Source organism: Esox lucius, chromosome 7, assembly GCF_011004845.1.
Source record: "Esox lucius isolate fEsoLuc1 chromosome 7, fEsoLuc1.pri, whole genome shotgun sequence".
Taxonomy (NCBI): domain Eukaryota; kingdom Metazoa; phylum Chordata; class Actinopteri; order Esociformes; family Esocidae; genus Esox; species Esox lucius.
The window spans coordinates 814,607-936,502 of NC_047575.1; the positions used below are offsets into that span (position 1 = coordinate 814,607).

At 42.5% G+C, this 121,896-nt stretch overlaps 2 protein-coding genes across 13 annotated transcripts; one reads left to right on the forward strand and one right to left on the reverse strand.

Annotated features, from left to right (window-relative positions):
* Window positions 1-46,266: 46,266 nt before the first annotated feature.
* On the forward strand, window positions 46,267-117,387 carry rap1gap2b (RAP1 GTPase activating protein 2b). 10 transcript variants are annotated; one of them, XM_010864225.4, is made up of 24 exons: window positions 46,267-46,724; window positions 48,689-48,724; window positions 67,430-67,517; window positions 68,766-68,801; window positions 69,960-69,992; window positions 70,096-70,335; window positions 70,816-70,919; window positions 71,333-71,411; window positions 71,584-71,637; window positions 72,601-72,684; window positions 72,881-72,981; window positions 73,173-73,302; window positions 79,663-79,818; window positions 79,898-79,969; window positions 80,158-80,244; window positions 80,501-80,644; window positions 111,545-111,649; window positions 115,460-115,560; window positions 115,663-115,770; window positions 115,929-116,055; window positions 116,699-116,786; window positions 116,886-116,956; window positions 117,064-117,115; window positions 117,209-117,387. In XM_010864225.4, exons 1-23 carry the CDS (start codon window positions 46,681-46,683, stop codon window positions 117,070-117,072), a joined length of 2,097 nt encoding a protein of 698 aa, XP_010862527.2. In that variant the 5' UTR covers window positions 46,267-46,680; the 3' UTR covers window positions 117,073-117,115; window positions 117,209-117,387. The 10 variants fall into 10 exon arrangements, with proteins under 10 accessions (XP_010862527.2, XP_010862528.2, XP_034149372.1 ...); XM_010864226.4 differs by having other exon boundaries at window positions 115,929-116,049; XM_034293481.1 differs by having other exon boundaries at window positions 115,992-116,055.
* LOC114839545 (E3 SUMO-protein ligase KIAA1586) lies at window positions 104,508-108,244 on the reverse strand. Of its 3 annotated transcripts, none has more exons than XM_034293485.1 (3): window positions 108,099-108,244; window positions 105,766-105,976; window positions 104,508-105,104 (listed from the first exon to the last, which is right to left on the reverse strand). In XM_034293485.1, the coding sequence occupies exons 1-3, from the start codon at window positions 108,107-108,109 to the stop codon at window positions 104,553-104,555; spliced, it is 774 nt and encodes a 257-aa protein (XP_034149376.1). In that variant the 5' UTR covers window positions 108,110-108,244; the 3' UTR covers window positions 104,508-104,552. The 3 variants fall into 3 exon arrangements, with proteins under 3 accessions (XP_034149376.1, XP_028977067.2, XP_028977066.2); XM_029121234.2 differs by lacking the exon at window positions 108,099-108,244 and adding an exon at window positions 106,220-107,104; XM_029121233.2 differs by lacking the exon at window positions 108,099-108,244 and having other exon boundaries at window positions 105,766-107,104.
* Window positions 117,388-121,896: the final 4,509 nt, after the last annotated feature.

Here is a 121,896-nt window from a genome sequence, read left to right on the forward strand (position 1 = left end):
AGTTCAAACAAGACAAAGACCCATTTCAAACAGCACCTCACCCCCCCACAATGGTTTTTCCTTTGTCAGTGAGTCAGGCACTCCCGGGGGTCTGTACCTTTCTTTATGCAGAATTACTTTCTCTGTATCAATTAAAACATAACCAAACTTAGTAAACATGTAACGAATAACCACATGTGCTCCCTGTACCCTTTTACCCACTTATTCCATAGTGCATGAGATTAAAAGGATTACTTCTAATCAACCCCTCCATGAACTGCCACCTTAACGTGGTGGAGGGGTTTGAGTACCCGAGTGACCCTAGGAGCTATGTTGTCTGGGGCTATATGCCCCTGGTAGGGTCTCCCAAGGCAAACAGGTCCTAGGCGACGGGTCAGACTAAGAGCAGTTCAAAACCCTTTAATGATGAAAAACATTTTGAGGACCGTGACGTCGCCCGGTATGGCGCAGCCGGGGCCCCACCCTGGAGCCAGTCCCGGGGTTGGAACTCGTATGCGAGCGCCTGGTGGCCGGGCCTTTCCCACGGGGTCCGGCCAGGCTCAGCCCGAAGGAGCGACGTGGGGCCGCCTTCCCGTGGGCTCACCACCTGCAGGAGGGACCATAAGGGGTCGGTGCGTAGAGGATCGGGCAGCAGTCGAAGGCAGGTGCCTCGACAACCCGATCCCTGGACACGGAAACTAGCTCTAGGGACGTGGAACGTCACCTCGCTGGCGGGGAAGGAGCCTGAGATTGTGCGTGAGGTTGAGAGATTCTGACTAGAAATAGTCGGGATCACCTCTACGCACGGCTTGGGCTATGGAACCACAGTCTTTGAGAGAGGATGGACTCTTCACCAATCTGGAGTTGCCCATAGTGAGAGGCGGCGGGCTGGTGTGGGTTTGCTCATAGCTCCCCAGCTCTGCCGCCATGTGTTGGAGTTTACCCCGGTGAACGAGAGGGTCATTTCCCTGCGCCTACAGGTCGGGGATAGGTCTCTCACTGTTGTTTGTGCCTACGGGCCGAACAGTAGTACAGAGTACCCAACCTTCTTGTAGTCTCTGGGAGGGGTGCTGGAATGTGCTCCAACTGGGTACTCTATCGTTCTACTGGGGGACTTCAACGCCCACGTGGGCAACGACAGTGACACCTGGAGGGGCGTGATTGGGAGGAACGGCCCCCCTGATCAGAACCCGAGCGGTGTTCAGTTATTGGACTTCTGTGCTAGTCACAGTTTGTCCATAACGAACACCATGTTCAAGCATAAGGGTGTCCATCAGTGCACATCGCACCAGGACACCCTAGACCTGAACGCCTTCCCAGGAAGGTGTTTTCCGGGCCCGTCCCACCGGAAGGAGACCCAGGGGAAGACCTAGGACACGCTGGAGGGACATATACACATTTTACATTTCCACAGGCAACGGCCAAACGAAGTTGAGACTAAACAAAGATCATGACTCAATTTACCTCCTAAAGTCTAGGTAATTTTCTCAACTTCAGATGTATGTCTATGTTATTCAAAATACTGGCGGACAGCCAAAATCGCTACTTTCATGCATGTCATGCAAAGACATCAAGATTGTGCAAGCAATTTACATATTGGGCGACTTAAGGTCTCCACCCTTACTACAATTGTATTCAAAATCATAAATTTCAACATTAAAGCTATTGAGAGGAAAATGTATAAGCTTCCACTTATTGTTTGATTATCCCAAAATTGAATATGGTTGTGTTGGTGAAATTAACATAGATGAGACCAGACTGAACACTGGAATTTAACCCTTAGTAAATGGCGAATTTGATTTAACCTACCTTCCTGAAGCTCTGGACTTCACACATTTATTATTGCCATTAAAAAGGCCAAATGTTTTTTTATGGTCCTCAGTCTATACTGTCAATTTAGCCTACATTGTTCGTTAACTGAAGATTTTGAGTTAGTGTCCAACCCACCTTATATTTTTGCAGGTTGTAAAAATGTGCTAATCATTATCTATGACAATTAAACATTAGGGTGGAAATTAAGAACTCATAAGAATGGTAATGTAGACAGAAAACAGATGCATGACGTCACTAAAATCATGGTACAATAAGTAATCCAAAGGAAATTCAATGTAGACCTTAAACACTGCCACATTTTTCCATTTTTGAATTTAACTCCATTAACGAGTATCAGCCGTTGGTTTGAAAACACAAGTATTATCCCAGATATAATTGTAAACAAAAATAGAGGGAAACTATATTAACTAACCAAACGCAATTCAGCATTTAAAATACATCTACTTTTGATTGTGGGGAGTAAACTCGCTTTAGGTGTATTACCCTTTAAATTTTTTTGACTATATCCTCCTGAGACCCTGTGTCCACATGTGAGGACACTGTCATTATAAAATAAACCCAATGTCATCATACGAGGACATCATTTTTTCAAAAAGTACTTCTTGTTCAAAGACCATGCTTGGATATTTTACTTATCAGGTCCTAATTATCCCAAATAGCTATGAGAAATAAAAAATGCATACATTATCAAAACTCAGGTCCTACGAGGATATTGGATTCAAATTCAGTCCTCATGGGACATAGCGTGTCTCCTTAATGTTCAAGTTTATCACCATGTGGATTCTTCATTCTACCACTTAAACAATATATGAGGAGAGCAAAAACAAAACGTTAAACATGAGACTATTTTACCCGATTAGAAAATCATTGTACCAAATTCTAATTCACTAGGTTCATCACTAGGTTTCAGGTTTCACTTGTGCTAGCGAACAGCTCAGCACTCAACAATCAGGTACCACGTGGTAGGCCTTACATTTTCGTGAGACCCCACTTGAGACCTTACGGTTTTACACATTATCATCAACGCCTATATAACATTCAAGGGCTTCTCGAACAACATGTAATATTCAAATAAATAAGCTTGGCCATTATCGAGGAAGGTGATCAGGTTTCCTTGATAAGTTCCAGCTTCATGTTGAGGTAAATAAAGTTTAACTATATACAGGAGCACTCAACTTCTCCATTTCGCAGTCCAACTGCCTAAAATCCTACAGCAATCGCAACGCAATAGGCTAGCTGCAAGGGAATGGTTGTCAGGACATGGAACAAAACGACATCATTCTGATTACAGGTGCTATAACTAAAATACCCCAAAAATAATCTGGGCAAATGTACTTATTATACTTGCCAATTGTACGCCCAATGGAATTTCCCCATAATACACTTCACTCCATACTCCCCCAGTCAAGATTTTGACATTCACTGGGAAAATGTACTTATAATACCGCCCAATTGTACATGAGAAGGAGACTTCTTAAAGACATGGGAGTTGGATTTTCCATGCATAAGTCAAGAGGCACTTTTAATAGGCTTCATAATTAAGCATTTCCAGCCTTTTCTACATTGTACAATTGGGCAGTATTTCCTACCCATTCATTTACATTACAAATGGCACAAGTCAGATAGCCTGACTCATGTACATTTGCAATGTATATGAATGGGTAGGAAATACTGCCCAACTGTACATGAGAAGGAGACGATCAGGAGGGGGTGCAGAGTGATATAGGAGGCACAGTGTCATAGAGGGAGGCATGGACTGATGGAAGAGGGGTGGAGAGATATAGGAGGCACAGGGTCATAGAGGAGGCGCGGAATGATGGAGGTGGTGCCCAGTGATATAGGAGGCGCAGTGTCATTGAGGAGGCATGGACTGATGGAGGAGGGGTGGAGATCAGGAGGAGGTGCAGAGTGATATAGGAGGCGCAGGGTCATAGAGGAGGCGCGGTATGATGGAGGAGGTGGGGAGATCAGGAGGAGGTGTGTAGTGATATAGGAAGAGCGGAGTCGCAAAATGATGGAGGACTAAAGAGGTAGAGTAGATGAAGAGCAAAGTTAGAGTTCCCCTGATGCACCACATCGAAAATGGCTTGTCTCTGAGTGATATAGGTCACAATAGGTCACCCAATGGATTCCATTGGGCGAAACAGCTTTGGGGGGGGGGGGTCACACATGACTTCCGGTGGACGCAGGACGAGGCCACCCCCGATGAACATATCCGAAGCACAGCTCTTTACGACACTCGGAAACCCGTTAAAGTGTGAGGTGAAATTTGAGGAGTCGGCAATGTATTGTCAATGGTAGAGAGCAAAGTGTACAATTGCTGAATACAAAGTGTACAATTGCAGAATGAAAAACTGCACACAGCTAGCATAACTGTGTGGATGATTCATCTCCCCATTCCCCCGATGGAGCACATCGAAAACGGTGTGTCTATTAGCGACCTACGGGCCGCAATATGTCAAAAACACATAAATCACTTCTACGCAGGATGTGTTTTCGGGCCTAGTCTACGTCCAGATCCTGTGTATTACATTGCCGGTGGCAATGTATTACACAGCACGTGTACTGTCCAGGTAATACTCACCAAGAGTACACCGTCCACAAGCAATGTTTATGAAAGGGGAGAACATACCTCGCAATTTGCCAGTGTACATGAGTCAGGCTATCTGACTTGTGCCATTTGTAATGTAAATACTGCCCAATTGTACAATGTAGAAAAGGCTGGAAATGCTTAATTATGAAGCCTATTAAAAGTGCCTCTTGATGTATGCTTGGAAAATCCAACTCCCATGTCTTTAAGATGTCTCCTTCACATGTACAACTGGGCAGTATTTCCTACCCATTCATTTACATGGCAAATGTACAGGAGTTAGCTTAACTGACTCTTGTACATTTGCAATATATATGAATGGTTAGAGTTGAAGTCTAACACTTCCCCGAGTTGGTTTGTTGGAAAGGAGAATAAAACACCAGGAGTCAGGTCAATTATCATACCGTATATTCCGTTTATTACAAAAGCTTTTGGAGACAAGGTGTCGCCGCACAATGTCTAAGGATCAACAGTCAAAACATCATTTTATACTTCCACTACGCCCAAAAGATAGAGGCGTTAAGTTACAAAGCAGTGTGCCATTGGCCCAATCCCAGTTCTATTCCTTATAAGGATAACTGCAAGTATCCCCTTGCCCCCCTTGTGGTTTCTGTGTTGTCTGTCCGACTATGTGTGTGTGTCTCTAACCTGTGTCCTGTTTCTCAAAAGACAGACATACTAAATCTTTCTCTCCCCGGCAACCGCTTGAACAGGGTTTCCTATTCTCCTACTTGCACCTTCCATTTTAGCTCATATTACAAACAATTAACATTTTGTTTCATTGGTTACAACAGCTTACAACAGTTCACTAACTTATACAATCAATATATCTACAATTCCCCCTTTTGATCTCTCCCCAGAGAGATCACCCCTATTCGCCAAGCTCCAGTTCTCCCGGGTCATGCTGCTCCAGTATAGGCATCAGCATCCCTAGTGGCGGTCCTGGAGCCTTCTCAATGGCTGTAGAGATCACTCTCATGGCAAGCCCTCTTATGCATGGGATACAACAACACCCACAAGTAACCATTATAGCACCAAATGTAGCAAGAGATAAAAGAACAGACATTATCAAACCTTTCCACTGGCCGAACATCGAGGTCAGCCATTCCTCCAGCGGATTATCTATCCCCGAATGCTCATATGCGACCCCTTGACATAGTCCAATTCAATCCCCCAAATTTCCTCAAACAGGTGTCCTCAGGTGGGGTCGCGAACCTCTTCGCTGGGGGAATGAAGACCCGATGCCAACCTGGGAAACCTGTAACAACACACAACACACATCATTATTCCACCAATGCCCATATATCATTTCATTCTACTATCATCTCCCCAGACCTTTCTCTGTAACCCTGTCATCTTGGTACGAGTGGTAGGAGCCACTCGGTGTCCTATACCCCCTTTTGTTACAGTATTCTTCAGTTCCTTCCCCTAAGAGTCTATTCCCCTGGCGCCGTCCTTTGTCTCCTTCACTCGCTCGTAGTCCCGCCGTGTCCTGGGGTCCGCTCCTGGCACCGGTCCGGCTGGTGCTGGTCCTCCTTCCGTCCACACTGGGGAAAGTTCCTCCTTCCCGGTTTGGATGAGATCCGTCAGCGATCTCCCTGGCTCCTGCGCTGGTGTACACTGGCTCCAATGGTACCACGTCTCTCCTTTGTCCCTCAGGCGGACCGCATGGCTCGTTCTCTCCACCACCTGATGAGGACCCGTCCACCTTGGCTCCGACCACTTTCGCTTGATGACCTTCAGCAGCACCCACTCCGCCTGGGGCAGGTTCTGGTCCAGCGGGTGCAGGTCCCTCCGTTCTCCGAATCTGTTGGTGAATTCTGAAACGAGAGCTCGCAATTCATCAAAATACACTCTGTGATCTTTGGGCCACTTTTCCCCTTCCGGGACCGCAGGCCCCGCGGCTGGTCCTGGAAACTGTCTCCCCGTCAGCAGCTCGTATGGGGTGAACCCAGTGGTCTGATCGAATCGTCATGAGTGCCAGTGGCAGTGCATCCACCCAGTTCAATTTAGTCTGTGCACATATCTTAGCCAACTTGTTTTTTAAGTTTTGGTTCATCCTTTCTACCTTTCCCTGGGACTGTGGATGGTATACAGTGCCAAAAGCATGTTTTAGGCCCAATAAGCTCTCTACCTTCTGTAAATCACTGTTCTTAAAGTGAGTCCCATTGTCTGACCTGATTTTCTCTGGGAAGCCGTGTCTGGGAATGTACTGGTTCACTAAACACTTGATCACTGTCTGACTGTCCTCCCTTCTTGCCGGCCAGGCTTCTGGCCACCCTGTGAATGTCCACACACACTAACATGTAGCGGCACCCCCGTACAGTTTCCCCCATGTCCGTGTAGTCTATCACTATCTCTTGTCCAGGTCTCGTCGTCATGGGGAACACCCCCATCTCAGATTTGATCGTCGGTTTTGGGTTGTGGTGAGTGCAGATGGTGCATGTCCTAGTGTAGTTACGTACCATGTCTACCATAAACGGATGCCACCAAAGGCACAAGTTCCTCAACATCTGTGCTGGCCCTACATGGCCCAACCCATGGGCTTCTGCAAATTTATCTCCCCGCATGGCTGGTGGAAGTATTACTCTACCATCTGGCCCTCTCCAGAGCCCGCTCATCTCTGTTGCTCCTCTCTGTTGCCAAATTGTTTTCTCTTGTGGGGAAGCCCCCTTTTTATGTCTCACTAGCTCATAACTCTCAGAGCCTTCTCCCCCTTTTTTCTGAAACAGGACCCCGTTCATGACTTGACCTGTTTCAGAAACATCTAGAAAAAGGGTTTTGTGTAGTCGGGTATGGCCAGATCAACTGCGGTGGCTAGTTGTTGTTTCAGCAAAATGAAGGCCTGGTCGGCCGGGCAAGACCAATTGAGAGTGGCTTTAAGTTTACGCATTCCCTGCTCTTTAACTAGCGCTCTAAGTGGCTCTGTGACCCCTGAATAGTTTGGGATGTAATTGCGGCTGTACCCCGTGAGCCCCAGGAATGATAGCATTTCCTGAAGAGTAGTGGGTTTAGGATGGTGGAGGATGGTTGTGCGGTGAGCTGGGGAAAGCCCTGCTCCCTTCTGCGAGATTACTCTGCCCAGAAAGGAGACCTGCGTCCTTACCAGCTGTAGCTTTTCTTTTGACACCTTGAACCCTTTCTCAGCCAGTCTGGTACTGGAGCTGCCCCTTGGTTTGGGTATCCTCTGCCCCTTGCAGTGTTCTGTGGGCACTCTCTGGACCAGTGGTTCGGGTCACCACACGCAAAGCAGGCTCCGTATGGGACTTGGGCTCCTGGAGCCCCTCTGCCTCTACCCCGCCCCCTCCCCCTACCATAACCTCCCCTCGGAGTCCCTGGTTGATAGGGCGCAGTGAATGCCCCCCGGCCACTGTGAGTTTGGGGTGCCCATGTGGGAACAGGGTATAAATCGGGTGTGTCAGGTTCTCCTGAGCCTAGGGCTGCCATCCGTCTGTGTTTCCAGGAGACTTTGTAAAATTACAAGTATAATGTGAAATCATGGGGCACTTCGCTACATCCAGCAAAACTATATTTTCTGCTCCCTATTTAACAGAAAAATGCAACACACTATACTGTACATGGAATTCATATTGCCTCATTAGTTAGCAGCTAATGCTTTTATTAGGAGTCTGGCTAGTTACTCTGAGGTCAAGAACATTTTATAAGACATTTTAGCCATTAATAATTTGCCTTTTACATATGATGTTATGTTTTCCAGCCTCAGTAGCTAATCTATGCTCAGTAGCTAATTAATCCACTGTTTTCATTTGTACAATGAGAAATATTTAGTGGAATGCAATGTTGCCTAGCTAGGAACATTAGCTAACGAAAATATATTTAACTAACCTCAGTTTATACTAACGTTAGTCCATCTAAAATCATTTTGGTTACATGAACATTATAACATACAATTTTGCCAATAATAATTTGACCTTTTAGAGATGGTGTCATGCATTCAAGTCTAGGTAGTTCATCTATGCTCATGTAGCTAAGTTAATTCTCTGTTTTCAGTTGTACAATGACTTACTAATGTAAGCAAATGTGATGGTTTCTGTCAAAAATAATTGCTAGAAGAGCCTCAGTCTAAGCTAGCATTAGTTCACTTTAAATCATTCTTGTGACATGAACACTAACCTGGGGTTAGTAGAGCGCAACCTACAGAGAGATAATCTAAACAGAGAGGTTTCTGTTGTTCTCATTATCTAGGCACATTCACCTACAATGAAACATACATTCACATTGTAATTGTTAATGCTCAGATTCCACACTCCCCCCTATCAAACATTTAAAGAAAAACATTACATGCTTGATAAAACATTACAAGACAATTCAATTCCTAATGAAAAGAAAAGGCCCATACACTTATGTTACAAATGACTAAGATGAAACAATAAAAGGAGCATCTGACCAATCAGGTCTTATTGTTCCTCAAATGAAAATGAATGTAAACAAGAACCATTGACACACCACACTCCGACACATAACTCAATGTATGACAGTCATCAATCCCGCTCCCACCTCAGATTTATAATCGAGAAACATTTTGACATCAATAGGCTACTATCAGGGTCCATTGAACAATCAAAACCCCCCTTGGTTCCATGCGACAATATCATACAAAAGACGTATGCATATCCTGTTGTACCTGTGACAGATTCTACCTTTAAAATAGGGGAAACATCTACCTTTGACAGGGACCACCTATAATAGGGAACAATTCACTGTCCAAACATACCATGATAGCCGTCATAATGTAGATCATTAAGCATCATCACAAATACGCCAAAGTCCAATATTGGGATTGTCATCGTAAAGAGTTTCCCACCTGTCTTGTGAGAAACAAACCTTCATACATATGAAATCACCATATCAGTTCATTTCGGAAAATCTCAGATTGTAAATAAATAAGTTAGTTTTCAATCAAGTGTCCTTCAGTTTTCTTTGTCTTGCTTCAGTGATGAAAGTTCCAATATCAATTATTGCAGTCATTGTGATGTGGACCCAGCAAATTGCCTGGTTGTCCTAACAAGTCAGTGTAGGTGTATTAATGGAACAGTGAGTTTCCAACACTTCACTAATTCAAGATTAAGACCATAACAGTGTCTCCCACTGTGTTGGGACCATGTGACCTTTCCAGTCAACAGACCCGTGGTACTCTGACCTGTAGTATGTAGAGTCCTTCAGGACTCAGGTGGATTCTCCTCTGATCTCGCTGTCGACGATTCATCTAGAAATGGAGTGTGAAGCCAAGTGTTGTGGTCAGGATGATTTGGAACAGATTCAACCAGTATAGTTATAGAAATCCTTCTTGAACATGTTGCTGGTACTCTCACACTCAGTTGTCTGTATCCAGTCAGTGACGTGATGTATCATCAGAAAAGGGGTTGTGATGTCCTGAAAGTATAACTGCAAAACAACGATTAGTGTGGTTCAACAGTCCATCTGACTTTCATCCACTGGGTATGGTTCCGTCAACTCCCAACAATGAAGACAATAGATCAGTCCTGCAAACTTCAAAGTTCCTTTTCCATCCAGAACTGGCTTGGTTGATGTTTGGTTCCTTGTGCTATATTATTGCCCAATAGCAACTAGCAGTGGAATAAGATTGTCAGTCTTGACTTAGCTTTGTCAAATCAGAAAAGGTTAGATCTATTCTATCCAACCAATAAAATGTTAGACCTTACATCAAACAAAAATCTCCAAATAAACCAATTAAAAACATCCTGTAAATGAAAAATGTAAAACATAACAGATGCCAATGCTCCGTTATAACTATGCAAACAGGAAAAACTAAATTTTTTACATAACTCCTTATAAAAACCAATTTTATTTGCCTTGAGCCTTAAGCTCAACTCTTTCCAATCATAATCAATTATAATGTCATACATCCCCCCCTGCCCTCACTTCTTTAAGTCAACGGAAAATGACACCATGAGTGAATGCAGAACAATGACAAATACGGCCACAGGAGGCGCCATCCTGAACCCGCACTAGCCATCTTTTCAGGACGGACATGAAAAATAGAGAATTGGTAGTAGGGATGGATCTATAGTCCATTTGATAAGGAGTTGCATCCTGTATATTCATCAAAACAAAGTGAACATGTTAAAAAACATGAACATTCACTAACACAAAAACATCAAATGTGCAACACGGTCACTTGTGCGAAGGAATTATAAACCATATAACCTATTAACTAATTTGTCAAACATAGCTAAACAGCTCTCAAATTTGACTTTACCACAGTACCATCACACAGGTCTGTGAAATTGGCTATCATGCATTTATAATGTCCTGTAGTTTCTTGGCAAAGGCCTAACTAAATTGTTTGGCCCCCAAGGGATAAGCTGCGCAACTAAATTGTAGGAGTGAAAAAACCCCAGCCCATGTGCAGTGGTTTACTTTTTTCAACCACCAGGGCAATTGTATTAGCATAGCTACAGCACATTATTTGTTTTTACTTATATTTTTAATTAGAACCACAGCATTGCATACAAGACAGTATGGCATTGGGTTTTAACATCCATCCATCCATCCATCCATCTTCTTCCGCTTATCCGGGGCCGGGTCGCGGGGGCAGTAGTCTAAGCAGGGATGCCCAGACTTCCCTCTCCCCAGACACATCCTCTAGCTCTTCCGGGGGGACACCGAGGCGTTCCCAGGCCAGCCGGGAGACATAGTCCCTCCAGCGTGTCCTAGGTCTTCCCCGGGGTCTCCTCCCGGTGGGACGGGACCGGAACACCTTCCCAGGAAGGCGTTCCGGAGGCATCCGAAAAAGATGCCCAAGCCACCTCAGCTGACCCCTCTCGATGTGGAGGAGCAGTGGCTCTACTCTGAGCTCCTCCCGGGTGACCGAGCTTCTCACCCTATCTCTAAGGGATCGCCCAGCCACCCTGCGGAGAAAACTCATTTCGGCCGCCCTGTATCCGGGATCTTGTCCTTTCGGTCATGACCCAAAGCTCATGACCATAGGTGAGAGTAGGAACGTAGATTGACTGGTAAATCGAGAGCTTCGCCTTGCGGCTCAGCTCTTTCTTCACCACGACAGACCGATACATCGACTGCATAACTGCAGAAGCTGCACCGATCCGTCTGTCAATCTCTCGTTCCATCCTTCCCTCACTCGTGAACAAGACCCCTAGATACTTAAACTCCTCCACTTGAGGCAGGCACTCTCCACCAACCTGAAGTGGGCAAGCCACCCTTTTCCGACTGAGGACCATGGCCTCGGATTTGGAGGTACTGATTTTCATCCCCACCGCTTCACACTCGGCTGCAAACCGTCCCAGTGCATGCTGAAGGTCCTGGTTAGAAGGGGCCAACACGACAACATCATCTGCAAAGAGCAGAGACGAAATTGTGTGGTCCCCAACCTGACACCCTCCGGCCCCTGGCTGCGCCTAGAAATTCTGTCCATAAAAATTACAAACAGAACCGGTGACAAAGGGCAGCCCTGCCGGAGTCCAACATGCACTGGGAACAAGTCTGACTTACTGCCGGCAATGCGGACCAAGCTCCTGCTTCGGTTGTATAGGGACCTGACAGCCCTTAGCAAAGGACCCAGGACCCCATATTCCCCAAGCACCCTCCACAAGATGCCGCGAGGGACACAGTCCGAATGCCTTCTCCAAATCCACAAAACACATGTGGATTGGTTGGGCAAACTCCCATGAACCCTCCAACACCCCGTAGAGGGTATAGAGCTGGTCCAGTGTTCCACGGCCCGGACGAAAACCACACTGTTCCTCCTGAATCCGAGGTTCTACTATCGGCCGTATTCTCCTCTCCAGAACCCTGGCATAGACTTTCCCGGGCAGGCTGAGAAGTGTGATCCCCCTATAGTTGGAACACACCCTCCGGTCCCCCCTTCTTAAAAAGAGGGACCACCACCCCGGTCTGCCATCCCAGAGGCACTGTCCCCGACCGCCACGCGATGTTGCACAGGCGTGTCAACCAAGACAGCCCCACAACATCCAGAGACTTGAGATACTCAGGGCGGATCTCATCCACCCCCGGTGCCTTGCCACCGAGGAGTTTCTTGACCACCTCTGTGACTTCAGCCCGGGTGATGGACGAGTCCACCTCTGAGCCCTCATCCTCTGCTTCCTCAATGGAAGACATGTCAGCGGGATTGAGGAGATCCTCAAAGTACTCCTTCCACCGCCCGACGACATCCTCAGTTGAGGTCAACAGCTGCCCACCTCTACTGTAAACAGCGTTGGTAGGGCACTGTTTCCCTCTCCTGAGGCGCCGGACGGTTTGCCAGAATCTCTTCGAGGCCAGCCGATAGTCCTTCTCCATGGCCTCACCGAACTCCTCCCAGGCCCGAGTTTTTGCCTCCACAACCACCCGGGCTGCAGCCCGCTTGGCCTGTCGGTACCCGTCAGCTGCCTCAGGAGTCCCACAAGCCAACCAGGCCTGATAGGATTCCTTCTTCAGCTTGACGGCATCCCTTACTTCCGGTGTCCACCACCGGGTTCGGGGATTGCCGCCTCGACAGGCACCGGAGACCTTACAGCCACAGCTCCGGCGGCCGCTTCGACAATGGCGGTGGAGAACATGGTCCACTCGGACTCAATATCTCCAACCTCCCTCGGGATCCAGTCGAAGCTCTGTCGGAGGTGGGAGTTAAAGATCTCCCTGACAGGAGACTCGGCCAGACGTTCCCAGCAGACCCTTACAGTACGCTTGGGCCTGCCGAGTCTGTCCAGCTTCCTCCCCCGCCAATCGGATCAACTCACCACCAGGTGGTGATCAGTTGACAGCTCCGCCCCTCTCTTCACCCGAGTGTCCAAGACATACGGCCACAGGTCAGATGAGACGACAACAAAGTCGATCATCGACCTGCGGCCTAGGGTGTCCTGGTGCCACGTGCACTGATGGACACCCTTATGCTTGAACATGGTGTTCGTTATGGACAAACTGTGACTAGCACAGAAGTCCAATAACTGAACACCACTCGGGTTCAGATCAGGTGGGCCGTTCCTCCCAATCACGCCCCTCCAGGTGTCACTGTCGTTGCCCACGTGGGCGTTGAAGTCCCCCAGTAGAACAATAGAGTCCCCAGTCGGAGCACTTTCCAGCACCCCTCCCAGAGACTCCAAGAATGTCGGGTACTCTGCACTGCCGTTCGGCCCGTAGGCACAAACAACAGTGAGAGACCTATCCCCGACCCGTAGGCGCAGGGAAACGACCCTCTCGTTCACCGGGGTAAACTCCAACACATGGCGGCAGAGCTGGGGAGCTATGAGCAAACCCACACCAGCCCGCCGCCTCTCACCATGGGCAACTCCAGAGTGGTGAAGAGTCCATCCTCTCTCAAGGAGTGTGGTTCCAGAGCCCAAGCCGTGCGTAGAGGTGATCCCGACTACCTCTAATCGGAACCTCTCAAACTCACGCACTAACTCAGGCTCCTTCCCCGCCAGCGAGGTGACATTCCACGTCCCTAGAGCCAGTTTCCGTGTCCAGAGATCGGGTTGTCTAGGCCCCTGCCTTCGACTGCCGCCCGATCCTCTTTGCACCGGCCCCTTATGGTCCCTCCTGTGGGTGGTGAGCCCACGGGAGGGCGGCCCCACGTCACCCGTTCGGGCTGAGCCCGGCCGGGCCCCATGGGGGAAGGCCCGGCCACCAGGCGCTCGCATTCGAGCCCCAACCCCGGGCCTGGCTCCGGGGTGGGGCCCCGGCTGCGCCATACCGGGCGACGTCACGGTACTCAAAATTGTATTCTTCATTAAGGGGTTTTGAACCGCTCTTAGTCTGACCCGTCGCCTAAGACCTGTTTGCCTTGGGAGACCCTACCAGGGGCATATAGCCCCAGACAACATAGCTCCTAGGGTCACTCGGGTACTCAAACCCCTCCACCACGTTAAGGTGGCAGTTCTTGGAGGGGTTGTACTAGGGGTTTTAACATGTTAGTCCATTATGTTTCTGCAATTTTGACAATTCTTCAAAACTTAAATATATCACATTATACATTATACAAAATGAAAACAAACACCCCTAGTACAGGGGCCCACCTCTTTAAGAAAGCCGTTTTCTGAAGTCGTAATGCAAATGTGATTTGTTCCATTTCGTACAACACCCATACTTTTTGAATCCAAGCATTGTATGATGGAGGGTCAGGTTTTAACCATGTGCAGGTAATACACTTAATGGCTGCAGCAAGTAAAATTTGTAATAAATATATTTTAGTTCTACCCTCAAGGCCCTCTGGACGCACACCTAGGAGGGCTATTATGGGGTCTTCTGGGATTTCATAATGGAAGATTTCTTTAAGGGCATCAAATATATCTTTCCAGTAATTTCTTAATTTTGGACATGATCACAAAATATGGGTGTGGTTACCCACATGTTGGCCACAATTTCTCCAGCACTTGTCTGACCAGGATGGATTCCATTTTGCCATTACATGTGGTGTTCAAAACAATCTGGTTATTATCTTCCATTTGAATTCCCTCCAGACATTAGAGTTGGTTACAAGATGTACCTCTCCATAAGCTTCCTCCCAAGTTTCAAGAGAAACAGTTTCATTGATTTCGACCTCCCATTTTTCCTTGATCTGTAATGTGTTATTTGAATTCTTAGTCAAAAATAATAGGTATGCTTTAGAAAAGATTTTTTTGACTGCATGTCCAATTTGTATTTCTTTAAAATAAACTTCTATTGGGGAGGGTTTTTTAATTATTTCTAGATCTTTATGCGTTTATGCGAGGAAATGTCTCAATTGTAAATACCTAAAAAATTCAAACCTTGGGAGTGTAAATTCATTTCTTATTTGCTCTAATGATTAAAGTGTGTCATCATGAAATAATTGTGGCAGATAATCAAGTCCACATTGAGACCACTTTTTACAACCCACGTCTGTAGGAGATGGTGCAAATTCATTAAGATAGCCAATGCTGGCTGCAGATGAGATTTTCTTAGACAGCCCAAATTATCTTTGTATAGTTCTCCAAATTTTTTAAGTAACTTTGGTCCATCACCCATGGAGGCATTTTTTTTATGAAACACTGGAAAAGGGTACTATTTTAATAGGCATGGAACAGAGACTCTTTTCAATATTGATCCACCGGGTTTATGTGTCTTCTCTCATCCATGAAATCAGGGGCCTCGATTGCTGCGCAAAAGTAAAACCTAAAGTTTAGGAGTCCCAGCCCACCACTTGTTTTAGGTGATTGTATTATTTTAAGCCTTATTCTTGGCCGTTTTCCTTGCCAAACAAATTTAGAAATTATTTTATTAAGCAAATCAAAAACAGATTTTGGCACATCTATGGGTAACATCTGAAACCTGTAGACTAATCTCGGCAGGACATTCATATGGATAGATTCAACACGGCCAATCAGAGAGAGAGGGAGAGCTGTCCAACGATTTAAATCTTCACTATATTCTAATCACTTTTTTATAGTTTGCATTGTATAACTGGTCCAAAGAGGAGGGAATAAAGATGCCCAAGTATTTAAAACCCATTCTTGGGCCATTTGAACCCGCTTTAAATTTGATTTGTTTGAAATTTGACTTTTAATGGCAGTCAATATTCGTAAATCACTATTTAACAATGAAATAGGTCTACATGACTGACATTCGGCAGGATCTTTGCCCTCTTAGTGAATTACAACAATGGTTGCATCCCTCCACGAGCGCGCCACTGTACCGGATTGCAGCGCATAATGATATGCTCTTAATAAAAGTGGAGAAACTAGCTCTTTAAAGTTTTTATAAAATTAATTCATATATCCGTCGGGTCCTGGGCTTTTATTGTTCTTTAACATAGAGATTGTGAAATAATTGAGACATTCTTTAATAGGTTCATCCAGATCCTTTGCCATTGTCTTTGTTAACTCATTCAATTTTATATAATTTAGGAACGGTGTTAGAATATTATCATCAGAGCAAGTATCAGAATTTTTGTAGAGTGATTTGCAAAGGATTCAGCAATTTCATCAGGCTTGGTAAGGGGATTGATAGAGTGACTAGATTTTATTTTTTGTACAACGTTTGAAGATCTTTGCTTTCTTAATCTAATTGCTAACAATCTGCCAGCTCTATTGCCATGTTTATAGTATCTTTAGTTAATAAATCTTAGATTGACTTCGATCTTATCAGTGATTAAGCTGTTGTATTCTCTTTGCGCATCCTTTATTCTATTTAGAAGTTGTGGGTTTGAGGTTTGTTTATGTTGTTTCTCAACATTTTTAATAGTGTGTTCTAATTCCTGTTGTTTAGCTACTCTCTCTTCTTGGCACTTGCCAATGAAATAATCCGACCTCTGAGATATGCTTTTGCACAATCCCATACTATGAGTGGTGATACCTCTGTAGAGTAAGATATTGGTAATATCTTCATATCTACTGTTCTATATAGCTCTTCTTTGGGAGTAAAAAAATTATCCATCTTAGAATAAGATGCATGTCTATAAGAGTATGTAAAATCTCAAAAATTTGGAAATTTGCTTCTCCATACATCTAGAAGTCCAAATTCAGAAGACTGGTATTTTAACATCTTACTCATTCGGGAAAATGAGGTAGTAGAGCTGGGTTGTCTATCCAAATGTTGTGACATAAGACAATTGAAATCTCCTCCCATTAATAATATTCTAGTGCTATACTATGTAATAACATTGAAAACTGTTTTAATAAAAGCAGGCCTGTCTTCATTTGGTGCATACACATTAATAAGTGAGACATTAATGCCATCTATTTACTAAAATGAAATCTTCCCTCTGCGTCCTTATGAGTCTTTTCTAAGGTGAAATTTACCTGCCTATGTATTAGGATAGACACTCCTTTCTTTCTCCCTGATGGGTGAGAGGAAAAATACACTTTATCTGCCCATGATCTCTTTAATTTCTCATGTTCTGCATCAGAGAGATGAGTTTCTTGCAAGAAAGCTATTTGACAATTAGTTTGTTTTAGCTGACGCATAATAATTTTTCTCTTCATAGGGCTATGAAGGCCCTTGACATTATAGCTTATAACCTTTATAGATCCCATTATTAATTACATATATACATATATATGTATATATAAATATATGCAGAAAATAAGGGCAAACCTGCAGTGGGTGCACCATCCAGAAAGACAAAAACAAAAAAACCAGGAGAGAAAAAGAAAAAAACAACTGCGGCCATACAAGGTGTTATGCCTTTTAAAACCAACATGTTACATAATATGGTGGAGGCAGTTTCCATCACTTTTTTTAACAGTGGCAGATCTTAGGAAAACAATGAGATCTGCAAAAATAGAACTATAGAAAATGTTCTTAGAACTCCAAAACATAGATGAGTGTGGGTATTTTAGGGGCCTAGCCCCTAGCCGTACGGGAAGAACAGGCAGCCACATACCAAACTTATCTCAGCACGAAATAATAACATTTCTTTATGTGCCAGCAATTACCAGTGCAAACATTTACAAAGGGGCCGTGAATATGAATATCACACAGGCTCCCACAGAACCAACAAATCTGTCAAAGATATAATAACAACAGCATTGTAAATAGCCTACTAGACCTTTAACTGTGCGGATGGTTTAGCCATTAGGACGTTCATAAAATATTTACTTAAATAATTTTCTTTTTCACATAGTCCATTGCCTCAGACGCATTCCGGAACTATTTTTCTTCTCCATCATGTGAAATTCGAAATCTGGCCGGGAAAAGCAGTCCACACCGCACGCCTTGTCGTCCCCGGAGAGCACTCCTGACATCACCAAAGGCCGCGCTTGCCTTAGAAACGCTGGCTGTGTAGTCAGGAAAGATAGTGATTTGATTCCCGTTGTGGTTGAGCGGAGCGCGTTCTCTGGCTTTTCGTAAGTTCTCCATGCAATCTCCATCATAGTGTAACTTTGCAATGATGGTGCAAGGTTTGTCTCCCGGTTTCCTTGGAAAAAGACTGCGATGCGAACGGTCTATCTTCACATCTCGGTCCATTTCCAGCATCTCTCTCAGAAGTTTGGATACCGCTGCAGGTGAACTTGAACCAGGTTGCTCGGGAACTCCCGTGATGCGAATATTCCCACTCCGCATCCGCCCTTCCATATCTTCACACTTTTCTTTCAAGTTGTCGACTTGGCTAGCAAGTTTGGTTACTGTGGTCTGAAGAGTAACCATCTCATCTGACCAGTGTGGATATATTGATTGAATAAGTTGTTAAACTATTGTAAGCATTCAGGGAACATATTAAATGTCTGTATCAGGAGCTGAAATTGGTATTTGTTCTCGGGTTGACTACCCCAGACCACTTCCCGACGGGGACGGTGGAGATTGTAAGTAAGGGACTTGACAATCAGTTGGGTGAACGGCCCGAGGAGATAAACACTAGTAAGGAGATGGACGGGGAGTATGAGAGAGAAGTAGATGACGTTGGGTGGGGTCCAGGTACGGGAAAGTGGAAACAATTGGGGTTACAGGTGGCAAATGTAATGACAGTTGTAGCCAGGATGGACCCAATTCAGAGAGAAAAGGAAGAGAAATTGCGACAAGTGGTGAGTGAGGCAGGATTAAGGATGGAGGAAAGGAGACCATTACATGTTATTTTGTGGAATAAAGAGAAGGATTGTGCCAAAAATCGAGATAGAGTTAGGGACAAAAAAGAAACAGCAAATTTGGTCAAGAGAGGGAGATATAGAGATCAGGAGAAGGAATGGGAAAAGCACAGAAAAGAATAGTGTAAATTAGCAGTGTGGTGTCAGGGTGTAGAACATTTGAACAAAGAGAAAAAGGAGCAGAAAATTAAGGAGGAGAAAAAGGGAGGAGAGATAGAACCCCCAGCATATGAAGATGACCCGGTGTCGCCTAGTGCACCGCTTGTACCACTGTATCCAGTGTTACGCTTAGAAGGAGGGACATTGTGTTTAGACCCACAGAACAGCGAGCCTGTACCTCAATTCACAGGAAAGCAAGATAAGAGAAAGTTGTGTAGGAAGGCAGAGTCAGAGAGCGAGACAGACACTGAGGAGGAAGTGAAACCGTTTAAGGCAAGGGCAGAAAGAGAGTACGGGAGGTATGAGGAGAGAAGTGAGAAGGGGAAGAAACTAGGAGAGAATAAACAGGATGAGGTTAAAGGGGCCAGGAAGAAAAGGTCAGGCAGGGCTAAAGGCAGGTTAGGTAAGGACACAAGGTCGGGATCGGGGTCGGACGATAGTGACACAGTGAGAAAGACAAAAAATAAGCAGAAAAAAGGAAATTCACATAGAGGACGGGTGTTACTCTCGGGGAAAGCAGTAGGGAGATGGACTGATTCAGACGAAGACCCCGACGCAGACAGTAGTGGAGATTGGAGTAAAGGAGACGTAGATGTAGACCCTCTGCCGCGTTCGCCCCCACCAGAACAAAAACTACACCATGACGCAGTAGAATTGGCTCAAAGGACTAAAAATAAAATGTATACGCGGTCACAAGCAGGGGAAGCTAGTGGCATTGGGTTTCAGCTGCCTCTCTTTAGATTGGGAGGCGGCGAACCGCGATATAAACCATTGGGGCTGGGAGACGTACAGGCACTGGTAGATAAATTACCCCCGATGGGAGAGGGAGGTGGACTATGGTTGGCACAATTTGATAAACTCGCAGCTGGTCAAATGTTGGCATTGGGGGACTGGAGGGCAGTAGCCGCCCGAGCCATGTCCGCTCAGGCTATGACTGAGATAGAAAAAGGGGCCGCCACTAGGCGGAGCCCTGACGACACCCCTTTCAGTCAGGTGGTCAGGCGCATAGCCATGGCCCTGAGGGATCGCTTCCCCTTGCCGGCTGGGGCCTCGATGCCCAAGTTACCTTGGGAAAAAGACCAACACCATAGACAGTATCTAGAAGCATGTAAAGAAACATGGACCAAACACACAGGGCACCACCCAGGGAAGGGAGGTCTGCAGCAGGAGTGGTTTAGAAGGGTGGTCTTAGAGGGACTTCCAGAGAAAATAAAAGAGGCAATGATGGCAAATCCTGACTTGCCGGGTAGTGAATCACACGTATGGGAAAGACATGTAGTGCATCATTTACAGAGGGCTAAAGATGAGGAGACAGAAAAAGACAAACAGTTACAGGAACTGAAAGAGAACCTGTTGCGCTTACAGCTAGGTGAAGCCAAAGTGAGGTTCAATGAAGGGAAAAAGAAACACTGTCAGATGGCAGCCCTAGGCTCAGGAGAACCTGACACACCCGACTTATACCCTGTTCCCACATGGGCACCTCAACCTCACGGTCCCCGACCAGGGACTCCGAGGGGAGGTTATGGTAGGGGGAGGGGGCGGGGTAGAGGCAGAGGGGCTCCAGGAGCCCAAGTCTCATACGGAGCCTGCTTTATGTGTGGTGACCCGAACCACTGGTCCAGAGAGTGCCCACAGAACACTGCAAGGGGCAGAGGATACCCAAACCAAGGGGCAGCTCCAGTTCCCAACCCACACGCCGTCCCACCACCTAGTGCACCTGGCCAGTACCCACTCTCTTATGAGGGAGGGTGGGACCAGGAATGATGGTCTACAGGGAGGGGAGGGGACAGCGGGGGAAAGGCAGACCCTATGCTGTCCCTGAATGTCGACGGGAAGGACTTCCCCTTTCTGGTTGACACAGGTGGCACTTTTTCCACCATCACCGCACCCCCGCCACAGGACTACTATCCTCCAAGACAGTGGAGGTTGTGGGGTTTGAAGGGGTGGGACAGACTTTGCCAGTGACATTTCCTCTTAAAACGATACTGGGTAAACAGGCCCTCAGCCATCCGTATGTGGTGTCGGCAAACACACCAGTGAACTTATTGGGGAGAGACTTGTTGATAAAACTGGGGGCTAATATCTTATGTTCTCCAGATGGACTAACTTTCACGTTGCCAGACGGGACGTCGGCGGTGTGCGGACCTGAAACCACACGCAAAGGGCAGTACCTGGTACAACCGGTGAAGGGTGAAATAGCGGAGATATACTGGGGACTATTGATACCAGAAAAGCCGGACAAACAGGGTATTTTGTCCCAGTACTTCAAGTGGATCTCCCTCCTCGAGCCGTACTTTCCTCTGCCAGACGTAACCCTATTTTATGATCGACAGGGCGATGAGGTGAATAGAGAGGGGTTTGGGGATGTAGTGTGTGGGGACACGTGGCAGGTCAGGTCTAAATTCATATATGTAGGCCCTGAAGGGGTAGCGGCAGATGTACAGTTGACAGAGGAGCAGGATCAGTGGTACATGATGGCTGAGGAGTCCGTCCCGCATGTGTCACTGGCCCTGCATCCTAAACACCAAGGCGCCAAACGTATGGTACTCACCCAGCTGTAAGACGTATCGGTCAGAGGCACCAGGGACGGATTGGTTATATTTAGAGCGAAGGGAGATAACTCGGGATCATGGGAGGGAAAAGATGGATCACCCTGTAGCCACGGCCAGACTTAATGAGTTACCGGACTCACTGTGGTCCAAGGGCCCCACGGATGTGGGGCTCACCGATTGCCCAGTGGTCACCTTTAAAATCAGACCGGGAGAGCCCATATGGCTGCCCCAATACCCACACAAACCAGAGGCAGAGGAAGGGTTAGATGTGACATTGAATGGTTTGTGGCCAACAGGGGTGTTGGAGGAGTCATGTTCCACGTGGAACACGCCTATCCTCCCGGTAGAAAAGAAAGGGACAGGGAAATACCGTATGGCCCATGATCTCAGAGCCATTAGCGACATTTTACTCACAACCGCTATACCGGTACCTAACCCGTATGTAGCACTCACTAATTTGACCCCTGATCAAAAATGGTTCACCTGCATTGACCTGGCTAACGCTTTTTTCTGTCTCCCGCTTGCAGAGGAACTTTGTGATATTTTTTTCTTTCACACATAGGGGTCGACAATGGCGATACACGAGACTACCACAGGGGTTCGCGCTTTCCCCTGGCATATTCAACCAGGTACTGAGAGAAGTGCTGCAGGGATGCTGCCTGCCGACAGGGGTAACTTTGGTCCAGTACGTAGAAGACCTGCTGCTGGCGGCCCCGACGGTGGCCGTCTGCATCCAAGCTACAATAATGGTCCTCACCAGACTGGCTGAGAAAGCGTTCAAGGTGTCGAAAGAAAAGCTACAGCTGGTAAGAACACAGGTCTCCTTTCTGGGCAGCGTAATCTCGCAGAAGGGAGCGGGGCTTTCCCCAGCACACCGCACAACCATCCTCCACCATCCTAAACCCACTACTGTTAAGGAAATGCTATCATTCCTGGGGCTCACGGGGTACAGCCGCAATTACATCCCAAACTACTCAGGGCTCACAGAGCCACTTAGAGCGCTAGTTAAAGGGCAGGGAATGCGTAAACTTAAAGCCACTCTCAATTGGACTTGCCCGGCCGACCAGGCCTTCATTTTGCTGAAACAACAACTAGACACCACAGCTGATTTGGCAATTCCCGACTACACAAAACCCTTTTTTCTAGATGTTTCTGAAACAGGACAAGACGTGAATGGGGTCCTGTTTCAGAAAAAAGGGGGAGATAGGAACATCCTCATGTACATAAGCGTAGGATTTGACAAAACCGAAAAAAGGCACCCCACCTGCACACAGCATGCAGCGGGGGTAACGAGACTCGTTCAAAAATGCGCTCACATAGTGATGGAACATCAACTTCAGATACTTACAACACATAGTGTAGTGGCGTATGTAAATTCACAGATGTTCACTATGACTTCCCTCAGGCAACAATACCTAAGCAAAATTCTCGGGGCTCCAAATTTGACTTTCACACACAAAGGGATAAATATGGCAGACCGAATGGGGACGGGGCTGCCACATGAGTGCGTGCAAGAGGTAGTGAGGGAGAGTAAGACACGAAACGATCTGGAGGCTGAACCCCTCCCAGGGGCAGAGGACCTCTTCACTGATGGGTGCTGTTTCAGACACGAACAAGATGGGCTGAGGGCGGCCTTTGCGGTAGTGAAACTAACACCAGAGGGTTTAGTCACACTGAAAGCAGAGAGGCTCCAGGGGCTGCAGTCAGCTCAGAGAGCAGAAGTGAGAGCAGTGATAGAGGCACTCAGCCAGGCCAAGGGAAAGAGAGTAAACATTTACACAGTTTGGGGAGAAGGCCCTGAGAGAGACGAGCTAGTGAGACATCAAAAAGGGGCTTCCCCACAAGAGAAAACAATTTGGCGATAGAGAGGAGCAACAGAGACAAGAGGGCTCTGGAGAGGGCCAGACGGTAGAGCAATACTTCCACCAGCCATGCGGGGAGATAAATTTGCAGAAGCCCATGGGTTGGGCCACGTAGGGCCGGCTCAAATGTTAAGGAATTTGTCCCATTGGTGGCACCCGTTTATGGTAGACATGGTACGCAACTACACTAGGACATGCACCATCTGCACTCACCACAATCCAAAACCGACAATTAAACCTGAGATGGGGGCGTTCCCCATAACGACGAGACCTGGACAAGAGATAGTGATAGACTACACGGACATGGGGGAAACTGTACGGGAGTGCCGCTACATGTTAGTGTGTGTGGACATGTTCACAGGGTGGCCAGAAGCCTGGCCGGCAAGAAGGGAGGACAGTCAGACAGTGATTAAGTGTTTAGTGAACCAGTAAATTCCCAGACACGACTCGTTTCAGAATTCTCCAACAGAGTCGGAGAACGGAGGAACCTGCACCCGCTGGACCAGAACCTGTCCCAGGCGGAGTGGGTGCTGCTGAAGGTCATCAAGCGAAAGTGGTCGGAGCCAAGGTGGACGGGTCCTCATCAGGTGGTGGAGAGAACGAGCCATGCGGTCCGCCTGAGGGACAAAGGAGAGACGTGGTACCATTGGAGCCAGTGTACACCAGCGCAGGAGCCAGGGAGGTCGCTGACGGACCTCATCCAAACCGGGAAGGAGGAGCTTTCCCCAGTGTGGACGGAAGGAGGACCAGCACCAGCCGGACCGGTGCCAGGAGCGGACCCCAGAACACTGCGGGACTACGAGCGACTGAAGGAGACAAAGGATGGCGCCAGGGGAATAGACTCTTAGGGGAAGGAACTGAAGAATACTGTAACAAAAGGGGGTATAGGACACCGAGTGGCTCCTACCACTCGTACCAAGATGACAGGGTCACAGAGAAAGGTCTGGGGAGATGATAGTAGAATGAAGTGGTACATGGGCATTGGTAGAATAATGATATGTGTGTTGTATGTTATTACAGGTTTTCCCGGTTGGCATCAGATCTCCATTTCCCTAGCGAGAAGGCATGTGACACAAAAAAAAGGACGCCTGCCTGAAGAAGGTAGGGGTTATCGAATTGGATTATATCAAGGGGTCACATACTGCTTTCACGTTTGATTTATGTTCTGTCATAGCTTGCGGGAGATATAATGGCTCGTGGAGGGGTTACAACCTGTATGTGTGTCACACTCCATTAGTAGATACGGCATGTGCCGGATGGGGATGTCCGCCGGTTGATGGGTGGTGCCCGGGATGGGAAGAGGTCCGAGCGTATACTGGACAGTGGCAGCCCGGACTCCCGCGGGGACCAAATGCCACCATGTGGAGATCGTTTAAGTTTCAACAAGATTTCAGCCCCTCCCAGAATCCACTCACCCTGTCTATCGGAGGTTGGGACAGCTCTCCTAACAGAGGAGCGGAGAAAATATATTTGGTTCTCAGACTGGAGCATGCAGGAACTGACACCAAAGCATTTATTAAGATTAACATTAGGGTGCCGACCACTAGCTCTCCAGTTGTGGCAGCCACGGGGACTGCAGACACCTCAACAGATGAGGCGAAATCTGGGGAAGTGGTAGAGGTTGACTATACCAAATTGAAACCTTTAGAGGTGATCGAGAAAGCCACGGGGTATCACGAGAGTAATATTTGGCTTGATTGGATGTTGCAAAATGCCAAAGAACAAGATTTAGGGGACTGTGTGGCATGTGCCGCCGCCCGACCTCAATTATACACTGAGCCGGCTCCTTTGTATTCAGAGGACCCTTGGGGATATCAGTGCATGTTAGCTCTTACACATAGCGCTTCCCCTGTGAACTGCACCACCCTGGCAAATGTGTTCCCTCCAATAGCTAACGACACCAGGACAGGGCCGTTCACTCCCCATGAAGGGAGAGGTGGATATACTTGTTTTCACTTCACCAGCCAGAAACCCATAGTGAACGTTGGAGAAATCTCCTCGCAGTGGTGTAATGTTACGATCCAGAGCCGATCTATTATCGGACCCTGGGCCCGGTCTGGCCTGTATTACTATTGTGGGGGCAACCGACTCCTGGTAAGAATCTAAAAAGGCACCCAGGGGGTATGTGCCATGGTACGGTTAGCACCACCCTTAGTGCTGATTGGCGACCAAGTTAAATCACTCCAAGCAAAAAAGATTGATGCCCTTACCCGGCGCCGGCGTAGACATGTAATAGGGCGTCGCTCAATTGATACATTCGACCTCACTGTGGACTCCCCAACCTATATAGATGCGATAGGGGTCCCTAGAGGGAGAAGAATTCAAACTCACAGACCAGGTCGCGTCAGGCTTTGAAAATATTCCTGTTCTGTCCGCTTTGTTCCCCGTCACTCCAAACAAGAATGTAGACCGCATTAACTATGTACATTATAATGTCTTACGTCTCTCTAATTTGACCCGTGATGCGGTTGAGGGCCTGTCAGAACAGCTGGGCCCCACCTCGTTGATGGCGGTGCAAAATCGCATAGCCCCTTGATATGTTATTGGCAGAGAAGGGCGGGGTTTGTGCAATGTTTGGGGACGTGTTGTACTTTCTTTCATAACAATACAGCTCCGGACGGGTTGGTTGCTAAGGCGCTGCAGGGCCTTAGGACTCTCTCGCGAACTATGCACGAGCATTCTGGGATAGATAATCCGCTGGAGGAATGGATGACCTCAATGTTCTGCAATTGGAAAGGTTTTATAATGTCTGTTCTTTTATCGCTTGCTACATTTTGTGCTATAATGGTTAATTGTGGGTGTTATTGTATCCAATGCGTAAGACGGCTCGCCATGAGAGTGATCTCTACAGCCATTGAGAAGGCTCCAGGACCGCCACCAGGGATCCTGATGCCTCTACTGGAGCAGCATGACCCGGGAGAACTGGAGCTTGGCGAATAGGGGTGATCTCTCTGGGGAGAGATCAAAAGGGGGAATTGTGGATATACTGATTGTATAAGTTGTTGAACTGTTGTGAGCAGTGAAGCAGAATATTAAGTGTATGTAGCATGAGCTGAGACTGCAATTGTAATTAGAACAACAGGAAATCTTATTTAGACTGTTGCTGAGCAGATTTAGCTTTTGTGTCTTAGAACAAACAGGAAACATTAATAACGCACACGCATATTGGGGAAATTCAAGATATAAAACATAAAGGGCAAAGATGACGCTTGGGCTGCATTTACACATATAAGGTATAGAACATAAATTGGACCAATGGCACACTTGCTTTGCTAACTTAACGCCTCTATCTTTTGGGGCGTATTTGAAGTATAAATAGTGCTGTATGACTGTTGATCTTCGGACATTGTGCGGCGACACTTGTCTCCAGAAGCTTCTGTAATAAACAGATATACGGTACGGTAATTGACCTGACTCCTGTGTGTTATTCTCCTATCCATCAAATCAACTCGGGGAAGTGTTAGACTTCAACACCCCCTTTCTGAAGCTCTGAGCTCCACCCATTTATGGTGAGCCATTAAAAAGGCCAAATGTTTATGGTCCTCAGACTATCCTATCAATTTAGCCGACATCCTTCGTTAACTGAAGATTTTTATTTAGTGTCCAACCCATCTAATATTTTTGCAGTTTGTAAAAATGTGCTTATCATTATCTACACAACAATTCAACATTAGGGTGGAAATTAAGAAACTTAAGAATGGCAATGTAGACAGAAAACAGATGTATGACGTCACTAAAATCAAGGTACAATAAGTAATCCAAAGGAAACTCAATGTAGGCCTTAAACACTGTTACATCAATACCCTATTTTGTCATTTGTCAATTTACCATTTTAGAATTTAAACTCCATTAACGAGTATCAGGCGTCTGTTTTAAAACAAGTATTATCCCAGTTATCAGTGGTAAATACAAATAAGAGAAACTATATTATTTAACCAAACTCAATTCAGCATTTAAAATACATACATTTTTTATTGTGGGGAGTTAACTCGCTTTAGCTGTATTACCCTTTTTTTTAAGGCTATGACTATATTGGATTCAAATGCGGCCCTCATGGAACACAGCGTGTCTCCTTAACGTTCAAGTCTATCACCATGTGGATTATTCATTCTACCACTTATACAATATACAAGGAGAAAGAAAACAATATTTTAACCCTTTGTAAGACAACAATGAGACTATTTTACCAAATTAGAAAATCATTGTACCAAATTCTAATTTATCACTAGGTTCCAGACGTACCCACTTGTGCTAGAGAACAGCTCAGCAAGCAACAGTCGGGTACCACGTGGTGGGCCTTGGTTAAGGCCTACCTACATTGTCGTGAGACCCCCCTTGAGGCTTTATGGTTTTAAACATTATCATCAACGCAATACATTTGACTCAAAATTACATAAGTACCCATGACAAAGCACAGCAAAACAGGCTATTTCTTGAATACCTATTAAAACATGTTCAAGCATGACAGAACAAAATAGGCTATTTCGAATGCCTATTAAAACATGCTATATAACATTCAAGTGCTTCTCAAACTACATGTAATATTCAATTAAATAAGCTTGGCTGTTACCGAGGAAGGTGATCAGGTTTCCTTGATAAGTTCCAGCTTCATCTAATAATTAGGTACGATACATTTTAGGAAATAACTTCCTCGTGATCTATCTTGTTTAGCCGGAAAACATTATTTATCTTTCTGTCCATTTCGAGTCCAGGCATCGTTGTTAATGATCCTTTTCATTCTTGATGGTATCCTATTCGCGCCTTGATTTTTAAACATGAACGCATCATGCGCGTCAGAGGCTGCAGTCCTCTTGTTGTATTTGTACAACTGGACAGCATTATATTTTTACTTGTACAAGTCACTGTATAATTGCAGAAAAATACAATATCACACACTAATCCTCAAAAGAAAAATGCAGTGTCATCATACTATGGCAACATGGAATACAGTTCAGCACTGAAACACACCGGTCAACGCCCCAACTCACTGTTCAGTTGTTTTCAGCAACCAGTAACCGGGAAAAACAACTTCTTCCTCGCGATTGCAAATCGAGCCCCTAAGCTCTCCAGCCGAAGTTCAGCAGAATCGTTAAAACATATCCATCGGGTCGCGGCAGCATCGTATAGTGGTTGTAATAATTAGCATACCCGTTTGTCAAGGGAGAGAGAAATTATATTATTTATATATTAATTCTACGTGGCATTGATTCAACAAGATGCTGAAAGCATTCTTTAGAAATGTTGGCCCATATTGATAGGATAGCATCTTGCAGTTGATAGAGATTTGTGGGAAGCACATCCAGGGCACGAAGCTCCCGTTCCACCACATCCCAAAGATGCTCTATTGGGTTGAGTTCTGGTGACTGTGGGGGCCATTTCAGTACAGTGAACTCATTGTCATGTTCAAGAAACCAATATGAAATTATTCGAGCTTTGTGACATGCTGCATTATCCTGCTGGAAGTAGTGGGATGGAAATTCCAATGTATCGACACTCGGAGTAAGGAACACAGAGACAAAGTTCTCCTTGTACATTCGAACAGTTTTATTAACTATTATGCACATATGAGAGACGCGTCAACCGCTTACACACACATAATCGTCTGAGGAGTCTCTGACTCAATATAGCTCATTCAACCGTATATATCACATAGAAAAAGGGGTGTGGTAAGATGCTGCCATCGGTCTTGTCACAAGAGTTTACCCAAAGGGCGGGCTGTCCCCCCACCTTATCCTTCTCAACTCCTGAGGAGACACAATGTCTGGATAGTCAACAGAGACACTAAAGGGTTATACAGATTAACGAGTACCCCTCTAATCCACCCGTGCTGGTCAAGGATGTCTCCTATTCAAACACCAGACCCGGCCAAATTTACGCCAAATTCTGACTCTATCATCTGTAAATGCATTGAAGCAACTGCCATGTGATTGGTTGATTAGATAATTGCATTAATGAGAAATTGAACAGGTGTTCCTAATAATCCTTTAGGTGAGTGTACATTGAAGGGTGTGTCTACCTAGCAAAGATCAGGTTTCCAAGACAGTAACCCCCATGCCAAATGGTCAATGTAAAACATTCCTGGGGATAGTAGAGCGCAACCTACAGAGAGATAATCTAAACAGAGAGGTTTCTGTTGTTCTCATTATCTAGGCACATTCACCTACAATGAAACGTACGTTCACATTGTAATTGTTAATGCTCAGATTCCACAGTCTTATAGATCAAACATTGCCATCAGGTTATGGAGGCGTCAATCAAACATTGCCATCAAGGTTTTGTCATGTCATAAGAACTGCATTTTGGCAGGATCAGATGGTGAGCGTGAGAAGGTCCTTGTCATAGCACTGTCAGACAGCCTGGAAGGAAAGGTCAACCGTGGAGCTGAGGAGAAGTCTTTAGAGGTGGATAACTTAAATAAAATTAGTTATGTTTGGTGTAGCCCATGTCTTGAATGTTCATATTTATAAGCAGAACCAGAAGGATGTTGAGTTAACCAGTGCAAGAGAGTGGTGGAGCTTGGGAGGTTAGGTTGTACTGTACTGGCAAAATGTACATGTTCAGGTGCTGGTCATAAAATTAGAATATCATCAAAAAGTTGATTTATTTCAGTAATTCCATTAAAAAAGTGAAACTTGTATATTATATTCATTCATTACTGTTGAAGTCTAACACTTCCCCGAGTTGGTTTGATGGAAAGGAGAATAACACAACAGGAGTCAGGTCAATACCAATTCCGTATCATCCGTTTATTACAGAAGCTTCTGGAGACAGAGTGTCGCCGCACAATGTCTGAAAATGAACAGTCACATCAGCATTATTTATACTTCAAATACTAAAAAGTGGAGGCGTTAAGTTAGCCAAGCAAGTGTGCCATTGGTCCAATTTATGTTCTATACCTTATATGTGTAAATGCAGCACAAGCGTCATCTTGCCCTTTGTGGTTTCTGTCTTGTCTATTCTTAATTCCCCCTGCACAGACTATGTGTGTGTGTTGTTAATCTGTCCCCCTCTGTTTCCTGTAGTCTGACACACAGGCTCAGTCTGCTCTCCTAAGATTTCCTGTTTTCTACATGCAACTTTCAGTTTCAGCTTATGATACAGACATTTAATATGTTGCCTGAATGCTCACAACAGTTTAACAACTTATTCAAATAATATATCCACATTACACACAGACTGATATATTTCAAATGTTTATTTATTTTAACTGTGATGATTATAACTGAAAATTAATGAAAATCCCAAATTCAGTATCTGTGAAAATTTGAATATTACTTAAGACCAATACAAAAAAAGGATTTTTAGAAATGTTGGCCAACAGAAAAGTATGAACATGAAAAGTATGAGCATGTACAGCACTCAATACTTAGTTGGGGCTCCTTTTGCCTGAATTACTGCAGCAATGCGGCGTGGCATGGAATCGATCAGTCTGTGGCACTGCTCAGGTGTTATGAGAGCCCAGGTTGCTCTGATAGGGGCCTTCAGCTCTTCTGCATTTTTGGGTTTGGCGTATCACATCTTTCTCTTCACAATACCCCATAGATTTTCTATAGGGTTAAGGTCAGCCGAGTTTGCTGGCCAATTAAGAACAGGGATGCCATGGTCCTGTTGGGAAATGAAATTTGCATCTCCATAAAGTTGGTCAGCAGCAGGAAGCATGAAGTGCTCTAAAACTTCCTGGTAGATGGCTGCGTTGACCTTGTACCTCAGAAAACACAGTGGACCAACACCAACACCAACACCAACACCAACACCAACACCAACACCAACACCAACACCAACACCAACACCAACACCAACACCAGCAGATGACATGGCACCCCAAACCATCACTGACTGTGGAAACTTTACACTGGACTTCAAGCAACATGGATTCTGTGCCTCTCCTCTCTTCCTCCAGACTCTGGGACCTTGATTTCCAAAGGAAATGCAAAATTTACTTTAATCAGAGAACATAACTCTGCAGCAGTCCAGTCCTTTTTGTCTTTAGCCCAGGCGAGACACTTCTGACGCTGTGTCTTGTTCAGGAGTGGCTTGACACAAGGAATTCGACAGCTGAAACCCATGTCTTGCATACGTCTGTGCGTGGTGGTTCTTGAAGCACTGACTCCAGCTGCAGTCCACTCTTTGTGAATCTCCCCTCACTTTTGAATGGGTTTTGTTTCACAATCCTCTCCAGGGTGCAGTTATCCTTATTGCTTGTACACTTCTTTCTATCACATCTTTTCCTTCCCTTCGCCTCTCTATTAATGTGCTTGGACACAGAGCTCTGTGAACAGCCAGCCTCTTTAGCTATGACCTTTTGTGTCTTGCCCTCCTTGTGCAAGGTGTCAGTGGTCGTCTTTTGGACAGCTGTCAAGTCAGCAGTCTTCCCCATGATTGTGTTGCCTACAGAACTAGACTGAGAGACCATTGAAAGGCCTTTGCAGGTGTTTTGGGTTAATTAGCTGATTAGAGTGTGGCAATATTGTCTTCAATATTGAACCTTTTCACAATATTCTAATTTTCTGAGATACTGAATTTGGGGTTTTCATTAGTTGTCAGTTATAATCATCAAAATTAAAAGAAATAAACACTTGAATTATATCAGTCTTTGTGGAATGAATGTATACATTATACAAGTTTCACTTTTTGAATGGAATTACTGAAATAAATCAACTTTTTGATGATATTCAAATTTTATGACCAGCACCTGTAAATCACATATTAGCCACACACAATGAAATTCCATAGGTCTGTAGTAGCTCTTCACTAAGAGGACACATCATAAAAAATATGTTAACTAAGTAATATTAAATGAAATGGCTGAAGGCTAGTAGTAAATATAAGGTATAATATGTCAGAATGGTGATTTATGGCCCTGGAGGGTGGGACTTCCAGATTGATGTGACAGGTGGGCGGGACATCTGGTTTGTAGGGTGGGACTTCCTGTATGACGTGTGTTAGGGTGGGACTTCCTGCTTAACATGTGTTCGAGCGGGACTTCAGGAATGACGTATGCATGTCCGGTGACTTTGTAATTTATGATTACATTGATGTGTCCGTGTTTGATGTTTTACAATGCGTGATGAGCAAACCAGACTAGTGTTATAACAGGTGGGTTATGTTTGATGATTAACAAATGGACCTTAGGGTTCCGGAATGTTAAATTCCCAGGCCATAAATAAGTGTTGTGTCAGCGGTAAGATGTTTGGTGCCAGGGGTCCAGCAACTCTATTCTGACAAGTGGTACAACAGATGTAAACTTCCATGTTTTACAATGTGCATAACATGGTGTTTTTCCACAAACACTGAGTTAGACGTGGGAGACATGCTTCTTGTGTAAGGGGTTAGGGACTTACGATTTGGAGAGTTTCAGCCCATTTTTCATTTTAACAAGAGATGGGCCTTTAGATCAGATCTGCTCTGTAGAAATGGTCCCTTAATAACCACTATTACAAACTGTAGTATGTGCAGGTTGAAAATCATCTTGTGTTTCATGGTTTGTATTCCAACACAGCACTACAGGAAACAAACATGACATGAGCAATGCTATTATTTTGAAGGAACAGTCATGGCATGGGCCAACCACACATTATGCATAGGTGGATTGTGTCGCGGTTTGGGTTTTAAAATATTATTATAAATAAAAACAAGGATTTTGGTACATGTGTATGTATGAGCAATGGTGAGTTTTGTAATAAAAATGGTTGTTTTAAATCAGCATTCACTTTTAAGTTGCGTTATATGGCAAAACGTTAAAAAGTTACCCGCAAGGTAGCCTATAAATTTGCATGAACAACGGTGAATTGTTGACAGGTCAGGATATGTTATTTCAGGTAATTAAAACATTCGTAAAGGCGTCTTTTGAAATTGTACAAAGGGGATCAACGCAAGATTGTTTTCTACACATTGGTAGAAATGTTTAATAATAGGCAACGTTGGTTAAAAAAATATGTAGTATTTGCGATTACCGGTTTTTGTTAGTATGGGCGTATGCTGTCACTTCCGGGTAAGATGTGCTGCATTCTCATTATGACCAACTTGTGAAATCTGATTTTTGATTATGGTTGTATTATGGTCTTGTGTTTGTTAAATGTTGAACAGATTAATGGCGATATGGTGACAATAGCCAGCGTTTGTAAGCAGATGAGTTTATCGTTAATATATAAAATTATATGACATGATGTCACGGCTGAGCCGCTTTAACTAACGATAACGGCATTTCTACCAGACAGGAAGTATCAATATATTTGGCTTTCAAACGTCAACAATCATCAGAAACAAATAGTTCAGTTTTATCAAAAATGTTAATCATTGCAGCCTGTATAGTTCTAACACAATTTTAATCTAATGTGAAGAAAAATGACATGTAACCAATGACTTCCCGGCTGCGATGTAAAGACAGTATTTATCTCTGCAGCATCCACAAAAGTCAGCTGTTGTTTCAAGCGCAGAGTTTATCATTTCTGTTGAAAGTACAAGTTATTTTATTTGAAGTAATTTATTTAATTTTTGAAGAATGTGTAAATCAATTTATGATTGCGCAATCCATGCATTTTTAGCTGTCTCTCATATTGCCTGTTTAAATCTCTGGTTTTGGTTTTAAGCGGGAATTAAACACCAGCCATGTTTGGAAAACACATTTTTGAAAAACCATAATGGATTCAGTTACGGACACCCTACCTTTCATGCTTGAAAGATGAAGGTAATACCATCAACTCATCAAAACTTTGCTGTATGTAAATATATGTTTGAGTTAGAATATTTTAACCTGAAAAGTGGATCGTTATTTACATGTTAAGCTAGAGAAATGGCGAAAGATAATGCTAACAACAGACCAGATACGGATCAGCCAACCACCTCTACACATAATCAATCGACCACACCCCTATAAATCCTCAGATACAAGGCTTGTTAACCGAGCTTAGTAGCCCCCATGGTCTAGTTGACTCTCCTTCGAGCTCGATGATGCAAACTCAGTGCAGTGATGGCGATGTTAGTTATACAACGTAATGCGTTTGACAATGTTGAATTACGACAGTTGATAAATTTACAAAATACTGGTGAAGTTTGTGATTTTGGCACATTCTATGCAAGTATTATGGCGGGCTTGGATACTTTGATTGTTAGAGCTTCAGACTTTGTACACAGGCCTGGTGATCATCTGCAGATTGAGTTGATTGGTGAATCTCTGATAGACCCCGTACATGTGACCATGAGAGCAGATGAATATAATGAACGCACATTTGGTAATTTACTTGAAAGTGTTATGCAGAGTAATGATGAGATTCTGATTGATGAATCACTAGAGCTGGTGGTACAAATTGTCAAAAAAACGCGAGGGTGGTGTCCGGCGATGTAAAGCTCAAACACTGTTGATAGAGCGGATTATCGATAAAAAAAGAAGGTATTTACATGTGGCTGAGAATAATGATTCTACATGCTTTTCTGTTTGTTTGATGGGTATGTTGAACCCGCAGTACACATATGCTGAGGCCCTGGTTAGTGGTTGTGAGTTACATACGGGCGCTGGTTTAGGGTTAGATGATTGTGTGGCATTCACAGATACTGTTCGGTTTGGAGAAAATACAGGGTGTAAAATTGTTGTCTTTCACCGAACACGGGATGGTCACTTTACCAAGTTTCAAAACAGCAAGGACACCCACCCTAGAACCGTCTTTATGTACTTACACGATAACCGTTTCTATGGCATCTTGAATCTGAAGGGTTTTCTGGGTGTGTCTTATGTCTGTGACTGGTGCTACACCGGTTTCAACACCCGTGGTGATCATGGTTGTAAAAATAGCTGTAGTTTCTGTCTTCATGAAGATTGTCATACCCAACCCCATAACACAAAGCAGTGCCCTGACTGTAAACAGATATGTTATTCTGATTTTTGTTATAGCCAGCATAAACACTTGAAGCACCACAAAAGTGTGGATCGTTGGGTTAGCATGTGTGACCAGAAGAAATACTGTGTCGATTGCAGCCGTTATTACAATTTTAGTATTACCAACTTTAAAGCGTACAGGTGTACGGCTAACATGTGTTCCAATTGTTACGTGGGTCTGGCGGTTGAAATGAACAATCAGTGTTTTATAAACCCTCCAAGGACCCCAGTGAGCGCTACATATTTTATGATTGAGACAATTGCCAATCCGGTGAATGGTGCACACACTGCTAATTTTGTGTGCACAATAAGCTTTCATAACGAGACGTGGTGTTCAGCCGGAGATGGTTGTGTTGCTGCTTTTTTCCAAAAGTTTAGGCAACCGAAATATAATGACTACACATTTATATCACACAACTCTAAAGGTTTCAATGGTTACATCTTGATGCAGTACCTTGCTAACAATGGTATTGGCACAACACATTGCTAATGGTAGCAAGCTCATGATTTTTACAGACAGCACATTCAATCAGAGATACATTGATAGTCATTGCTTCCTACCGATGAAGCTGTCGGCCTTGCCACGTGCTATGGGTTTTAAGGATTTGAAAAAACGCTTCTTTCCTTACAGGTTTAACATCAAGGAGAATGAGAACTATGTTGCCCCCCATCCTGAACCGCATTACTACGGTGTGAATACCATGATGGCTTAAGAAAGAGATGAGTTTTTGCAATTGTATGCAACTGTTTCCGCAGACCCCTTTGTCATGCTGGATGAAATAAAGGCTTACTGCGTGAATGATGTGGTCATCTTGAGAGAGGATTGTATGCACCACAGACTCATGTTCCTGGAGTGTGGTGGTGTTGACCCATTCCGGTAAATTATGATTGCTTCGGCTTGCATGAAAGTCTTTTGCAGCAGATTCCTCACCAAGGACACCATTGCATTGGTCCCCTCAGACAACTACAAACGTTGTCAGAAGACATTCTCAAACAGCTCAATCCAGTGGCTTGAATATGTGGCCTCCGAAGAGAATATATCAATACAGCACACCCTGAACAGGGGTGAAGTGAAAATCAGTGCCTACTACGTTGATGGATATGCTGAACGGGAGACTATTCAGTATAATGATGTCTGTAGTCTTTACCCATTCTGCAACAAGACAAAGACTCATCCGATTGGGCATCCAGACATAATGTTTCAACATTTCAAACTGCTAGACACCTACTTTGGTATTGTTAAGGCTACGGTGTGTCCACCGAAAGGCCTTTAATCACCCTGTTTTACCGCACAGGGTCGACAGTAAGCTGTTCTTTCCCTTGTGTAGATTAGGTGTAGAGAAAACTAGGTAACTGATTGTTCACATACTGATTCAGAAAGATGTTTAACCGGTACCTGGGTTTCTGTTGAGCTGGTTAAGGCTGTTGAGAAAGGTTGCAGATTACATGAGAACATTCCTGAAGGACAAGCAGGAAGCTAGCGGCTTCCCGCCATCTGTGGTTGACGATGAGGCTAAAGACCAGTATATCCGTGAATATCATGAAAATACGTTTAGACATGAACAAACTTTCTTAGGAGCGTACACGACAGGCCAATCCCCTGAAAATAAACCCATTCTCAGGCGGTAGTCTTCTGGTGTTATAGCTTTAAAGTCAATAAGTAAATAAACAAAAGGCGGATGTGTTGCATCTTTAAAACTAAGGTAAATTGCACTCAGGTTATGGTGATGTGAATATTGTGTGAAAACTCTCTCCATCTCCAAACTCTCTGATGCACTTTTCATTAAATCGTCAATAATTAAAAGGTTGTTTTTCTGAATCGGTAGCAGATTGTCATCACACTGCGATGTTGGTACTTCTATGAAAGTAATCTCCCTCACCTTCAACATTTTGTCATACAGCGGTCGCCAACATGAATAAACCCAGATGATATTTTGAAATTTTTTGGAGAAAACAATGTCAGCATTATCCAACAACATCTTCACAAAATGTGTTTTAACCAAGTTACTGGGGCCACTAATGACACAGCTGAATGGGTGTTGAAGTCGCGGGTCAAAACCGCTATCCATCCTAGAATGTGGTTAATACCCGTAAGACGGGAATATTCCCTTAACAGAATCATATCTCTGAAAAGTAAAGAGACAAAAAGCCAAAATTAAATAAGTCTAGAAAGAACACTTCAGTCGCAAGGAAAAGAAAAACCATCAACCAATCTGGAGGTTTTCTACTGCCGTTACTACTTCATCATCAGTTAGAAAAACTGAGAGAATCCAATACGACTAGCAACAATGTAAGACAATCTGTTGAAAATTATTTGGACTCATCGATTCGCAATATTCTGTTGATGTATGGATTTACGTGATGGATTTACGTGAGAAAGCTAAAAGATACTCTGTCATTTTACAAAGATTTTTGACTGTTATAAGACAGGGGGAGCTTGATACAAATACACTCTCTTTAAGTCTACCCGGGTCTGAGACTGGGGCTGATGTAGTAAACGTGACTGAGACTAAGCAAACTGTTGACCGACAGTGTTGCCAACTCCTCAGTAAGCAAAGTCGCTATTGGCTATCCTAAAAGTCGCTAGAAGTCGCGAAATGATGTCAGCGCCTAATTTGCATAATTTTCCATTAGCATCATGAATGGATTTTTCTTTTTAAACATACAAAACTCTCTTTGGGGAAAATAATATACATGCGTATTTACAAATGTTGTCCATGTACAAGAAATAATCACCTGAGCAAAAAAACTATGAACAAATCAAAAAAGGGGGTGCTATTTAAGTCCAAATCAAAAGGCTAGAAAAAAATGTAACATTTAGAGCGATGGGCGGGATAAAATTTTACATTATGGGCGGGAACAGCCACTCTTCTTAATGCTGCTCGTTGAGAAGACTAAGAAAATGTCTCCAATAACACCACAAAATGTCACTAGATTTGTCACTAGTCGCTTTTTTGAAACAAATTCACTAAGGGGGTCTGAAAAGTCGCTAAATCTAGCGACAAAGTCGCTAAATTGGCAACACTGTTGACCGAAATGTTAACCTTGTTGATGAAATTTTTGATAATGTGCCTGCGAGGCGTAGAAAGAATGTTGAATATATTCTTAATAGAATGCACAGGTCTAAAGATTTGACTTCATGGAATTAAAATGGTGAATTCATTTTCAAAGGAGAGATAATCAAGGGCTTGCACCTGTTGGATCTTGTTAAAAGTTTGACAGCAACCAATAAAATTGCTGACGATAGAAGACCGTTGGGGTGGGGGGTGTTTTTAGAGGACATGGCATGTCTCAACACGCCTTTTACAACTATTCCAATTGCACTTTTAAGACGTAAAATACATTTGTATAAACAAACGAAGAGTAATGAAGAGTAACATTTTGAGTTCCGTGACGTTGCCCGGTATGGCGCAACCGGGGCCCCACCCTGGAGCCAGGCCCGGGGTTGGGGCTCGTATGCGAGCGCCTGGTGGCCGGGCCTTTCCCCATGGGGCCCGGCCGGGCTCAGCCCGAAGGAGCGACGTGGGGCCGCCTTCCGGTGGGCTCACCACCCACAGGAGGGACCATAAGGGGCCGGTGCGGAGAGGATCGGGCGGCAGTCAAAGGCGGGGGCCTAGACAACCCTATCCCTGGAAACGGAAACTAGCTCTAGGGACGTGGAATGTCACCTCGCTGGCGGGGAAGAAGCCTGAGATCGTGCGTGAGGTTGAGAGGTTCCGACTAGAGGTAGTCGGGATCACCTTTACGCACGGCTTGGGCTCTGGAACCACACTCCTTGAGAGAGGATGGACTCTTCACCACTCTGGAGTTGCCCAAGGTGAGAGGCGGCGGGCTGGTGTGGGTTTGCTTATAGCTCCGCAGCTTTGCCGCCATGTGTTGGAGTTTACCCCGGTGAACGAGAGGGTTGTGCCTACGGGCCGAACGGCAGTGCAGAGTACCCGACCTTCTTGGAGTCTCTGGGAGGGGTGCTGTAAAGTGCTCCGACTGTTCTACTGGGGGACTTCAACGCCCACGTGGGCAACGACTGTGACACCTGGAGGGGCGTGATTGGGAGGAATGGCCCCCCTGATCTGAACCCGAGTGGTGTTCAGTTATTGGACTTCTGTGCTAGTCACAGTTTGTCCATAACGAACACCATGTTCAAGCATAAGGGTGTCCATCAGTGCACGTGGCACCAGGACACCCTAGGCCGCAGGTCGATGATTGACTTTGTTGTCGTTTCATCTGACCTGCGGCCGTATGTCTTGGACACTCGGGTGAAGAGAGGGGTGGAGCTGTCAACTGATCACCACCTGGTGGTGAGTTGGATCCAATGGCGGGGGAGGAAGCTGGACAGACTCGGCAGGCCCAAGCGTACTGTAAGGGTCTGCTGGGAACGTCTGGCAGAGTCTCCTGTCAGAGAGATCTTTAACTCCCACCTCCGGCAAAGCTTCGACTGGATCCCGAGGGAGGCTGGAGATATTGAGTCCGAGTGGACCATGTTCTCCACCGCCATTGTGGAATCGGCCGCTCGGAGCTGTGGCCGTAAGGTCTCCGGTGCCTGTTGAGGCGGCAATCCCCAAACCCGGTGGTGGACACCGGAAGTAAGGGATGCCGTCAAGCTGAAGAAGGAGTCCTATCAGGCCTGGTTGGCTTGTGGGACTCCTGAGGCAGCTGACAGGTACCGACAGGCCAAGCGGACTGCAGCCCGGGTGATTGTGGAGGCAAAAACTCAGGCCTGGGAGGTGTTCGGTGAGGCCATGGAGAAGGGCTATCGGCTAGCCTCGAAGAGATTCTGGCAAACCGTCTGGGGCCTCAGGAGAGGGAAACAGTGCCCTACCAACGCTGTTTACAGTAGAGGTGGGCAGCTGTTGACCTCAACTGGGGATGTCGTCGGGCAGTGGAAGGAGTACTTCGAGGATCTCCTCAATCCCGCCGTCACGTCTTCCATTGAGGAAGCAGAGGATGAGGTCTCAGAGGTGGACTCGTCCATCACCCGGGCTGAAGTCACAGAGGTGGTCAAGAAACTCCTCGGTGGCAAGGCACCGGGGTTGGATGAGATCTGCCCTGAGTACCTCAAGTCTCTGGATGTTGTGGGGCTGTCTTGGTTGACACGCCTGTGCAACATCGCATGGCGGTCGGGGACAGTGCCTCTGGGATGGCAGACCGGGGTGGTGGTCCCTCTTTTTAAGAAGGGGGACCGGATGGTGTGTTCCAACTATAGGGGGATCACACTTCTCAGCCTCCCCGCGAAAGTCTATGCCAGGGTGCTGGAGAGGAGAATACGGCCGATAGTAGAACCTCTGATTCAGGAGGAACAGTGTGGTTTTCGTCCGGGCCGTGGAAAACTGGACCAGCTCTATACCCTCTACGGGGTGTTGGAGGGTTCATGGGAGTTTGCCCAACCAATCCACATGTGTTTTGTGGATTTGGAGAAGGCATTCGACTGTGTCCCTCGCGGCATCCTGTGGAGACTGCTTTGGGAATATGGGGTCCTGGGTCCTTTGCTAAGGGTTATCAGGTCCCTGTACGACCGAAGCAGGAGCTTGGTCCGCATTGCCGGCAGTAAGTCAGACTTGTTCTCAGAGCATGTTGGACTCCGGCAGGGCTGCCCTTTGTCACCGGTTCTGTTCATAATTTTTATGGACAGAATTTCTAGGCGCAGCCAGGGGCCGGAGGGTGTCAGGTTTGGGGACCACACGATTTCGTCTCTGCTCTTTGCGGATGATGTTGTCGTGTTGGCCCCTTCAAACCAGGACCTTCAGCATGCACTGGGACGGTTTGCAGCTGAGTGTGAAGCGGTGGAGATGAAAATCAGTACCTCCAAATCCGAGGCCATGGTCCTCAGTCGGAAAAGGGTGGCTTGCCCAATTCAGGTTGGTGGAGAGTGCCTGCCTCAAGTGGAGGAGTTTAAGTATCTAGGGGTCTTGTTCACGAGTGAGGGAAGGATGGAACGGGAGATTGACAGACGGATCGGTGCAGCTTCTGCAGTAATGCAGTCGATGTATCGGTCTGTCGTGGTGAAGAAAGAGCTGAGCCGCAAGGTAAAGCTCTCAATATACCGGTCAATCTACGTTCCTACTCTCACCTATGGTCATGAGCTTTGGGTCATGACCGAAAGGACAAGATCCCGGATACAGGCGGCCGAAATGAGCTTTCTCTGCAGGGTGGCTGGGCGATCCCTTAGAGATAGGGTGAGAAGCTTGGTCACCCGGGAGGAGCTCAGAGTAGAGCCGCTGCTCCTCCACATCGAGAGGGGTCAGTTGAGGTGGCTTGGGCATCTGTTTCGGATGCCTCCGGAACGCCTTCCTGGGAAGGTGTTCCGGTCCCGTCCCACCAGGAGGAGACCCCGGGGAAGACCTAGGACACACTGGAGGGACTATGTCTGCCGGCTGGCCTGGGAACGCCTCGGTGTCCCCCCGGAAGAGCTGGACGAAGTGTCTGGAGAGAGGGAAGTCTGGGCATCTCTGCTTAGACTGCTGCCCCCGCGACCCGGCCCCGGATAAGCGAAAGATGATGGATGGATGGACAGAGTTCACTCGACATAAAATAGAACAGAGTTGTATCACTTCGGATATATATTTTAGACCTTTTTGGACAATATTGCGTGGAAAAAAACTGAGTTTTAAACAGAAATCAGCAGAGCTTCCCAAACCGCAGCTTACTCCATGGCCTGCTCTCTAGCGACCCTCAAACTTAAGAATTTGATGTTGAGAAACTTTATCCTTAAACATTTGCACTATTTGCCCCGCGCAGTCTTTCACAGAGTGTTGAACCCCTTCCTATCCTCACTTCTGACAGACCCATCCTCTCTGCAATTATCTCTTGATTCCCAGTCATGTTACTGACCTGTTGCCAATTGCCACGTATGGAGGTAAGCAGCACACATGGAGCAGAGCTGCAGTAGAACATTCCTTTTTCTGTTCATCAACAAAAGAAGAGAACCCATCCGTAACGGTGTGTAACACACTATCACACAAACAATGAACCAGACAGAGTGTGGGATTACTGGAACCTAAGTAGGCTCCCCGAATTAGAGGCAACGCTGTGCAGCTGCCTCTAATAGGGGAGAACCAAAACGTCAGCGTAGAGATGCCTGGAGGCACCTCTGGCTGTGGCCCCCAGGCACAGAGAGATGCCTAGAGGCACCCCAGCCAGGTACTGACAGTACCCCCCCAATGGTGCGGGCTCCCAACCGCAAGACATGGACAACCAACAGGGAGGGTGGGGCGGCAGGTGGAGGCTCCGGCCCTGGAGCAGGACGTAGCGCCAGGACAGGTGGAGGTTCTGAACCCAGAGTAGGACGGGCGCCGGGACAGGTGGAGGCTCTGGCCACAGAGCAGGACAGGTGAGGCACCTCTGCTAGCAGTTCCTGGCTGTGGCCCCCAGGCACATAGAGATGCCTAGAGGCACCCCAGCCAGTTACCTGACACCAAGTGACCTAATAAATTGGGAGATTATCCACCAGGTTTAGTTTTTTCCAGTCTTTTGTTGCCTCTGTCCCAACTTTTTAACGGATGAAGCGGAAGAAGATGATGATGATGATGATGATGTCCCAACTTTTTTGATGTTGCTGGTATCATATTCAAAGTGGGCATATAGTTTTCAGCTCAGTTTCAACTTTTGATATGTTGTCTTCATACTATTTTCTATTGAATATAGGGTTTAAATGATTTGCACATCATTGCATTGTTTTCATCTATATTTTACACAGTATCCCAACAACAGAGTTGTAACATTCCAACCCAGGTGAGCTATTGATTTATTCTTATTGAAGAGAGATTCAAATGTAATTAATAAAGTGCTCCTACATCCATTTTACGCAGCCTACATCCAGCCTATCATCAGCCAACCACTTTATTATACAAAAGAGAAGCTAATTAGCTAGTAGTTCCACATGGAAGACTAATTCCTTTAGAGTTGCCATCCGCCTCTTGGTGGCCTCCCCAACTAGTGCCCATCTCACTTGACAGATTCTCTGTATTTCGAAATAATGGAAAAAATTATTAATGCAGAAAAAACATTTTCCCAACAAAATGCTTAACCAAACATTTATATTACACTGCTCAAAATAATTAAGGGAACACGTAATCATCACAGTAAATCACCAAATCAATTAACCTTCAGGGATATGAATCTGTCCGGTTAGGAAGCATAAGAGATTGTGAATCAATGTCACCTGTTTTGGTGCAAATGAAAGTGACAACAGGTGCACATGAGAGGCAATAGCAAGACAACCTCTAAAAATTGAATGGTTTTACAGTTGGTGTCCACAAATAATTGCTCTTTCCTCAAACTTCCTGACTGATTATTCTATAGTTTTGCGTTTTGCTGGTGTCCTTGTCACTACTGGTAGCCTGAGGCGGTACCTGCAGCCCATTCAGGTTGCAAAGGTAGTCCAGCTCCTCCAGGATTTCACATCCATATGTGCCGTCGCAAAAATGTTTGCTGTGTCTCCCAGTATATTCTCAAGAGCATGGAGGAGATACGAGGAGAGCTGGACAGGATCGTAGAAGGGTATCAACCCTTCAGCAGGACCAGTATCTTCTCCTTTGTGCGAGGAGGACTGCCAGAGCCCTAAAACATGACTTCCAGCGGGCTCCTGGTGTGCATGTTTCTGACCAAACTGACAGAAACAAACTCTATGAGGGTGGCATGAGGACCTGACGTCCTCTAGTTATACCTGTGCTCACAGCCCAGCACCATGCGCCTCGATTGGCATTCGCCAGAGTAGAGTACACCAGAATTGTCCTGTCTGCCATTGGCGCCCCCGTTCTCTTCACATTGGCCCTCATTTATCAAAAGTGCGTACACCAAATTTCCAGCGTATACCTGGCGTACACCCAAAACCACGGTGACTTTGAGATTTATCAATATGGACGTTGGCGTACAGCACTCTCAAATCCTACGCCAGCTCAGGAGGTGGTGTACGCACGTTTTGAGTTAGTGCGGAAATGCGCAGAAAAAAAAATCCTAACGCACTGACAAACTAAAAGATATGATATATTATGACCCACTCAAAAAAAAAAAACATAATAATTACAAACTTCAGTGTTTATTTTTGTGCAACATGGACTTCAATGTTTAATTTGTGTGACTTTACCAAAGCATTTCATTTATTTGTATTCCTTCAGATGCGAGCCTGTGCGCTTTACATGACGTTTCAGTGTTAGGCCCGGCAGTTGCGCACGGACTGGGTTCAGTAATAAAAGGCTTTTAATGACCAAAATATAATTCAGACTGACAAAATAATAAAAATGACATTCTTCTTCTTTTAAATAATAATAGAAATAATAATAATAACGACATTGACAGACGGATCGGTGCAGCTTCTGCAGTAATGCAGTCGATGTATCGGTCTGTCGTGGTGAAGAAAGAGCTGAGGCACAAGGCGAAGCTCTCGATTTACCAGTCAATCTACGTTCCTACTCTCACCTATGGTCATGAGCTTTGGGTCATGACCGAAAGGACAAGATCCCGGATACAGGCGGCCGAAATGAGCTTTCTCCGCAGGGTGGCCGGGCGATCCCTTAGAGATAGGGTGAGAAGCTCGGTCACCCGGGAGGAGCTCAGAGTAGAGCCGCTGCTCCTCCACATCGGATAAGCGGAAGATGATGGATGGATGGAACGACATTCTTCTAAATAACAATAAACGTCATTTATAATAAATATAATAAAATAATAAGACGAATATTACAAATTGTAATGCAATTATTAATGTGAATGAATGGCACTCCACATCACATCATCATCTTTTATTCCGCTTTTTTAAACTGCTTTCTACCTCCCTGGTGATCGTCTCAATCTCCACGTCAGAGAAGTTTCTCTTTTTTGCCGTCTTCCGTGTGTCCATGGCGTAAAATGAGGGCGTGGGGGATGCGGAGACTTGAATATTTAGGGGCGTGTTATTCTAATGACGATCGTTTTCAGTCGCGGCATTTATCAAGGGAAGGTATTGCGTACACCTGGATTTTAAAGATACGCACAGTTTCATAAATCATGTGGTGAGAGGAGTGTAAGCAAAATCGTACGCCAACATATACGCCCGTTTCTACGCAAGAATGATAAATGAGGGCCATTATGAAGAGAACGGGGTCTTGAAATTCAGCCTGTGAAAAGTTGGAACAGCCTGTGATTTCAATTGTTTTCTTTGATTTTCATTGGGAGTTTGAATCCACCCCTCAGTTTGGTTGTAGATTTTGGTTTCCATTGACTGTTGTTACATCATTTTGTTTTCAAAGAATTTCACAATGTACAGTAAAGATATTGATCTTTAATATATTTCTTTCATATATTGATATATTTCATATATATATTATATTTCTTTCATCGATTTGTGATTTGAACATAGTGTTCCCTTAAAGTTCTTTGAGCAGTACATGATTAGCACTCTTCAAATTTCTGAGCAGCCTATTCTGAAAATGAAATAAAAGAAATGATTGATTGCATTACTGGGCTGTTAAACTGTAAACTGGCAGCAATGAATAACAGCTGCCCATTCAATGAATTTTAACTAGGAGAGGTTTCAAAGCTGAATACCTCCAGAAATGTAGGAAAAGCTCCAGTTCAGTGTTTGAATTGGAAGAAATTAAAATATATGCTTGAGTTGAGGCAAAGATGATCAAACAATCTCCTTTCTAGCTATGGAATAGGCTACTTACACAGTATTGGAAATGTACACTGGTACTTAATATAACCTTCTTTATTTTTTTTTTAAGAATTGAATTGACATAGTATATTGATTGATATAATTATTTTGACACAAGTGCTTCATTTTTTGCCTAGTCAGATTAGTATTTTAGAGTCAATGATGAGAGGTAGAAAGAAAACACCACCTACTTCCCCCTCTCCACCACGCCTCCCTGCCTTCATCTCGCTCTCTTTCACACTAATGTTCTTTCCCTCATTCACTCATCCCAGCCTAGCGCATGGTGAGGGAAGCAGTGCGGTGGTGTGAGAGACCAGGCAGGAGTTATCCTCACACTGTGAGAGACAGAGAGAGAGAGAAAAAGAAAGGAAACAAGAGAGAGAGGGAGCAAAAGAGGAAGAAGCAAAAAGGGGGAATTAAGGAAAAAGAGAGAAACATTAAGCGCATGGTAAAAGGTTTATATGGCTGACTGAGAGAAATGTATATATAAACAGATGAGGAGATAGAAGCAGGGTGGAAAGGCTAGAAGCATGTGACAGAGTGAAAGAGAGCAGACAGAGCGAGAGCTTTTGTTGTTAGACTAGAAGCACACGAGAAGCAGACACTGACTCCCAGACACTGGGTTCAAGACAGGGAAGAGAGAGGGGAGAGAAAGAGACGTATACCATGCTAAGGAGAAAAAGGAGCGTGTCATTTGGAGGGTTTGGATGGTAAGTGCGTTTGCGCATGCACATGCTATTGTTTAGTTAGTGTGATGTGAATTTGACTAAGTAGTTATGGTATGGCAGTGTCACATTACAATGGCAGGGATGGCTAAAAAAAAATTGTTTTGGACTCAGATAGGCAGAGACAATGAACAAAAACTATGGTTCACTTGCAGCTGAAGCAACAGACACATCTCCATATGATACAGCTAGTTCTCTTTGTTTATCCTGCAATGGCCAGTATGATACAGCACAATTCTCCCTATCCTCTCCCTGTCATCTCGTTCTCTCTGTGTCTTTCTGTCTTTTGCTCGCTCTGTCTTACTCTTAAAAATTATGTCAAGATTACAATTACAAATACTGACAAATTATGCTCAGGAAATAATAATTTACAATATAACATTATTAAAGTAATAATAATAATCAAGATTATCAACATACCAATTAAGAGAACAATTTCTCTCTGTTTTTCTGTTTCTATGTGTGTGTCTCTCTCTCTGTCTGTTTCTCTCATTGTGCAATACAATGCTGCCTACTTCACTGAATCATAAACAGCAAATCAAACCTGTGCCCACATTACACATTCACTCTCACACTACATATTCCATTTTTCTCTTTCCATCTCCTGATCTCACTCCCTATTTCCCAGTACACCTTCTCTGTTTCCATCTCTCTTCCCCTCTCTTTTCTATTTCTCTGGGACCGTGAGAGGTTGTAGTGAGGCAATGTTAAAAAATGCATGAAAGACTTTAGTGGAAAGGGAAGGAAAACTGGATATTAGTAGTATTATTTCCTCCCTGTGGCCCTTCCATGCACCTTTCATTTCTCTTTTCTTCCTGTTCTTCACTGAACATCACTCTCACCTGTTTTCCTCTTTTAATCAGATTTACATGACGCTTTGTTTCATTATGTGGTTAGTTAGTTGGTGTGTGTGTGTGTGTTTAAGGGGCTGTTTTTAGCTTTTGGTTATGCTGGGGCATGGCAGTCTCTGTGTGTGTCTAAGCATGGCAGTGTTACACGCTTCATTCATGTGGGAACTGAGGTTACTCAGACTCATCATGAAGCTTTTAATGTTGACTTATCCCTCATTTGCTCTTCTCTCCTTTTCTTTGTCTCTCATTTCTCTCACCCTCTTCTCTTCCCTTTTGCTTCATTCCTCCTTTGCCCTCCCTTACTCCTTCATTCTTTTTGTATCTAACACAAAACTTTTACACAGTGAGGTTAATGGTTACTCTGTTATTTTCATAAAGCAAATGGAAAATAGAAATTGGCAGATGGATTGAATTCCCATTTGATGGGTGAGAGGACAAATATTCGCAAAATATTACCAGTGTGTGTGCATGTTGAAAGAGAGAGAGGGTTTACAAAAAACTACGGGATGGAATATATGCAAAGGCATGCCCTAGTCACTGGTTACTGATCATTGTCATTATTGTGCATGTGTGTGGTGTAGGTCTGTGCTGGGAGGGGTTCTGCCACAGGAAGGGTGTGAAAGTGTGATCTAGTCTCCCACAGAGAACGACTGTGATGTATGTGTGTGTGTCTGCGTGCCTGTGAGTGTTTGAGCCTCAATGCTGAAAAGATGTGATGACTTTCTGTCATTCATTCATTTCATTTCAGTCAGTCATCAGTTTATCAGAAGTAGTAAAGATCCTTTCTTAGGCAATAACATATTTATGAGAGAGCATAAACACACATAGACACACACCCACCCAAACAAACTAAGATAGGTAGAGGACGGAAGGAGGGAAAGAAGAAAGGTGTAAATTAACATGCCTTTTATGCCAAGGTGATTAACTTGTATTAGTGGGTACTTACATTAACATTGTGTGTATGCTTGTTTATGAGGAGGAAGTGCTTCACCAGTGCTGGGAATCATGTGCCCCTGTTGTCAAAGTTACATGACTGGTTAACTTAATATCTTCTATTTCCTTCCCTCTCTTCTTCTTTGTCTCATTCTCTTTCTCCAGGATCGACAAGAATACGGTCAGTGCACTCAGAGCAAGGTGAGTAGTGAATACAAAAAGTACAGAAAGTGTCAAAGGCCAAGTGTTTTCAAACCCTTGACTTCACTATAGTTGATATTTAAACAGTACGAGGTCAAAATAATGCTCTGAAATTGTCCAAATTATTATAGTGCCATTCTGTGTAATGGCTGTTTAAAAAGAAATGCTGTGATTTTAAGCCTGATTAGGTATAACAGTACGTGTGGCCTACTTTGTGACATCACAAAGTGGAACTGATTATTACAGACCAGTGATTGTTAATCTGAGTAATGAGCTAGGCTCAAGATCAAAGGATCCCAACCTTTTACATTCTGGAACCACCAAGGACATGGGGACAACTATTCGCAGATTTACAGAATTCTTTAAATAAATATCTTAAATGTAAAATTTGTTAGGTGCATTTGTAATCTGTAAAATGTACCTGTGGATTAAACATTCTATACCATTATATCGACAAATCTGCTTGGCGGAACCTGACATTGCCCCACACAATGACATAGGTGATCCCTTCACCTTGACAGACAGGCTCAGTAAGACCAATTCATATTTTGACAGAGGGCCAGCGGAGAACAATTCTCAGTCTATTCTCAGTGAACCAGAGAATAGACAGTGCAGTGGTATGTCTTAAAGGGGGCATTTGTGGCAAACCAGATTAACAGAGCAGTAAAGAGTATGCATCTTAAAAAAATAGATCTATATTACATCATTGTAATCAAAAATTGTAAGGATGGTGTTATGGAACTTTTTGACTAAGGTGCATTTGAGAAATGTCTGTCTTTCCATTGGCTGGTATGTAGATCTTTACTTTGATTGTGACACACATTCCTGTATTATATCAAAACTGTTAGAATGTGCCAAGAGAACTTTGTCCCTTGTGTTCCTTACTCCGAGTGTCGATACATGGAATTACCATCACAATGGTCCTTTGAATGACTTTGAGTTTGGCAGACAAGGTTACATTGAAAGAAGCTAGTTTTAGTAAAAGAAGTCAAGTTTGGACTTAACCTTTGACTGTAGCTTTGAGATGTGGTGGGACATTGATAGTGCTGTCTAACCAGGTGCCTAGGTATTTGTAAACAGTAACCTGATCCAGGATAGCTCCATTACTGATGGTCAGGGGCGTAGGTTTCATTATACATGAGAATGGCATTTTGTCCCCCCCCACTTTTTATCAACACAACTCTTACTATAAGAAAAGCTCAAACTCTTTAGAACGTTGCAGTGGCAGTACGGTAAGCAATTGCGTAATTCGAATCAGACTGGCTTGAGGACCACACGCAGGCACTTTGCTATGGGATTGTTGCTGGATAGGTCTGGTTACCGTAGAGTAGAGGCTACCGTTGCAACTGTGATCTCTGGCTCATGAATGTTAGGTAATCTTGCTGACATTACTTCTAGCTAATTATCTCCGGTAATGTATGAATGAGGTAGATATCTGTAGTTACGGTGGATGTCCACTAGGCAATGTGGCTAGGTGAAATGTTCGCCCCTAATTATATTTCAAATGAGTCACATGACCATGTGTGCAGGTCAGTGTGGGATACCGAGCAGCGCAATGCAAGCGTAGGAGGCGATGAAAAATAGAGCCACGGGGCAACAGCCAATCAGAAAAGGTCTGTCTGGTACACTTTTCTCTGTTTCCCTTTACAATAGTTTCTACCGTAAAATCAAGCGATAAGTCAAGAAAGTGGGGGACATCCACAGTTAGGCTAACGTAATATATGATATGAATGATAGTTGCGAAATACACTCACCTAAAGGATTATTAGGAACACCTGTTCAAATTCTCATTAATGCAATTATCTAATCAACCAATCACATGGCAGTTGCTTCAATGCATTTAGGGGTGTGGTCCTGGTCAAGACAATCTCCTGAACTCCAAACTGAATGTCAGAATGGGAAAGAAAGGTGATTTAAGCAATTTTGAGCGTGGCATGGTTGTTGGTGCCAGACGGGCCGGTCTGAGTATTTCACAATCTGCTCAGTTACTGGGATTTTCACGCACAACCATTTCTAGGGTTTACAAAGAATGGTGTGAAAAGGGAAAAACATCCAGTATTCGGCAGTCCTGTGGGCGAAAATGCCTTGTTGATGCTAGGTCAGAGGAGAATGGGCCGACTGATTCAAGCTGATAGAAGAGCAACTTTGACTGAAATAACCACTCGTTACAACCGCAGTATCCAGCAAAGCATTTGTGAAGCCACAACACGCACAACCTTGAGGCGGATGGGCTACAACAGCAGAAGACCCCACCGGGTACCACTCATCTCCACTACAAATAGGAAAAAGAGGCTACAATTTGCACAAGCTCACCAAAATTGGACAGTTGAAGACTGGAAGAATGTTGCCTGGTCTGATGAGTCTCGATTTCTGTTGAGACATTCAGATGGTAGAGTCAGAATTTGGCGTAAACAGAATGAGAACATGGATCCATCATGCCTTGTTACCACTGTGCAGGCTGGTGGTGGTGTAATGGTGTGGGGGATGTTTTCTTGGCACACTTTAGGCCCCTTAGTGCCAATTGGGCATTGTTTAAATGCCACAGCCTACCTGAGAATTGTTTCTGACCATGTCCATCCCTTTATGACCACCATGTACACATCCTCTGATGGCTACTTCCAGTAGGATAATGCAGCATGTCACAAAGCTTGAATCATTTCACATTGGTTTCTTGAACATGACAATGAGTTCACTGTACTGAAATGGCCCCCACAGTCACCAGATCTCAACCCAATAGAGCATCTTTGGGATGTGGTGGAACGGGAGCTTCGTGCCCTGGATGTGCATCTCCATCAACTGCAAGATGCTATCCTATCAATATGGGCCAACATTTCTAAAGAATGCTAACTAGCTTAATACTGTAGTTAATCTCTTGAATAGTTAGCTGAAGTTGTAGATCCCTGCATAAGTAGCTGCATTTGACATGTCAACGGAATGTGGGTCTTATAGATCAAACATTGCCATCAGGTTATGCAGGCGTCAATCAAACATTGCCATCAAGTTCTTGTCATGTCATAAGAACTGCATTTTGGCATGATCAGATGGTGACCGTGAGAAGGTCCTTGTCATAGCAGGATCAGACAGCCAGGAAGAAAAGGTCAACCGTGGAGCTGAGGTGAAACGTTGTCTTTAAAGTTGGATAACTTAAATAAAATGTGTTACGTTATGTGTAGCCCATATCTTGAATGTTCATATTTATTAGCAGAACCAGAAGGATGTTGAGTCAACCAGTGTAGTTATGCAGAGAGTGGTGGAGCTTGGGAGGTGAGGTTGTATAGTACTGGCAAATCATCCATCAGTGCACATTCTGGATATGGCCAAAAGTATGTGTGTTTCTGTGTGGTTTTCCATGCGTATAAACCGCTTCGCAATTTTTCATCCCAGGGGGGTCCATGTAAGGACAGCTTGTACCCCGGCCCGGCGTCACCACACTACACCAATTTTTGTCATCCTCACATTTGAAATCAAACCTATGCCCCTGCTGGTGGTGATGTTGAAAGATGAAGGAGGCACAGCACCAGTTCGACCAAAGCACATTACCTTGTTCTTAGAAGTATTAAAACAATGTTTGAGGGTGGTCAAAGCCTGCTGAACTTGCAGGAAGATATCCTGGAGTGAATCTAATACTGCATCAGGGTGGGACTGATGTCATCAGCATTCCTCATATCCCCCAGCACAATAATATAGCAGCGTAACACCTTGGAACTGAGACAGGGGGGTCCGGTGACACTGTGGCCCTACCCGGGGGAGGCCCCGGACAGGGCCCAGTAGGCAGGAAATCAATCCACCCACATTGCCAGGCATCAACCAAAGGGACACCCTTTAGTTAGGATTCTAGCAGCCGTGTGCAGCACTAATTGAAGTTTATTTATTAATTTGTCTGGATAACCATAGAGAAGAGCATTGCAGTAATCTAGTCTAGAAGTGACGAAAGCATGGATTAATTTTTCTGCATCAGTTTTTGATGTTTTTGATGTTTCTAATTTTTGCAATGTTTCAAAGATGAAAATAAGCAACTCTTGAGACATATTTTATATGTTCTTCAAAGGAGAGGTCAGGGTCAAGGGTAACGCAAAGGTTTTTTACAGTTTTTTGGGATACGACCATGCAGCCGTCGAGGTTCACAGTGAGATCTGCTAACATCACTCTTTGTTTTTTGGGTCCTAAAACGAGCATTTCTGTTTTCTTTGAGTTTAAGAGCAAGAAATTCTCTGTCATCCACTTCCTAATATCTGAAACTTATGTCATGGCTGCATAGAAGAAGGATCCGGGTACTGAAATGGCCAGCCTGCAGTCCAGATCTTTCACCCATAGAAAACATTTGGCGCATCATAAAGAGGAAGGTGCGACAAAGAAGACCTAAGACAGTTGAGCAACTAGAAGCCTGTATTAGACAAGAATGGGACAACATTCCTATTCATAAACTTGACGAACTTGTCTCCTCAGTCCCCAGACGTTTGTAGTCTGTTATAAAAAGAAGAGGGGATGCCACACAGTGGTAAACATTGGCCTTGTCCCAACTTTTTTGAGATGTGTTGATGCCATGAAATTTAAAATCAACTTATTTTTCCCTTGAAGTGATACATTTGCTCAGTTTAAACGTTTGATATGTCATCTATGTGGTATTCTTAATAAAATATTGAAATTTGAAACTTACACATCATTGCATTCTGTTTTCATTCACAATTGTACAGTGTCCCAACTTTTTTGGAATCAGGTTTGTATATATATAACAATGTAAACTAGCAGCAATTTTAAAGAAAATAGGATGGGGAATATGAGCAATATGAGTAGAAGTATTGAATATTATAAATATAATATGAGTGTAATATGCCTATAAATGGTTCATACAAAATAATATTCTAATGTACATGGAAAGACATCAGAGCCTTTGGAATGTTCGAGTATGATCATAGATCAGTGTTGCTGGTTGAGGAGCCTTTATGGCCTGGCGGAAAAACAGTTTGTGAGTCTGGAAGTGCGTGCCCTGATGCTCTAATTAAACCACTTTCAGTGGCTACATTCAACATGTGATATATTTAAATAGTAAGTGACATTTTCTAAGCAGAAAAAATTATGAATCTTTGTTGGCCTACCTGCACATTATTGCTGTGGAAAGACTTCCTAACACATAATCTCCTTCATTTACATGAGCTGTGATAGGAATATGAGTGCCATCTACAGTATGCAGCCAATTATGCCTGGAAACCCTTAAATATTAACTGATTAGTGCAGCCTGACAGACGGGTCATCAATGTTATACAGAAAACTGCAACACAAAGAATGTGTTCCGAACTGAGAGCATCTCCAGAATATTGTTCAGATAAATCAGGCCCAGATCCACGGAGGTGGGAAATCCGGGCACTGGCTTTCTGAAATACCCCCAGAATCACACATTTATTGTTTACCAGTAACTTTGAGCGCTTCACAGGCATTTTTTTTCAATATATCATTGGACAGTTTGCATTCATGTCCTAAATCGTGTTTACTCGGCACATGCGTTGGTGCAATGGATGTGTTGAAATGGGAATTTCTCTCCTTGCGTCGCGCACCCCAGTCTCACTACAAAAACCCATCAAACGAGAATGCTAGCCATGGCTTCCCTAGCTCGTTTGGCATGAATCCACCTGTTAACACTTTGCTTGTAGCATGGTAAATCATCATTATTTAATGTTTTTGCTAATCTGAGCTAAGCATTAATGTTTCCATCAAAGAATATTCTCATAGTGAAATTAGCAAACAACTGTGCTCTGCATGAATTACACATGTACCCTGATTTAATGTTTGTATATAACATCTCTAGCCACCATGAATACCTTATGCCATTGCCTATTGATGTAGCCTATCTGATGCATTTGGTTGAATTTGTAAAAAATGTCATAGAGAGACGTCATGAAGTATTTGGTTGTGGCTAGCATCTTTCAGGAAACCTAATGTTTACAGGCATTCACCTGAACCCCATTCTAACCACAAAGAAACATCAAAACATCAAAAGACAATACCTTGACCAGCTTAGGTGTGATTCAATGGGTTAAATGCCTGCACACCATGTAGCTGTCCAGATAAGAGGATTATCTAGCCTAACGTAGCAGATATTGTCCTTGGTGCATTAATCAGAAAAACTATATGAGATGGCAAGATTCTGTTTAGATTTACATGGGCTACATTTAGATGCAGCCAGTTATTGTGGTAAGCTATGGACTGACATTGTATATATATTAAACTAAATAAGGGCATTGACAAGTTGCATTTATTTAATTCCAAGTCAAGCACTGTCCAGTTGGGAATAAAACAAGGTATGTATTTACCATAATGCACTGCTTTTTAAACAGAAAAATGTGTATTAAGGGCAACATTTGAATCACGGTTGACTAGAGAAGATTATGCGATTAAACACGATTACATTTTTTTTATCGTTTGACAGCACTAATAAAAAGCCAAGGTACTAGATGCGAAGAAAAAAAAAAAATATATTGTATATTTATCATTTCTGTCTCACCACACTGACCTCCCAGTAAGTTCCTAATCACCCAGAAATTAGTGGATGTTAAACTGTATTTGTTTTAAAAATGAGGGATCCTGTTTAATACTGCTGCCACCCTTTCTTTGTTTTGAGCTTGACTCACTCATTTACACTGTTTAAAGCTATCACTCCATCTCTGTCTAATTTTTCTTTTGTCTCCCTTGCCCTCTCTCTCTCATACTTCAATCCCTCCAACCACTCCTCTCTTGTTCTCTCTCTTCTCACTTGCACTCTCTCTGTCAATCATTCTTAATATCTTCCTCTTTGTCTCTCTTTCTCTCCCTATCTGGCACCCTAAGGCCAGGATAATAGCAATATAATCTCCAGACTGTCTGTGTGTATGCATTTGTGTGTGTCTGTGTCTGTGAGCACACGTATACGTTGGATCACTCCTCTGTAATCCAAGTGAGTGCTTACTACTCAGCAGCCAATGGTTAAACTAGCATCATGCCTCACAACCAATGGTGAGTCCCCCATCTTCTCCTAATATGTGTGTATAGGTGTGTGTGTTGTGTGCATGCGTGCACGCTTGTATAATACTGGCTGTAAATGTTTGTCTTTGTTTGTTTAAATTTCAAAGATATGGTAAGGAGCTGGTAAAGGACAGTGAACCCTGTGAAGTTGCTTCCATGCAAGTTTAAGCTATAGTATACAGAACAAGCTTAAATTCTATGCTTCGAGCTAGGATATTTCCTGAATAACAAGTGATGGAGAATAGGCAAGCTCTTGCTACGGTGGACTAATAGTATTAATAGCAAAGTGGTCTACAGACAGAATTAATCCAAAATGACACCCTGTTCTCTACATAGTGTAATATATTGATTAGGGAATAGGGTGCTATTTAGGAAGAACCCTAGACAGTTCAATACTTCACAATTATGCATTCACCTAACAGCTCATAAATCATAAATATAATCATAATATATGCTGGCCCCGGCTCTTAGTGTGCTCTTAGCAAAATGCATTTTGTGTGTGTTTGCATCATTGTGCACATTTTTATGTATGTGTTTTGGTTTCTAAGTGGCTGAAGGGCATACACTACATAATTCAAGTCCATCAGCAGAACTCATTTCAAACCAATCATGATGTGCCTGACCATAATATTTCTAACTGTGACTGAATATTCATTAGTGATTGTTTACATTTGCTCAATATCTATTATGGCTGGGGGCCATATACAATACGTATTTACTGGCATTACTAATTGCATGCTATATATTCCACTGGTGAAAGTAGTGAACTAAATAATGTAATTTGAGATGCAACACTGAAAATCTTGAGAAGCATGTCTGATCTTCCAAATGATGCAGCTCTGATATCTATGCTGCTGGAGGGGTCTTATCTGTCACGAATGTGTGTGTCCATGTGTGATGTATTGTAATGAGGATGTTGGCCTACATTAGCATTGCTTTAAGGGACTTGTGTGTGTTTGTTTGTTTGCATATCTGTGTGTGAGTGACAAGCTGTAATAATGGTTGATGAAGTCACTGTGTAAACAGCATGGAACTTTGCTTGATTGAGTGCAGGATTGTGTGCGCGTGTGTGTGTGTGTGCGTGTGCGCATGTGTGCGCGTGTGCGCACGTGTGACCGTGTGTGTGTGTGCGTTTGTATGTGTGTGCGTATCTGCTACTTGAACACTGGGTAATTAACTTGCTCTATTGATGGGAGGTGACCCCCCCCCCCCCCACACACACACACACACACACACGTTGTACTGAGGGCTGAACCGAGACCACTAAAGGGAGCTAAGCTACAGTCACAGATCTGGGCTGACATAACTAGGCTGCATCTAGGTTGATGTACTCTAGTTGGGTTTAGCCATGCATGTAACTGGGCCTCTGTAAACAACGACCCAGGCAGTGCCTCCAACAGCACCCAATTCCTTTGAGCCAGACCTTTCTTCACTACTTCTGACAATCAAAAGTAGTGCCCCATCATGTATATGGAATAGGCAGATAGATTTTTTTAGCCCAATGCTGGAGTCTGATGGAAGATTGGCCATCGCTGTAGCCTTACACAAACAACCCTTTCTCAGTGAAATTTGCCTCCCCTTATCTCTCATTCTCTCTTTACATATTTCCCCCTCTAGGTCTCTCCTAATTTTATTGGAAAATCATACATAATGTTTAGAATGGGTATTTCTGTCTAGGTATTAATAGGGTAATAGAACAGACTCTACAGTTGTGAATTTGTAAAATAGAATGTAATTCTACTGAAATAGTTCCACAAAAACTTAAACTGAAATAGAAGATAAAGGATTTCTTCACAATCAGATTCAGAAAATTAAGTCTTCTTTTAAGTAATTTATTTTGCAGTCACACCCAAACTAGACAGAATTCCATACCTAGAAGATTACATATAAACATGCACATTAAAATAACATGGAATCTAAGCTGAATCTGTGCAGTTAACCACCTTTCTCTGTCTAAACATTAACACCACAGAAGGCATTTTATTCTCAAGGCTGGTGAATGTCAAAGCCAGGTGAGCATGGCCTTGCTATCAAAATATTTTACCATAGGCAGACCTGGCTCTCAAATAAAGAAAATGTGCATAGTGCTGGCAAAATGAGGTATGAATGGATCTGCACTTCCTAACCTCCTGACAACATTAGATATACATATTTCTCTCAGATACTACAGACTCAGATTTTTTTTTGGATCAAAACAAACACTCTTGAACTCCTGTACCTCAATATCTGATAACAGCAAGATTTGTGATCTGTTGCCATGAGCACTAATAAGATTGTGTACCAAACCAGTATCTGTCACTACATTTATGTTCCACTATCATGCTTAATCATAAATATTTGCAAATTCATACGACATAGTGGCTCTCAAAAGTATTTAACCTCTTGGATTAGGATTTTTTGATCAATACAAAAAAGTATATAATGTCAAAGTGAAAAATAAATAAAATCAGCAAATTGTTCTGAATTAAATATCAAAATAATGAATTTCATATGTATTCAACCCCTTTGCTATGACAAACTTGAATGAGCTGGGAGGTATTTCAGAAAGCAGGGTCAACATGGGTTGACTGACACTGAGCTGTTAAACTCAGAGTTGATGGTTTCAGAACAAGTGGTTAAGTTAACCATGAGTAAAGCATGTGCATATGGAGATAAAAAGCCCTCATCAATGGAATGCAGATAACTTTTTCTCCTGTTGCCATAATGAATCACGTTATCTAACCCCATACTCCCCTGTGGAGTTAGAAATATTAATGAATGCATATGCATAATATGAGTATATATTCAAGAAAAAAGCAATACAGTAGCAGCAGAAAACTTGGAATAGTCTTGTTGGAATAGTCATAAGAATTGAGCTATTGCTAGCGAGTCAGTAGATGAAGTTTATACTGCCATTTAATTTCATGGCACAAAAACATTAGTTTTCCTTTAATTCGTGAATGACATAGTTATTGTAACAATCAATACAGATGACGATAACAGACTTTCTCGTCAAGTGAAAAGACAAGAGAATTGTGGAAACCCCTACTCTTTTACTGCCCAAGCAGTTTTCGTCTAGCCTATATTACCCCAAAAAACATGCAAGTAGTTGCAAATCTAACCATAAACAGTTGTATTTTAGGCTCAGTACAATGTAGCTATTGAAGGTTGTATCCAGCTAAGTTTTTGTCTATCCGGAACAAATCCTAATGCATAATTTGGAATGCATAGATTCAAATGCGGGATCTATTGTTTGCAGGTCCGCGTCTCCAACCACTGTGCTATTTAAGAAGGGGTAGTCAGTCAGTCACTCACTCACTAAGAGATTCACTCTTCTAGGCCGACTCTGCCTAAGCCGTCCGGCAAAAAAGGATGAATCTTTTTTTCATTCTTGAGTGTTTTACTCATTAAACATTTATATAATGTGTGGGTGTAATAAATTAAAAGTTTATTTACCGGATGCACCGAATAAAACGGCGTCATTCTGAACAGTGACATTCTTGTGACATGGCACACGACATCTACGTAGTAAGATGTATATATCTATATGTTATGTATATAGCAGTTTTTTAAGCCACTAGATGGCTGGCCAGAACATAGTCAAAGGATAATTTAAGAAATGATTTGATGAAAAATGCAACTTGATTTGTGTGTTACAGACAGTCAGAAGCTTTTGTAACTGCTTGGTCAGCTGTGACTACCTTGTGGTGAAATTCTGTAGGACAGTCATAAACAAAAAGCCACAGGTTTTGTGCTGGATTAATTAATACATAAGTAGGCCTAACTCGGCAAGTGTCTTCATTCACCAACTTGCAACACAGATCGCCTTTCTAAGACCCACATATGTGGGTAATGCATAATGGATAAAAATAACTAAAGAAATAAAAGCGGACTTGAATAAGCCCATTAATGGCCTGTTTGAGTCATGCTTTTATCGACCTATGTTTTATTTCCTCTTTCTATATTGTGAATAATAAATGTGTATCATTTTAATTTGCTTCTTTGTTACACATCGGAGCCTAACTTATTGTAATAATGATTTGATGTAGCCTACTTTTACTCTCAGAATTATTCCTGCATCCTCATGTACTACATTGCATTTTTTTTATTGTTTGCGTGCTGGAGGTAGGCTAAGCTATTGTGTGCAGATCTAAACATTTAAGCTAGCTGTATACACAAAATGGAACTAAAGAGGAAAGAACCTAAAGAGCAAAGTTGACAGCGTAAATCGGGCATTCAAAGATGAATGGAAAGACAGCTATGCCTTCATCCTACCTAGTTTCGTGAATGCAAAGCCTGTGTGCCTTATTTGCATTGAAGGGTGTCAACCAAGCCACAATTGAATGCACTTCAGAACTTTTTGAAGTAAAAACTCTAAATTCAACTCCAAATATAGCGTTATTGCAGAAAACTTTCTCACACTTTTATTTCATCATCATCATTTTCTTCCGCTTTTCTGGGGCCGGGTCGCGGGGGCAGCAGTCTAAGCAGAGATGCCCAGACTTCCCTCTTCCTAGACACTTCCTCCAGCGCTTCCGGGGGGATACCGAGGTGTTCCCAGGCCAGCCGGGAGACATAGTCCCTCCAGCGTGTCCTAGGTCTTCCCCGGGGTCTCCTCCCGGTGGGACGGGCCCGGAACACCTTCCCAGGAAGGCGTTCCGGAGGCATCCGAAACAGATGCCCAAGCCACCTCAGCTGACCCCTCTCGATGTGGAGGAGCAGCGGCTCTACTCTGAGCTCCTCCCGGGTGACCAAGCTTTTCACCCTATCTCTAAGGGATCGCCCAGCCACCCTGCAGAGAAGGTTCTGCCGCCTGTATCCAGGATCTTGTCCTTTCGGTCATGACCCAAAGCTCATGACCATAGGTGAGAGTAGGAACGTAGATTGACCGGTAATTCGAGAGCTTCGCCTTGCGGCTCAGCTCTTTCTTCACTACGACAGACCGATACATCGACCGCATTACTGCAGAAGCAGCCCTGCCGGAGTCCAACATGCACTGGGAACAAGTCTGACTTACTGCCGGCAATGCGGACCAAGCTCCTGCTTCGGTCGTACAGGGACCTGACAGCCCTTAGCAAAGGACCCAGGACCCCATATTCCTGAAGCACTCTCCACAGGATGCCGCGAGGGACACAGTCGAATGCCTTCTCCAAATCCACAAAACACATGTGGATTGGTTGGGCAATCTCCCATGAACCCTACAGTACCCCGTAGAGGGTATAGAGCTGGTCCAGTGTTCCACGGCCTGGACGAAAACCACACTGTTCTTCCTTAATCCGAGGTTCTACTATTGGCCGTATTCTCCTCTCCAGTACCCTGGCATAGACATTCCCGGGGAGGCTGAGAAGTGTGATCCCCCTATAGTTGGAAAACACCCTACTGTCCCCCTTCTTAAAAAGAGGGACCACCACCCCGGTCTGCCATCCCAGAGGCACTGTCCCCGACCGCCACGCGATGTTGCACAGGCGTGTCAACCAAGACAGCCCCACAACATCCAGAGACTTGAGGTACTCAGGGCGGATCTCATCCAATAACATCCAATAACCCTTTTATTTTGTGGGCAAAATCACTAAAGAGGAAGTGTTTATGTGAGTAAATGTTGCCCTCATGACTGAGATTTATTTCAGCACCAGCCGTTGTCAAAATAATCATGCCGCGGGCCAGATATTATTGCTGGTGGGACAGTTTTGTCCTGCGGGACATCTTTTGCCGATCCCTGCTTTAGATGATGTTGTGTTCCATGAACCAGTTTACTTACTAAGCCCACAGTGATTGGCTGATAGATGATGGATCTCTGTCAGTGAATTCATCATAGCAATTCTGTAGTAGGATGTGTCATGTTGCCATGTTGCAATAAAGATATTCAAATAAAAATCTAGCCCAGGTGTCACTGATTTAACATGAAACCAAGAGTGATATACTGACTAGTCAAGTATGTTCTGCTAATTATCAGCATCTTACATGTCTGGCAGCTCATAAACAATTAACAGATATACATATAAGCCTTAAAATTATCACACTAGAACAACCATGGCTGTTAGTAAGCCAGCAAGCCAGTTTATTTATATAGCACAATTCATACATAGAAGCAATTCAATGTGCTTTAGACAGAACAAGAAGAAATGTAACAATACAATTGCATAAAAACAAACACTCAAATGTAAGATGTGACACACCATTGTACAACTGCAAACCAAACCAAGCAATAACAACTTTTACCTCTTGGCCAATTTGTGCATGAAAGGAAGGACATTATTAAAGGAAGATTTGGAGTTGGAAAAGGTTATAAAACCCAAATAAAATGTTGGAAAATATGGGGGATATTCCAATCCAGAATGAGATTGTTCAAAAGCACAAATCAGCCATAGGATATAACAAGAAACCAGGCAAGCCTAGTTCAGCCGGCTCACAATAGAAAGTGATGATCATGACTGCCCTCTCAAGATTCTAACCTAGGTCACCCACGTGAAAGGCTGTGTCTTTAACCACAACACCACAGAGAGAACCATTTGCTGGGTGTCAGTATAGCATATTGACATATAATGTTGTCCTGCATTAACATCACGTCAAGTTTGAATATATCGTTAGACACCATTAACCATTGTTAAACTGAGTAACGTTTCTTATGAAGTTTACCTCCACCACAAATAGTGTGTATGAACTGTATGACTTTTGCCACTTGCCGTTTTAAAAGTATATTAGCCAGTAATATTTCGCTAGACGCCATTACGCATTGTGTTAAACTTAGGAATGTTTCTTATGAAGTTTACCTCCACCACAAATAACATTTATTAACTGTATGTCTTTTGCCACTGGCCGTTTGAACTGCTTATTTGCCATTCGTGAATGAAATTGATACAATAACTACTGTATCAATATAGGTGACGATAACAGACTTTTACGTCAAGTGAACAGACAAGAGAATCGTGTAGCCAGCGAAGTGTTTGACTATCCTGATGAAATGCTAAGACATAATTAAAAAAATCCACCAGAAATAGTCGCAATATAACAGTAAACTATTGATGGCCGTTCTTCTAGCAGAAGGATATTATGCTAGCAACGCTAACTCAGATTTTATTTTTCTAAATAAAAGCCATCATTGAATTATATAATGCGATATAGTTAACAATCTAGTCCAGGGGTGGGCATACTTTTTGACTCGTGGGCCACAATGGGTTCTAAAATTTGAGAGGGGCAGAGCCAGGAACAGACGGATGGAGTGTTTGTGTGAACCAATATAAATAACATGTAAAAGCCATTACATGAAAGGATTTGGCTTTTAACAGGTAGCAAAGCATGAATGTGCAAGGCTCATTGTACAAATTGTTTTCCAAGTGCATTCATTTTAAATTTCATAACACATGTGATGGTAATTCCATCGATCGACACTCTTAAATAAGGAAGCACAATTAAACAGTTTATTAATTATTATTTGCAAATAAGAGAGACCTGTCAACCCCTTGCAAACATAATCGTCCGAGGAGTCTCTAACTCAATATAGCTCATTCAACAGTATATATCACATACAAAAAGGGGTGTGGTAAGTTGTTGCCCATCTATCTTGTGTAACATTTACCCAAAGGGCGAGCTGAGGAGACACAATGTCTGGATAATCAACAGAGACACTAAAGGGTTATACAGATTTACTGATTTACGAGTAACCATCTAATCCACTGGTGCCGGTCAAGGATGCTGGTCAAGGATGCCTCCCCAGGCAAACACCAGACCCCTCTCGGCATCTTTAACTAGTAACTCATTCATACCTGTATAGGACGACCAAGAATACATCAGTTCAAGAATTTCCACAAAAATCCATCCTCTTGATACCATGTCAACCCTTGGTATCAACCCTTTAACAGTTTACTCATTAAGATGTAGACTGCAACAAAACAGTACTTTTTTAACAACATGACCCAGTCAATATCATTACCCTTAATGATTAGAGAATGGAACAAATGTGATATGTCTGGATCCTCCTTTACATTCTTCTAGATCATTACCTTCGTGTTAACTCCAAGATCACACATTTTCATTTATAAAGAATTATAACATAGTACAGTGTAACTATCGCAACTTAAGGCACCAATGAGAATATCACAATAACCTATATTAATGATATTCAAGCATTAGAAATCAGAATTAGGTTCGGCTCTTGAAATTAATTGGCTACGAGCACTGTTTGAATAGCGAATGCAAAATCAAAACATTTATTTTTACATTCCACATGGATTGTGAAATCACATAGGAAAAAAAAAACAACAATAACAAATTTCCCCCCAAAATAGTCAGTCAGTGAAAGAAAAAAAAAATCTGTCCGGTCAATTAGTTCAATGTTCAACTCAGTTGAGTTTCAATTCAGTTCCTGTGTGGTTTGTTGAATAAAAGGCCTTTTTCTAAATCACTACCCGGGCAGTGTGTGATAACGTTGGAGATCTCATAAATCTTATCTGTATGACGTATCCAAGCGTGTAGTCCACCAGCTTAGCGAGTTGATGGCCACTGGTTACAGTCAGATCCCGGAATCACTGGATCACTGGCTCGCCATAGAATTACTCTCTCAACAGTGGCAAAATATGCACAAAAAAAACAAAACAATCGGAGATTCTTGAACTCATTCAAAGAAAAAAACAAAAGTGTAAACGGCAGTTTACAATATCTAAGGCTTCTTGCCACTCTTACAAGCTTATTTCAACATAAAAATATTTTCTCCTGTGTGTTAAGTGGTCTGCTTCAATATATTTATCTCACTGTCTTCATCTCACGATGCACTTGACGAGAGGGTAGAAGAGAAGAAAAAAACGATCTCTCATCTTTTGCTAACACAACCGAGTGGCTCAGCCAATAAACATTAAATAGCGCCATCTAGGGTAATGGAGACTAACAGCAATTACTTTGGCCCTGTGCAGTTTATGTGGGCTACAACAGCAAAACCTTTTATGTTAAAATCATTGGTCAAAGGAAATTAATTCAGGTGACACATATATTGACAGTATGGGGTATGTAGCATCGACACGTGAGTGTGTTACCACCTATCACTGAATACATTCTTCAATTAGTCACTGTTACGAAGTCCTCTCATGCCAATTACTCGATTCACTGAAAAGTCCTCTCCATGGTTCCAATTAGATGTACTGCCAAAGTCATCACGAATGTTCAGCTCCTCCAAACGTCAGACAGTCAGTTATGAACCCTTTCTTGCCAGGCCAGTATGACAGAACGTAAAAGTCAGATGTATATTCCAAGGTGTTGTCCTTCATAGCTCAAATGCAGGTTATCATGACACAGCTCTTGTTGTCTTCATTCTAGCTGCTTTATCAGCCAGGTCAGGAGAACCTGTGTATTCTCCCTTGTGAATCCCAAGATGACCAATTTTAGCAAAGGCTCTATAGCTGCAGGCCGGGCCTGAATTGATGGTTACTAGCACCAGAAAATTAACTTTACCCTCAGTGACTTCAATTCACTGGGCCTAACCTTTTAAACACCAAAGCCCTCCTGTAGCGTGTGTTGTCGACCCCAGGCTCCTCTCTCAGCTACCTGGACAGCAGATGAGATGTACCTGGTATGGACCAAATCAGCGTGGCGTGATGTCGTGCAGTTGGTCTTTCCGGGCCCCCGTAAACGTTGTACAGAACCGGAGCTTCCCTTCGCCTCCATCCTCTCGGTTGGAGGTTGCCTTCTCCATCACATGGCAGAATCGTCAGGACTCGAATTAGTCCAGCTCACAGGAACCCGGCATCCTGTAGACGTGCGGCGCCTAGACGTGCGGTGCCCCAGAGTAGACTCCACTCATAGCTGTAGGACAGGACAGTGTGTGTGTGTGTGTGTGTGTGTATGTGTATGAGATCCATCTTATCTCAGCCCACCTCACAGTTGTCCTTTAACTAGTAACTCATTCATACATGTATAGGACGACAAAGAATACATCCTTCTTCTAGGCAGGAGGACATGGCCCAAATACCTAATACTCTTCTGATATTATACAGATGTGTCACAATCAAAGTACAGATTTACATATCAGCCAATGGAAAGAGACATTTCTTAAATGCACCTTAGTTCAAAATTTCCATAACACCAGGTAATCCTAAAACACAGTCCAAGGCCTTAGGTTATCTTAAGATTCAATAGGACACCCCAGTAATTAGCAGGGGCATTCCTTAGATCCAAAAGGATACTGTGAGGGGAAAATATATTTGATCCCCTGCTGATTTTGTACATTTGCCCACTGACAAAGAAATTATCAGTCTATAATTTTAATTGTAGGTTCATTTGAACAGTGAGAGACAGAATAACAACAAATAAATCCAGAAAAACGCATGTCAAAAATTGTATCAATTGATTTGCATTTTAATGAGTAACCGTGTAATCGGAGCCAGCTAAGAAGAGCGAATGTCTCTTACTGAGTGACTGACTGACTGACTACACCTTGTTAAATAGTGTAGTGGTTAGAGAAGCGGACTTGTGAACTATAGGTCCCGAGTTTGTATCTCCTTGCAGGCGAAGCGAAGTACGCATTGTGAATTATTCCATATTGATGAAAACTAAGCTGGCTAAAACCCGAAACTGTATATGGTTATATTGCGACTCTTTCTGACATGGAATAGTTCATATTCAGTCTCACTAGCAATTGCTCAATTCTTATGATTATGCCTAGGAAGTTAGTAGATACTAGCAAGCCTATTACTGGCTAATAAGATATTAAAATGGCCAGTGGCAAAAGCAATACAGTTTATAGTGTTTGCTATTAGTGGTAAACTTAACAAGAAATGTTAGTCAGTTTAACACAATCCTCAATGGAGTCTAGCAACTGATGAAAGGTGTAATGCCGTGGCGTAGTGGTTAAAGACAGTGCCTCTTATGTGGAAGACCTAAGTTTGTATCAATTGAAAGAAACAACATTTATTAATTATTTCTGCTAGATTACACTATTCTTTCGTCTTTTCATTTGATGAAAAAGTTAGTTTTCTTCGCCTTTATTGATAGTTATTGTATAAATGTCATTCACAAATGCAAAAAAAAGTATGTTTTTTTTTGCCATACAATGAAATGAAGTAGCTTTGTCAGACTCGCTAGCAATTGCACCATTCTTGTGGGTAAAGTGTGTGCTTGTTTGTGTTGAGTTGTGATATTAGAAAAGGCAGGTTTTGTGTTTGCTAGTTAATGTGTGAGTGATTATCAAATGATGTTTTGTCCTTTATACTGTCTTGAACTAATGTGTATAGTGTCCAGAAATGTTGCAATCTTAGGTGTATATTATCGGTGTGTGTGTGTGTGTGTGAGTGAGAGAGCCCTAGTATTTGTAAAGATAATTTCTCTCTGTCAGTCTTGCTCTCTCCTCCATCTGCCATTGTCCTCTTTGTATATCTCTCTCTGTCTGTCCGTCACTCCTGTTTCCCCTCTCTACTTTGTCTGTCTGTCCCCCAACTCTTATCTTGATGTTTTTCTATTTGTCTTTTTCTTTCACTTTCTTTTTCCTATTTATACATCTATTTCTCCCTGCTTTCTCTGTATTTTCACACTGTGAAATGGTCAAACTAGGACAAATTGAATTTCTGTGTCACACACAAGTGTTTAATGCACATAACCTTTTTTTAAAGTGTGTGTGTGTGTGTGTGTGTGTGTGTGTGTGTGTGTGTGTAAACGAGAGTGACACAGACAGAAGAAAAGAGAAAGAAAATTGTTTTCAAGGTGTATTGTATGAGTGATATGTGCTGTTTCTGTTGTTTGTTTCAGGAAGCAGGAGAGAGAGCTGGTGACCATCTCTAATCCCCCGGCAGACTCTCCCCCTTCTCCCCCACGCACCGCACCCCCAACAATGAAGGTAACATGAAAACACGCAAACAGAAAGAAATACAGACACTTTTGGTTTCTCTGTCCTTATATAATAAACAATTATATTTATACTCAAAATCCTATTTTCCATAACCATGGAAAAGGAATGACATCAAGAATAACATCATTGTTTAAGTAGAAAAGTGTAAATTGCAAAGCATCAGTTTTTGATAAACCATCTATTCAAACGAAGGTACTCAATATTTATTCATGTTCTAGTGATATTTGGACCCCAGGAGATGTAGCCATTTCCCCTAATAAAGTACCTAAAATACCATTACATGAATCCAACAATAACCCTGAATTTAATTTTAACAATTAACTTGACACTTAAGCCTAAAGTTGCCTTTTTTCATCATGGGATGCTCAAAATCTGGTGATTTTTGGTCCTCGTTAGTAAATAAGGACACATGCACCGCAACACAAACCCACCCTTGTTTGCGGGAAGTTTTTTTCTTAAGAAGGAAAAGGAAGGAAATAAAAGAAGAAATCCATACTGAAAGCATTTCATAGTGTGAGGTAGACAGGCTTAGCAAATAAAAGAAAGGCAGAAACATTGGGAGTTATCTTTACTGTGGGTGTCCAGCGCTGAGTCTTAAAGAGAAACAAATCTGAGAACAGAGAGACCTGAAAAGAAGCAGAGCCCATAGAGAGAACCATTTCCATTGGAGTACATGACATACCATCCATAGCATGTAGCTTGACATTTTGAATGTAATGTGTGTAAATGTGACATAAATCTCATCTGTTTGTATATGAGGGAGTGCTTTTAAGACATTCTAACCCCAAAAACGCTGTCCCTTAAAATAACAGCTAAGTTTGCGGTTAGAATCCACAGTAATATGTATAGGTGTTTGTAAAATATTGTATCAACTATATCTCACAAAAACATAATTGTTTAAGACTTCAGTGAAAGTCATTGTTTCTGGCAGTTTTTCAGTTGAACATTTCAACAATGTACTGATCGTCTGGAGCCAAGTTGGGCTAAATTGGGTTACACTAGTTCAAATATTATATTCAGGGTCAATATCAGCACAGTGCATAGCCGTATGAGCCAGGTAAGACATGATGTATCTCTACTTTGTCAGAGGGATATTAAAACAACACAGAATGTTTCCAGATCTTTTGTTGTATTTGGTTTATAGAGTATATATTTTTTGGTTTATAATTGTCATGCACAGTACATTAACTTTCAACTTTCTCTCCCTCTCTTTTTCCCAATTATTTTCATCCACAGTCTGCCCATTTCTTTGACACGATAGAGAAGATGGAGGTAATCTAGCCATCTGTGTTTGTCTAACTAATATCCCAATTGAACTGATGACAGAGGTCACCATGAGGTCAATGCTGAATCATGACCTTTTACACTTCGCTGTATTGACTCTGTCTTTATATATTATGTACATCAGTAATGTTTCAAAACCACTCCTTCTTAAACTCTTGTTGTTGCTTTGTACATTCAAACACTTTTTATACTAGAATTGCAATTCTTTCCGTTCTTTTATTTAATGTGTCAAACGTTTGGAAATCTTACTTAACTTAATGTTATTAAGTAACTTAATCTTCAAATTTATTAGAATGTTTTGAAAAACCTGGGTTCAGCATAAGACATTAATGTATCAGTAATTAAAATGTCTTCTGAAGAGGTACCTGCTCTGGCCACACTGTCTGGTTTGTTAAGTGTGCATAATATCTATGAGTAGCCGCTAACAATGCTAATGAAAGCAGTATGTGTAATTGGAAATACTGTTCAAAAAATAACAACAACAAACTTCTGATGCTTTTCAGAAAATGTCCCACATTTAAAATATGGTCCCCTGATACTCGTTACCTAATTATGCTTTCAGGACCTTCTTTTACTGAGCTTTCTATCTTGCTGTTCTATATCCCTTATTCCAAACGTCACACCCTCTTTAAACTCTGTCCCTTACGTCTGAACAACCCACCAAAATACACCTAAATACATCTACGTAATATGTTGCACATAAGCAGGTACCAGAGGTCACAGAGAGAACTGTAGCTGGTCCCCAGAGACTGAAGGTGTCTCTTCATATCCATCCCAACATTTATTTAGTATATCCTGGAAATATACACAGTCATACCTCACTATTTTCCACCAAATTTTCTGTGGTGCCATTTATTGATTTAGGCTTTCTTCTCATTCACTCCATGTTTTTGACGAGACAAGTGAAAATAATTTTAGCTTTTAGTTATTAGATAGTATTTTAAACGCCTTGTCTTTGTGTTGTAAAAACATATAAAATGTGTTTATTCATACTACATTGCAGACAAAGACCAAACAAATGTATTCTCTATTGAGTTCCAGTTGTTTTCCGTTAGCTGCTTTTCAAATCGTTGTACATACTAGCCTGTGTGTGTGTTTGCTATGTGTTGCATGTACAGCAGAACCTGATTCCAACCTCTCTTACAGAATGACTACATCCCATACCCCAGGATAGAGGAGGTATTTCATGAAGCTTATAAGAAACTCATGCACACACACATGCACGCACACACACGTGGCTGATGATGATGTTCTTATTTCTCTGTTGTTTGTGCCTGCCCAGGTCCTGGAGAGGGGTGGTCCATACCCACAAGTGATCCTGCCTAAGTTTGGGGGGTACTGGATTGAGGATCCTGCTGCCCCAGTCCTGACACCTCCTTCTCAGGACCCTGGTCTGTATGAAAGAGTGGATGGAGCGCAAGGAGGAGAAAAGGAAGAGGGGGACGCTCCCCCAGGTGGTTATTGGTTCCGGCTGGAGTCTAACGATGCAGTTTGTGCCTATAGGAAGCACTTCCAGGGAAAGGTCAGTTCCATGGGAATCACTTTTCAGTCTCACCCATTGCAAGTCAACAATTTAAATGCTATGCTGCCTGATGTGTGTCCTAAATCACATCCTAATCACTATATTGAGCAATTACAATTACTTTTGACAGTGTGCTGATCATAAAAATTCCATTGAATTGAGTGCCATTTGTAACTTACTATTAATATGTACTTACTGACAATTATTTATTGTATATTTTAGCTTACGCTTTTATCCAAAAGTTACAGGAGAAATAAGATTAAGTGCCTTTCTCAAGGGCACAACAGCATATTTGTTTCATATTTTCGTCTCAGGGATTGGAACCAGCAACCTTACCGTTACTGGTCAATCTGCTGCCTCATCTTCTGAGCATATTGTCTGAGAATATAAACACTTTCCCTGTCCTATTGTTCTCAGCGTTACATTCTTTATGTTGTCCAAAATCTTTCTGTCTCACATAAACTTTGTCATGTGTGATAGGAGCACTTGAATTTCTACTGTACGGCCAGTAGTCATGGCAACCTCATTATGTCTGTGAAACATGACGAAGTGAAGGGGCAGGAGTATCTGCACATTATCCTCAGGTAAAAACACACCACACTGTCCTGAACAAATATGAACATGATTTAACTCAACTGATCTTTGCAATTATTGGTTGTGATCAGCAGTTTATACTGTGTGTAAACCATGACCTGCATATAAATATGTATCACTGCCCTTCTACTTTAGTATCATCTCTCTTTTTGTCTCCCTTCTCTGGTTGAAAAAAAAAAAGAACAAAAAAATAAACTGGTTAAAGACATGAACAATGGGATGGGATTTTGGCCATACTGTATATACAACTTGCAGCCTACTCCTGGAAATTGTTGTTGTTATCTAAGTCGTATCTCTGATTCTGAATCTTTAAAGGAGATTTCTGTATTGTTTTATACTTCCTCCCTCTATCTCTCCCCCTGTTCTCCTGTCTCTTTCCCTCCCTCCTTTCTCCCTCTATCAGGTCTAGGATGAAGACAGTGTATGATAGGATATCTTTAGCAGACCTTACTGAGCTTCCCAGTGTCCCTCAACTAGCCAAGGTAATCAAACCACAAACTACTTAAATTAACAAAGTAGTTTAATTAATTGGCAAATTATTACTATTTTGAATGAGCATTGAGGGACGATCTAGCTGTGTAGTCTTATCATGTCTTCCTTACTAAATTTGGTGTATGTGTTTCATATATTTTTGTGTTCATTAATGGTGTTCAGCTGCTCTGTGAGGAGGCAGTTGGTGTGCGGTTCTGTCCAGTTTTATACCCCAAGGTGAGCTGAAACTCAGATACACATAGCTCTTATGCTATGTGCACACTGTCCGCTCTCTCAACTTGCAAATTGCTCAATCTGTGGCAAGCTGTCGCTGAGCCAAACCTAGCATGCACACTGCTCGCTTGGGCAGGGCATATCTTCCTAATTTATGCCAGCGACAACCAGTTTAGGTGAAACATCCATCTCTGCAGATTTAAGTATTTAGTATTTGTGTGACTTATTACGACAATACCAAATCAATGATCCAAGTCAATGATTTGTCAATGTTCAAATAGCAATTTACTTAGTTTTACCTTATGCATGTATCACTCACCCGTGATCTAAATAATCTCTGAGACCTTCCATGCATCCATTTTTATAGTTATATCTGAATGAATCTGAATCATAAATAACGGGGAAGCCGGACACCGCAATTATTAGTTTCTCTCTCGTCATTTTTTTTAGCTAATGAGTGAGTTTTTAGCTAGCGAGTAGAAAACAGAAGGGACTTCAAGATGCAGAGAACATCTGCCCTGCCATTGGTAGTTGCTGAACTCCGTCACTGCCCTCTCACTGGAAATTAGCATTAAGTTGAAAATGTCTCCACTCTCAGCTGTCTCTTTGAGATTTGGTCTCCGAGAGTAGCTCCACCCGCTGTCGCTGTTTTTCGCTGGCTCTCGTTGGAAATGAATGAGAACGTGCCACTTTGTAGCTCTGGCGTGCGGACGGTGTGTACATAGGGTTAGTGTAGTCCTACTCCATCTCTCTTTCTAATTTTAACACTCAGTCTTTGTATATCTGTATATATCTGAACAAATCTGTTTTACTATCTACCTGTCTGAAAATCTATATTTTACCATCTATCTGAAAATCAATATTATTATCTAAAAAAATCTATGTATTACTCTCTACCTACCTGTACAAATCTATTTATTACTTTTGCTGTCTGGCTGTGTGTGTATGTGTACTTATGTATGCTAGGCCTCCCATCTGATAATGAGCTACGATGAGCATGAGGTGAACACCACCTTCAAGTTTGGGGTCATCTACCAGAGATTTGGGCAGGTGACTGTTTTTGCATTGAGATTCAAAACGGTGCCTCAATTATTTGTGAAAGGTTGATACAGCTTTTTAATAATAAAAGTGCTCTTATCATTTATCATCTAACTTTCCTCTAAATTCAATTTTAAAGGGCATGGGAAACATTTTACAACTTTCATACCTCTCTCTCAATCTCTTACCCCGCCAAATAATTTGTCAGGTATCAGAGGAGGAGTTGTTTGGGAACAGTGAGGAGACACCTGCATTCACAGAGTTCCTAAGTCTCCTGGGAGACACTGTAGAACTACATGACTTTAAAGGGTAAGCGAGAGAGAGAAGAGGGAAGATTAGGAAAGTGACAGAGGTAAATGAGACATTGAGTGGAAAAATTTTTAGTATGACTGAAACTGAGGGGTTAATGACTAAAATAAATTGATTCTCAGTTTCAAATTTCCACCACATGACCCAGATAATGACACCCCTGTCCCTCTGCCTCTTCCACATCCTTCTAGGTTCCGTGGCGGTCTGGATGTATGTCATGGTCAGACGGGTTCTCAGTCGGTCTACACACACTACAGAGAACTGGAAATCATGTTCCATGTCTCGACAAAGCTGCCCTACACAGAAGGAGATATGCAACAAGTACTCACATTTTCTTTTACTTCACTTTGTTGGTAATCAGTTGATAATAGCAATAATGCACTGCTGGGTTTATTGTTGCAACCAAAATAACCAAACCTAAGTTCTGTGTACAGTGTTGATATTACTGAATCTTGCACCCTCTTGCGGCAAGAGGGGGCTTAGCTACCTCAGTTGTATTTTCTGCCCACCCCCCCACCCCCCAGTTTTTACCTTTTCATACGTAAGTTTCAAATATCACTTAATGGCCCCAAGCGTGAGTTTTTTGCACATGATTTCAGTACTCACTCAGAGTTCCAGAATGTGCTTATGACGTCACAATACATTTCATCCACGCTTCCCAAAAACACCATGTTGCTTATAGTTACGCATTTATTAGCAAACTAATACCGACAGTAATAGGCTACTGTTAAAAGGTATATTGAATAGTTATTGACCAACCATAAAGATGCTGTCCTTTTTCTAAAGAACACAAAAGATACTGACACGCTTCACTTGTATCAATAAAACAGACGCTAACAATCAGGCAGTAAGTGGTGTAAATCATTTGTTTACGTAATTATTCAGAAACTCTAAAAAGTATATGAGAAATTATGAATTCCGATTCTTGCATATATAGTAATGGACAAATACGATCAGTGAAAAAATTTATTTTGAAGATTACATTGAGCTTTTTTTTCAAGAGCAATTCCTGAGGGGGACACCAGAAGTTGTGCTGTATGTAATACAGTTTTTGTTTCCGCCATCGGTTTGCTTCCTACTGTAGTTCTGCAAATTCAGCGATTGTGTGTGTACCCTACCAACATAAAATAAACTGACTGGATTAACCCCATGTTAGCTATGTGCATTGAGTGCCTTTCAGATGTTTGACACATAGTCACCTTGCAAGCTAGGCACCACTACATACATTGCATTGCAAGCTTCTCATTGACTCTAATTAAAACAGCTGCGAACACTGGTTGATGTTACTGTAGCTAGCTAGAAAACATCAGCTAACCACTAGCTAAGAAAGTGTGACCTGTAATTTAATGCAGCGAAAATGAAGATTGGTGACGATTATAAATGTGTCGTATTGTATTGAGCGGTAAAAGTAAAGAAATGTTTAACATACCCTTTGTTTGAACAAGTTACTGAAAGCAACCAATGACACATTCCCTTTGATTCCAACACATGCACTGTAGTTATGTAGTACCTGAATGATGTGCCACTTCTGAGGACTGGACTGAACCATTGTGAGGCAGTGGGCGGAAGAGGGTCGCTATCTTTTGAAACCTAAAAACATGCTATTAAATGTCTATAATTAGTGTGCTTTCATTGTGTGTTATAAATATTATTGAAATTACATAGCAATGTTTACAGTGATATATTGGGAAAGGACAAATCATAGTTTTCCCAGGATGGAAAATCTGTCCGGAAGATGAGCAAATGTAAATGATCAAACATAGCAGCACCCACAAACAGGTAAAGTAACTTCTAGAAAGTTTTTACACAATAATTTTGACCGGTTGTCAGCTCTTCCAGGATATGGTAAGATGTTCTAGTCGCGAATAGCATTAGTTTTTGTGTCAGAAGTATTATATTTGTTTTAGAAAAATATGACTGCTAGTGTTGGCTGCCTGTTGGTACGTACGTAGCCCTTCTTGTCCCGATTTGAACGCTTGCTACCTCGTTAATACTATAGTGTAGATCTTCAAACAATAACAATGAGGAAATAAAGTTATAAACACTGTTTGAGCTAAATGTGAGAAAGGCGCTGCCTAACCAGTGATCATACGCTTCAGGGACCCCTCTAGCCTGATCACACTAGTGTAATCGTATGCACCAAAGGGTAAAATGCCCTATAGACAGAAAAAAAAAAAGATTAGCCCCCTCAGTCACTTTGTACTAGTGCCAGGACCAGGATTGGGATACACAGCCATAGACTATTGTTAGAATTGTCTTTTTCGGTAGGAACATCACCTGGCCAATGGCTCAACGTGTAGAACTGTGGAAGGCTATGCAGTTATTTTACAAAGCCCGGTTCAAGTCCCAATGATTACTTTCTCATATATGGTTTTGATGATAACACTGGCAACACTGCATTTGTAATTCCCATGTCTGGAATATTTGCTTGTCAGTTTTTCATTTCACATCTTAAATCAAGCATTGGATCCACCATATTTTATCAATGTTTTAACTCCAGTGTTTCTCTCATAGAGAGAGTATAATTCAGATGTGTGGTGATTAATGACATCCAAAGCTTTGTTTGATCTCTACTGACAGGTGCCGAGGCTTTCCTCCATGCCCAGTTATTTACAAGTGCTTCCCATATATTGGATGTAAAGTTGGTCATTAGATAATATTGTGACATCACTGTCAGTGTTGAATCCAGTTTAGTTTAGGTTTTATGTGCCAGCACACTTACTGAAATTATTATATTTATTTTCGTATGAGTTATGTCAATATGTTCTCTTTCACAGCCTCAATAATTCCAAGGATACAAATGTTTTTAAATTATTGTTGATCAGGGGATTGAACTAAATTCTCAGATCGAGGCATGCTTTGAAATTTTGACCCGCTCTAATCTATGCGAAAGGGCCAAGGCGTGCATCAGTGTAATACCACGTGATTGATGATGTCCCGAAGCCTCATTTCACCACGTGCTTTTTCCAAAGTGTCTTTGGAAAATGCGGGCCTCTATGGTTGTTCAGTGCAGTTCGGTGCCTGAGACTTTTGAACAGCGACCTCTACTGGTCACCTTATTTAGTTATTTATTTTAAAAAGTTGTTAGTTTTACAAGCCCAGTAATGGCCCAGTTGGTAGTGTCGCTGATTCCCAGTTTCTTACTTGTTGTGGTGCGAGAACGAATCCAGATCCTGTTTATCTTTTTGAGTGCAAACGATACTGTTTATTGTTGTTAAAAAAAAAAAAGAAAAAGATAATTCTTATGATACTCTTGCCTTATTAATACAAAACATTAGAACGGATGCAGAGTTGAAAAATGCTGTCTGGAATGGCAAGAATAACACTGGACACAAACCGGGCATTACAGTACCCCTTCAGAAAGCACATGCCTAACCACTGCGCTATGAAGTCATGTTGGATAATGTGGAAAAGATGTCTATATGATCGTTAAACATTGGATATTTATTCCTGACAAACAGGTGACACAACTGTGCAGTGAGTTTCAAAGCCTTGAAACATTTTACAGATTTTCTAACCATTTTGATGAAAGCCTCAAAAGCTTCAGAAAGCCTCAGTTGCCCATCACTATCTCTACCTCTTCAAGAAGAGCATTGATTTCTTCAACACTGAATGCTTGTTTTCTCTTGCGTTATTCCAAACAATTAGAATGGATTTTTCCCACTACACTTTATATTCAAACCAAATCTAATTTAACAAGGAAAAGTATAAAAATCACTGCTGTGGTCATCACTATCCTCTTGCAATAGAACCAGCTGGATGGCAAAACAGTGCAAGTAGTACTTCAAATGTAATTTGAATAAAAAAAGAGTTGAAAGGAAAAGCTTTGATTGAGGAAAAGAAGGGTTCAATTCTGGTTTTACTGGCAGAGGGATACAGTGACTGTCAGGTTGCTTCCATCCTGAAAATTTCAAAGACGGCAGTTCATAAGAACAAGGTCAAGCAACAGACATTGGGTACAACAAAGTTACAGACTGGCAGGGGGCGAAAATGACTGTCCACTGACCAAGATGACCATCAACTCATTTGAATGTCACTCAACAACCGTAGGATGACCTCATGTGAACTACAAAAAGAATGGCAAACAGCAGCTGGGTTGTCAGCACGGTGCACGGTGAGGACGGTTCGAAACAGGCTCCTAGGGGTAGGGCTGAAGTCGTGCAAAGCTAGAAAAAAAAACGTAATCAATTAGAAGCAAAGAAGAGCCAGGCTGAAGTTTGCAAAAGACCATAAGGATTGGACCATAGAGGAATGGAGTAAGGTCATCTTCTCTGATGAGTCAAATTTTCAGCTTTGCCCAACACCTGGTCATCAAATGGTTAGACGGAGACCCCACTGCACCCACTGTAAAATTTGGTGGAGGATCGGTGATGATCTGGGGATGCTTCAGCAAGGCTGGAATCAGACAGATTTGTCTTTGTGAAGGACACATGAATCAAGCCAAGAACAAGGTTATCCTGGAAGAACAACTGCTTCCTTCTGCTCTGACAATGTTTCCTAACTCTGAGAATTGGTTTTTCCAGCAGGAAAATGCTCCATGCCACACAGCCAGGTCAATCAAGGTGTGGATGGAGGACCACCAGATCAAGGCCCTGTCATGGCCAGCCCAATCTCCAGACCTGAACCCCATTGAAAACCTCTGGAATTTGATCAAAAGGAAGAAGGATGGTCACAAGCCATCAAACAAAGCCAAGCTACTTGAACTTTTGTGCCTGGCATAAAGTAACCAAACAGTAATTTGACAGACTGGTGGAGAGCATGTGATTCAAAATCAGGGTTATTCCACCAAATATTGATTTTGGTGGAAAAACTCTTCCGAAGAAATATTAGTACTTTGTTGTTGAAAAATGAATATTAATTTGTTTTCTTTGCATTATTTGAGGTCTGAAAACAATGCATCTTCTTTTGGTTATTTTGACCAGTTGTTATTTTCTACAAATAAATACTCTAAATGACAATATTTTGATTTGGAATTTGAGTGCAATGTTTTCAGCCATTTATAGAATAAAACAAAAAATTTCATTTTACTCAAACACATACTTATGAATAGTAAAACCAGAGAAACTGATATTTTTACAGTGGTCTCCATTTTTTTCAGAGCTGTATATTCTTTACAGCTACCGGAGGAAATGATAATTGGATGTCACGTGATCGATTTACGGATATATGAATTTGATTGGTTGGATTTAACAGTTTCCTCCAGCATAAATTTCACTACTTCTTTGAGTTTAACTTTTTCCTATTGATGCTGAAGTAGTAAGAGAATACATCACCAGCAATATTATATGCTTCTGATAATCAAGCTCTGTCGAAATCCCATAATAGGGTACATTTCAAAATGTAATCATGGCTTAATAGGCTCTGTGCACAAGCGTATGGACGAACTTCCGCTTTAGCCAGATGTCGGCATATCATTTTCCGGTTTACTTAAGGCGATCACCCACGTTGCCCAAAATTTCAGTGTTCAGTAGATGTCTCCAAGACCTGCCTAAAATAAGCATTAGTGATGTCCATCGAATTGTTGATGCCTGGTCCCCTGCTCCAACAAGCAAGCGGAACAAGGGATTCAAACTCTACGTATCGAGTTATCTGCACAACTGTGAGGGTAAGTAGTTTTCTGTGGTGTGCCGGCCGACAATCGGCTAAGCTAATTAGCGATGTGTTTCTTTTTAGTGTAGTATTAGGCAGGACAATAAAATTCACCCTAGCCTAAAAAACGGCAAAAGAATGCTGGCTGAGCTGGAACGCTAGTGCGTCCCCATAGCAAGTGAATTGAAACTAACCTTCGTTCAGCCTCTTCTAACTTGAATGAAGCTTAAAATTCCATAGCCTCAAAAAAGCACAAAAACAGGTCTCCTCTTTTATTTTACTACTGTAACCTCATTTCACAACGAAACTGAAAAATAACAACTGGCATAGGAAGTAAACATCTGGTCCTATATGGTATTAATTGCGCTTAAACCTGCGTTATGTGGAAGTATATAAAAAATCGCCTTTTCTGACTATTTCTAGTCTAGCGTTTGAAGTCATTGAATGACGCAAGCCATATTTTATTAAAAAGAGGACATTCTCCTGATTAAAATGATGCCCCACTTGTACCTTGAAACTTAAATAAGTCACATACATTATATTTCATTTTCTCCCATATAACAGCATCACTCTTGTTGTGAGTTTAGGTGTTTACTAATGCGAATGAGTATTAGTAAGTAAACCGGAAACTGCAATACCGACTTCTAGACAAAAGCGGAAGTTCCTCACTACGCTGGTGCACAGAGTCTATTCCATTCCAAACCACAAAGATGGCCTAATTCTATTCCATATGGCCATAACATAGCACTTACGATACGTTATTGGGAAACCAGGAAACTCTGCTCTTGTGTGTGGAAAGTCGAAATGTAACATAAATCCTCTTTAAAAGCCCTAATGCCCCTAAATGGTTACTGCTGGAGGGAAACTTGTCTCATCTCTGAACTCCCACATGTTGACCTGTCAAACATATCATTTTCATAAAAGCATGATAGCTGAATATTTACCATATGGTTGACACAGCTTGTTTCCTATTAGCCAATAAGCTTTTCTCAGTACGTTAACAATTTACAACTGGTCCTTTTCAAACTCATACTTAATTATGAATGCAGCATTATTGCTTAAATATTCTTTGTCCTAACCGTACCTTCACAGCTCCAGAGGAAGCGACACATCGGAAATGACATTGTAGGAGTGGTGTTCCAAGAAGAGGCCACGCCCTTTGTGGCGGACATGATTGCCTCAAACTTCCTCCATGCGTTTATACTTGTGCAGGTGGAGAACCCTTGTACTGAACTCACCACCTATAAGGTACTGAACACATACCGTCTATGAGGTACCAAATGCACATGATGATGCCGCTGCTGATTATAATGATGGTCATTGACAGGTATCCGTGACGGCACGAGAGGATGTTCCTCCATTTGGTCCGCCCCTCCCTAACCCTGCAATCTTTAAAAAGGTGAGGTATTAGCTCACTAGTCCTAGTAGTCAGACAATTAGGAAATTCTCTGTCTCTTTCTCTGATGAAGGAGAGAATTGAAAATAGATTTAATCTCCTAGATAATAAAGAGATTGGGTTTCAGGCTTTGAGGTCATTTTTTACTCTAACAGAGACTGTAACTGTGGTGTACCCCTTCTCCCCACTAGGGTCCAGAGTTCAGAGAGTATCTGCTCACCAAGCTGATAAATGCAGAGAACGCCTGCTACAAGAGTGACAGATTTGCCAGGCTAGAGGTGGGAATATAAAATGTCTGCCTTCCAAAAAGTACCCTATTACCTATGAAAAGCACTAATTTTGACCAGGAAGAACTAGAAAAGGAATTGTGAGTGCCATAAGGCAGTCAAAGATGTAGACATAAGAAGAAAACTTTGTACAGGAAATGATGTTCATGGGGTCTTAAGACTATGACCACAAAATTAACTTTAGTTAGTTAATTCAGGTAAAATGTATATCATGCCGAAGTGCATGAAGTTATTTGCGTGTACTTAGGAGCGGACACGGGCAGCACTGCTCGACAGTCTCCATGACGAGCTGCACAGACACAGCCAGTGCATGCTGGGAGTGGGAGTCAACTCTGAGGAGGAGCGGGCAGAGAATGGTCATTCCCACAGAGGACTGTTGGAGTCCATCAAGGTTAGAAACACACAAACAATGTAAAAATCGAAAGTCAACAATGATGGTATAATGAGAGCTAAATTCTGGTGTTTGGAGCGTATTAAGTGTCAATACAGTATGTATGATTTTCACTAATACTAGCATACACACAAGCAAAAATGACCAGTGGACATTTGCAGTTAATGTTTTAAGTTAATGTTTCAAATAGTGCTGTCAAACGATAAAAATAATTAATTGTGATTAATCGCACAGATGTCCATAGTTAATCGTGATTCAATCAATCACATTAATTTATAAAGCCCTTTCTACACCAAAAGTTGTCACAAAGTGCGTTTACAAAGCACCCAGCCTGAAAACCCTAAGAAAAAGCAATAAGTGTTGTGCACAGTGGCTAGAAAAAGCTCCACAAAAGGGTCGAAACTTAGGAAGAAACCTAGAGTGGAACCAGATTCGGGGGGGTGACCAGTCCTCTTCTGGCTGTGCCGGGTGAACATTTCAAGTGTAAAAATTTGGGCTGCAAATTTTAAGGCTTTTCCTTTATCGACGGTGGACATCGTGAAAGATCAGTCAATCGATTTATCTTATTAGAAAAATATCTATGATGATGTGGTCATATTTGAAACCTGGTAGTTAATCAAATAATCAAAAATTTTGCGCAAGCTCTTACCTCCTTGAAGGATTAAAAATGGAAACAGTATGTTTTAAAACAGAAATAGTTAAAAGAACTATATATAAAAATGACAAAAAAATAAATCGGACTCACCATTTTTGGATAAGTATGCCTACTACATTTAAATGAGGCCGACATTACGCTCTGCAGATGTACTATGAATAGTTCATACAACCATATTAAATATAAACGATTCACAAAAACAAGAAACTGTTTCTGTTTAAAAAAAATAATGTTTTAAATGAAGTGTCTTTGGAATCTGATTACTATGGCAGATCGGATTCCAAGCAAGCCAAACGCATGAAAACACCCGCTTGGATGTTTCGCAGCCTTTACCTCTGGGATCACCCGATCAACTTACCTCCTGTTATTTATCAGATCTCAGTTTTAATCAGGTGATGGCGCCAAGCATCTTTGGTTATTTCACACTTGGGGGTATGGTTAGTCCAGCAGGTGATCAAATACTTATTTCACTCATTAAAATGCTAATAAATCTATAAAATTTTCGACATGTATTTTTCTGTATTTTTTTGTTTGTTATTCTGTCTGTCACTGTTCAAATAAACCTACCATTAAAATTGTATTTATTTGCCATTGGGCAAAATCAGCAGGGGATCAAATAGTGTTTTCCCTCATTGTACATTGCATTTGTTAATCAAATAAATGGCATTCGATCAAATTTTTATCGACAATTAATCAACCTTTGATTAATCATTAATACCCCTAGTACAAATTGTAGTAATTAATAAATTAATGTGGGCGGTGTCTATAAAACATAAACCAGGTCAGAAGCATGACCAGATGGACAAGGACAGGGACAATCCTGGTGGGAGGAATGGTCAGCAAAGTGGCAGCTGGAATCGTCAGGCATCGTCCTGATCTGCAACACAACCAGGAGGACTTCGGACAGGGACAGCTAAGAGTCTTTCAAGCCTTGTACTTCAAAGGTGGGGTCTAAGACCTTGTGCCCTTCTAATTTTAAATGGAGCAGGAGGCAAGGAACATTTTGAGTGCAATCCTTAGATAAAAAATTGGGTGGATTGGCTGGAAGTCAATCCACCCACATTGCCAAGCATCAGCCAAAGGGACACCAACCAACCGCAACAACCCTGAAAGAGGGCAGGGTATCGCCTACAGAGTTCACTCCTATTGTTCGAGGTCCGCATCGGAGAAACAACAGTAAGCCAGTGACTCCACCCCTGATTGTAATTGGAAAGAGGGCGTGCCAGTGGAGGTGAGAGCCTGTTTGGCAAGACAGCAAGAGCGGACATTGTCAAGCCAGAAATAACAATTTCTGAATGTGTTCAAATTTGGTCCTAAATAAAAATAAATCTGTTTAAAGTCATAAACAAAAGAAAATGCCATGTCTTCTCCTTATGTGCCACTAATTACACTGATATTTTCCTGGAAAAAAAGTACAGAAACACATGATAAGAGCCAAAATGGCGTCAGTTTCCATATATACAAAATGTTGTTGTTTTCCCCAGTTTACTTCTTCTGGCATTGTCTTCAACAAGGTAGCAGACTTTCTTTTGGGCATTTGTAACCAAAACACGGACGGACTGGTGTACAGTCTTTCATTAACCTCCATTTATGGCTTCGCTATCGGTCTAGCTTTGCTATGGTGGCGGCGGTGTGGCACGAAGGTATACTGTGAATGGGGCAGAGATGGGAGAGGACAGTGGAGGGGAGTGTCACTAGACTAGAGAATTGTTATCAGATAGGGGGTAGAGGGAGGGGTAAGAAGGGGAAGATTCTTGGAAGGGTTGATAGCCCGTCTGTGCTATTGCATTTTGAGGAGGACAGGCTGCCAGACAAAGTTACCTTAGTGGCCAAACCGCTTAGGTGTTTTAACTGTCATAGGTTTGGCCATGTGGTGGCCCGGTGCAGGGAGAAGAGGTGTGCTAGATGTGGGGGGGGGTCATGAGTACGGGACATGGTGAGAGTGTGCCGCCCAAGTGCTGTAGTTGTGGGGGAGCTCATAGTGTGGCGTTTGGTGGTTGTGCGGTAATGAAACAGGCGATGAGGGTACAGGAAGTGAGAGTGGGGAAAAGGATATTGTATGCTGAGGCAGTGAGGTTAGTGAAACAGCAAAGGGGTGAGGGAGTGAGGGAGAACATGGCTGATGCAGAGAGTGGGAGGTTGGAAGAGAAGGCAGGTGGAGAGGAGGGTTATGTTGAAAAGAGGAAATTGGTGGCGTTTATTGCTGGAGTGGTTAGTGGATAGTTGTGCTGATATTAAATCAAAGACTGTACGGATTCAGGTGGTAGTTAAGTTGGCAGAGAGGTATTTGGGGGTGAAAAGGTTGACATGGGAAGGGATCCAAGAAGACCTTACTCAGCCGAGGCCATAGTCATGTCCCTCTGGATCTTAGTTATGGTGGTGGTCTTACAATGGAATGCTAGAAGCCTGATCGCGAATGGACAGGAATTCAAGCAGTTCATTGAGGATATGCCTGTAAAGCCTCACATAGTTTGTATTCAGGAAACGTGGCTGAAACATCCTTGGAGTTTGTTTTGCTTATGTTGGTGTGTGGAGGGATAGAAATGGAGGTGGGGGGGGTTGTTGTGCTACATTTGTGAAAGGGGGGTTTCCGTACAGGGTGCTGGGAACAGAATATGTAGTGGTAGGGGTTTGGGTGAATAGGGTGGAGTTGAAGGTTTTAAATTACTATAACCCTGTAAAAAGTTGGTTTTGGAGGCACTAGAAGGGGTGGCAGGTCAGGGTGTGTGTAAGGAGATGTGGTGTGGGGATTTTAATGTGCATAGTGTTCTTTGGGGAGGTGTATGGACAGATTGTTATGGACAAGTGGTTGAGGAGCTCATGGACTGGAGACAGTTGGTGTGTCTGAATGATGGGAGAGGGACGAGAGTAGATATGCGTACGGGAGAGGAGTTTGTGTTGGACTTGACTTTGGTGGCTAGTGAGTTGGTGGGATTATGTGAGTGGGAGGTTGAGGGTCGATTTATGATTGGTAGATTATTTCAGTGGCAATGGGGCAGAGGGGGAAGGCGGAAACAGTAGAAGGGTTAGGGAGGTGGGTGTTCAGTAAAGCGGATTGGGATACATTTCAGTGAGTGAGTGAGCAGGGGATGGGAGGTGGTGAGGATGGGTGTAGGGATGTGGATAGTCTGAATGCTGTGGTGTGAGCTCAGCCTTAATTTCTGGAAAGAGACAGTAAATATACCTGTTTGGAAACCAGGTGGGAGGTACGACATATAACTGGATAAAAAATATATATATATCAGAGGATCGTACGAGTTAGGATTGGACGGTCCTTTTCAGGCAAGTATATGGTGGAAAATGGTACACCACAAGGCAGTGTGATTAGCCCTTTATTCTTTTTAATTATTATTAATGATGTGTTTTCCCAGGTGGGGGCAGGCATAGGGAAGTCGTTGTTTGTATGATGGGGCACTCTGGAAGAGGGGTAGAAATGTGGCAGGAAGCAATTGACAGGAAGCAATTGAGGACCTAGAGAGATGAGCGTTGGAATGGGGGTTTAGATTCTCAGTGAGCAAGACACAGACCATGATTTTTACGAGGAGAAAAGTGGGTTGGAGTTGCAGTTGAAATTGTATGGGGAGTGTGTTGAGAGAGTAACGGCGTTCAGGTTTCTGGGGATCGTTTTTTAACCTAGGCTGACCTGGGTCGGGCATGTGCAGAAGGTGGTCAGGAAGTGTAAGAAGGTGTTAAAGGTGATGCGGTGCTTGACGGAAGTGGCGAGGGGGCGGAGCATTCCTCTTTGAAGACAATGTACAGTGGGGAGAACAAGTATTTAATACACTTCCGGTTTGATACATTTTGCAGGTTTTCCCACTTACAAAGCATGTAGAAGTCTGTAATTTTTATCATTGGTACTCTTCAACTGTGAGTGACGGAATCTAAAATCTAAAACAAATATCCCGAAAATCACATTGTATGATTTTTAAGTAATTAATTTGCATTTTATTGCATGACATAAGTATTTGATACATCAGAAAAGCAGAACTTAATATTTGGTACAGAAACCTTGGTTTGCAATTATAGAGATCATACGTTTCCTGTAGTTCTTGACCAGGTTGGCACACACTGCAGCAGGGATTTTGGCCCACTCCTCCATACAGACCTTCTCCAGATCCTTCAGGTTTCTGGGCTTTTGCTGGGCAATACGGACTTTCAGCTCCCTCCAAAGATTTTCTATTGGGTTCAGGTCTGGAGACTGGCTAGGCCACTCCAGCACCTTGAGATGCTTCTTACGGAGCCACTCCTTAGTTGCCCTGGCTGTGTGTTTTGGGTCGTTGTCATGCTGGAAGACCCAGCCACGACCCATCTTCAATGCTCTTACTGAGGGATGCAGGTTGTTGGCCAAGATCTCGCGATACAAGGCCCCATCCATCCTCAATACGGTGCAATAAAATGTACATAAATTATTAATAAAATCATAGAATGTGATTTTCTGGATTTCTGTTTTAGATTCCGTCTCTCACAGTTGAAGTGTACCTATGATACAAATTACAGACCTCTACATGCTTTGTAAGTAGGAAAACCTGCAAAATCGGCAGTGTATCAAATACTTGTTCTCCCCACTGTACCTCCAGAGCTGCAATCCACAGGGTGTTTTGTTGTTGATGTGCGTCATTGGGGTGGTAGGGGCCCATGCTGGAATGATTTTCACTCCTCTGGCGATACACATGTCCGGTCTCTCATGTGTCTAGGAAAAGTTAAGATTTTGTAAGCATTTACCCTGCAAAACATTTTCATTCCAAGTTTCAAATTGTTATTATGTTTTCAAATTTACCTGCATGCTTGATGAGCTTATAAGGGACAGCCTCCCAGGTGTCTTCAGGTGGTGAATAAGTTCTGGTAAACTTGTCGTGGATGATGGTGATGCTATGTGGTGGCCAGTAGCAAAGTCCTCCTTTGAGACACAGGCATGGAATTACAATCATCCTCCTCAAGGAACAAAACAACAGAAAACGTCATCACCTGAAAGCAATTTTTAGAAAAGAGGTTTAAAAAAACGGCTAAAAAACTGATACGTTACGTATCAGTTGATAAAAGTTACAAGGAGTAAGAACATATTATAATATTCTAACTTGTTGATACCCTAAGAAATACGATTTAGACAAGTTAGCTAACGACGTTACCATACCTGTTCAACTGTTGATATGCGAAGAAGCACAAAACATCCGAACTTGAGGATAAACTAAGAAACAAAAAATTGTAAGCAACCAAACTTGTGGACACATGAAGAAACAAGGGTTACTGTAAGTATTTAATCTCAGACCAACACAGTTTTTTTCAAGCTCAGTTTCTATAACTTGTTTTCCCGCCAATGGTTTAGAACTTGCGTTCAGCTACCAGTAACTCGACTAAAGAATTAGAATTTTTATAGAATCCTTGTTTAATACAAAACAGTCATTACGTTCTTACTCAGTAACCTAACAACACTTAAGCTAGTTATTTATAATAGAACAGAACTCACCATAGCTATGTAGGTGACTCGGCGTTCAACAATTTTCAGTCTGATTTGTTTCAGGAGTTCATCAAATTGTAGTAAAACAATGTCATAATGCACATGCTGTATTGTTCAATTCAGAGCATATAGCTTATACCTTACACACTTTGAACAAGAGTAGACGAAAGAACCAAGTCACTAAAATGAATGATCACGGTACAAATGGCGATTGTCTTGCCTTACACATGTGCAATTGACATTCGCTATAGCACCATCTATGGACACGGCAGTGTTTAAACACAGTAAATAACCGTCCCCAATGAAGCATTAAAGTCGAGGCTATAGGCGAGTATTTGAGCCGGTACCATGCAGTGGAAAATGGCCATTACTTCGGGAAAATATTATGGTAAGCAATGGCGAGAGACGGCTGTTTCTATGTGTTTACTGTACATGTCTACACAAAGGTCCTTCAATATTAATCAATAGTGCAATAGTCAGTCTATTTTATTTATAAACTACCAATGTTGACCAACATTATGTACACTAAGATTTAACAATATTAAAATAAATAAAATAATCAGTACAAGAATAAAAGGGGTACAATAGCATCTCTGCTGAAAGAAAATGGCAACACAAGCAGATACAGCAGATCACAGCGCACGCCCTCTCTTCGGCAGCTAGCCACTAGTGTAACGCAGTCGGGCCCCTGGTGGAAAGCCACCTGAGATGCAAATTAGCTGGTGTCCCGCTGGCTGTATGACATTATAGCTGCCGGCGGGCCACCATCGATTGCTCACTGGGTACGTACTGTTTAGTATAGTAAGCTAGTATGCCAGTATTGGGACCGATTCGGACCTAATACCTCGTCATATATTTGCATCTCAACATTAAATAATTTTGTCATGCATTAACATAACTCCAAGTTTGAACGTTTCTTATGAAGTGTAATGTTTAAGGCTAAACTCAAAAATTTGCAAAACATTTTCAAAAAAAGGAAAAGCCGTAGATTGCAGCCCGTCCTCCCCCGAGTCGGAAAATATACCACCTTTGTTGTTATGGCACACTTTTTGTAGACACTATTGCATTTTTAAGATTCTAACCACAATAAAGAATGATATTTTGGAAAAACATCCATTATAAAACTCTAGCTCGCTGGCGAGCAGTATTATTTAGTGATGGGATGCATGAAGCCAAGGCCCCAACGCTTGCTTTGTAATTTCAAACCAGTTTGCTTGAAGTGAAAGGGCCAAGGCTTTCTTCTGAGAAAAAAAAACAACTTTTGATTGTGGACGACAGAGATTTCAGAACATGCTTGTTTTAAATTACAAGGCACTTTCTAACTAGTAGGATATAGGGTGTTCCACGCCTATTCGTCGTGCTTGATTGTTGTAGGTGAACAGAGCCAAACTAACCCGCTTCTCTAAAAGGAAGAAAGAACATTTGACTCGCATCATGCAATATTGGGGAGATTGCGGGCATTGCGAGTAATACTATAATTAACCTTCAAATTACAAGGATTTTAATTTATCAAAAACAAGATGATTCAGTTACAGTATTGAAAGTTGAGTAGGCTATGTAATATAGTGAAAGAAACAAAATTACAGAAATCCCCCAGTCTTAAACATTTTCATATAAACTTTGCAAACACTGTACAACGCAACTAGCAACTATAGCCAAATAACCTTTTCTTTAAAATTCTTCCACGGCATCATACACATACAATTATATTGCACCTAAATATTGCATTAGAAAATGGGAGAACCAATGCAACAACCAATCAACAATGTTCAAAACTGTATTTTTTATGGTCTTTAATTTCTCGCATGTCAGGATCATGACAAAGTTGTTAGCGAACGGCTACTAGAATAGTGTCCACATCTTTTCAATGAGACATCTCTTTCGGCTGTGTTCACTTAAAAGACAGATAATGTATTAAACTTTAATAATATACTGTTGCATGTCAGATTGGGAATAATTTGCATGAAAATACATGTACAGATGTGCATGTAAAAACAAAACATCCTCACTAGGCAAGATACGAACCCATCTACACATTTAACAGTTGCTCAACCCACTCAGCCACCATATCTTAACAGCAATGACAGCACGCGCGAGTACAGGGCTTGGAGGCTGGCTCCGAAATTTCAACCCAGCCTGCTTGAACAAAAGGGCCGTGACTTGTATCCGAGCAACAGTATCACGTGATTGATGACGTTTCAAGCTTCAGACGTCACGCAACCATCTCATGTTTTTGTTTTAAAGACATGGCGCTTGCCAACCATGTTTTAAAACTTATTAAAATAAATTAGTCTTCAGCCTAACTATCAAGAACTAATGAAATTCACAAGACAGGGAGTGTCAAAACATTCCTGCTACATATCATTAATTATCAATAACAAACGAGTAGGGCCAATACCGTAGACTTTTGTTAGAATATGTCCTGTAATTTCGCTAGGTACATCACCAGGCCGGTGGCTGAACATGTAGGACTGTGCCTGGATATACAGTTGTTCTACAAAGCCCAGTTTGAGTCCCAGTGATTACTTTGTCATAATGTTTTGATGATAACACTGGCAACACTGCAACAATTCCTACATCAGGAATATTTGCTTGTCAGTTTTTAAATATCACATCTTAAATCACGTCTTAAATTACCCGAGTGACCCTAGGAGCTATGTTGTCTGGGGCTATATGCCCCTTTTAGGGTCTCCCAAGGCAAACATGTCCTAGGTGACGGGTCAGACTAAGAGCAGTTCAAAACCCCTTAATGATGAGAAAAATGTTGAGGTCTGTGACGTCGCCCGGTATGGCGCAGCAGGGGCCCTACCCTGGAGCCAGGCCCGGGGTTGGGGCTCATACGCGAGCGCCTGGTGGCCGGGCCTTTCCCCATGGGGCCCAGCCGGGCTCAGCCCGAAGGAGCGACGTGGGGCCGGTGCGGAGAGGATCAGGCGGGAGTCGAAGGCGGGGGCCTAGACAACCCGATCCCTGGACACGGAAACTAGCTCTAGGGACGTGGAGCCTGAGATCGTGCGTGAGGTTGAGAGGTTCCGACTAGAGGTAGTCGGGATCACCTCTACGAAGGGCTTGGGCTATGGAACCACACTCCTTGAGAGAGGATGGACTGTTCACCACTCTGGAGTTGCCCATGGTGAGAGGCGGCGTGCTGGTGTGGGTTTGCTTATAGCTCCCCAGCTCAGCTGACATGTGTTGGAGTTTACCCCGGTGAACGAGAGGGTCGTTTCCCTGCGCCTACGGGTCGGGGATAGGTCTCTCACTGTTGTTTGTGCCTACGGGCCGAACGGCAGTGCAGAGTACCCAACCTTCTTGGAGTCTCTGGGAGGGCTGCTGGAAAGTGCTCCGACTGGGGACTCTGGTTCTACTGGGGGACTTCAACGCCCACGTGGGCAACGACAGTGACACCTGGAGGGGCGTGATTGACCTGCGGCCGTATGTCTTGGACACTCGAGTGAAGAGAGGGCCGGAGCTGTCAACTGATCACCACCTAGTGGTGAGTTGGATCCGATGGCGGGGGAGGAAGCTGGACAGACTCGGCAGGCCCAAGCGTACTGTAAGGGTCTGCCGGGAACGTCTGGCCGAGTCTCCTGTCAGAGAGATCTTTAACTCCCACCTCCGGCAGAGCTTCGACTGGATCCCGAGGGAGGCTGGAGATATTGAGTCCGAGTGGACCATGTTCTCCACCGCCATTGTCGACGCGGCCGCTCAGAGCTATGGCCGTAAGGTCTCCGGTGCCTGTTGAGGCGGCAATCCCCGAATCCGGTGGTGGACACCGGAAGTAAGGGATGCCATCAAGCTGAAGGAGGAGTCCTATCAGGCCTGGTTGGCTTGTGGGACTCCTGAGGCAGCTGACGGGTACCGACAGGCCAATCGGACTGCAGCCCAGGTGGTTGTGGAGGCAAAAACTCGGGCCTGGGAGGAGTTCGGCCATGGAGAAGGACTATCGGCTGGCCTCGAAGAGATTCTGGTAAACCATCCGGCGCCTCAGGAGAGGGAAACAGTGCCCTACCAACGCTGTTTACAGTAGAGGTGGGCAGCTGTTGACCTCAACTGGGGATGTCGTTGGGCGGTGGAAGGAGTACTTCGAGGATCTCCTCAATCCCGCCATCACGTCTTCCATTGAGGAAGCAGAGGATGAGGGCTCAGAGGTGGACTCGTCCATCACCCGGGCTGAAGTCACAGAGATGGTCAAGAAACTCCTCGGTGGCAAGGCACCGGGGGTGGATGAGATCCGCCCTGAGTACCTCAAGTCTCTGGATGTTGTGGGGCTGTCTTGGTTGACACGCCTGTGCAACATTGCGTGGCGGTCGGGGACAGTGCCTCTGGGATGGCAGACCGGGGTGGTGGTCCCTCTTTTTAAGAAGGGGGACCGGAGGGTGTGTACCAACTATAGGGGGATCACACTTCTCAGCCTACCCGGGAAAGTCTATGCCAGGGTTCTGGAGAGGAGAATACGGCCAATAGTAGAACCTCGGATTCAGGGGGAACAGTGTGGTTTTCGTCCGGGCCGACCATACCCTCTATACCCTCTACGGGGTGTTGGGGTGTTGGAGGGTTCATGGGAGTTTGCCCAACCAATCCATATGTGTTTTGTAGATTTGGAGAAGGCATTCGACTGTGTCCCTCGCGGCATCCTGTGAAGAGTGCTTCGGGAATATGGGTCCTGGGTCCTTTGCTAAGGGCTGTCAGGTCCCTGTACGACCGAAGCAGGAGCTTGGTCCGCATTGCCGGCAGTAAATCAGACTTGTTCCCAGTGCATGTTGGACTCCGGCAGGGCTGCCCTTTGTCGCCGGTTCTGTTCGTAATTTTTATTGACAGAATTTCTAGGCGGAGCCAGGGGCCCGAGGGTGTCAGGTTTGGGGACCACACAAAGTCGTCTCTGCTCTTTGCGGATGATGTCTTGTTGGCCCCTTCAAGCCAGGACCTTAGGCATGCACTGGGATGGTTTGCAGCCGAGTGTGAAGCAGTGGGGATGAGAATCAGTACCTCCAAATCTGAGGCCATGGTCCTCAGTCGGAAAAGTGTGGCTTGCCCACTTCAGGTTGGTGGAGAGTCCCTGCCTCAAGTGGAGGAGTTTAAGTATCTAGGGGTCTTGTTCACGAGTGAGGGAAGGATGGAACGGGAGATTGACAGACGGATCGGTGCAGCTTCTGCAGTAATGCGGTCAATGTATCGGTCTGTCGTGGTGAAGAAAGAGCTGAGCCGCAAGGCGAAGCTCTCGATTTACCAGTCAATCTACGTTCCTACTCTCACCTATGGTCATGAGCTTTGGGTCATGACCAAAAGTATAAGATCCCGGATACAGGCGGCCAAAATGAGCTTTCTCCGCAGGGTGGCTGGACGATCCCTTAGAGATAGGGTGGCCCCGGATAAGCGGAAGATGATGATGATGAAATCTTAAATCAAGCATTGGATACACCATATTCTGTGAATGTTTTTACTGCTGTGTTTCTCTCAAAGATATGTATCACTCACATGTATGATCACCTGGTGATAAATGACGTCCAAAGCTTTATTTGTTCTCTACTGACAGGCACCGGGACTTTCTCCCATACTACTTCTTATTATTATTATTAGGTGTGCTTGCCAAATGCAAAGCACAACTATAGGTTTCTCCCATACTGGTGTGCTGTTCACACCAATCGTAAAGAATGGTGGTGGTGGCGGCATTTTGGTTTGGGGCTGCTTTGTTCCCTCAGGGTCTGGCCACCCAGCCCAACCATCATATGATTTTCATATTCTAAACGAGGATTCTTGAATAAAATGTTAGGCCATCTGTCAAAAAGTTGAAGCTGAACCCAACATGGATCTTGATACAGTATAGTGGTCCAAAACATGCAAATCTACAACACAATGACTCAGAAGTTTAAGTGGGCCAACATTCCTACCCGTCGAACTAAGACTGATAAACAGTAACAGTTATTGGATACATTACGTTATTAAAGCCAATGTTGGATTTTGAAGCTGGGATATCCTTTCACTTTTCCACACTTTGGAATTGTATTTTCTGTAGATTTTTTTTTATGAATAAATTATTGCAAAGTTCTGTAATTTGTTAAATTCGGTTATGTTTATCTGTCAATAGTTTTGAATTAAAGATTATGTATCTTTATGTCCACATACAGGCGCTGGTCATAAAATTAGAATATCATCAAAAAGTTGATTTATTTCAGTAATTCCATTCAAAAAGTGAAACTTGTATATTATATTCATTCATTACACACAGACTGATATATTTCAAAGGTTTATTTCTTTTAATTGTGGTGATTATAACTGACAACTAATGAAAATCCCAAATTCAGTATCTCAGAAAATTTCAATATTACTTAAGACCAATACAAAAAAGTGATTTTTAGAAATGTTGGCCAACTGAAAAGTATGAACGTGTAAAGTATGAGCATGTACAGCACTCAATACTTAGTTGGGGCTCCTTTTGCCTGAATTACTGCAGCAATGCGGCGTGGCATGGAGTGGATCAGTCTGTGGCACTCCTCAGGTGTTATGAGAGCCCAGGTTGCTCTGATAGTGGCCTTCAGCTCTTCTGCATTGTTGGGTCTGGCGTATCGCATCTTCCTTTTCACAATACCCCAAAGATTTTCTATAGGGTTAAGGTCTGGCGAGTTTGCTGGCCAATTAAGAACAGGGATACCATGGTCCTTAAACCAGGTACTGGTAGCTTTGGCACTGTGTGCAGGTGCCAAGTCCTGTTGGAAAATGAAATCTGCATCTCCATAAAGTTGGTCAACAGCTGGACTTAAAGCAACGTGGATTCTGTGCCTCTCCTCTCTTCCTCCAGACTCTGGGACCTTGATTTCCAAAGGAAAATATATTTTGAATTGTTTGTGCTACAGACACGAAACCTGTTTTACATGTTTTTCCTATCCCCATTGCAAGTTAAGAAACGGTTAGAGATTTAACATATGCTAATTAGCGTAATTACCGTTAAAAACCTGTTAGGTTGTATCTTTTGAACCATTCGAACTACAGACATTAAACCGATGTTGTTTCACCTGTTTTGGCTATCCCCAGTTCATATATTGACTTGTTTATTGGTTTTACGTACCCTAATTAGCGTGATTAGCATTATTTCACTTTTAGACTGTTTCTTTTGAACAGTTTGAGCTACAGAATAAAGCCAACACTTTAGCTCTCTCCACTTCAAATTATGAAACGTTTATCGATTTTACATATGCTATTTATCTTACTTGGCGTTAATTAACTATTATACTATATCTTTGAAACCGTTCGAGCTACAGAAATGAAACCAATTTCGCTTCGCCAGTTTAGCTATACCCTGTTCATATAATGGCACGTTAATTAATTTTACGTATGCAATTTGTGTAATTAGCGTTAATTATCTATTAGGCTGTTTCTGTTGAACCGTTCGTGCTACAGACACGAAACCAACTTTGTTTCACACGTTTAAGCTATCCCTACTGCAAATTAAGAAACGGTTATCGATTTTACGTATGATAGTGTTATTCTTTTTTTTTACTACTAGGCTGTATATTTTGAACCATTTGAGCTACAGACACAAAACCAACTTCGATTCACACGTTTAAGCTATCCCCACTGCAAATGAATCGATATTATGTATGCTAATTAGCATAATTAGTGTTAATTAACTACTAGGCTGAACCGTTCGAGGTACAGACACGAGATAGGTCATTGGCAACACTTTTATTAGCTTTAACTATGTCATGTATCCACATTTCTGCTAATTACCCTCACCATCAGTATCTCTTGACTCCAAACCTTTTGATAGGTAAACACTATGTAAAGCCATGAATACCTTTTCTACAGCTAGCAAAGCACACCACATTTTCTTCAGGAAATGTACTTATCTAGTTATATTTATTTTCTTATGAGTTATGTTAATATTTTCTCTTCCGCAGCCTCAATAATACCAAGGATGCAAACGTTTTTAAATAATTGTGGGCAGGAGATTGAACAAAAATCTCAGATTGAGGCATGTTTTGAAATTTCAACCCATTTGAATCCGGGCGAAAGGGCCGAGGCTTGCGTCAGTGTAATACCACGTGATAGATGACGTCCGAAGCCTCGTTTGATCACATGCTTTTTCCAAAGCCTCTTTCTATGGTTGTTCGGGCGGTTCAATGCCTGAAACCTTCAAACAGCAACTTCTACTGGTCACCTTCTTTAGTAATTTATTTTAAAAAGTTGTTAACCTTACCAGTCCAGCAATGGCACAGTGGGTTGTGTCGCATGCTACCACTTTTTAACTTATGGTGCAAGATCGAATCCAGATCATGTTTGACTTTTTGAGTGTACGTGATACTGTTTTTTGTTCTTTGAATAATTTCTTATGACACTCTTGCCTTAATAATGCAAAACATTAGAACAGATTCATAGCTGAAAAATGCTAGCTGGAAAGGCAAGAAGAACATTTGATACGAACAGAGCATTTTAATTTCCCTTCAGAAAGTCATGTAGCATACTGCGGAAAATACATCTATGTCAATATTGAACATGTGATATTTATTCCTGATCAGCAGAAACCACTGTGCAGTGAGTTTAAAAGCCTAGAGAGAAATAACAGTTTTTCGGCCAATTTGAAGAAAGCCTTGAATATTTCAGAAAGCCTTGATTTCCCATGACTACCCAATAATACCAAGGATGCAAATGTTTTTAAATTAACACATACAGACAGACTTACCGTCGTGGCGGTACAACCGAGGCTGTCTTGCAATTGGAAGATCTGTTAAAAGAAACAGTAGACTAGAGAAGAAGAAAGTATATAACATTTCAGAAGTTTTATAGAAGATTACTGACTCTTGGAAAGACCTTTTTTTAAAATGATAGTTACATTTTAGTTAAATGCATTTTTCGTTTAGTGGCTGAACCGTTCGAGGTACAGCCTATATCTTTTATTTTGAGTAGGCTTATTGGCTGTTTTATACGATTGGTGGTGAATACGCTTACCTATTTTATGTTTTATTCATTTTAATTCTGTGAGACTTTTAAATGTAATTTCTGAAATATATTGTGAGTTTTGTCAAATTACAAATTGTAAGCCAAAGTTTGACAAGGCTATAACTCATTCAAAAACCAACTTCTAGGTCGTAAAACTGAGTATCTTTAATTTAATCGGCATACTGTAGTGTATGGTAAAATATGCCATGTCGCATGTGTTGCTTTACACAAATGCACATGGGGCTATTGTTCGTCTTGTTTTCAAACTTTATGGATATGCTCATTGAAAGGGCTTCATTTTACAACCTATTAGTAGTAACAGTCAAAAGCCCTACAGGCTGTAGGGTTTTGACACTTGCTACATCCGTAGCCTAAAGGCCTACGTTGTCACAGGAAACAGTTCCTGGATTTAGCCCACATTCCTGCAGACTTCATATTTCTATTGATAAGATTTTCCCCATGTGTTTTAGTTGACATTGCTCTACCAGCTTTTCTGAAATAGCATATTCAACCATTAGACTGTGCATTTGCATGGGTTGAAATTTACATAGAGATACACACACTTTCCCGTCAAGTTACCCAGTTTCTTGCATCCGAACCAGAGGTTTTCAGACAGTAAATCTTTCCCTTACTTTACTGTCCACAGGTCTGCCAATCATTAGTGTCTATGAGGAACAAAAAACATACAGTATACTCGGTAAATAACAGTGAAAGTGCCAATTTACACCACAACAAGATTGCAATATTGTATTGAAATAGCAAGCTATGTATGATTCACTCTTGGCCATATGGAAGCTGAAAGGTTTTAAATATTACATTTAGCTAAGTAGAAACCAGTCCTGATATCAGCTTCCCTACCCGCATTTTCCAATTTAACTAGCTACCATTTCCAAAACTCAAAAATCGTCAACACTAAAGTTAGCTAGAAAACGTTAGTTAGCTAAGGCAGTTAACAAGGGAGTACTGCCAAACTGCAACATTGACATATTGATTTAAGGCTGATATACCAATGGTACCAAGTCCTTACCATGGAGGATCTGGGCCCTTATTCACAAAATATCTTAAGGCTAAAAGTAGCTCCTAACTTGCTGATTTAGGAGTAACTCCTAAATTTGTGGTTTAAGATTATCTCACAAAGCGTTGTAGCGCCAAAACCAGCTCCTAAATCTGGGAAAAGTTAAAGAGTAGTCAAGAGAACACCTAAGATACTAAGACCAAGTCACAAACTATCCTGAAATGGCCTTGTAATCAGATCAGATTTTAGAAACATTTAATGATAATGAACTTTTAACAGGGATGCTGTCACTTCAACAAGCAGAAACAACCCAAGGTTGTGATCAAGGTTGTGACAACTCTTCGCTACTTGGCCACAGGGAAAATGCAGCTACGCAGCGCAGACAAAGTACATACACTCACCTAAAGGATTATTAGGAACACCATACTAATACTGTGTTTGACCCCCTTCCGCCTTCAGAACTGCCTTAATTCTACGTGGCATTGATTCAACAAGGTGCTGAAAGCATTCTTTAGAAATGTTGGCCCATATTGATAGGATAGCATCTTGCAGTTGATGGAGATTTGTGGGAAGCACATCCAGGGCACGAAGCTCCCGTTCCACCACATCCCAAAGATGCTCTATTGGGTTGAGATCTGGTGACTGTGGGGGCCATTTCAGTACAGTGAACTCATTGTCATGTTCAAGAAACCAATGTGAAATGATTCAAGCTTTGTGACATGCTGCATTATCCTACTGGAAGTAGCCATCAGAGGATGGGTACATGGTGGTCATAAAGGGATGGACATGGTCAGAAACAATGCTCAGGTAGGCCGTGGCATTTAAACAATGCCCAATTGGCACTAAGGGGCCTAAAGTTTGCCAAGAAAACATCCCCCACACCATTACACCACCACCACCAGCCTGCACAGTGGTAACAAGGCATGATGGATCCATGTTCTCATTCTGTTTACGCCAAATTCTGACTCTACCATCTGAATGTCTCAACAGAAATCGAGACTCATCAGACCAGGCAACATTCTTCCAGTCTTCAACTGTCCAATTTTGGTGAGCTCATGCATATTGTAGCCTCTTTTTCCTATTTGTAGTGGAGATGAGTGGTACCCGGTGGGGTCTTCTGCTGTTATAGCCCATCCGCGTCAAGGTTGTGCGTGTTGTGGCTTCACAAATGCTTTGCTGCATACCTCGGTTGTAACGAGTGGTTATTTCAGTCAAAGTTACTCTTCTATCAGCTTGAATCAGTCGGCCAATTCTCCTCTGACCTCTAGCATCAACAAGGCATTTTCGCCCACAGGACTGCCGCATACTGGATGTTTTTCCCTTTTCACACCATTCTTTGTAAACCCTAGAAATGGTTGTGCATGAAAATCCCAGTAACTGAGCAGATTGTGAAATACTCAGACCGGCCCGTCTGGCACCAACAACCATGCCATGCTCAAAATTGCTTAAATCACCTTTCTTTCCCATTCTGACATTCAGTTTGGAGTTCAGGAGATTGTCTTGACCAGGACCACACCCCTAAATGCATTGAAGCAACTGCCATGTGATTGGTTGATTAGATAATTGCATTAATGAGAAATTGTAGAGGTGTTCCTAATAATCCTTTAGGTGAGTGTATATCTCAGTCATCTGTCATTTGAATATTACATCAAACAATAAATTCCCTCTCTAGACCCCATATCGTCAGAATTTTTTTTTGTTTCCTAATTTGCCAACTACAAAAGAAACATAGCCATTGCTTGGCCACCTGGTGTAGTTGGTGCTATCAATCAATCAATCAATCAAATGTATTTATAAAGCCCTTTTTACAACAGCAGTTGTCACAAAGTGCTTTTACAGAGACACCCGGCCTTAAACCCCAAGGAGCAAACAACAGTAGTGTTGAATTTCAGTGGCTAGGAAAAACTCCCTTAGAAGGCCCGAATTTTAGTAAGAAACCTAGAGAGGACCCAGGCTCGGAGGGGTGACCAGTCCTCTTCTGGCTGTGCCGGGTGAGATATTAAGAGTCCAATTGAAATGCATGTGGGCTAAATCCAGGGTCTATTCAAATTTAGACTAGGTCAGAAGTATGACCAGATGGACAAGGACAGGGACACCGCAGGTGTGGAGCAGGACCTCATGTCCTCCTAAAGTTTAAAACAGGAGGAGACTGGGAAAATTCAGAAAATGCATTCCTCATATCAACAACGATTTATAGTGGAGAAGGAGAACTTAGTGGGGAAAGAGAATTGACCCAATCCCCCAGCACAAAAGTATAGCAGGCTATGGATGGGACACCTAATTGCACAAATTATAACACCATCAAAAGATGATTGGGATTGCCAGACATGTAAGAGGCTGACAATTAGTTGAACTTATCTTGACTTGTCAGTATGTAATTCTTGGCTTTATGTTTAATCAGTGACACCCTACATTTTTTTGGGGTCTGCCGTTCACTAACAACCAGGCTGGACAGGTGGAAAAATAGACGAAACAGGGGTTCGATTGGCAAATATTGCCTCTATTATTGATTCCGGTTGAAACAAAAACACTTATTTCTCAAATGTACCTTAATTAAAAAATGTCCACAACAATCCATCCTCTTGATACCAAAACAACCCTTGGAATCAATCCTTAAACAGTAAAACAGTGCTCTGTAACAACATGACCCTGTCCATATCATTACCCTAATGATTAGAGAACTAAAAAAATCGGAAATGTCCGGATCCTCATTTACATGCTTCTACACCATTACCTGCGTATTAACTCCAAGACCACACATTTTCATTACACCGAATTATTACATAATACAGCAAACCTTTTATGTTAAAAACATTGTCAAAGGAAGTAATTTCAAATGACACATATACAGGTGCTGGTCATAAAATTAGAATATCATCAAAAAGTTGATTTATTTCAGTAATTCCATTCAAAAAGTGAAACTTGTATAATTTATACATTAAATATATCAGTCTGTGTGGAATTAAAGTGTTTATTTCTTTTAATTTTGATGATTATAACTGACAACTAATGAAAACCCCAAATTCAGTATCTCAGAAAATTTGAATATTGTGAAAAGGTTCAATATTGAAGACACCTGGTGCCACACTCTAATCAGCTAATTAACCCAAAACACCTGCAAAGGCCTTTAAATGGTCTCTCAGTCTAGTTCTGCAGGCAACACAAGCATGGGAAAGACTGCTGACTTGACAGCTGTCCAAAAGACGACCATTGACACCTTGCACAAGGAAGGCAAGACACAAAAGGTCATAGCTAAAGAGGCTGGCTGTTCACAGAGCTCTGTGTCCCAGCACATTAATAGAGAGGCGAAGGGAAGGAAAAAATGTGGTAGAAAAAAAAGTGTTCAAGCAATAGGGTTAACCGCACCCTGGAGAGGATTGTGAAACAAAACGCATTCAAAAATGTGGGGGAGATTCACAAAGAGTAGACTGCAGCTGGAGTCAGTGCTTCAATAACCACCACGCACAGACATGGGTTTCAGCTGTCGAATTCCTTGTGTCTGGGCTAAAGACAAAAAGGACTGGACTGCTGCTGAGTTATGTTCTCTGATGAATGTACATTTTGCATTTCCTTTAGAAATCAAGGTCCCAGAGTCTGGAGGAAGAGAGGAGAGGCACAGAATCCACGTTGCTTGAAGTCCAGTGTAAAGTTTCCACAGTCAGTGATGGTTTGGGGTGCCATGTCATCTGCTGGTGTTGGTCCACTGTGTTTTCTGAGGTCCAAGGTCAACGCAGCCGTCTACCAGGAGGTTTTAGAGTACTTCATGCTTCCTGCTGCTGAGCAACTTTATGGAGATGCAGATTTCATTTTTCAACAGGACTTGGCACCTGCACACAGTGCCAAAGCTACCAGTACCTGGTTTAAGGACCATAGTATCCCTGTTCTTAATTGGCCAGCAAACTCGCCTGACCTTAACCCTATAGAAAATCTATGGGGTATTGTGAAGAGGAAGATGCGATACGCCAGACCCAACAATGCAGAAGAGCTGAAGGCCACTATCAGAGCAACCTGGGCTCTCATAACACCAGAGCAGTGCCACAGACTGATCGAATCCATGCCACGCCGCATTGCTGCAGTAATTCAGACAAAAGGAGCCCCAACTAAGTATTGAGTGCTGTACATGCTCATACTTTTCATGTTCATACTTTTCAGTTGGCCAACATTTCTAAAAATCACTTTTTTGTATTGGTCTTAAGTAATATTAAAATTTTCATTAGTTGTCAGTTATAATCACCACAATTAAAAGAAATAAACCTTTGAAATATATCAGTCTGTGTGTAATGAATGAATATAATATACAAGTTTCACTTTTTGAATGGAATTACTGAAATAAATCAACTTTTTGATGATATTCAGATTTTATGACCAGCACCTGTATACTGACAGTCAGAGATGGGGACAAGTCACACATGGTCAAGTCCAAGCAAGTCTCAAGTCTTAACCATCAAGTCTCGAGTCAAGTCTCAAGTCACAGTTCAGATAAATCAAGCAAGTCAAGTCAAGTCAAGGGTTCACCCTAAGCAAGTCAAGTCGAGTCCTTATAAGTTTCAAGTCAAGTCACAGTACTAAAGAGATGAACACACACACACTGTCCTCTGTTTCTTACGTGCGCTTGGTGCGAAGCTCGATTTAAAAAAAAAATGTCTCCTCCGCGGTACAATTTTTTGGGGGGACGAAGCGGAGGGATCTTGAATCTGCCTGAAGGGGTTGTATTCGCTATAACAACCGCCTCGCTATACCTTATCCCGCTTATTACATGGCTACCTACCAAATAAATCAATAATTTGACACAAAATATTGATTTCAAAAGGAATTTATTGATTTAAAAACGATTGTATTGCTTCCTCTAAAGAAAATAGTCCGTTCCGTCTCTGGTTAGAATCCTGCTGCGTCCATAGCAACGCGCTGTTTTTAATGGCAACGGTCAGTTATCAAGAAATAACACGCATTCTGCACTGGAATTCAGCCAATACATGTAATAAGGGCTAATAATAACAACCTTATAAACTAATTATTGTGACTGAATATGTAATTACGCTGTAATTATTCTTGTCTGTATGAGTAAAAAAAAAAAAACCTCTTCGAAATGTTTAGGTGCTAGTAATCACATCGGCGCCTCCATGTTAGCCTTTCATGCAGTAAAGTTAACTGTTATGGTGTAAGCACAATGCTTTTTAGTTTCCAAACGCAGTCCACAAACACTTGAAAAGGCGCACATTTAATACAGACATTATGGCCTATGTGTAATAATATACATGCCCGTTCATTTTAAGATGGCCATCAACATTAAAATTCAGGCTATGCCACTGTTATAGTCAGATTCCCTTACATCTATTTACCAGATGTATTCTGTAATGATAATGGTCACATTTCTAACAAGAAAAAAAAATAAAATATGCAACCAAGGCCAAATTATGACAAACAAAAGATTAATTCATTACTTAATCGTTATAGATCTTAGTGAAACTGAATAAAGAGATTACTTTCTTACCTTTCCTTGTGGTTCTTAAAATGACGAATGAAATTTGACGTTGTTGCATATTTTGCATCTGGCAAATCTTTTTTTATTCACACGTTCCAGTTCAAAGTCCTTGTATCCAAACGATACTATTTGTGGAGCTCGACTAACGTTACTGTCCGCCATGTTTGGCGCGGTTTGAATTGTGCAGCGTTAAAGGCACATACGCTGATTAGTGCTGCTGATGTCACAACATATAAAATAATTTTATTGCTGTTTGTTTATTATAAGTTCAAGTCATTGTCGAGTCTTCCACTTCAAGTCAAGTCAAGTCTCAAGTAACTTGTTCTCAAGTCAAAGTCAAGTCAAGTCATTTTCATACTTTAATCAAGCAAGTCACACGTCCTGAAAATTGTGACTTGAGTCAGACTTGAGTCAAGTCATGTGACTCGAGTCCCCCACCTCTGCTGACAGTATGGGATATGTAGCATCACACTTGGGGGTGTAAACACATATCACTGAATATATCCCTCAATTTGTCACTGGTACTAAGTCCTCTTATGCCAAATGCTCGATTCACTGAAAAGTTCTCTCTTGGTTCCAGTAAGATGTACTTCCAAAGTCATCTCAAATATTCTGCTCCTCCAAAAACACAGTTACGAACCATTTCTTGGGTGACCAATTGTAAGAGAACTTAAAAGTCAGATGTATATTCCAAGATGTTGTCCTTCATATTTCAAATGCAGGTTACGATGACACAGCTCTAGTTGTCTCCATTCTAGCTGCTTTATCAGGCAGGTCAGGAGAATCTTTGTGCTCTCCTTTGTTAATGCCAAAATCACCAATTTTTGCTAAGGGCTCTATAGGTGCATGCCGGGTCAGAAGTGATGGTTACTAGTACCAAAAAACTAAACTTTTTCCTCAGTGACTTCAATTTACTGTGCCTAATCTTTAAACACAGAAGCACTCCTGTAGCGTGTGTTGTCGACCCCAGGCTCCTCTTTCAGCTACATGGATAGCAGATTAGATGTACCTGGTATGGACCCAATCAGCGTGGCATGATGTCATGCAGTTGATCTTTCTGTTCCCCAGCAAACGTCCAGAACCGGAGCTTTCCTTAGCTCCTCCCATCGGTTTGTGGTTGCCTTCTTCATCTCGTGGCAGGATCATCAGGGCTAGGTCAGCTAACATAACTGTTATTTAGCCCAATTTCCCTAGAGTGGGGGGGTGGTTTACTGATCTAAGGATAACGAACCCTAGTCTTGAAGAATAAACCCCTTATCATTCCAATCTCATAGGACAGAGCAGTGTTATCTCGAGAAACAAACCAGCTAGGCAATAGCAAGCAAACCTTTTTGTCTCAGCATACACACCTTGAAGAAACATATGTTAACTGTCATTCCAATGATTGCCTACTTCCCCCCAAGGGCCACAATCCTAAGGAACAAAGGACTGATCCCCTTCTTAGTTTAAGCAGATAAACATGGTCAGAGTACCCAGGGTTTGAAATGACATAGGACTCTTGGGGGGTCCCCTAAAATGTAATTATAAAAAATACTGAAGACTACCTTGCTACACTATACACTGCAGGCAAAATTATATTGACATGTTTTTCATGGTTTGGGCTAGTCCCAGTATTGTAGTGGTGTCTGGAGAAGTGGCATGGCTATAATCTAACAGGTAACCCTCTAATTCTGGAGCAACAAAGTTACAGCACCTTATATAAATCCCTGACATGACAAAGTGAATAACAGGTCATTCTTTCCTTGAGCAAGGAAGTTAACTAAGTTACCTAAATCCACCAGGTGTACTCATTATGGCAGCACCATGCACCTTCAAAGGGTTTGATCAAATACAAATAACATTTCTCATCCCTTATGTTAATGGAATTTGTAAAACAACTAGCCGCTGGATTGAATAATAATGATGTATATAGAGACTGTACCTGCATTAGATGGTTTACTTTGTTTTAAAGTAGTCAATCTATAACCTGAAGTAAAATCTTAAGGGACACGAAAAAAAAAAAAGTAAGATATTCTAACATGACATTAAAATGACAATAATCCAATAGTAACCACATTATTCAAAATCAACATGTTAAGTGACTAGGCACATATTTTATTTATTTGTTAACAACTTCATCAGGTTAGGGTTAACTGGGGTTGGAGAGAAGACCTACAGAACAGTAGCTCTTCAGGAGCAGGACTGGGCGGGCACCCCTGCTCTAGACCTTTAAAGGAGGTCCAACATCAACACATAATGGACCACAGTGGTCTGTCTTCTCTCTTATTCTTTGCTTCCTTTGCTGCCTTCTTTGCAGTAGATGGGCAGTGCCCTTCTTTAAGCCAGGACATCACAAAAGGCTTAGGGTCGAACATCTCCAATGGGGGTGCATTAATGTCGACGAACAAGACAGCTGAGAGACTTCTGACCCTCAGGCGATTTCGTCTTACTGGCTGTATCATTCATGGCAGAAAACCCTTGTTCACACTCTGCTGAAGTTGCTAGATATGTTTGGCTTGCAACTATCAATCTTCTTAAGGTCTTCCCACTTTGATCCTTTTGCAGTTTCCAGGAACAGAAATCTTCAACAGCCTCTCTGGCGGGTTCACCCAGATCCTTTGCAAGTTCATATATCTCGTCCTCCCCATACAAGATCAGTTCATCTCTTGTTTTGGGCCAGATGTGAGGGTCTAATGGTTTCAATAACTTTGTGAGTTCAGAATCTGGAAGAAGACTTGACAGGTTGTCGATCACTGCCTGAAAGAACTGAAGCTGATTTACCTTCTCTGTGCTTTCCTTCAGGGCTACTCCCTTAAAGGTTCCCTCCATCAAATATTCTTTAGCTTTTCTCATTGACATTCCTCCTTGTGTCTTCATGGCATCCAAAACCTCCATTGTCAGTCTAATGTCCCGGCTGGCATCTGTTAGGGATGTACTCCTCTTCTGAAATGTATGTATAAAAGAGATAGTTAGATTTCTGTGGCATGAAGTATCAATCTAACCATTAAATGTACGCTACAATCTATAGCTTTTAGAGGTGTAACGATACCCTCATGTCACGATTCGATACATATCACAATACTGAACTCACGATAAGATATTATTGCGATACTCCCAAGACATATGATAAAAGGTTAACAGAAAATGTACTGTTGATTAAAATGCTAACTTTGAAATTACATTGTGGGTTTAAATTTGGACTTGGTGCTTGTAACTCAAGGACAATGGTGACACCAGAATAAAAATATTCATGATTCTGAAGCTGAAAATACTGAATTATTTTAGACAATTATGCTTAACATTCTGGTAACATAAGACGTTTGGCATTATCAGGACCTACAAATATTCCCTCATTGCATTATTATACATTATAAACAACATTGAATAGTAGTTTAATGTAGTACTGACACTAGACACACAGTCATTTTTATTTTGGGTGAACTATTCACTATACTGTATTGTCACTATCCACTATACGTATTTTAGCATTTTTGTATTGCAATATATTGTGGCACAATATATTGTTACACACCCCTAACAGCTTTGTTAAACCACCATAGAACGAACCCATGTTACACTGTACAAAAGATGAATAGGTACTCACTTGCAGTTTCAGTGAAAGACTTTTAAGTTCCTGAAGCACATCTCTCATGGTGGCTAGGTCTGTAACAAAGCCTGTGCTGGTCAGTCTGTTCAGCATCCCAGTGTACTTCTTTCTCTCAGCATCAGTGTATGTGCGGTCTTCGAATGCTGCTCTCATCTGCTGTGCAAGAGCTGGGAAATCCTTCCAGACTGCCTTCACTGTGCTGTAACTGCTGGCAACCCAGCGGATGGTAAATATTTTCCCGATTTTTAGCAGGCTGATATGGACCGCAGAGGCAGCTTCAGACAAGAGTCGTGCATTCTTTGTAGATTGATGATACATTGTGTACAACTTTGATATAAAATGTTCAAAGTGGTTACATCCTGTCACACATTTTAGGGAATCGTGAACTGCCAGCTCTAGTTTATGTGCAAGGCAATGCACACTCTTAAGTGAAGGGAAATCTTTCTTTAACCTTGCAATGAGGCCACTGTCTTTTCCGGTCATCACTGCTGCTCCATCAGTGGCGATACTGATGAGATGATTCTTCAAATACTCATCATCCAGTTTTGCCATCATCAGACTGTTCTTAAGTGCCTTATATACATTTTCTGCTGTTGTTCCCTCATCAAGTTCAACAAGGTCAAGGAATATGTTCTCCACATCCCCTCTACCCGTGACATCTGCTCTTATATAAATGACCAGATAACTAATGCCAAATGCACTGCTTTCATCTACTGTAATACTAAGGAGAGACCCGTTGTTCTTTATTTTAGATATCACCGTTTTTTTCATCTTAACAGCCACATGTTCTATCATGTTAATACAGGCGTGTTCTGACCTGTTCAATTGGCCCATTTTTGCACCATTTGTTTCCTGCAAAGAAACCAAGCAGCTCATTTTTGTAAATGCCAGCCTCTCCTTTGCCACAAAATATGCAGTTCTTAAAGCATTGGCAGTTTCTTCAAATAGAGAAGCAGTAACTGTTGCAGCCATGTTTGGAAGGACTTCTTTCTCTCTCTGTTTCTCTATACATAAAGCTTTTTGATGGGCTAAACTGTCTCTATGTTTATAGATCATCTTGCGCATAGCCCGAATACTAGATCCTCCCACACCACCACTAATCCACTCCTCTGCCATCTGAACACCCTTCTGTGTTGTAAATAGTCGCTTTGCCTCCTTGCAGGCTGTGCATCCTAATTTGTTATCTTTCACGAATAACCAAGGATACTGATCCGACCATTGTTTAAACTGGGCTGGGCTGAGCTGGGCCATACGTGGCTGGGTTGGGCTGTGCTTGGCTGCACTGCACTGAGCTGGGCTTGGCTGCACTGAGCTGTGATGCGCTGAGCTGGGCTGGGCTTGGCTGCACTGTGCTGGGCTGTGCTTGGCGGCGCTGTGCTGGGCTGTGCTTGGCTGCGCTGCGCTGGGCTTGGCTGCACTGCGCTGGGCTTGGCTGCACTGCGCTGGGCTTGGCTGCACTGCGCTGCGCTGGGCTGGGCTGGGCTTGGCTGTGCTTGGCTGCACTGGTCTGTGCTTGGCTGCACTGCACTGAGTTGGGCTTGGCTGTGCTAAGCTGGGCTTGGCTGTGATTGGCTGCGCTGTGCTTGGCTGCACTGTGCTGTGCTGAGTTCTGCTGTACTTGGCTGGGCGGGGGATTGCTTGACTGGCCTAAGCTGAGCTGGATTTGGCTGGGCTGGGCTGGGCTGCTGTGAGCTGGCCTTTTTAACTGTATTCTATAGTGCAACATATTGTTTTAATTACTATTATTATGGTAAAACATTTGGCTATATTAAATTAATTTTAATGAAGACACATGTGAACAATTGACCAATATATCTACAATTTTACCCAACAACAGCCATGGTATAATAAAGGCAAAAAATTGACCCTTGAAAAAAGTCGGTGATCTTTCTTTTTCCTCTTTTTCTCTCCATGATGCAGGATTCTAAATTAAGAAAAATAATATTAGCTTCCTAGATAGCTTACCAAGCGTTCATGTACACTCGTTCATGCTCAAATTACATTCACTTTAATCAACTCACAGACTTTAATTAAGTCCTCGTTATCTTTCGTAATCACTGACTGGACCATTAGGTTGTTATGCTTGCTAGCTTTGAATAACTAGTCTAACTTCAATATGTCTGCTGTTAGCTGGCAGATTATTTGGCTTCATACCTATGCTTCATACACATACAGCAAGAATTAACGTTGGCAAACGCACTCTTCTAATCATTACGTTTCGTTACACTGGGTATCAAAGTTAGTTAATGCAACTTTTGATATAGGAACTCTAAATATTTTACTATAATAAGCCATTATTATGGAGATATAAACATAATCGAAGCACTTACATGATTTTCATTGGGGATTTCACTCTTTGTGAGGCTTCGTTTTTGCCGCGTTCAACAATAACATACGTGTCTGCGCCGTAGACTGCCTACTGTATGCGCCGGAGGACCACAACAACAATCTGTGATGCTAATAGCTGCCCTGATTGCTGCCCAATCGCGCTGGGAAATAAATTAATTATTGTTATAAATTTAAAACGTCACTAAAGACCTATAATTTTCACAATCATTTTTAATGTTAAAAATATTTGTCGGGGACCCCCCAAAATCTAAAAATAATTTCTTATAGGGGGTCCCTAATGACTTATGGGGGGTCCGAGACCCCCCCATACCCCCCTCATTTCGAACCCTGCTAGTACCTAATAATCCTCTAATATTATACAGACGTGTGTCACAATCAAATAAAATTGTTACATAACAGGTGATAGAAAATACATTTCTCAAATGTACCTTAACTCAAAAATGTCCACAACAGTGTACCAGACCATTGCCTTCCCAATAGTGTTTTTACCACCACTTTGCCTTAGTCCTTTTATACCTTTTGCCTCTACCTAATCGGACCTTCTCGTGGACCAACCTTTTGCATACCGCTATGATTAAAACGTCATAGTGCTCTGCGATTGGATGCACTATTTTGTCTGTGTATTCATGACAATATGTTTAGCTAATTATCAGCCTTTAAAATGTGTGGCAGCTCTTAAAGATATGTGTGTTCATATTTTGATGGTGCAAAAATTCAGGCAATTATGTGTCCCATCTATAGCACCAAATACACCACAGGGTGGCAATTGGCAAATATTAGGAAAGTCTTGCCCAAATTCCACCAGCACATTAACTTTCCTAATCATGGTGATTAGATTATTGACCATTGTCATTCACAAATATGAAATGGCTACATACCCATACCCTGCCCAGGTTTTGGTAAGGCTGATCACGCATCGATTTTGCTCCTCCCACCCTATAGACAACACCTGAAACAGGATAAACCGGTTTCTCAGACAGTTAAATGCTGGAATGAGGGATCCATTACTGCTCTACAGGACTGCTTTGAAACAACAAATTGGCAGATGTTCTGGGATCCAGCCGATGGGAACATTGATGAATACACAGACTTTCTCAGCATATATCCCCAATGACATCTTCCCGAGTGTCAATATCAGAACATTCATCAACTAAAAGCCCAGGATTAATTGTAATGTCCGTTCTAAGCTCAGAGCATGGTCCTCCACCTATAGCTCTGGGGACCTGGAGGCTTTGAGGAGATCCAGATATGACCTACAAATGGCTATAAGCTTGTTTTCTCTCTGGAGAAAGAGACTATTGGGATGGGTTGGAGTGTTACTAACACATCTCTGACCCCAGACAAGTGGGGTGGACTGTGACACATCACAGAATACAATGGGAGATAAGGCTCCTCAACCAGCAACACTGATCTATGATCATACTGATCACACATGAACATTCCAGATGCTCTGATGTCCTTTCAGGTATATTTAACGTGCATTAGAATATTCATTTATATGTACCATTCAGAAATATATGACACTCATATGTTATCTATAATATTCAATACTTCTACCCATATTGTTCATACTCCCCATCCTACTTTTTCTAAGATTGGTGCTAGTTTACATTGTTGTGTATATTATGGCCATGCTTGCCATATCTATAATATTCAATACTACTACCCATATTGCTGCTTGTTTACAGTACTCTTTTTATACTGCTGCTATTGTACAGTGTTATGTATATTTTTGCTATATTTTTGAATTATATATTTATTTTTCTTAATTCTCACTACATAGTTGTAGCGTCCTATGTCACCATTCATAAGCACATTACTCATATGCATCTATAATATTCAATAATTCTACCCATATTGTTCATACTCCTCATCCATCTCTTTCTAAAACTGCTGCTAATTTACATTATGTACAACAATCAGCCATAACATCATGACCACTGACAGGTGAAGTGAATAACACTGATAATCACGTTATCATAGCACCTGTCAGTGGGTGGGATATATTAGGCACGTGGGGAGCCAAGGCAGGCCCGTGTGGACCTATTCCAAAAAATGAGCTACTGTAGCTCAAATTGCTGTTAAATGCTGTGCACCCTTTCATGGTGACAGTGTTTCCTGGTGGCATTGGCCTCTTTCAGCAGGATAATGCGCCCTGCCAAAAAAGGCAGAAATGGTTCAGGAATGGTTTGAGGAACACAACGAGTTCAAGGTGTTGACTTGGCCTCAAAATTCCCCAGATCTCAATTCAATCAAGCATCTGTGGGATGTGCTGAACAAAGAAGCCCGATCCATGGAGGCCCCACCTTGCAACTTACAGGACTTAAAGGATCTGCTGCTAACATCTTGGTGCCAGATACCAAAGCACACCTTCAGAGGTCTAGTGGAGTTCATGCCTCGATGGGTCAGGGCTGTTTTGGTGGCAAAAGGGGGACCAACACAATATTAAGCAGGTGGTCATAATGTTATGGCTGATTGGTGTATATTATTGCCATTCTAGCCATATTTACAATATTCAGTTCTACTACTCATATTGCTGCTAGTTTACAGTACTCTTTTTAAGCTGCTGCTAGTGTACAGTGTTATGTATATTCTTGCTTTATTGTTTCTTGATTCTCAGTATGTAGTTGTCAAGTCCCATGTCACAAGAATTTCATTGTGCAGGATGACGCTGTGTTTATTCGGTGCATTTGACAAATTTAATTTGAAACTTGGTCCAGCTGTGGCCATGAAGTGAGTTTTGTAGTTGGCGAATCCAAATTATTTGCCGGACAATATGGGGTCTGGAGAGGGCATTTATCATTTGTTTGATTGAATATTCTACTGACAGATGACAGAGATATACATAGTTTGTCTGAGCTGCATATTCCCTGTGGTCAAGTAGCGTAGTGGATTCACAACCTTGATCTTTGGTGTTATTGGGTTGTTTTGTTTGGCTGGTGAAGTGAGTGCATCCCTGACATAATACCCTCACGATTAAGGAAACACCTTTTTAAAAGCTCAGTATCAATAAATGTTTCTAAAACATTGACCTGATTATGACGTGGATTGCTGGCAGCAGCCATTTTGGGATTGTTTGTGATTTGGTCTTAGTGACTTAGGAGTCCTCTTGACTACCCTTAACTTTTCACAGATTTAGGAGCTGGTTTTAGCACTAAAACGCGTTGTGAAATACACAGGTTTTTGTGTTTCAAAAGTCTTAATTTTTACAGTGCACACACACACACACACACACACATATATATATACATTAAACATCACACACTGACACAATGAACTCTATCTCTTTTGCTCATTGCATCTTTTGCTTCCCACCTTACCTACCTCCATATTCCTATCTCGACATATTTTTACTCAAAAGAACCTTTCTGTCAATCTTACCATGTTTCACCATGTCTCTTTTTCTCTTTGACTCTCCCTCTGGTAGAGGGCGATGCGAGGACGAAGTGTGTCCATGGAGATGATGGGAAAAGGTGGAGGAGGCCTGCCAGCAAGTTTGAGTGGAGGGGTGCTTCCCCATAGCATCTCTGAGGTGAGAGAGGAAAGGGATGGAGGTTGTGGAGATAGGAAAGACATATAGGGGTAGGGGGGAAATGGTGCACTACAAATGGGTTACCATGAATTTCCCATTAGCTTACAGGCAGCTTGGTGGCATGTAAAATTAAGTGAAATATGAATATGGTATTGAAATATGTTTTAAAATATTTATTATTTTTTTAATAAAATAATGTTAGCAAATTAATGAAAGAAAGGTTGGAGGATGAAATCATTAATGGATTTGGTATTTGTTATATTTAGGACTGTAATGAACACCAGGACCAGAGTTGTGTGGGTCCAATTGCAGAAGTGCAATGGTAGATTTATTGTTTACGTCGCACAAGGGAGTAGGCAAGCACACAAACGATGAAGACAGGCAGAGAGTCGGAAACCAGAATATCAGTCCTTGAAGGCGAAGGCACAGGCAGGGATGAGCAGAGACGCGAAACCGAGAAGCAGGCAAGTAGGTCAGGAAGCCGGGTGATCAATCCGCGGAGGCTATAGTACAGGACGGGAGAGACGGCAAGGATATCCAGGGGCAGGCAGGGAGGTCGGTATTCCGGGAAGGCAGTCCGTACAGGTAACGACACAGGTAGGGTAGGCAGGGAGAGACACGACGGGGCAGACGAACAGGTCAAGACGCAGGGTTCTGGAAATGAGGAGAGAGGACGGGACAAGAGGGTAGAGAACACAACAGGCTGGGAATCAACAAAGTAATGAGCGCGCGCGATAGACTGCTTGGCAGGTCCACTGGGAACAATACCTCACGCTGGAGGGGAGGAAGAGCACAGGCTAAATAGAGGGGTTAACAGGGCACAGGTGTTCAATATTCAGGTGATTGGGATCTGGAGTGTTGGGTGCGTTCATGCGTGCTGGGAAGTGAACTGGTGGCAGGTGCGGAGCGTGGCAGGGAGGAGTCGGACCGGGAGTGACGGGAAGACCTCACAAGGACAAGCTTAATGCAGGATTTCACTTTTTTGTTTTGGCTGATGTATGTTGTGTTATCTGTTTAAAGGGAAGTCAGTGGGAGGTAATATGTAAAAGATTTAAAACACAAAAAGTCAAACACTGCTGCACACAACCTGATTCTTAGCAGAGATACTTCCATTTATCAAAAAAGTGCAGTGTTATCACGTAAATAGGTAACTCTCCATTCAAGTTATCACAAAGTTACTTAAGACGTTGGCAATTACCTTTAGGCAAATTATCAGTCAATAAGCATGCTAAAGTCCACCAAAGTAGATTTGCATGATAAATAAGGAAATTCAATGGTTTATTTCAGTATTAAAGTTGTTTGTCACTAATAATGTGTATATAACAATGATAATACTGTCCAGTGGGAAAATGCATTTTTATCCATACTGTTCTGCAAACCAAGAAGTAATGGCTCCCACATAACTTCGCTTAGCTTCGCTTAGCTTCGCTTAACACTGCCTGGGGGAATCACTAGAGTGACTCAGGAAATCCCTGCTGGCCATGCCTCCAGTGAAAAAAAATATCCTGCTGTCTGGTTTACCTAAAGCTAAAGATGTTGGCAGTTAAGAACGTTAAGTTCACCATGGCCCAGTCAACTCAAGGATACCATTTTATGACTCTGTGTCCAGCATGAAGGAAATTAGAATGTGTTTAATGACCCTTTGCTGGCTAGTGGTACTGCATCAGCTAGCTAAATATTTACTAGTGCATCAGCTAGCTAAATACATACATTATTATGGTAACACTAGTTAGATGTTCCAATAGACTTTCAGTCTTTGAGTTCATATCAATCTGGGGAAGTAGATGTAGGGGTTAATTGCCAAAATTCAAAACAATCCCTTTAAAGAATCATAAATTATTAAGGACTTGTTCACATTATGATATATTTTACGAGCCATATCAATGAAGACTCAGTACATAAGTACTTTGTTGAGTTTATTTGAAGATAACTGTATCCATACGGAAAAAAAGATGATGAATATATGTCGAATACATTTAACTTTATTCAAAATACATTTCAGATATGAAAATGTATTTCACCTTTTATTTCTGAAATGTATGTCAAAATGTATGAATATATTTCTATTTTGTCCAAATGTATTTCAAAACAATGAATGTTCACAGTCCAAAATGACATTCATGTAAGAACAGTTATATTTTATATAGCCATTTGTAGGTCATATCTGGATCTCCTCAAAGCCTCCAGGTCCCCAGAGCTATAGGTGGAGGACCGTGCTCTGAGCTTAGAACGGAACACTTCACAGCAGACCTGAAAATTATTATACCTATATTTCATCAAGGAACACAAGCTGAGACCAAGATCTCTTTTACAGCTAAACACAGGTGTTATTCTCTTAGTGGCCTTAGGTTTTAGTGGATATTGGGCCTGTCAAGAACTGTGGGGTCCCGTAGGTGTAACCCAGGGATGGGGTCTTTGCTGAAATCAAGACTGATATTACGGCCAGTAATAGAGACATGTTTTCTAAACAAATGCAGCACACTTGTCTTCACACAGTGAATATACAAACAACACTTTCAAAATGTTCCTAATTTGTGACGTATTGATGACATCACTTATAGGTGTTGAAATACATACTGTATATATTTATAGATAAACATTTACAAAATGCATTTCATTTTGCAGTCACCAATATACTCTAACATATTGTAGCAACCTTGGTGAGGCCACAACTCGCCTCTCCCTGTTTGGACCAGTGGTTAGCACTCTGGACTTGGAATCCAATAATCATGGGTTTGAGCCTGCTAAATGCCACTGATGATTTTAAAAATGTATTTAGAAATATATTTCCAAAATGTATTGAAATATATATTAATATTTATGTTTTTTTTTAAACATTTTCAAATGAATCTACTGTCACTATTGCAGTGGTTGTGTGGAGGGAACCAGGCGCAAGCAGAGTATGTTCGAACGTATGTTTATTAACAAACAAAACAAACGAACGGCAGACAAGAAAACTGAACAAAAAAACGCCAATCAACGGCGGAAGGTGCAGCGGCAAACCAACACGTAACATGACTAGCAACCGACAGGTGAGGGGAGCAGAGGAGAAACATTTAAACACATACTGATGACCTAATTGGGACCTGGTGTGCGTGATCATGGGTGACAAGACAATGATTGAGTCCGGGGTGAGTTCGTGGAGTGACGGGAACCGGGAGCACGATGGCGCTGGTCATCATCGTACCGTGACGTCTACATTTTTTGATACATTTTATATGCATTTGGTAATATATTTGGAAATTAATTCTAAATGTATTAATTATATTTCCTTAAATACAGTTTTGTCCATTTTTCTTTATTTTTAAATGTATCCCAAAAAATATTTAAAACTAGATTTAAAATGTATTTATTTTCCTTATGGGATAACTTGAGACACCACTTTCTGAGGTAGTGTGCATCAAATTTTCAATCAGTCCCTTTGGTTTGCAGGTGTGAAGACAATTGTTTCTGTGCAGTACGCACTCATATCACTCAACATTTTGAAAATGCCAGTAAATTCAAAGGACTATGCAAACTAAGATTAATCTACCTACTATTTCATGCTCTCCTGTAATGTAAATGAGCCCTTAGACTTTATAGAAAGTAACAGTGGTTCAAGTGCCAGCTGTCTCACTTGAGTGAATACTTTAATAGTAATAAAAGTACTGTTTTAATGGTTCACTTTTCCTTTGAGTAATTTGTATATTAAAGTATCCTTATGTTCACTCAAGTGAGACAGCTGGAACTGTTTTAACCTCTGCTACTTTCCAACTTCTCTCTCTCTCAGATTACTAATGTTATAAATGCCCATCTGTGTTTATCTCTCAGGCCAGTAGTGTTAAGTCCCCAGGGAAACGTCGCTCTGGTCTTTTTCCTCGTCTACTCAGTATAGATAGCCAGACAGAGAGAGACAATCAAAGTCAACGCAGGTAGGATACACACACACACACAGAGATAGACGTCAGCACTTAATAAATACACTTTCAGACAAAGTTACTACATAGCTATTAGCATTGTGTTTGTTCTTCCAGTCTCCATAGCAACCACAGAAGCTTTGACGCTGGCCACCCTTTGCAGGAAGTACGGTCAGAAACCCTGTCTAACCCCAGCTCTCCAGAGGGCTGCCCCAACAGGGAAAGGTTGGTGTGTATGTGCTTATTAACTTTCTCAACAGTCTGTCTTTGCTGTGACTTTAAATGAGTGGAACAGGAGTAATGTCACCCTCTCTCTCTCTCCCCCTATTTCTCTCTGCCCATATTTCTCCCATATTTCTCCCTCTTTCTCTCTCTCTCTTTAGGTCTAATAGCATAAAATCAAAGGAGTGCAGTAACAGTAAAACCAGTGTTTCCCACCCTTCTAGTACTAGCAGCTTCGGCAGCACAGTAGGAGAGGGAGAGGCCACCGATGACATTGACCCTGTGAGTGTATGTTTGCATTAGTACTTGTCAGTGTGTGCTTATGTGTATGTGCTTGTCTGTGTACATGTCAGCTTCAGACAAAATAATCTCTTTGTGTATTGTGATGGCAATTTTATCGACCAGAACTCTTTAATGAGGTACAGAGATGAAATTTTCTTGGCACAATGTAACAGTTTTATTAATCTTTTGCAAATAAGAGAGACACGTCAAACATAATCATCCGAGGAGTCTCTAACTCAGTACAGGTCAATCAACAGTATTTATTACAGTGAAAAATGGGTGTGGTAAGTTGTTGCCCATCTGTCCTATGTCAGTAAAACACATTCCCTTTATTATGTTACTACCTAGTCTTCACACAAGGGAAAATTGTCCTCCCCCCACAGGTAACTTCTTCAACTCATAGAGTTCTTACAGCATCTGGACAGACAATAGACGCCCTGATGAGTTATACAGATGCGCAGATAAAGAGTAACCATTTCATCTGCTGATACCAGTCAATGATGCCCCCTAGGCAAATACCAGATCCCCCACATTCCTTTTCTGATTTGAATAAGGGCCTCTCAGTCCTTTAATCAGTGAGAATACATTGGTTAGAGAAATTTCCACAACAGTATGTGTTATATGTATATTTTTTACTGTGTTTTGGTAGAACATTCTGGCACCCAGCACAGGCATCTCCCTTACTATCGAAGGTCAGAGTTCAGGGACCCCGGTCATCATGTGTCGCAGCCCCACAGGTAACCATGGCAAACATTTCTTGTACTCTTCTCACTACATCTTAGTCATGAGGTTGTCTGAGGTTAATGTTAATACTTGTTTTTCCTTTTTCCATCTAGAGTTAAAGAATAAGAGCTCTCCTAGGTCCAATTTGAGGTTCCGTTTTGACAAGTTAAGTCACTCTACAGCAGTAAGTATGGTCTATTTGATTAGTGTGTGTGCGTGCGCCTGCGTGTGTGTGTGTGTGTGTGTGTGTGTGTGTGCTACTTAACATTTCCTTTCATCTGTTTCTAACAGGGACACTAGGAAGGGAGAATTGAGGGATGGTAGAGAGATACTACAGATGCAGGTGCTTGGGAATTAAAAAATCCATTGTACTATACATTTCTCTCACTCCGTTCTTTCTAATGTTGTGGTTGGAACTGTTTTCTCCCCTTTCTAGGTGTCAATGGATTGTTGGATTGTTGAAAAAAAGTACAACAGGAATAGTTGGAGAAAAGAAAAAAGAGAGAATGCCCCTCGCATTTGAAAGGGAACATGGAAAAAGAAAACCGCTCAAGATTGATAATGCCGTACAAACACTACATACAGTCATGGCCAAAAGTGTTGGCACCCCTGAAATTTTTCCAGAAAATCAAGTATTTCTCACAGAAAAGTATTGCATTAACACATGTTTTGCTATACACTTGTTTATTCACTTTGTGTGTATTGGAACAAAAAAAAAAGAAGGAAAAAAGCTAATTGGACATAATTGCACACAAAAGCCCAAAAATGGGCTGGACGGAATTCTTGGCACCCTCAACTTAATATTTGGTTGCACACCCTTTGGAAAAAATAACTTAAATCAATCGCTTCCTTTAACCATCAATAAGCTTCTTACACCTCTCACCCGGAATTTTGGACCACTCTTCCTTTGCAAACTGCTCCAGGTCTCATATTGGAAGGGTGCCTTTTCCCAACAGCAATTTTAAGATCTCTCCATAGGTGTTCAATGGGATTTAGATCTGGACTCATTGCTGGCCACTTCAGAATTCTCCAACGCTTTGTTGCCATCCATTTCTGTGTGCTTTTTGAAGTATGTTTGGGGTCATTGTCCTGCTGGAAAACCCACGATCTCGGACGCAAACCCAGCTTTTTGACACTGGGCCCTACATTGCGACCCAAATTCCTTTGGTAATCCTCAGATTTCATGATGCCTTGCACACAGTCAAGGCACCCAGTGCCAGAGGCAGCAAAACAACCCCAAAACATCTTTGAACCTCCACCATATTTGACTGTAGGTACTGTGTTCTTTTCTTTGTAGGCCTAATTCCGATTTCGGTAAACAGTAGAATGATGTGCTTTACCAAAAAGCTCTATCTTGGTCTCATCTGTCCACAAGACGTTTTCCCAGAAGGATTTTGGCTTACTCAAGTACATTTTGGCAAACTGTAGTCTTGCTTTTTTATGTCTCCTGGGTCTCCTGCCATAGCGTTTCATTTCATTCAAATGTCGACGGATAGTTTGTGGTGACACTGATGCACCCTGAGCCTGCAGGACAGCTTGAATTTCTTTGGAACTTGTTTGGGGCTGCTTATCCACCATCCAGACTATCCTGCGTTGCAACCTTTCCTAAATTTTTCTCTTCCATCCACGTCCAGGGAGATTAGCTACAGGGCCATGGGTTGCAAACTTCTTAATTATGCTGCGCACTGTGGACAAAGGAACATCTAGATCTCTGGAGATGGACTTGTAACCTTGAGATTGTTGATATTTTCCACAATTTTGGTTCTCAAGTCCTCAGACAGTTCTCCTATCCTCTTTCTGTTGTCCATGCTTAGTGTGGTACACACAGGCACACAATGCACAGACTAAGTCAACTTCTCTCATTTTTATCTGCTTTTAGGTGTGATTTTTATATTGCCCACACCTGTTACTTGCCCCAGGTAAGTTTAAAGGAGCATCACATGCTTGAAACAATCTTATTTATCCACAATTTTGAAAGGGTGCCAAGAATTTTGTCCAGCCAATTTTTGGGGTTTTGTGTGCAATCATGTGCAATTTGCTTTTTTTTTTTTTTTTCTCAATACACACAAAGGGAATACACTATGTATATAGCAAAACATGTGTTAATGCAATACTTTTCTGTGAGAAATACTTGATATTCTGGACAAATTTCAGGGGTGCCAACAATTTTGGCCATTACTGTATATAAAGGGGAGATTTTAGGCCTGGCAAAGCTGTGCTCTGTCTACTGCGAAATGGCCCTATCGAATTCAGCTGTATATGTTTTTCCTGAACTCCTGAAAATGGATACAATTAAGAGTTGCTGTAACACAGGTCCTTGTCAGCCACTCTATTTCATTCCATATAACACAGAATACATGGATTACATTCAACACCAACAATGCCCAGAGTAATTTCTGACCATGTGTTCTGGTGAGGATACACATCTACACATAAATATTTGTTTAATTTTCCAGCTATCTTATAAATTGAAAAATAATCATTAATGTATTTATTATGAATCATGGCTGGCCATAAATATATATAGAAAATGTTATAATTAGTTGTTTTTTGTTATTAGAGGGTCCTTGGAATGTCTATGTAGAAGGAAAGAATGAATTCCTGATTTTGTTTTAGTTGTTCTGTTTCTGTGTCTGAAGCAATCATTCCTTCAAAAAAGAGCAATGATGTCAAAAAACGAAAATGTAGATTTTGCAGTAACCTGAAATGCATTTTCACAAGATATATATGTACACATACATGTCTCATGTAATCATGTTGCGCATATCTATCATTTGTTTTTTGAAGACACTTTGCTGAAATTATTTAAATGCTTTCATAATTGCACAGAGAGCACAAGTATTTATTTTTTAAGTATGATGCCCCTGCACTCTTAACCTGACCTGAGAGGTGAACCCTACATACAGTTTTAAATTATCCCCATTACAATACACTGAATCAAACAACTGTTTATAATGATTTTCACATAAGATTGAACTATATTAATATAATTGAACATAAAATACATGATTTGTTAAGTTATACGCAGATGTACACTCACCAAAAGGATTATTAGGAACACCATACTAATACTGTGTTTGACCCCCTTTCGCCTTCAGAACTGCCTTCATTCTACGTGGCATTGATTCAACAAGGTGCTGAAAGCATTTTTTAGAAATGTTGGCCCATATTGATAGGATAGCATCTTGCAGTTGATGGAGATTTGTGGGATGCACATCCAGGGCACAAAGCTCCCGTTCCACCACATCCCAAAGGTGCTCTATTGGTATGAGATCTGGTGACTGTGGGGGCCATTTCAGTACAGTGAACTCATTGTCATGTTCATGAAACCAATTTGAAATGATTAGAGCTTTGTGACATGGTGCATTATCCTGCTGGAAGTAGCCATCAGAGGATTGGTACATGGTGGTCATAAAGGGATGGACATGGTCAGAAACAAGGCTCAGGTAGACCGTGGCATTTAAACGATGCCCAATTGGCACTAAGGGGCCTAAAATGTGCCAAGAAAACATCCCCCACACCATTACACCACCACCACCAGCCTGCACAGTGGTAACAAGGCATGATGGATCCATGTTCTCATTCTATTTACGCCAAATTCTGACTCTACCATCTGAATGTCTCAACAGAAATTGAGACTCATCAGACCAGGCAACATTCTTCCAGTCTTCAACTGTCCAATTTTGGTGAGCTCGTTCAAAATCTTTTTCCTATTTGTAGTGGAGATGAGTGGTACCCGGTGGGGTCTTCTGCTGTTGTAGCCCATCCGCCTCAAGGTTGTGCGTGTTGTGGCTTCACAAATGCTTTGTTGCATACCTTGGTTGTAACGAGTGGTTATTTCAGTCAAAGTTACTCTTCCATCAGCTTGAATCAGTCGGCCCATTCTCCTCTGACCTCTAGCATCAACAAGGCATTTTCGCCCACAGGACTGCCGAATACTGGATGTTTTTCCCTTTTCACACCATTCTTTGTAAACCCTAGAAATGGTTGTGCGTGAAAATCCCAGTAACTGAGCAGATTGTGAAATACTCAGACCGGCCCGTCTGGCACCAACAACCATGCCACGCTTAAAATTGCTTAAATCACCTTTCTTTCCCATTCTGACATTCAGTTTGGAGTGCAGGAGATTGTCTTGACCAGGACCACACCCCTTTATGCATTGAAGCAACTGCCATGTGATTGGTTGATTAGATAATTGCATTAATGAGAAATTGAACAGCATAGCATAGCATCATCTTCCACTTATCCGGGGCCGGGTCGCGGGGGCAGCAGTCTAAGCAGGGATGCCCAGACTTCCCTCTCCCCAGACACTTCCTCCAGCTCTTCCGGGGGGACACCGAGGCGTTCCCAGGCCAGCCGGGAGACATAGTCCCTCCAGCGTGTCCTAGGTCTTCCCCGGGGTCTCCTCCTGGTGGGACGGGACCGGAACACCTTCCCAGGAAGGCGTTCCGGAGGCATCCGAAACAGATGCCCAAGCCACCTCAGCTGACCCCTCTCGATGTGGAGGAGCAGCGGCTCTACTCTGAGCTCCTCCCGGGTGACCGAGCTTCTCACCCTATCTCTAAGGGATCGCCCAGCCACCCTGCGGAGAAAGCTCATTTCGGCCGCCTGTATCCGGGATCTTGTCCTTTCGGTCATGACCCAAAGCTCATGACCATAGGTGAGAGTAAGAACGTAGATTGACCGGTATATCGAGAGCTTCGCCATGCGGCTCAGCTCTTTCTTCACCACGACAGACCGATACATCGACCGCATTACTGCAGAAGCTGCACCGATCCGTCTGTCAATCTCCCGTTCCATCCTTCCCTCACTCGTGAACAGGACCCCTAGATACTTAAACTCCTCCACTTGAGGCAGGCACTCTCCACCAACCTGAAGTGGGCAAGCCACCCTTTTCCGACTGAGGACCATGGCCTCGGATTTGGAGGTACTGATTTTCATCCCCACCGCTTCACACTCGGCTGCAAACCGTCCAAGTGCATGCTGAAGGTCCTGGCTTGAAGGGGCCAACACGACAACATCATCCGCAAAGAGCAGAAACGAAATCGTGTGGTCCCCAAACCTGACACCCTCCGGCCCCTGGCTGCGCCTAGAAATTCTGTCCATAAAAATTACGAACAGAAC

Coding starts and splice junctions, on each gene's coding strand:
- LOC114839545 (XM_029121233.2), bottom strand. CDS start 107,019: ATGGCCCAGCTCAGCCCAGCCCAGTTTAAACAATGGTCGGATCAGTAT. Junction 105,105..105,765: donor GTCTTTCACTGAAACTGCAA/GTGAGTACCTAT, acceptor CATACATTTCAG/AAGAGGAGTACATCCCTAAC.
- rap1gap2b (XM_010864225.4), top strand. CDS start 46,681: ATGCTAAGGAGAAAAAGGAGCGTGTCATTTGGAGGGTTTGGATG. Junction 79,819..79,897: donor CTGAACTCACCACCTATAAG/GTACTGAACACA, acceptor GGTCATTGACAG/GTATCCGTGACGGCACGAGA. Junction 116,787..116,885: donor CATGTGTCGCAGCCCCACAG/GTAACCATGGCA, acceptor TTTTCCATCTAG/AGTTAAAGAATAAGAGCTCT.